Source organism: Anastrepha ludens, chromosome 4 (assembly GCF_028408465.1).
Source record: "Anastrepha ludens isolate Willacy chromosome 4, idAnaLude1.1, whole genome shotgun sequence".
Lineage (NCBI taxonomy): Eukaryota > Metazoa > Arthropoda > Insecta > Diptera > Tephritidae > Anastrepha > Anastrepha ludens.
Window position 1 is genome coordinate 51,383,039 of NC_071500.1, and position 144,179 is coordinate 51,527,217.

General features: G+C 36.4%; 3 protein-coding genes and 1 long non-coding RNA gene across 4 annotated transcripts; 1 reads left to right on the top strand and 3 right to left on the bottom strand.

Annotated features, from left to right (window-relative positions):
• Nucleotides 1-1,259: 1,259 nt before the first annotated feature.
• Nucleotides 1,260-18,793, bottom strand: LOC128862285 (uncharacterized). The gene is made up of 4 exons (XR_008454449.1): nucleotides 18,705-18,793; nucleotides 18,553-18,626; nucleotides 1,742-2,036; nucleotides 1,260-1,681 (listed from the first exon to the last, which is right to left on the bottom strand). It is a non-coding gene; the product is annotated as an uncharacterized LOC128862285 (long non-coding RNA).
• On the top strand, nucleotides 3,222-21,210 carry LOC128862283 (protein lethal(3)malignant blood neoplasm 1). Its single transcript, XM_054100826.1, has 6 exons — nucleotides 3,222-3,693; nucleotides 3,771-3,879; nucleotides 19,278-19,415; nucleotides 19,470-19,736; nucleotides 20,279-20,389; nucleotides 20,484-21,210. The coding sequence occupies exons 1-6, from the start codon at nucleotides 3,604-3,606 to the stop codon at nucleotides 21,008-21,010; spliced, it is 1,242 nt and encodes a 413-aa protein (XP_053956801.1). The 5' UTR covers nucleotides 3,222-3,603; the 3' UTR covers nucleotides 21,011-21,210.
• A 5,780-nt stretch (nucleotides 21,211-26,990) lies between these two features.
• Nucleotides 26,991-27,614, bottom strand: LOC128861828 (uncharacterized). The gene has a single exon (XM_054100203.1). It carries the CDS (start codon nucleotides 27,612-27,614, stop codon nucleotides 26,991-26,993), a length of 624 nt encoding a protein of 207 aa, XP_053956178.1.
• Nucleotides 27,615-27,714: 100 nt separating this feature from the next.
• On the bottom strand, nucleotides 27,715-107,635 carry LOC128862284 (DNA-binding protein D-ETS-3). The gene is made up of 7 exons (XM_054100828.1): nucleotides 107,384-107,635; nucleotides 103,206-103,256; nucleotides 93,997-94,080; nucleotides 82,688-82,735; nucleotides 52,905-53,094; nucleotides 28,980-29,188; nucleotides 27,715-27,865 (listed from the first exon to the last, which is right to left on the bottom strand). Exons 1-7 carry the CDS (start codon nucleotides 107,463-107,465, stop codon nucleotides 27,729-27,731), a joined length of 801 nt encoding a protein of 266 aa, XP_053956803.1. The 5' UTR covers nucleotides 107,466-107,635; the 3' UTR covers nucleotides 27,715-27,728.
• Nucleotides 107,636-144,179: the final 36,544 nt, after the last annotated feature.

The window sequence follows — 144,179 nt, forward strand, 5'->3', positions numbered from 1 at the left end:
CTGCTGCTTAGATATGTACTGTTGAGTGTTCTTGCATATTCCTCATTAGCATAAGCAAACTTTGTGACATTGACATTATCTTACAATCGACACCACATAAATCTGTTGATCTTGCGCATACAATATTGGCTTCGAAGGCACTTGCTGATGCTGTTGGCGCCATTTGTTTGCAGTTCAATTGCATTCAAAGATGCCACATACTCGTACGGTACCAGCTTCCTAGCTCTAATACTTCTTTACAACGAATGCGAATATCTATGTCGGATTAGTTTCATAGTTAGTTTAACGTACATACATACACATATTCATATAAACATATATGGAGATATGTATAAATACATCTGTTAACCAGCATATCCGCATGTTTATCATATTTGCAATCATCTTCACATGGATGGTAAACGATTAGACCTTGTAAATTGTGAGATTGTTTAAATATTTCATTTCATAATATATAAGAGAAAGGAATTAATTCCATTACTCAATAAATAAATAATTGGCGCGCACACTTCTGTTAGGTGTTTGGCCAAACTACTCCTCCTATTTCTGGCTTATGACTTGATGTTATATCACAAATAGAGGGACCTACAAGGCGACTCTGAACGGCATGAGCAGCTTTTTCATAGCAGAAATACACGCGGAGGTTTGCCATTGCCTGACGAGAGGGGGCGACCGCTATTAAAAAAAACGTTTTCTATAATTTTGCACTTCCGAATGGTAATCACACACCACTGGGCTACGGCGACCGCAATTCATTACATTACATTAAAAATATTTTCTGGTTAGGGAGATTGCGTACCCATTATGGATGAATTTTGTGTTATTATACGGGGCATTTCTTAAATTTCTTAAATACCTGGACATACAGGACTAGTCGGGAATGCGAAATCGTAGTTCCTCTTCTTGTAACTTCTGCGTATAGACGCTTTTGAAACTTCAAATTTTGCTTGGAGAAACACGAGGAACTTTTTCTAGACAACTCCAAAGAGGGTAAGCGTAATATTAATGAAGTGAACCGTTACCTAAACTGTGAAATATCTAATTTGAGTTTAAATTCTTTTGAGAAGTTTGAAAAAATTAAATTTCCGTCCCTTTATATATCAAACAAATATTTGGGGAAATTGCTCTCATTTAACTCAGATTAATATGTTAACGTAAATTTCTTTTTTTGTTTTTTACTTTTTATAATATTAAGAATTCTTTTAAATTTAGCAGCATTGTACAAATACACCTAGTAAATATTTACGTACTTGTATATACTTATATATTATTTAGGTACTTATATATACTTATATACACACATAATTCGCTATTCGCTCTCCATAATGTATGTAGCCGTTGTTCGTTTTAATCGTCTACGAGAAGAATCCAGCCGAAATAAGCTATATGTTGCATAGTTGACATAATTTTTAGTTGTTGTTTATGAGCTGTGGCAAATTGCTTTGTTACTTCAGTCACAGTTGGTTAGCCAATTTCACGACGAGGGTTGCTAATTCTTGCATAGTTTGACGCGGTTACTATGTTCCTCAATATTTATGTTATGCCATATGTAAAAAACGTATTATGCACATTTTAACTGGTTCAAGTCCCAGGCTATTGCCTAAAACTATCATTATCCCACCAATTTTAACCTATGGATGAGAGGTTTGGGCTCTTAAAGTTGCTAACTGCCCGCTGATTGCTAGCATGGAAAAAACAATTTTAAGAAAGATTTTGGCCGAATAAGAATGGATGATAGTACCTATAGAGTCCGGTAAAATTCCGAAATAAAGGCGTTTTGTGCGTTTTGTTAAAGTTCAGCACATACAATGGCTAGGCCATGTTACCCGTAGGCCTACTGACTGTGCCGAGAAGAAACCCATGAAAGGAAAGCTAATGGGCGTAAATACCAAGGGCAGACCGAGGAACCGATGGATAGACGCAGTGAAAAACGATCTCAAGAATTCGGGAGTACGTAACTATGAAACAAAACCTTAAGATCAACCGCTCAGAAAGAGTATTGTGAAGGAAGCTTTAACGCACCCCGCGTTGTAATGCTGTGGAAAAAGAGAAATTTAAAAGTCAAAATTTTGATGTATTTCCTTTTGTAAAATTCGAAACAAAAAATTAATGACAGATGAAAAATAAATAAATTTCAGTTCAATAATCTAAGAAATGGTAATTTTTAACGCTTAAATATTTTACTCTATACTTGAATATATGCGAAACTTTTTACTGATATTTAGTCAGTACGCTACACTGTGTACAGATGAAAGAAACAAGTAAAAGTAAGCGGTACCAGGGATGTATAGAATAAATAATCACTACCTAGTAGTTGAAGTAATATACCAATTTACGCAAATAAATTAGAACTGGACAATCTGAAGCTGAATATAATACTGAAGTGATCAGGAGCACCTATACAGGAGCACGCTGAATCTTAGCAGCATTAGCGGCTAGTTCTGGTCTAAATGGGATTGGTGCCGATTAGACAAATTAACATAACATTCATTTTAACTTACAAATCAGTGTTAGAGTTCAATTGTGGAACTACATAGAAGAGGAATTAACTTGTTCCGGCACTATTTGGTTGATACTCAGATCAGTGATATAGCTTTAAGTCAAACATGTCAAATTTTGACTAACCTTTATTTCTCTTTTGCTTTGTTTTTGTGCACTAAGGCACCTATTAGTTTGTAAATCAACAAGCAAGCACGTTTTTCCTTCAAACTGCTAGAGCCCAAACAAATAAAAAAGAAAAAAGCACAAACTGATAAAAGATAACTCAGACGCATGCATAAACAACTTTGCACCTCTACGCTTACAGAGAGTCTGGAGCGCTTCAGTACTTAACTTGACATCTCGTTTGACACGTGCCGCCTATTCACAATAGATGACAGGTTTTTATGTGTATTGTGGTTGTGGTTCCGTGAGAACAGCAACCGTACACAGTAGTAGTTGTGAGTAAAAGTGTCGTTGTTGTCATTGTTCTTACGCAAGAGTGTAGGTGTAAGGTGGATTTTACCAGCAATGCTCATTCCGTGCTTATCTCTGTGTGTGTATAAGTGTGTGTTTATTCCTATCAGTGGCAACAGAGCATGAAAGGAAATAGCAGACGCATCAGCAGCAGCATCAACATCAACATCAGCACCAACACCAACATAAATATCATACCGTTGAAATGCCACTACGCCAACACATCTCTTAACGCTGTTCTAATGTTTTCTAATGTTTACTTAATATTATTAACTTTGTCAATTTCTCGCAGAACACAACGAGGTGTGTTTCAAAACGGTGGCCCAGCACAACGCTCCAAGTAAGCGTACGAACAGACAAACGGGAAGGTGTTGCTAAAACATACAGTACATACTCGTTAAGCTAAGCGCCCAATAGTACGCGTTAGTAATTACGGTGGCGCAGGCGCGAAGAACGAAGTGTTTCAGTGTGCTTTTGTTAGTAGAGTGCAGTGCAGTGCATGTCATCCATAAAAAAATCAACAAAATAAGTTAAAATCATCAATAAATAATCAAGTGAACATAACCCAAAAGTATTGAGAAAAACGCATTTTCGAATTACAGAAAAAGAGAATTCCTTTACAGTTAATTGCTTTTAATTCGGCATATTATGCAAGCATCCATTTGTCTGCACAACAACATTAGCGTCAAGTCAAAAATGCAGTTGCCTTTAGTGTTGGCATTGCTTTTTGTTGCATGCGTAAGTATTTAGTTTGTGGTGTCATTGAGGTGTTGAACTTTATCACATGCAACATTCTTTTATTTTTATATTTTAAGTTAACAGTCTTGTCCGGCTACTTGCCGTGCTCAGAGGCTGCATCAACCGAACGACCTTACCAATTTGGTTTCACAATCGAGAAGCAGCAGCATCGTCAAGAGAAAAAAGGTGCGTATTATTGCATTCTGGTGCAAAAATTAGCATTGATAGGGTTTTTTTTTTTGACTTGTGTCAGCTCTGCTTCTTTTCTTGCTGCATTTCAAAAAGTCTGCGATTTCCGTTCGAAAATATTTGCTAACGGTAATAGTAGAAGTGTTCTTCTCCATCAGCGGGGCTGCCAAGAGAGAAAGCTTAATCACGGGTATGTTATGTATCCATTGTTTGTAGTTCAGAGCTGCAAGTTTCTAGTTCATGTTCAAAACTATGAAACTAAGAAGTTTAATGAAATGCAATTGCATACAAATATGTCAAATATCTTATTTGAACCATATCACCTACCATCTTATAGTCAGTTTGTGCACGACCATCATATGGCTTATACCGATGTCGGTGTTCACGTTGGACATAAGTAAGCAAATACTACCATTCGGAATTCACAGAGAGAACGTAGGTTCGAAAGTTAATATGTAATAGTTTGGGGAAAAGGAAAACTTTTTTTTTTTGCGTAAAATTCAAAACTTTATTTAAGATTATCCGATTTGGGTCAAATATGCACCGTTTTGTTGTATAATTTGTTGCCATTTTAAAGGTAGTTTTATAAAACTTCTCTTGTAGAAGTTTTGGTCCTTATTGGCAAAAAACTGTAATAATCGTTTTTACAATCCTCTCTTTATACCAATTTCTTATCACTCAGGAAGTTTTGCAATGAGAGAAAAAGATGGCAATCGCTTGGCGATAGGTCCAAACTATATGGTGGGTGCATTATAACTTCACAACCAAGCTTCCGGAGTTTTCGTCGAGCTACTATAGACGCCTGTGGCCTTGCGTTGTCTTGATAGAACACAACACCTATTCTGCTGGCCAATTCTTGGCCCATCGCCAGCTTTAAACGGTCCCGTTGTTGACAGTGGTTACCTGAATTTAATGTTTAGTCATACGGGAGCAACTCATAATACATAAATTACTTCTTTAAAGTCCCACGAAATACACAGTAGAACTTTACTGGCCGTTAGTTCTGATTGAACTGCTTCAATTCGCGACCGCGATCGTTTTTGTACAATATTGTCGTATGTGACACATTTCTTATCCCCAGTCACAATCTGTTTATGAAATGGGTTTCGCAGACGGAAACGCGATACATCATGCTTTTTGACGTTAATTGGTGTAGAACCTAATCATCGAGCCTCTTTTTGAAATGCCTGAACGGAATCAACGAAACCAAAATTGCATGTAGTTAGCTGTTACAGTATTGGCATCATTAACACCATTCACAATTTCAGCGGTCGGGCTTGCATTTTCCCCTTTATCAAAGAGAAACTGTAAAATGTACCGAATTTTCTCTTTGTTGATTTCAATTGTTAACAGCCTGTAACTCACAACTGAATAGAACAATCAAAAAACAGGAAAAGATTTTTTTTAGTGTAAAATGTCAACTTGACACCACCGAGCATAAACTTCAAAATGGTTTAGTAGTATTTAACGAGATATCGATCACTACAGCCATGTACCGAGAAAATAATGGATTTATTTTTCGAATTTTTTTTAAGGTGCGTGTACTTAGTTTTCTCTATTTTTATGCGGAGCCCTGCATCTAGTACTTGGTGTTTTAGTTTTTTGTATGCTTTCTTAAGTTCAACTTCACTTTGTGCTTCAGAAAATTTGTATAGGTTGTGTATTTGCACCCGATTTTTTGATATTCCCATTAACTTCAGCTTAACTAAAGATAGCTTCCTTTTCTTGCCAGCTCGCCGTTAATTAGCCTACAAAAATTCTGAAGGGAAGATGTCAAGTTCAATAGTTGGATATTGTATGAATATGGATTTTGAAGGCTGAAGTGTAAATTAAAATATTAAATAAATAAAAAAAATTAAATTAAAATATTGCCCTACACACTTATATCATTCTAAAGAGCTAATAAACGCTATAAGGCGAAGTTTGTGCATCGCATTCCGCAGCCAAAATCTCGTTTTTTTCCTAATGTTCTCTAATGTGTTTTTGCGTCGTTATGTTACTCGTAGCATGCAAATTCAATGCATACACGTCCACCTTGTTTTCCAAACGCTTAATTGATTTTTATGATAATTTTGGAGTCATGTAGTAATGTGTTTAGTTTCACCTGGAAATCATTTTCACTTCAAAAACGCATTCAAATCATTTTTTTAATATTGCAAACCTAATTGCTCTCTGAAAATGATGCGGTATATTCCACATCCTACACAAATTTAAGTTTTTCATTATATAAAAAATTACATATATTTATACATACATATTCGCAAATTCAGTATGAGATTCGTGAGCATAAAAATTATAAAATGATATTAAATAAATTTACATTTAAAGTGTCAGATGCTCACTTTATGGATTCCACTCCTCAGCTAAAAAAGCGACATTAACAATTATTGAATAATGTAAAGATGTAATGACGAGTGGACCGAGAAAAGCATAACACAAGCACGCCCGTTAAGCATTGATCCAGTGACGTGTAAAGAATTTGTTTGGATAATTTTATATTTTTTTATCAGTTTCAAATTTTAAGAAAACTTTTCTGAAAGCTAAACTTTGAGTAGAGCGGTCATTTGCTAACTTTGGGCGTATTGTCGAAAATACTCCACTAGCTGTATTGATGCATGCCGTAGTCATCTAGTAGATTTCACTGGAAAAGAAAACTATGATTCAGCAGGTGCTCTTCATGGAGACACTTGGGCTCTACTGTCATTAAAAGTAAACATCTCTAAAATGACATCACAGGTAAAAGGTGGACTTTCCTCTTAAAATTCTTCGCAGTTACCCTATGCTTGCTAAATGAGACTCTATCAATTTGGATTCTATTGCAGTAGATTTATTAAACACTTCTGCAGGTACAGGAGCTTTCAATGGGGCACAAGAAAACTTTTTCAAAGCCCAATCGTAATAGTGCTTGTGCTTCAAATGATACAGAGCCTTCACATCCCAAGTTAATTCAATCTTGTAAAGGTGTAGGTCATAATGAGAACAAAATGATTCCCACTTCCTCTGAATGGAATCGTGGAGTCGACTGACGGACTGTTTTTCATTGCTTTATTCGCAATTCTTATTTATCAGAGTTCGAATATTTAATTTCTTCATTTTTCCCTTGCTTCTTTCGTGCTTATTGGTACAACATAGAACAGGGAGTCAATTCTCGTTCTTTGTAAATGTGAAATGAAAAGATTTTTCCTGTTTTCATTACACTTTCGTTTCGTGGTCCGTGGAAAAATGAAAAGAAACGTCAAATTATTTTAAAATAAACTGGCTTTTTTTAATTTTTTATTTCACATTTTATTCGAGTTTTTTGCCCATTGCGCAATTGAATTAAAATTACGTTTCTGTAATTATTTCAAAAATTGTCAGTTTTTCAGGTTTTTATAGGTACAAAATTACTATCAAAGCCTTCTTTTTCCATTTATCAGGTTGTGTTGTAGTTTTAACGTGAGGAATTTTTTTTCGGTAAAAATGTTGTTAATAAAGGGTCTTCCAATAAAAGGTGTTACTTGATATTCAAAGAAAAATGCTATTTTTTAATATAAATGATCGGATGTTTATTTCATTATAACGAGGAAGGTATACCGTTAATAGTGGAAATTAACATCAGGCAAATGACTACCACCACGCTAACAGGACAACATCCTTTTCATGAAATTTTCCATAACCGAATTGCAAACTGACTGCCCTATGTCTTCGATAGCCTCACAAATTCCATATTTGAGGGTCTTGAATTAACCCTGGGCTGTTGGCATAGACCTTCTCTTTCCTGTGGCCCCAAGGAAAAAAGTCACAAGGCATTAAATCACAAGATCTCGGTGGCCAATTGTGATCACCTTTTCGAGAGATAACACGGTCCGGAAACTTTTCCCGTAAAAGATCAATAGTTTCGTCACTTGCATGGCACGTAGCGCCTTCTTGTGGAAAATAAACGTTGTCCAGATCAATACCATTCAATTCCGGCCATAAAAAATCGTTAATCATCTCTCGATAGCGCAATCCATTTACCTGTAACACATGTTATTGCAAAACCCTATGGTTTTTTAAAGGGCTGTCAACTAATACAGGTATTATCAACTTAAACAAATAACGAAAAAATAATTATGCACGAAAAATTTAGTAACTATTGTAGATAGAACACTGGACTACTTCATCTGGAAGCCACTGTACGCATCTATGCATAATTAATATTTATGTTTGATATTTCTTACTAAAGAAAAAGAGCTTATTTGTGGTATTTTTATTTCAAGCTTAAGTATTTTGGTGCACCTGAATTACCTTTAAACAATAGTTTAGCTAATGAGCAAAATAACATGCACTTCAGATTCCTCAAAGTCCTCTAAATAAACCTCATGGTTGGTGAATTTTGTCCATCGCTAAGTGAGTATCTCAGCACTATCAACACATTCTTATAAATATTAAATTATTTTCAAAATAGGATTAAATTTACTAAAAATCGTTATCTTACCTTTTCTCCTCACGAATCCTTTGGTCCAAATCAAGCAAATAATTATTTGCACCATATTTTCTTTAAATTTACTATACACTTAAAACAAATGCCATTTTAAATTTGAATATCGCACTTGCAAAAGTTTTATGGCTACAGTGGAAACGAAACACTCTTATCATGGCACTTCGAGAATCGCCAAATGATCGTTTTTTGAAAAGATAGGGACAAAAGTGTCTTTAAAAACTAAAATGGAAACTTTTTTAACTTCACGTTTATATGGAACGAGAATTGATGCCCAGGTCTCTTTCTACCTATTCCAAGTGAGTCCCTATGCTTCGGGGGCGACTATTCAACCAGCCTTTGGTATTTGCATAAAAAAACGTGTGCAGTTCTGTAATCTCTTTACATGCCAATTATCTCAATAGTGTAATATGTTAATAACATAGCTTCACATGGGGGACTTGTGACCTCTCAAACCCCAGCGGCTCCACGCCTAAACATAAATATTTTTTTATGTTGCTTCAAAAGCGCATTCGCTTACTACTTAATAAAACTAAATAAATATTTAGTCTTATAAATAGACTCATAAAATTTCAAGAAGCTAACAGATACTTACATACTATAGATATATTCGTACAAGTCTAAAATATGGTTGGAAAAAAAAGCTATTAACAAATTTGCTGAGTATACATACACATATGCCCGTACATATTTAATGGTTTTCAGAATATTGCAAAGTCTATGAAGCGAACATGTTTAATTGCATACATACACTTTTTAACAATTACATAGCCGCATATGGTGAAAAATATGTATAAAAACCTTTGTAGTTGCATAACCTTTAAAGACCAAAGTGGCCAGTTATTGAAAAACTCATCATTGTGGCTGTCGATGCAGCAAGCGCTAAACAGCAACTGTTGCATTACGAAACAAACAAAAACATGTCCCTGCACAAATGTGCATTGTAAACTACATACAGATGTGTGTGTGTATATTCACTTGAAAATCATCGATCTTCTATGGGTAAGTGAAGCCAGCCATGCTAAGCATAAACGACATAGTTATAATATATCGTCGATGTGCCAGCTGAAAAAGCTGAATGAAGGCACGAGTTCGCCACGTTTGTCTGTGGGAGTGAAATATGTAAATTTATGAACACAAACGCACACATAAACGCATAAGTAAGCGAGTTAACTCGTCATGCTTAGAATAGAGTTGAAAAGTGGTCAATGTAGAGAATATGGGAATGGATAATTATACAGCATAGAGTTTGTAGTAATACTCGTATATGGCTAGCTATTTTATGGCTTTGCGAAAGTACATGGATGTTCAAAACCCAAAAAACACAACCCATAAAGGTTAAACCACAAGAAAACTGGTACAATATAAACGAAATGCAAATTTGAAACGAATTCTAATCATGAGGCGCCCATGTGATGCTGCCTCTTTGGCTTGAGTCACTAAGCATGCTTAAAAGGACAAATTTATTGATGCGTTTATTTTATGTAGAATTTAGGAACGTGTTATAAGATACATATCTGCATGTAGAAATGTCAACACTATCAACAAATTCAAGTAAGAGCATCCAAACAGGTTCGCAGTTAAACGAATTATTGGAGGCAATAACTTTTAAGTTCGAAAGTAATTCGATAAATCTCCTGTTTTGGACGTTTCAAGAAAACAGGTTGGGCATTTCTTCTTCTAAGGTGTTAGCTGTTGCTTATAAAACATCAAGTGAAACATCATTATTCTCCTCTCGGTCTGTCTAAAACATAGAACATCAGGTAATTCACCTTTTTCATACGCACCGCTATGTGGACGTATTGGTCCCACAGTCACTCATACCTTATTTGATACATATACGATTTTTTTATGTTCTATTTTTGCGGAAATGGAAACAGATTATACAGATATTTTATTTATTTTCTTTTAACTCATTTCTCAACATAAAATACAAAAAATATCCATTGTACTGGTATCAAATAACGTGTGAGTGACTTTATATTTGGTATAAAAGCAATGTGTATTAGCATAACTTTTCTAACAGCGGCCGCTCTTTCATTAGTAGTGGTGAGCCTTCCAGTATATATCTTCCATGAAAAACTTCTTTTAAAACGATATCTGTCATACAGAAGAATGGCAGGGCTTTCTATTTGTGCGAAAACATCAAGTCGATATGTATACAAATTTATATGAAGACAGCGCAAATTATTGAAAATTTTAAATTATAATTTTTACTAGCGCTAGACGCTGCGATCTCAAAGCAAAGATTTCCAATTTTATGATAAAGAGACTAAGTAAGAACTCAATAGAGGAAGTAGGTAATTATACACAAATGTATTCAAAGAACAGAATTGTAAATTTGGGAACCTGTTTACAAGCCCAATGGAGGCAAATTTGAAAAAGTCCTAATTAAGTTTAACAAACTATCAAGTTATAGCAATTAGAGGGGAAACTTAGCTCGAATTTAATGGTATCAAAATGAGCCTCCAGGCCTAAGTTGGGCCCGTCGACACCCTTATGGAGAGTATCAACCACCGTAACCTAACTTAATCAAACCTAATATTAATCCCTGGAAATATTTTCCATTCCAATGTCTATGAGAATTTTATGTAACTCAAAATTCCATGAATCTGCTCCCATAATCCCTTCTCTCTGCTCTTTGTACAGCATCCCGACTACTTAAGCAGTATACATATCGTCAAAGCTTCTATAAAAGATAGCACTGCTGATCAGGAACTAGATATAATACCCTACCTGGAGCACTATTTAACAAAAAATAACTTGGCTAGGTATTTTCCCTATTCCACCAAAGCTTGTGGTATTACACATACTCATTTTCCTTTTTTTTGGGTTTTTTTTATTCCTGCATCATATATGTATACTTTCATGTGATATTTTTAAGAATAACTGAAGAACTAATATAAAAAATATCTCTCTGCACGTATTATCGCTCCTACGAGGAACATAGGGTGGAAGAAACGCTCTCTACCGATTTCTATCAGCCAACCTGTCTAATTTCGTTCCAGGTGGCTGTGGAAGAGCTCTTATTTAGGATTGTGCGGGTTACATGGGAAAGCCATTTTTGTAACATTGTCGTCTTCTACGGAGAATCAATCCAGTTTCCGTTTATGTCTTTTAATTTCACTTATTTCGCATGAATTTGCGGTGGTTTCTCTTTGCAAAGTAACTTCTGAAAGTAGTTGGGGGAGTTGGGTACCTAAATTGTTGAGTAATTATTTCATTACGCGTTTCACAGATGCGAAGATGAGAATTTTAGTTGCTTTAATAATCCGAGCGATTTGAAGTATTTGAACACAACTTAAAATTATATGCGTTCCATTTACAATATCGATCGATTCAGTAATTTTTTTTTGTCATGAAGTGATTGATACTAGGTCTCTTCACTTCAGATATGCATATTAAAGAAATAATACTTTTTTATATTTAAATTTGCTAATTATTTAAAAAGTAATTTAATAAATGCCTGTTTGTATCATTTAACTTTTTTATTCTCACTTAATTTTTTCAATTCCTCAACTCAGATGCCACAAATTCTTACATTTATCAATTATATAACATATACGTATACTCATATATAGGGTTTTTCAGTAAGAGCGCTTCAACTTTTGAACTTTTTTGAATAAAACACAAACGGTTTGACTTTTTTAACTAATTTTTTTTTTTATTATCGAGTTTGAACATATACATTTAAGTATGAAATTCGATTTCTTTTGCATGACCACCGCGTGCACGTTTTACGAAGTCCAATCGTTGAACCCAATTTTCGACCACTCTTTTGCATAAATCGGCCGAAATCCCAGCAATTTCGCGTTCAATATTGGCTCTGAGCTCACAAATCGTCGCCGGCTTGTTACTGTAGACCAATGACTTCACATAACCCCAAAACGGGACGGCTTGTTAAAGGGGCCGTAAAATGGCCGTAATGCTCTTAAAGTAGCAGCAACAGAACGATTATTTTCATAAAAAATGTGCACGATTTGCAATCGTTGCTCAAGTGTGTAGCGTTCCATGATGAAATGTATACTAATAAAGTTTACAAATGACAAGCGAAAAATAAAAAATATTCCGTCGTTCGCCCTCCCTATCGGAAAAAAGTTGAAGCGCACCTATTGAATAACCCTATACATTTGAACATGTATATGTATATACAAAGAAAGCAATACCGAAATAAAATTTTGTTCTAAAAAATGATCCAGAAAAAAATGTGTGCTGGTAATGGTTACTGGTTTTGAAATTTGCATAAGATCACTTGTTCCACACTCAAAAAACGTAAACAAGCCAATAATGGGCGCGCAAATATAAAAGGAACTGACTTCCTAAATGTTAATGAGTTAATGAATCAATTTTTATTACCAGTTGATTAATAACTATGACAAATACCATTCCAACTAAAGAGTTGGCAGATGGAATTAAGTCGCAAATGGTTTCGTGATTCGTAATCTTAAAGTTTCAACTTAGAGCTCATTATGTTGCAAAATTGATAAAATAATAACGATTGGGAAGTTTATATTAGCCAGTAAACGAGTAAAAGATTTTGATCTCCAGTTAAATATCTTCTTTTTTTGAATTTTATGAATCCATTTTTTCAGCAGATACTCAATGACAATTACTTAAGAGCTTAGGCCACAGTAGAAATTGTTGTTCTAATACCTTAAAACGACTTACTGAAAGAATTAGGATGAGAAAAATGTATCAATATTTCTACATATTTTCAATTTGGCCCAACCCACGCCACATTTCTTGTGCATGTTATATATGCACTTTATATAAAAAAAATGTATTATTTTTACGAATAGTATATGTATTATTCTATATTTTGCAAAAATCGGTATATTAAAAATAAAAATCCATACTTTACATCTATAATTATTCACATGCGTGAATGTATAATGAAAAAAAAAACTGTTCTACCAAACGTATGTTCAAAATTCCCGGCCGCACGTTACAAAAAAGGCTGTGATGCTTCCAGCTTATTTTATATTACTTTACACGGTGCATTGTCCTGATGAAAAAGATTTGTTTTCTTTTGACAACTGGGTCTTTTTTCGCGAATTTTTTCCTTGAGTTGGTCTAAATGGTTACAATAATATTCAGAATTCATTGCTTTACCAGTTTGCTGCTCTCTGGACACGAACTCGTTTTGGAGCCGAAGAACCAGGGTCACAGCATTCTTTATCCTCTTTTTTTGATTTAGGATATTGGTGATAGATCCAAGTCTCATCCACAGCGGTAAATGGACTCACGAAATTTTCTTTATGTTTCTATTCTTTCGAAAATCCTCTAAATATTGGTGAGAGAGTCGCATTCGAATGTGTTATGTTCCATATTTATATTCCAATACTTCAGTCAAAATATTGCTTACACTGCCCAATGAGATGCCTAAGGCTTCTACTAAATCTTTTTCAGTCACTTAAGAATTTTCCAATACGATATCCTGTATACTTTCTATGATTTCTGGTGTTGTTCTGTTCTGTTTTTGAACTTCCTTGACGAAGATCAGCAGCGGCTTGTACAAACTTATCATCTCCTATCGAACCGCAAAACGTTTTTAACAACATAGTATGTAAAATGTATAAAAAAAGCAGTGCGTGTAGCGTAGTACACATAACAGAAGTGAAACTTTCAAGGCAGACAAAGAAAGAGGGAGAGGCCCGAGAGAGAATGAGACAGAGAGAAGAAAGAAAGAATATATATCTAAATAAATTCACAACAATTGCAGAGAATACAAATTGACAACATTTACAAAAACAATACGATTTGTCGTATTTTAACTATGCGTTGCTCTCTCTCGCTCCGATGTATTAGCGTGGGGTTAGAAACGTGCGCACATTTAGCGTCTAACACTATAACGTGCATATACAAGGCACTCGCATTCGCAATACTATCTGTCCTATTCTAACAATATGTTGCTCTCTTTCGCTTTACTATTCCTAGCCAAGATTTCTTGATTCCTAAATCTTAGTGCCGCGAGAGCAGGAGATGGTGCTAGATGATTCATTCAAAACACTCTGAGCAATGTCGAGTCTCATAACGGACAATGTCGCAATAAAATTGTATTTATTATTTCAACGTGTTTCGAATATCTGCATTTGATAATACTCCAATCAAAACCAATCTCCTGAAGCGAGTTTCGTTCCTCACAATTTGGTGTACTAGTCAATTTGCTTAATAATCAATTGTTTGCGAAGATAAGAACCTCTTAAGACGCCGATGTTCACGCCTTAAGTCGAACTTAAGACTCACTTAAACAATTGTATATATCTTTGGATACCCAACAATTTTCTTCAGCTCCTCCAAATAAGCGTTTCTAATCAATTAACACTATTCTGGACCTCAATATTTTACCGCCAAGCAATTCCGGCATATGTAATTAATAGGTCTATTTATAAGTTCGTGCGGTTTTACAACAGATGGCGTAACTTGATTATTATTCCATCGATCCACATTTCCAAACATTCATTGGAGAGCTACTGTCGTAAGGCACAAACGTCAGTATAAGTTTTTTATTTGAAGCGTAAACAACAATATTTTTACCACACTTGAAAATGTCGAATTTCGTGCCAAATAATGTGTTTTTGCGGGGAATTCTTCTTCATTATTTTAATATGAAGAAAAAAGCAGCCGAAAGTCATCGTATCTTGGTGGAAGTTTATGGTGAGCATGCTCTATCTGAGCGAACGTGCCAGAAGTGGTTTGCACGCTTTAAAAGTGGTGATTTTGGCTTGGAAGACGAAGAACGCGAGGGTGCGCCGCCAAAGTTCATGGATACCGAATTGGAGGAATTGCTCGATCAAGATCCGGCTCAAACGCAAGAAGAGGTTGCAAAAACTTTGGGAGTTGATCAATCAACCATTTCCAAACGTTTAAAAGCCATGGGAATGATCCGAAAGGTAGGCCATTGGGTGCCGTATGAATTGAAGCCAAGAGACGTTGAACGCCGTTTTATGGCATGCGAACAACTGCTTCAACGGCACAAAAGAAAGGGTTTTTTGCATCGAATTGTGACTGGCGATGAAAAGTGGGTCCATTACGACAATCCAAAACGTCGGGCAACGTATGGATACCCTGGCCATGCTTCAACATCGACGTCGGCGCAGAATATTCATGGCCTGAAGGTTATGCTGTGTATCTGGTGGGACCAGCTGGGTGTTGTGTATTATGAGCTACTGAAACCGAATGAAACGATTACGGGGGATGTCTACCGACGACAATTGATGCGTTTGAGCCGAGCACTGCGAGAAAAACGGCCGCAATACGCCGATAGACACGACAAAGTTATTTTGCAACATGACAATGCTCGGCCACATGTTGCACAAGTGGTCAAAACATACTTAGAAACGCTCAAATGGGATGTCCTACCCCACCCGCCGTATAGTCCAGACCTTGCGCCATCCGATTACTATCTCTTCCGATCGATGCAACATGGCCTGGCTGACCAGCACTTCCGTAATTACGATGAAGTCAAAAAATGGATCGATTCGTGGATTGCGGCAAAACCGACCGAATTTTTCACAAAGGGAATCCGTGAATTGCCAGAAAGATGGGAAAAAGTAGTAGTAAGCGATGGACAATATTTTGAATATTAAATTTGTAACCATTTTACGTCAATAAAGTTTCAAATTTCGAAAAAAAACCGCACGAACTTATTCATAGTCCTATTAAAAAGAAAAAACTGTCGCAACTGAATGTGCTGGATGAGGGAAAATAGTATTACCTAATTCATAAATATTGTCAAATAGATCCAACAGCTGGATAATATACGCCGATTATCAGTTTACTCTTTTCAAGATACATAATCGTTGTGAATAAGAAGATTATAAGCCGACCGACCAAAGTGGCCAAGATTTGAAGAAAGTGCACTTGCACAATGGCGACTTTATATCTAACAAATGTGCTCCATCTAAGATCAGAAAATCTTCGCGTAGTTCTCAAGACACCAATACAACTGTAGAGAGTAACAGCTAAGTGTGGATTTTGGAGCGTTGGCATCAAGGCTCACGTAGTTTTTCGAAAATACACTAACAAGTATAATACTAGACACGCCATTTCGGTTAAAGATAAATTATTTTTTATTTTATAATTGACACATACACCCAGTTTTGGGTGTTTGGCCGAGCTCCTCCTCCTATTTGAGAGTTGCTGTTGTTTCACAAATGGAGGGACCTACAGTTTTAAGTCGACTCCGAATGACTGCCTATATGGTTAAGTATTATCAAAAAAAAAAAACGTAATTTAGGCAGCAACCTTTAATAGCTATTTCAGTACTTATTATTATATTATACAAAAATATGACGTAAACAAAAATATATTTGTACTTAAATATTCAGAAAAAACCAGCGAAAGGACTACCCAAACCGCTTAAACCACTCACTTACAAATAAATTAAAGATTCGATTTTTGTTAATTTTTATAGTGCCATGAAATCGATGATAGCAAAATTGCAAGAACACTTGTTCCGCATAGAATAGCAGGCTATCGCTAATTAGGCAAACATTAGTGGCCGTTAAAAAAAGAAAAATTCTGCTATATACAAAAATTGTGGTACATATGGGTACAGCTTTAGTGGTTATAAACAGGTTCGGTAGAAAAATAAAGCTATAAAACAAGTCAACCAATAACCCTAATCTGTGATAAACAAAAGATCTGGTGTGTATACAGTGTTTTAAAGCAAATATAATTGAATGCAGTATGCCAACTATTTTATAAAGCGATCGATTTTTTGAAAATAATTAATTCAACTTTTATGCACCATAAATTTCCCACAAATATTATTAAAGAAGCTCTGCTGAAGTGTGCATCCATCTCTTTTCTGAGAGAGTGGTCACAACTTCCGAGTATATTTGCATTTTGCTTATTTCTACTATATAACGAAAACATAAAATTAGAAAAAAATTATAAGGTATCTTCTAAGCTTTAACTAAACATATCCGAAGAGATTTTTTTTAATTTTTTTATTTTAATAATATTTTATCATAAGCAAATGGTATGAAACATGCACCATGCAGTAGTTTCATTAAAAATTCATGATTTCTCAACGCATTGGCCGGACACGAAAGACTCACGCTTCTGTAAAAAATATTTTGCGGGGCTTCGCAGAGCTGCCACATCGAGCAACTCCAACATAAATATATACGTTGACCGTCAAGCGGCAATGAAGACAATAAACTCATATGAAATTTCATCCAAAAACGTTCTTAGGACGAAGGAAGCCATAGAGAGATTAGCCGCAGACAGACGGTTGCATATCTATTGGGTACCCGGACATAAGGGTATTGCAGGAAACGAAATTGTAGATGAGATTGCGAAAAGCGCTGCTTACATACAATTCGAACAAGAAAACGGCATGTTGAAACCTTTAAATACGGTATACAATGACATCGCAGCGAACACGAAAACACGGTTAGACAGGAGGTGGAATAATCTAACAACTTGTAAAACCGCGAAAATCATGTGTACCCAGAATGCATATAAATACGCCAGATTCGTACTAGCTCTGTCTAGAAAAGAAAACAGAACTATCGTAGGTATACTGACAGGTCACAATTTGTTAGTGGCACACGCATATAAGATGGGAATTGCAAACAATAATAGCTGCAGATTTTGCAATTAACTAGAAGAGAGGGAAACTCGTGAACACCTTCTATTTTCTTATCCTGCATTAGCTAGAACCCGAATGAAATGTTTAGGAGCTCTACAGTATGAAAGGTTAGAATGTCTTTCGGGGTTAGAGCTTCAGAGCTTACTTAGATTCTCAAAAGACGCAGGCTTATTACAAGGAGCATACTAAAAGGAAACGTAAGGGTCAAGCTCCATCTGGTACCGCTAAGGGCCAATAAGTCTATGTGATGGCTTTCAGCCAGACAGGTCAACCTAACCTAAGAGAGCTGCTGGGCTGTGTGGCAACTCATTAAAACTTAATGGTGCATTTAATCCCACTGTTTGTAATGGGAGTGTTAGCCCCAAAATATTTCCCCCTATTCCATCGACAGCTGCTGGACCAAAAGTATTTAAAGCTAGTTCTTCAAAATCTGTCAGCGATTTGTTACCAGTTGTACTTGTACACTGGCTGCTATTAATCAGCCTTACTCGTGCCCTCAATTGGAATTTCCACACACCCAGACTTTAGACTTTAAATGTAATAGCTTCATTTCAAATGGCAATTTCACTTGCGTTGACGAATTTCCCCAAAATATGCACAATTAGATTACCTTCTTCCATTTTGTACTGGTTCTGGTTGGTCCTTCCGCCAATTATGTCTACAACTGTTGCATTTGCTTGTGGGCTGTAGGACAATTTTTCCCCGAAAGTAAAAAATGAATATAATACTGAAAATGCTCGTGTTTTACGCGATCGTATTTACCTTTTCTTATTATTCAATATTATTAAATTTTTTACATTTAATTAAGTAAAATTTGTAAACTTACACTTTCGACAACCATCTTTTTGAAATTTGACAACTATCAACTGTTCACCTCATGGTGAAATTATAGAGCTTTTTAATTTATCAAGGTTGCCGGAGACAATAAAGCTTTTGTTTGATAAAAAGCTTTAGAAACCTTCTTCATAAAAATGTCAAGAAAACGGATAATCAGGCTGATAGGCTGTGTTCACTCTTCGATACTTCTAGTGTTGGATTCGCTTTTTTTTCGCGACATGGAAAGGAACTGAAGCTGATGACTACATTCAATATTTAAGGTGTTAATTATGTAAAATTATTTCAAAATTGTGGCTTGGGTTTAAAAACACTTCTAGCAGACTTTTTCCGTTGTTTCGGAAAACTTTCCGAATTTGAGGAGCAAGAAATGGTTATTAATGTTTGTCACCCTTAAGCCACTCTGAACTATACTTTGTTTAAATCAGTTATAAGAGTAAGTGTGCATGTACATATGTTTTTAATTTTACCTATTTTTACTTACCGCCGACATATGTGTAGATGAGCGCGGTATCGTTATGGGTGAATTTGGCTTCATAACCGCCGATGGCATTTATCACGTAACAGTCTATGCCACCGATGAGGAAGGCAAATTTCGCATATTAGCTATGCGTAGTTATCCCTACGAGGAGCATCCAAGTAAGATTTTAAGATATGTAATTTTGTACATTTTTAAATATTCTCCTCCTAAAGAGACAATCGACATGATTGTACGACCAAAGGCTAAGCCAACTATATCAAAAGCCATAGCACCGCCAACGACCACCACCACAACAACAGAGCGTGCAAACCCGAAACCAATTGAGAAGCACAACTTCAGCGTTCAAGGTTGTTCGGGCTGTTTTCTGAAAAACAACGTACCGACCACAACAACGACATCAACTCAGAAACCTCAAGATAAGAAATATGAAATAAGAACCTTGTCAAGGCCTCTGGGTCCCGAAAAAGTTCCGCAAATTGGTAAGCAAATCATTAAACAGATTTTACCAAAAGTGTTTGAAGATGTGCAACGAGTTGAAACAAGCATGAAGCAAATACCATTGGTAGTAGAAGCTATAGGATTAGGCATTGATACAAGAAAAGTTGGCGAGAGTGCAGTTAATAGGGAAGCAACAAAAGAAACACAGAAAACAGAATCTGTAGCACAAAAAGCACAATCAACAACACAAAAAGCACAGAAAGCACAACAGGTACAGTTAACAGCACAAGGAACGACACCGAAATCACAGGCAGCACTACAGAAAACACAAGTAAAACAAATTGCACTACACAATACACCCACCCCAACACAAATACAAAGGCCAACTACTCCACTTGAAACAATTAGCACAAACACAAACCATCCAAATCCTGCATTTGTGTTGAACAAAGGAAGTGAGTAATAAAAATTTGTAGATTTTATGATAATATAAAAGTATGCCAGCACACATGCTTATCAGTTCTGCCTCAAATACAATTTTACGAGTAGACTGCAGTTGCTATAATTTATGCTTATTTTATAGGTTCTGTACCGCCCAGCAATACTATTAGCAGCAACACAGCAAAGGCAGCGACAGCAGGCACATTCGGGGGTGCGAACTCACAGAAAGGTCCTGGGAAAACAGGCACGAACGGTAATTATAGCAACCATAAGAGAACTTGTTCAAACATTTCTAAAGCGAAATTTTGCTATAAAAATGCTGAACTTTTCCACCCTTCAAACTTTAGCGTTACCAAAATCACCCAGCGCGCCATCTGCTGGCGCAACTGGCTCAGCAAATGGCTTTACAACACCGAAAAAACAACTAACGGCACCAGCAATTTCTGTTGGCAGCACTGGTGGTGCAAGTCGTTCTAATACCAATGCAGGCATCGGTGGTGGAACACCTAGTAACGGTGGACTCAGCGGCAATGCGGGAATTAGTAAAAGTGGAGGAAATGGCAGCAAAGGTGGCAGTTCGGGCGGTTTTGCGAGCGGTTCGAAAGGTGCCAGTGCTGCTGGCGAAACCGGCGATTTGTATCGCTTCAAGTACAACCTCGATTATAATGGGCATCGGGAGACCGGTGCGCACAATGGCAACAAGGAGGGCAGCTTCTACGCCATCGGTGATGATAATGTGGAACGCACCATTGAATATATCGCCAATGAGTTTGGCTATCAGCCGCATGTTCGCTTCCGCAAATTGGACGCACCAGTGCAGGCCAAAGAAAATAAGTTGAAAGATTACGAATTCGTATGGTTCAAAAAGGAATAATTACTATGATAGAAATTATGTATGTAGGTATGTGCAATGTTGTGTTTTTTTTAATTTCTATTTTTTAATTTATTTATTTGTTGAAGTCAAAAAGAGTTCGGCAATAGTAATAACAAAATAAAAAGACTCAATAAAATGAATGAAAAAACGAGCGCCTTTCGAATTTTGGAATCAATTTATTTGCATTCTCATTTTATATGTGTGTTTTTTTTTTTTGTGTTTTAAATCTCTTTTATTTTGTAATTTATTTTGCTTACTTAATCACACTAAAACTCAATTTTCAATCAATGAGATTTTACACATTTATATTTATATGTATAATAAATGTGAATACTGTTAATTTATTTATACACATCGAGATGAGTTTAAAATTATAATACCCCGCGGGTATACATAAATACATTACATATAATAATGAATGTTGTTAATATGTAAATACAGACATTTAGAAATATTACATTAAATTGGTTCTATATCCTTGGTTTTTGGTATTTTGCTTAGTATGAACTTAGTGCAATTGCTGCCCACAAAACACTGAAATTTCGTAGATGCTGTAATACATGCAAGTATTTCTTTTTTTCTTTATTGTACACATTTATAATTTTTTTTTTTCGAATATGCAGTTGTCATACAATTTGTAACACTGACAAATTTACATTAATTAGATTTGATGCAAGTGTACTTTTAAAATTGTATTCTCTTATTAATTGTCAAATGTATATACACATACACTCATACATACGCAGATATAGCAATTTTTAATTTTTATATTATTATTTACTCGTATTATCATACACCGAGATATGAACAGACATTAAATACACTCAGAAATATGAATTTGTTTTCCTTTTTTATGGCTTACAAGTAGTGCATTAAATATTAATTTTTTTCAGTATTTTCTTAATTATTTGGTTTCGTTCATTTGTTTATTTCGCTTATTAAAATCAATAAAACTTTTTATTTTTATATTTCAACTGTACATACTCATCTATCACAGTCCACCAGTTTAAGACAAACATGAAAAATACTGTATACATTTTTTACTTACATATTAACGCGATTAATTCTAATTAAAACTGCGTATTGTAAAAAAAAAAACTGAAAAAATGGTTACAAACAGTGAGTACTTAAAAATTAGAAATTATAGCCTATGTATTATGACTTAATTTTAATATTCTAGTAGTTTGGGTGTGAGAAAAATTTATTTTGAGAATTTGAAGGATCTTATTTTTTAATGTTTATTCATGCGGCCAAGTATTTAGAACGCATCTCTCTAACAATCAAGTTTTTAATTAAAGGAACTAACATACAAGATCATCGCAGACGACGGAACAATTAGCTGATTGAGCTTTACGACGATGTAGACATAGCCCAGCGAATACAGATCTGATTGCGATACCAGCTGGTGGTAGCAGAAGAAGAGGAAGACCTCCTCTGTCTTCGAAAGATTAGGTGGGGAAGGAATTGGCTTTACATGGGGTGGCCAACTGGCGTCGGTTAGCACGAGAAAAAGGCGACAGACGCGCCTTGTTAAGCTCGGTCGAAATCGCTTAAGCGAGTATCGTGCCAGTCAAAAAGTAGAATATACAAAATTAATCACCCCATCGGAATATTTATAATTTTTGCAAAGTGGTGGCACGACAATCATATTTGACGCTAGGCAGCAGCAGCAGACAAGCAATGGAGCGCGTACAGGTCAAAATAAAGATTTCTAACAATTAAAATATTATTATATTAAAAATAAAACTTTATTGGGAAGTAACAATGAAAATGAGTTGACTACCAGAGATTAAGTAAGTTATTCCGCTGAACCAAATTGTGATGACTGAAAATGCTTGATGGAAGAAGGTCTTTTGTTATTAGTATAAAATTCTAATTTTTCGGGTTCGAAAAAAACAATATTTGCCTCAAGTCTTAATGTTCTTCTAGAAGGAAAAATTCTGCAAGAGATCGAATGTTGTTGGTTGTTTACGATCAGCATACTTCATCGTTAGAAAGGTATTAATCAGGGAAAGCTTGTGCACAATGCAAGAAGGGTTTACACAGTCGTTGAAAGTGACACAATATGAAATTTTTAAGCATCTGAAAATATTTGGACTCATATCAAATAAATAAGAACTGGATTGAATACAAATTGGAGACCCTGGACGTCAAAATGTGCTTCTCGAAGCCCATCAAAAAAAGTTATTTCAGTATCGAGCGGCCAATGGATCCTGATATGTGAAACCCGAATATAAATGCTGTTGTTGGTTGCGAAAATTGATTTCTTTGAAAAAAGCAAAGAGAAACGTCCAAAATATGCCTCCATACGAATATATAATTTTTCATCATGATCCATTACAAATGATTTACAAAACTGAGCATGGAAAGCATCAACAAACGCACCTTTTCGATCAATAAAGATTGCTCCTTCAGAAAGTTCATTTTTACTGAACAGGTGCAACTCTTGATAAAACGTTGATACCTATACCCAAAGCCATTTGTAAATTAGTAATAGATAGGCATCATCAACAACATGATAATTACAATTTGGCAAAACCTCGCTAAACTCGATTTTTTTAGAAACTATCTTAACACAGAAGAAGAGAAAACCTTCAGACACCTCCTATGCGGGTTGGTAGTGCATTCTTAGCAGATGTAGCGGATATAGCGCAACTAAAACTAACGAAGCTTTGCTCATATATAGCAGCCACAGAATGGTTTAGGAAGGAACCTATAGTGTTAGGAAACATTCTAGTGATATCTCAATGGATTTACGACAGGTCTAAGCGCATCATTATGGCAGTCACCATACCTTCCTACCTATCTTCACTGAATGCATGAACAATTTGTTTGATTTTATGTTGGTATCAAAGGTTTTTGAACCGTTTTTGTTTTTGATTTTTTAAATTCGGCCGACTTTATACCAAAACATTTTGAGTATTAAACCTTAACAATGAGCCCTATCGCTGGATTTAGTGATAGTGGTACGATTTTCGCAGATTTTACAGAAAGTCGAATATCTAAGTCGTTAATTCGAAATTCGTTAAGTATTAGAAGACGTTTGTTGCCAAGGTAAAGAGGAGATATTAGTAAAAATGCATCAAGCATGGAAGTGAGCTCTTTCTATTTGCTATTTTTTAAGCAATTTGAGAGCTGCAAACGGGTGCTAGCGAATTAAATGATTAGCCAAAAACTCAGTTTACAATATTCAATTTACAGTATAAATTTATTCAAGAAAGATTGCTGGGTATTATTATTTGTAAAAAATATGTTTTAAGTTGATTGCATCTGTACTGATTTATCCAAGGCCCTTGACATTGTGTCACATAGAATTATTTTCCCTAAATTTGGCTCTCTTGGCTTACACTCGGTTTTCCTTCAATAGTTAAAATCTCATCTAAGTGAAAGGAGTTGTCTTGTTACAATTGACGGTCAATCTGATGCTCGCTTTATTGCCACTTCTAGGGTACCTCAAGGTAGCATTTTGGATGTCCTGCTTTTCGTCTTATTTATAAATGAATTTACCAGATGCTGTTCATTTGCCAGGCATTTGCCAGGCTATTTTCGAATAATCCGATGTTTATTTCATTATAAAGAGGAAGGTATGCCGTTAATAGTGGAAAATAACATCAGGCAAATGACCGCCACAACCAGGTTTACAGGACTTTTCATGTAATTTTCCATAACCGAATTGCAAAGTGGGTGCCCTATGTCCGATAGCCCGAATTCCATTTTTGAGGTATTGAATCGACCGTAGGCTGTCGCAATAAGAAACTCAGAATACCACTTAGACTCCAGGTTGACCTTAATGAATTCGCTTCTTAGTGTACATATCCATGTATCTCTTTAAATTCAAAAAAAAAAAAAAATTGAAAATCACCTACACCGAATCTCCTGATATTCTACAGTTGTCATATAATATCTCTAATAATGTCCTTCAATTTGTGGATGAGATCACAGATCTTGAAGTAATTTTTGACTCTAATCAATCATATCAGTTTTATTATCTCAAAATCATACTCAATCTTGGGTTTTGTTGGAAAATGGGGTTTTGGGTTTAAAATTTGAAATTACTATTTACTGGATTTGCTCGGTATATGTCGGTATATGTATGTACTTCATTTATTTGGAGACCTTATCACCAATTTGCTAACACAAGAATAGTACTGGTACAAAGGATGTTTTTTAAATTTGCCCTAACATCTTTAAATTTTTCTGTCCCATTTCCTTCCACGGGAGTTCGCTTGTTATTAATCAGATTAAAGTCGCAGAAGGTCAATTCTATCGCCAGTTCAAGGTGGCATTGATTGTACTTTTTTATACCGGCGAGAACTTTACGAAGCTCTAACCTTTTATCTCAAGATATTCGAAACTAATTCTGAGTCGAATGCAATTATTACTAGGACTCTTCGCGCATTAAATGAGTTCTCGAATGTCGTTATATTTTACAATTACTAAAAATCAATTCTCTTCTTTGTTGAATGCATCATTTAATTCGCTAAAATGCGTGATTTGCATTGTATTGATCAAGTTTTACTTTAGTTTCAGTTCGTTTTATTAGTTATTTTTTAAATAAGGTTTTTAGCGCTAAGTTAGTAGTCAGTAAGAACTTTTGCGTTTTTGAGTACAATGTTAAATAAATAAACGAAATAAATAAGTGATAATTATCGGCGGTATAGTTATGTATATTTTCTTTTTTAATAAGGAGTAATTTTTTACGCCATTAACAGATTCGTATTTCTATAAAACTATTACCACGGGTTAATTGGAAAGCCTTTTAAAAATATTTATGATTCAGTGATCGATAGTATTTAATGCTTGCTGTAAGGCTGACCACGCTAATCTAAATTTCCCATAACTAATATGGTATTTTGTGCGGTAAAATAAAAAATTCAAAATAAATTTCTCTCACGCATAAACTACATAGAAATTTGATAAATTAAATAAAAAATTATGAATACTAACATTAAACTAATACGTTGCCATTTACACAAATATCTCATCTGACTTACATCTATATACAATTTATAATTTATTAATTAACTTTTGATTAATATTAAACTTAGAATTAACTATTGATATAAGTTTTCTTTAAAAGCGTCTTTCACGCAATAGTTTTCTTAAAACTACATATATTTCGACTATTCATTAATAAAACTCCGCACGAGGAATTGTGCCTGTTATTTTTCTATTAATGAATTAATATTGCTGAAAATACACGAAGCGATGTTTATTGACAATTTATATCATAATTTACATTCCCACTGAATACCTTTGTAAGTCTGTTGAACAATTTACACATATCGGCATTTCGAGATAGAAATACGAATATCGTTTTAAAGTATACGCAAGAGGAGCGGAGCTTTAACAGTTCTCGTATTTAACGCAGTTTTTATGCAGATTTTTGAGTCGTTTATTTATACTACTTGGATAGGAGAGCTGCTGGAGGTGCGCATTCATGTACTTATTTCAATTACAAAAAAAAAAAAAAATACTTGCGATTCTCCGCTCTATGTATACTTTTTCAACAAAACAAATGCTTTTAGATATTATGGCTCACATTTACTCATACATTTGGAAACATTCACGCATACATCAAAGACTATTAACGACTGTTTCTTCTTCATCTCTCTTTCATTATTTGTTTTTTTTTTTTTTACAATTTTCGTTATCCACTACTAATCTAACCATGAACAATTTTTGTTTTGTACTCAAAATGAATGTAATATAAAATGGTGTAATGGTGGTGGTGGTGGTGGTAGCCAACAACGCCGCGTTTAAAGTTTTTGATTTACAAATATGAAGTAAATATGTACATACATACATACATGAGTATGTAAGCAAGAAATGGGGTTGCTGTTTCGCTCCAGAATTCTGTTTTGTATGTTGGTGTTCGTCCAATTTTTGCTTTGTATTGTTGCAGGGTACATTCGTTGGTTGGCAGGTTGCTCGCTTGCTTGCCTCATCGCTATGCAAAACTTTCCACATTCAAATGGCATCATTTCAATATCGTCGGCAAGCCTGTATTCATTAATCGATTGCCAACAACGATGGAGTTGATATTGCCACCAGTCATGCCCATGCCCATGCCAACGCCTACGCCGACACCCATACTAAGGCCGCCCAAACTGCCGAAACCACTGCTTGCGCCGACGCTGTGCGTTGGAGCAGCCGTTAGGGTTGCAGTTGCTATATTCAAATTATTACTACCGCTACCAATGCCGCCAACAACACTATTATGGTGATGATGATGGTGGTGATGGTTTGTTCCACCCCCATTGGAGCTACTACTGCTGCCACTACCACCTAACGCTAGGCTACTGGCACCATTGCCGAATGCACTCAATCCGCTGCCACCACCGCCACAGCCCGCGGCCATTCCCATTGCAGTCAGACCTAAACCTGCATGCATGCCACCACCAAGACTGCTACTGCTACTGCCACTACCACCGCCACTGCCACCGCCGACGCTACTGCCGCTGCTCGCACTGCTATGACTGCTGCCAACTGAGGTGAGACAATGCAATGTGGCAGCGGCATTGATGGCAGCCGCACTACTACTGCTGCTGCCGCTGCCACTACCGCTGCTGAGTCCGACGCCGACACCACCTCCACCACCCATTGTGCCAACACTGCTAGCGGCGACGGCTGCATGCGCGGCATGAGCAGCATGGGCGCTGCTGCCGCTGACGATGGCGTTGCTTTCATATTAGAAGCCACCGCCGGACGATGATGGTCATGCATAGTGCGGATAGGAGCTGAGGTGGGGCGCAACATGCGACGGCGTCACATGACCCATCGAGTGTGGTTGGTAGAGATTCGTGGCCGGGTTGCCCCAATTGCCCCAGGAGGCGGCTGATGGAAATATTGAAGCTGAAATTTGAAAACAGAGAAATATATGAAATAAATATTAGAATTGCAAAGCGTTTAATGGTGTACTAGTATGTGTGTAAAATGTGTTAAAGAGAAAGTGTTAAGAAAATTGTCGAAGTTTTAACAGTCGTAAAATTTTAGATACAAGGGAATGTAGACAAAATTTTAGTTAAAATAGCTTATTAACCTTTACTTACTAACCGTGACGCGATTTAGTTCCTCACTAAGAGGTACTCCCCAGACTGTTATGGAAGGGTTGTCATCTGTTTGGGGGAACTCTTGCCCAAAACAAACTATACTCGTAAATCATAAATGGCATATCCCTAGAGAAAAGTAGGAAGTCAGTTGTAGACGCTCAGCACGCACGGCGGCAGAATGGGGAGGGTACTCAGTCATTGTTGGGGAAATCAAGAAACTTGTTCTAAATTACGTATTGGAGAATAATTTATGAACATTTTATCATACTCCATGATCATCTTGTGTGTCTACGTCTACGCAAGGCGAGTGCTGAGAATGCCAGAAGCACGCGGAGTGTTCATTAATGAACCTCCATCCAAGCAGGAGGCCATGGAGTTCACCACGCGATCGCAAACGACTGGAAATATGATCACCACGGTTTTTGGATATTCAAAAGATGTCTCATTGATTGAACAGGTAGTAGAAGTAAAGCAGCTAATTAGATTTTGTTGTAAATATTTTGTCTCCAGATTTATAAATTTTTTTTAATTACTCTAAACTGTCATCAAAAAACAAGATGGGCCTCGAAATGTGCTTTTTTGCCAAACACGCGCCTGTTCATAAGTCACGTTATGACGGCTGTTCTATGCAAATGTTGCTTCGAAGCACTTAATAGCTCTATCTAAAGTCTATTTAGCTGCGAGAAGAAAAAACTTACTGATCATGATGAAGGGAAGTCTGCTGTGTCTGTCAACTTCGAAGGGTTTAACAACTTTTTTTTATTTTATAAAAAATATATAGAAAATAAAAAATAATTTAAGATTTAATTCCGCACTTTCTCCTTTTCACCCCGCCAACTTTTGGCTTCCTCTCTTACACATGAACTGAACAAAATCCGGAAATCAGAAAAGGAAAGTATAAAGATTGGCTAAAATACCTGATGACGACGTCATACCATGGTGGGGACTCATGAATGAGCTCAGCTTGGCGCTATGATGATATGGTGTCATGAACAAATCACTTTGGTACTTGTAGGTGGGATCGCTGGCGGCGGGTTGTGTGGCGGCGGCCAATCCTTGGAAATCGAACTTATACGCATAACGCTTGCCATGCACTTTTGTCATAATATTCTTGTCATAGTAATATCTGTTGAAATGGGGAATAGATTTAAAAAAATATTAATACACTAACTATGATTAGATATGAAAAAAAAAAACAATAAATAGTAAAATAATTAGATGATTTTAAGTTTCATTTCAATAGCCTTGATCCAATAAATAGCACTCCCACCATTTTTCAATTTCTGCAAAAAAGGTTATTATGTGGCGATAAAACCTAAGTATGCTTCGCTAAGAATGGCTTTAGTTTTGACTCAAATAAAATGTAGCTAATCGCTTTCACGGAAGGAAACTTCTTAATGCTAGAATGCTTTATGTGTAGGTGGTTGTTGAACCTGGCTTCGCATGTAATCAGTGGACCCAAGTAATGAACTTTTTCAACGGATTTGTCTTCTCAGATAGCTCGCAAATACCTCGTGATTGGTCACCGATAATGGGACTTATGGGACGAGATTTGAAGAAAATTAGTATAAAGGGAGTCCAAAGATTTTGCCAGAAGTTCTCATTTTAGAATCCAGACCATTGGAAAACCTTGAAAGTAAGACACAATGTTTGGCACTGTAAAAAAAGGCTGCTAACTGGGTAAAAAACGGTTGATAAAAACTTTCGCTTTTTAGCTTTTTTCAACGATTTGTGTTGTCGAATAAATATTTGATGCGGCACGCATCTTCAAAAGTGGCACACTGTGTTTGAAATCAGGTAATTTCGGTTGAGGAGATGATCTACTCTATATAAATTGCTACTGGCCGAATAGTAAACACAGGGTATTATGTTATTGTACTAAAGCGTGTGAGGAGAATTTGCATCACAAGAGGATGGAATGTTTATACATATTGTATATTTATGTATATATGTTATACATATATCAGATATTGAATTTAGAAATTAAAGAACAAATTAATTGTCAATGAATGCTTCAATCGCTTTTATTCCATTGAAAAATTCCTGGATATTTCTTAAACTGTAGTTAAAATATTTTCGAGTTTATTTTCCAATAGGAGTTTTCCAATAGGAGTTAAAGAAAATATTACTACCACATTTCCATTAAATGAGAATTTCGTATTTCAGTTATTTATTTCGAAGTAAAATAATTATTGTACTCAATAGCTTAAGCTCTGGCAAATGTGGCCTTCAGCTTTACTTAGCCACACCTCTTATCTATACATTTACTTGTATGATTTTGATGGATGTGATAGAATATACATAGTACTGCCATAAGTTCTGTTACAAGTTAAGTCCGTTATAGATATGAAATTATAATACTTTTATTATTATTTTCTATTTTTATAATGAAGTTACTTTTATTTAATAGTGTAAATATTACAAAAAAAAATTGTTTTTTTTTATTTTTCATTCCAAATAATCACCATTTGACTTTACTCAAGCTTTCAAACGATTAGGTCCTTGCTATTGCAGCACGCCCGGTTTCCATAGATATTTCCGTCGTTGCTCGAACCAAAGATTGTTTGAGACTCTCCAAATTTCTATGAGATCTTCGACAGGCCATGTTCTCCAGTTCTGACCACAAACTGTAGTCCAAAGGATTCAGCCAATCTTCTGCGGCTATGAACCCAAAAATATTGTATTTTAAATCATAAATCTCACTTGCATTTTTACTACACTTATGAAATGCAATCACTGCAATGCGATTTTCCTTAGCTCCCCAATCCATTGTTAGCAAGCAAAATTTGCCACGAAACTGGGTATAATTTTTGAGTATACAATGCATACGAACAAAAGAAAAAATAACGGAACTTGTTCAGCGAATTTGTTCTCGCCATATGCATTATAAAATTTGTCACGGAATTTATGGCAAGACTAAGTACATACATACTCGAATATCCATATGTATTTTTAAAGGCAATAAGTGAAAAATTGTAATTATAAATTAAAAAGAACAAGAGAGGAGATAATCATTTTATTGGCTAGAAAAAATTTCCGAGTCCTAAATCTAAGTAACTGTCATCTGCCTTGCAAAGAAAATCCAATGATTTGTGGAGGTGAAATATGATGGATCTAATTTGATTTGACCGATGCCTGAACCCAAAGGGGGTGAAGTTGTTAAGTCGATGGACCCATAAATAGCAGGTGTAAATTACTGGGTAACGTATGCACCAAATGTGGCATCTCCGATTTGGAGCTGTCGAGTGTTTACCATGCCTGACTTGTGTTTTGTTTTTTTACTTATAGTCGAATACAGCAGAGGCGCCGCTCTAAAGGATAGATGTATGTCTCGTTATTCATTTTCGAATATTTTAAAGTAATAATTGAAAAGTAGATGACATTTTCGCAACAATTTATGTTAGTGGAAGACCTAAAGAAATTGTTAAAAATCGACGCACTTTGCCAATAAAGTTGACTGAAAGCCAATAAATTTGCATAACCAGAAGTTTTTTTAAAGAAAGTTAAAATGTTAATGAACATTTTGTTTGAAGTTTGTATAAAGTTTGGATCTTTAATTTCTCATATAATGAAACATATTTTTAACACACTTTTATTAGGTCGGGTTGTATGTATGTATGTAACGGAATCTTTGAGCTTAATTTTCACTGGCTTCTAAAAATCTGATCGACTTGGAATTTTGCACACCTATCAAGGACCGATGTCAATGCAATAATTTGATAAAAGTTTTCCATTATCCTTATTAGGATTGCCAGGATTAATATTTTCTTTTTTTACCTGTGGGCAAAAAGTAAGGTGAATTTGGTTGTGAACGAAAAATCTTTATTTATTCTTGTAAATCAATTTTATCTCCTTCAAAATAACCCCCTCTCTATGAAATACACTTATGCGAACGATTTTTCAATCCCCGAAACATGCCAAATGGTCCATTTCCGGTATAGCCATTAGCACCTTCTTCGATTCAGCTATTATCTCCTCAATCGACTCGAAACGCGTTCCCCGGAGTGGTCTCTTGAGTTTTGAGAATAGCCAGAGGTCACACGGAGCCAAATCAGACGAATACGGTGGTTGCGGAACGATATGCGTGGAATTTTTGGCGAAATGGTCACGAAGAACGAGTGCAGTGTGAGACGCTGCATTATCGTGATGCAAAAACCAAGAGTTGTTGGCCCATAATTCTGGTCTTTTTAGACGAATTGCTTCACGTAAACGAAGCATAACGCTCAAATAATATTTCTTATTAACAGTTTGGCCAGGTGGAAGGAATTCATAGCGCACCACACCACGAAAATCGAAAAAAAACTGGCCAATGGAGTGGGGTAGCCGTTTCTCAGGCTCCCTCCACGAAATAGGTTCTTCATCCCAATTACTTCTTTATCACGGCCGATAACTGCATAGCTTTAGACTCACAGTCGATACGAAAGGAATTAAATATAATATAACACGAATATATCGAATCATTAATTCACTGACTGCAATGATAATAATAATTTTCATTCATAATAAAAAATAGTTTAAAAAAAACTAAAAAACACGCTTTTTTGCTAATCGAACTAAAAAGTAGAAAATAAAAAATAGTTTAAAAAACTAAAAAACACGCTTTTATTGCTAATTGAACTAAAAAGTAGAAAATAAATTTTAATGACAAAGAGACCTATAATGAAGTAATAGCAAATCGAACGATCAGTCATAGTCAACTAACTCAGAACAGAATTATAACAAAGATTAAGATACAAATAGAGTAATTCAAATTAGAGTTAAAAGCGAGGGATGCTTGATATAGTAAATATTACAATCATTCTATTGGCAACTACCTATGTAGGTATGCACAGAGGGATGATGAAAGTGAAGCAAAATGCATCCCACACTTTTAACTCTAATTTGAATTATTCTATTTGTATCTTAATTTTTGTTAAAATTCTGTTCTGAAGTAGTTGACTATGACTGATCGTTTGATTTGCTATTACTTCATCATAGGTCTCTTTGTCATTAAAATTTATTTTCTACTTTTTAGCTCGATTAGCAATAAAAGCGTGTTTTTTTTAGTTTTTTAAACTATTTTTTATTATAAAACAAAATTTAGCAAGAAAACTATTAAGAGAAAAATGGTGCGTTTTGTTTTTTATTGCACAAATGGAGATTTCAGATGGTTTTGTATGACTAGTTACAAACAACTTTTTTTATAATTTGAAGTGTCGTGGTTAAGCCCGAGCCCATCCGCACAAGTCCATTCAGCTACTACAACCGCTATTATCATTTACATGGCACAACGAAACTAGAGGAAATATATGGAAATCGTTTCTTACCATAACCATAATTTATGCAAGTATTTGTTGGAAATAGCAAGATGAGATCAGTTGATCCGGAAAATAAAGTTTGAGTATTTAAAATAAAAACAAATTAATCATGTTTTGTAGCGCAGTAGGTGGTTTTACAACTCTACTCAATCTAGAGTGTGATATTTCATAAAAACAAAAATAAAAAATGATGGGAAGCGGAAATACAATAACATATAATATTTTGATTAGTTATATGAATGTAGGCATTAATAATTTTATTCATTCGCTTGATAGTGAAAATATAAAATAAGAAGCGAATCTTAATAGAAAACATGGAAGTTCTCCTTGCTGTAAAGGCTGATTATTTGTTTAGAAAAATATATTAATGGAAGACGCTTGATTAGGTTAACGAAGCGGTAGTTAACGGTCTCCACGGGGCGTAAAAGACCCCGGCTACACAGAAGTTCACTGTCATACACAATAATATTGGCAAAAATAACAACCACTTTTCTTACAAAATATTTAAATTTATGTACATAAATAATTGATCAATCTAATGCTTACATAAATTTACAAAAAAATATTATTTTCAAAGCAATTTGGCCTTCATCAATTAAACAGGAAGCCTATAACTATAAAAACAAATAAGCTACCGTTTTTTTTTTATTAACTGACCCTAAAGTAGTATAAGTTGTCTCACCTTTAATGCTTTGGCGCTCTTACGGTTCCATGTGACAAAAACCTGCTCCCAAGACAAAATCAATTTATGTAAGTAAGCAGCAGCGAATTTAAATGTAATAGCAACAATAATCAAACGGTAAACTAAGGTCAACTAAAAATTGTATGCCGCAAACTGGAATGGCTGAATATCGCGTTTTTCATTTCTTTGTTGCAAAAATTTACATAAATATAATTTGAAGTAGACGCGTGTCTTTTAGAAAAAAAGATTAATTTTAATTTGTGCTGGTAGCTTAAAATAGGATAGTCTTCGAAGCGTGACTGCTGCATGAAATTATTGGCGGCAATTCTTTAGTACTATTGTGAATTATTCACATTATATATGCATACATATATAGATTCGCCATTCATTTCCTTCGTGGGCTTTGTAGTTTGCCTGCATATAAAAGTAGATGCCTTTGTCTGATGGGAATGATAATAAGCAGTTATCGTCTGGTTTAGTTCCAGAAGTTCATAAATAACAATTCCGGCCATATCCCACCAAATAGACAGAATACTCTTCTTGGGGTGAAGGCCATCTCGGTCGGTTCTGGTGTTTCATCTTTATCTAACCATTGGTGTTTGCGAATAAGATTATTGCAATGCTTATAAGGCACATAGCCGTGAATCCTATCAAATACGTCTTCTTACTGAAGTTAATATTTTTCAATTGCCCTTTTCGTAACCTTAGACTCAGCAATATGTTCCATTTACCTCATTACCAGACCAAAACCGTTTTCTATCAATTGGTGTTTCGTGCCCAGGGTTTCGAACCTGTGCAGTTCCGAATGGTAGTCACGCACCAAACCATTAGCCTACGGTGGCCGGACATATTATAAGCGGAAAAACGTTGAAAGAGTAACGGATTTAGAAATATCGCTTTATTCAACTGTATGCTAGAAGTAGTACAGTATACGCTCGGTAGTGTTAACGAATTATAATTAAGTGGATTGCCTCACTTTTGCGAATGTCAAAACTTTTGGCCTAAAATAACCTCATTTTCATTCAATTATACATTTAACCCTTAAATACAAACTACCAGTAATTTTTATCGGTAAGTTATCGGTAGGTTCGAATCTCGGTGAAACACCAAAATTAAGAAAAAAAAATGTCTAATAACGGTTACCACTCGGCAGGTAATGGCAAACCTCCGAGTGTATTTCTGCCATGATAAAACTCCTCATAAAAATATCTGCCTTCGGAGTCGGCTTGAAACTGTAGGTCCATGCATTTGTGGAACAACATCAAGACGTACACCACAAATAGAAGGAGGATCTCGGCCAAACACCCAGAAAGGGTTTACGCGCCAATTATATATATATAAGTGGTTTTAAGTCTGCAATTTTCAGGAATCCCTACATCAATAAAGCTTTCCCAATGATTCTAACTATAATATTTGTATACCATCTCTGTAATGATTTTCTTGAAGCTCTGCAAAACACTGATTCAAATATATGATATGAAAGCTTCTTCTATGAAATAGCTTTCCAAAAAAAAATTGCTTAAAGTTGCTGAAGAGGCATTAGTCGGTGGGGGCCAAATCATGTGAATACTGTAACTGTTCATCCTTGCGTGAATAAATGCATTTTCTTGATAGGCAATTGTTTTTTTCTTCTGTAAAATAAGTATTTTCTCACTAGCTTTTTCATTAAACTGATCCGAAAAGCTGCAATACCATTCTCAGTTAATTTTTTTGACTTTCTGAAGATAACCATTTAACAAAACTCCTTTTGTAACACAAAAAATATATAAGCAAATATAATTACAATTTAATTTCAAGTCTATTGCAACAACATTAACGCTCGAACTGAACTTAATCATCGAAAGGGCAATTAAATTACCAAATTACAAAATATTGCACGCATTATACGAATTTCGTAAATTTTTCCCACATTTACGTTATTGCAGCAGACATAGAAATGAACAGGGCCAATATTTACGCGTGCATACATACATCAATACATTCATATAATGGGTGTATGCATGTCCTCGGCAATACTAGGCAACATATTCATGTGTATTTATATATGTATACACTTGCACGCATGCATATATATATGTACGAGTATATGTATTTGTTGACAGTGACCCCCATTCACGAATTTTCTATTATATTTGTGCGAGTGCACTAGTCCTTTGCATTGCCCGGATTTAATTGTTTGACTTTTTGTGAAGTAATTAAGGCGCCGAGATTACACTGCTCACACAAACACATTTATGTATATACATATATACATAAAAACACAAACATATTCTCATACTTTTCGTTACTCTGTAAATATTGTTTCTACAAATACAAAATGTAATAAAATCGCCTTTAATTGCTCGAGGGTATTGCAATGCGAGCAAATTGCTTCTTGAATTTAATCTTCATATCGAACTGGATTGACGTCAGGCAATGGTTTCTTTAGGTACATCTTGCAGTAATTTCAATGTGGATCTTCGGTATAAACCAGTGGCGCCCAGCTTTGGTAGAACTACCAATGGATGCGCAACATTTTTTTGTAAACACTTGAATTCTTCGTCTTCACTGCGCTACTTCTCCTCCATTTAATGTCATGAGCCAATATAATTAACTTTTAGCTTAATGGTGATTTGTCTTAAGAAGTCAAGGTTCTAAGAAAAGTTAAACACAATACCTGCATGGCCTGATATAGGACATGTATTCTTGCATACTCTATTCTTGGATGATCAATTCGCAATTTCAATTAAATTGAATTTGAATATGAACATATATTGTGGTTGTATCGCATTCAAAAAATAAACTGTTTTGATAGCAGCGTAACCGAGGGGCTTCTGCGTGTATTATTGATGATCCGAGTTCGCTTAAATGACTTATTTGCATATTGCATATGCATTTTTCAGACTTCGAACATCATTGTATATTTCTCACTTTTAGCTTAATTATGAATTTTTGATTATTTTCAATATAAAAATATACAATTATGACCAATTTTAGAAAAGTGACTTCACTAACAATTCTCAATTATTGCCAATAACACCGCCTGATGTCGAGCGCTAATTTTCAAAATCCTTGGAACATATTCAGAAAATGAAAAGTACAAATTGTATCGCCTTCAAATACTCTCAACTCTCGAAAAACTTCTGGAACTCTATTTTCGGTATAGCCATTAGAGTCGGCTGTTAAAACGCGTTCTCCGAAGTACATAGTTTGTTGATGTTCGCATTGTTCTTGGTGAAATATTCAAACCGTTTTGCTTCATTCGGAGCTTTCCACTCACTCGCCTGATGTTTTGATATGGATTGCATGTCGTACTCATAAACCGTCTTCAGTAATGATGCGTTTGATTAATGCTGGATAGCCTGATGAATGTTCAGCCATGGACATCATGTCTTGGAAATAATGCGATATCAACGCGTCCCCTTTTTTGCATCAATTTCAGGTACTTTGGAACCAACTTTATAGCAACATCGCGCAAGCCCAAACCATTAACTACAATGGATCCATACTAAACTGATCAACGGAGCAATGTGTAAGCCATCTCGCAGCTCTCTCCATTTGCGGTTCTTGATCAAATTTTCTTTCTCTTTGTTGATTTTTATAAGTTTTCGATGTCGATGACTTGACACTAGCCTCATCATATTCTTTATGGTTTCATTTCTGAAAAAGTTTCCCAGCATTTCTAAGGTTTTCGCACCTTTGAATTCATTTTTAACACCGCGGTAGATTTACTAAAGATGGCGTAACTTTTACAAATGTCAAGCAATGGCGACAAGTAGGAATGTTAATCACAGATGAGGCAAGCTAACAAAAAAAAGCGATCACGATGGTATTAAACACTACTGCCGTAAATGCGCAACAAACCATAACAATCTGTTTCGCGACTTTACACGTTTGCGCACTAGACCAGTGATCGCTGAGGTGACCCAAATCCCATATTTTCAGGAGTAGATCTCCAATAGGAGGAGCTCGTCCAAACATCCAAAAAGGATGTTAGTGGCAATTATAATCGTACATACTAAGACATAAGAATAAACAAATTCGAAGAATTTATTCCAACACGAAAAATCGCACATAAATGCGGCAAGATGCGTCAGGATTCCATTATATTTCAATGTCTTTTACTACAACGTACTGGGTTGAAATTGATTATTCTTTGATTATAGTATTCATATCCAAGCCATGAAACTTTTGAAAGAATGAATTTCAAGTAGCCTTTCTAAGTTTTCAGCCCCGATTTGAGAATTCATTATTAGTTAAGCAAGCTCATCCTTCTAATCGATTTGTGTAATATATCCTCTAATAAATTAAATTAATAATAAGTTTTCTTAATAATATTTATTAACATTTTCATTTAGAAAGGCGTTGCAAAAAAAAAAAAATTCTGCAAATCGGGTCGCAGTACAAAAAAGGTGGGAAATCCTTTATGTGATTCGTGGCAAACCTCGTCGGCGAAGAGGTAAATGCCACAACTTATTCGATTTCTGTCTCTTCCGTTTTTTCTTCATGTGTGACAATACATGTGGATATGTATGTTTATATATATATATATATTAGGGCGGGTCGATTTAAAAATCGCTCATTGCTCTGTGAAAATCGTATTCTAGGGATCAAAATAAGAAACTTTGCCGAAGGAACCATACCTCTAAAACGAATTTTGCCTCCCCACAAATCTACTCGGCCTAATATATATATATATAAATGGCGCTTACACCCTTTTTGGTTGTTTGGCCGAGTTCCTCTTATTTGTGGGGTGCGTCTTGATGTTTTTCTACAAATGGGGAGACCTACAGTTTTAAACCGACTCCGAACGGCAGATATTTTTTATGAGGAGCTTTTCCAGGCAAAAATACACTTGAAGGTTTGCCATTGCCTGCTGAGGGGCGACAGCTATTAGAAAACACTTTTGGTGTTTCATGCCCGGAGACTCGAACCTACGCACTATAGAATGGTAGTCACGCACCAATCCATTCGGCTACGGAAACCATATGTCTATATTTAAGTTTATTTGCATGCATGCATTTGTATCAGACCCGTATTTTTATTTATCACGAAATGAAGCTGAAATTGCTGGAAAGCCCTTCTAATGAACCACTGGGCATTATTGAACATTTCACTCAACTGCAACCTATTTTCGCCAGTCAACACCACATTCCAGTGCGAAAAAATACAGTACATGAATCCAGAAAAAGTGAGAACATCCAAATTTTACAAACAATGTAAGAAAAACAAAACATCGAAAATGAAATTGAAAAAGTAATTGCCATTGTGGGTGATGGATATGCAACCAAGAACAAAGGCCAACACCAAATGAAAGGACAAAAACTATGGAAAATGAATGGAACAAAATGAAATTACGAAGTAATGGATTACAAAGAGAGGAATCGTAGCGAAATCAGAAGTCTGACAAACGATGGGGAGTGTAAAATCAGTTCAAACCAAGACAACAGTTATAAAGGAGCAACTAAAGTAAGAGCAATGGCGACGCGAACTTCAATCGAGTGGGACAACCGTTGAACGGGCAAAACAACTCGCAATTGGAGCGCTGGCAGTGGAGTTTTCGGTAAAAACGTTAACGAAATGGAGACAGCAATGGAAAAGCAAAACTACATGCCAATAAGTGCATGCATACACATACCAATGCACATACCATATACATACATGCATAAACATACATATGGAAGGTAGCCATTGACATAGCACGGCGCACAGTTTCGTTGGGTAAAAGTTGATTGCTATGCTAGTTATGTACGTTATGTACAGCTTTTGCTTGAGTTTGATTGTGAGGCCGACTTCCGGTCGAAATGAATGAATGAAATGCAGCCAGTGAGGCAGTCAGCTGAAAGTACAGACTCTGGTGTGTAAATAACGACAACATAAACCAAAAAGTAGCAGCATGCAATGGAATCTCTGTCGAAATCAGAAGACTCCAATTTTTCGTTATCTTTTTTCGTTTTTCAATTTCCATTCGTTTTTCATAGCATTCAATAGCAATTGGCACGAATTTAATTTGACAGTAAAATGAATTTTGTTTCTTCAACAGTCTGCCCGGTTTTCTGTTTATTTTACTTCCATTTATTCCTTTATCTATGTTTTTTTGCATATTTTGGTTCAACCAGCAGCAGTAAATGTCAACAGGCGCATTTATTTTTAATTTTATTGAGTAGAGGCCAACAAAAGAACAAAAGAGTTCCATATATATTATAAAAAATTGTGCATAGCAATTAAAACGAATGCAAATACTGACAGGAGAATGCCAGATGACAGCTGGCAACAAAAATTGCCATTGTATGTGTTATAATTTTTATTGTTCGGCCGGCGTTATACTACAATCCATGCTTTTAAATCTGTTAATGGTGGTTTTCTCGTTTAATATTTCTGTTAAAATGCCGTTAAAATATCACATTAATTATGCATTCATATTTTAATATTCAAAATTAAAGATAGTTTTGTGTAGCGAAAGAATGTATAAAGTTAATATAAAGTTTTATTTAATTCTTTTGCTATACCTATAGCGAGATGAGCATTCAAAAGCTTTTGATTTTCATCGCTTGCGTATACAATTAATTATATGGCTACTTATGTATAATATGTGGCAACTCTTTCACACAATGAGGGCTGAATACTCAAGGATGATAGGTTTACAAGGTTTGCTCTTTAACTATGGTGAGAAAAAAAATTGTGAAGGGAACTTCGGCAGCCACGTCACTTCGGAGATTCGATAGCCGAATTCTGCACGATCATTTCAACAGAATGCACAAACTCGTCCAATTAGTCGTTGTTCAGATAACCATAGATGACTAGATGTGAAACTCTTTTTCTCGTGAGAGCGCTGAAAAATGTGCATTTTTTATAACATTTTCCAATATTGCCACACCGGTAGAAACATGAATTGGGTATTTTGTTAAATAAAAATTGGGAATTTTTAGTTTCCACACCACCATTGAAGTTAGTATTTAGTGTGCGGTTGCCCAATAGTATATTACTCGTAAACACCTATATATGTTAAAAATAAGCACAATCCGTATGAAATATGTACATGAATAAACAAAAAATTTAAAAATTTATATGTAAATGAAGTTATTTAAAACTGAAATACAAAAGTAATTTAATAATAATAAAGTAATGAACGCGAAAAACATAAGTTATAATTAAAAACATGACATATTGCAATTTTTTTATATAACACAGAAAGTGGGTAAGAAAAAAAAAATTCTCAAGCAACGAACAGAATAAGTAAAAGCAGATTACCTTTAATTTTTGTAAAATATCTCAAACACAAATTCAGTTCCCTTACCTACGCTTTTCAACCATAGAATATTTACGTATATACAAATTTACAGAAACCAACACACAGTTTTCAATAAAATTACATTATGTACATAAGACTAATTAAAAGTAGAAGTTGAAAAGGATATAACGAGCTTTGGATTCTACGAACTCACTTAAATTCAAATTATTACATTTCAATTGAATTAATTTTAAGACAAATAATTATAAACATTTCAACACGTCATTTCTCCATTAAGCAAAAACGAACTGTTTTCGTCTGTTATTTTTGGCGCGTTTCTTCTGGCAGTCTGCCATTTCGCCTATCAGCTGTGCAAAATCCCATAATGTGTGAGTGCTGCCAAGTTTTGAAACGTCCTCATGGGCGCGCTCTCTCTCAAAATGAATAAGTTTCACATCTAGTTATCTATGCAGATAACAACGAAGTAGCATGAGCGAAGACAATGTTGATTTTTTTTTCGTATACCACTAACACAATCTTATGGCCAGTCGAAATTTGCCCAATCATTTCGCACACTCGTCCAAACACATATTCACACCGCGGTATAAAAGCAGCAGGTACGCTCCACCTTCAAAACTGTGTCAGAAGAAGGCGCTCTAATTATCGCAGGATTGCGTCCAGGGGACATATTGGCAAACGAAGCTGCAATGTTAGCTGGATATGAAACGCAACGCTTCGAAGCACGGGAAACGAGAACCAAAACTTGACAGCATAGATGGAGCAACACAACGAAGGGCGCTGAACACATCGCTGCATTCCAGATTTGTGAAGATGTGTAGAAAGAAGAGACGTAGAAGTGGATTTTTACCTAACTGATTTCTTAACCGGTCATGCTTGTTTCAAAGCATACCTCCATCTTTTCTAACCCGAATCGGAAATACTTTGGGGAAAACGTTGTAGAAAATATCCACCACCTATTCTTCGAATGTGGGCGATTCAATGGCGCTATATTGAAGCTTCGCAGCATATTTAGTGGAAATTACGACCATGAATCATTTGTACAATCTATGCTACATTGCAGAAATGAAGGACCTCCGAAAGGCTACGATGTAGGAGGGCCGCCTAATTCGCCCTTTCCACCACGATGTAATGCTTGGCGTTATTCCCATGGGGCGAAGAGTTCGATGAAATAACAGGCTTGGCCTGGTTTCTAAGGACCACTTGAGAGTGGCGTGCTATCCCACGCCCAGAAAAAAAAGCATATTCACACCTTCGTCCACTCATTCGTTGCTCAGACGGCAACGAAGTTTCATTGTGGACACTTTTATTAGCAATCACAAACAATGATCTTTTTGCACCTTGTCAAGCATTTCGGTTTTTATAGCGTCGACTTTGGCGCGAATGTGTATCTTAAGCTGGTCAATAGTCTGCGGCTTAGTTTTCAGATAACCCCACAAAAAGAGGTCCGGGGGGTTAAGTCAGGTGATCTGAGGGGCCAGTCGATGTCGCCTCTTTTTGACACTAGACGTCCCGGGAATTTTCGTTGCAGAAATTCAATTGTTACATTCGCAGTCTTGTCGAAACGCACCGTCTCGTTGAAACCAGTAACCGTCTAACCCTTTCTCACGCATTTGCGGGCAGACATGTTGAGCCAACATCCATCGATATCGGTTTCCATCGACCGTTTCGTTTTCTCCGTAAAAATATGGCCCAATGATGGTTTTGGCGCAAGTGCCGACCGAAACAGTTACTTTCCGGTCACGCAATGACGTTTCATGGATCTCGTGTAAATTCTCATATCCCAAATGCGGCAATTTAGTTTATTCACGCTGCCAGAGAGGTTAAAATGTGTCTCGTCAGTCATTCAAATTTGCTCCCACAAATTGGGTTCAGTGTCCACCATTCGAGCGACGGTTTGGCTTTATATGGAAACAAATTTAAATCATCTTTTAAAATGCGCCGCATTGTGATTTCACTGACGCCATAATGCTGAGCGTGACGACGATACGACACTGTTGGCTTCTGGGCAACGCTCTCTCTCACTGCTCAACAAGTTCATTGGTACGTCTTGGTTGTTGATGAACGGCATGTTGACTATCTCCTACTGTCCCGTGCTCAAAAAAATTCGACACCAAACGACGAATAGTATTGTCAGACGGTGCCTGTTTGCCGCGATAGTTTTTGCGATATGCGCGTTGAGTTAGAACAATAGAATGACTATTTTCGATGTATAGCAACACTATTTCAGTGCGTTATTTCGGTGTAAAGCGTGGTTGAAATCGTACTGAATTGACGTATCGAAAACATGTATGTTGAAGTCGATCTGTTAGTAAATGACAAAGTTATTCAGCGTTTACATATCGACATAAAAGATGGCGCACCCTGTAGTTAAGTTCACAATTTCGGGAAAGTTCTAATCTTACTTAATTAGGACTTTCTAAATTCCAAGGCGTTTACGTTTTGTTAGATTGGCTTCGGCTTCCCAACTATTTTATTTATTTTGTAAATTTCGTTTTGGAGAGCTTATTTAGAACAGCATTTTTTTTTTCTATTTTAATCTTTTTGTAAATAACTCTCTAAGTCTTAAAGCTATTCTGCCATAATATTTACAGGACTATTTTATAATATAACCATAGATATTTCCGAAAATCATCTAGATCGGATAACTTTAACATATGATGTAAGGTATTTCTTTATGTGACCTCAGAAGCCCAAAGGAAATTTTCAAATGCCGTTGTCTCGTAAACTGGAACCAAAAAAAAAACCGAGGGAACCATTGAATGAAGAAATGAAGTGAAAATTGTAGTGAAATCAACTATTAAAACCTTTGGCCAAAAAAGCAGTTTAAAATCCGAGCACAGAGTCATACAAACATAATTGAAGAAAATAGTACGAATTCCTAAAGCAGTTAGTTAAATTTCATGAACTGTTACTTAATATAGGGAATATGTTTTGTTATCGTAATTATATTTTTGTGTTTGCATATTCTTTATTTGCGTTTTTGTTAGGTAATCTAATTCGCGCAAAGTTTGACTGGATTTTAAAATAGTTTAATTTAATTTGAAAAAAGTTTTGTTTATTTTAGAAATGGTTTCGTTAAATTTTAAAAATGTTTCGCTTTATTTGAAAAAAAAAAAATGTATTTCATATAAAAAGGGTTTAATTTAAATTGAAAAATCTGCATTTAGTTGTGAACTTTAAAGAACGTATGCGTTTGAGATCAGTATTTTTTTCTATTACACAATTTTTTTTTTAATTCATTGAAAAATTTATCATTTTAATGCAACAAATAAGAATGTCTTGGAATAAAAGCTTTCGAAAGCAAAAAGATGTAAGCTTTTATTTCTTCTGGCTATGTAATAAACTCAAGCATCGGAATATGGGATCTACAACCCAAGTCAAAAACTGCGTAGCCTCTACTTAGGCATTTGGCAGTACTTCTTTGCAGCTGCTCTAAAAGTTTCATTGAATGGTGTGGCATGTGGTAAGTGCAAACTTTTTAGTTAAGTCTATATTTATTTATCGATGCTGTTGGGATGCAGTCTGCTAATGTTTGGGATACTTATTAAAGTCAGTGTTAGATGAGCCCTCAGCTAACTCCACCGCTTGCCACACGGAATTTATCGATCAAACAAGGTCGAATAAGTTCTTTGAACATTTCATTGGAAGCGTTTTACCAAACACCACTGTTTTTTTATTTTTATTTTTGCTCTGTATATTTGCACTAAAGTGCCCAAATCAATACCAGTTGACCAATTCTACAGCCAATTTGCTAAGTACACAGCACAAACTAATCACACATACATATTCATGGAAACTCTAAAAAAAAAGTTACACAATTTACCCCTTTTAGAGTATCCTTAAAAAGAGTAAAACGCTGCCAATTGAGCTGTCATTTGCAATCAGTAAAAAGCAAAACGCACACACTTAAGTACACTTTTACATACACATACATACGTGTAGAGTGAAAGCGCTTCGAAATTGCATACAGCAAACAGATGCATACATACAACTGTAGACTTGCTATTGTGGCTGTTTCGAACGGATTGTGCAAATATGCAAATAAGACGAAGAGAGCTCAACTGAAATGACAATTCAAGTAGAAAAGTGGCAGAAATCCGACAGACAGAAAAGGGATAAGAAAATGGAAAAATTGTCATATCTTTAAGCCAATTTGGTAGCTGTGATTTTTGCGCTTTTATACGCTCGATTTTTTCTTTTGAACAACATACTTAACAAGGCAACAACAAGAACAATTGACGCACTGACAGCCGCAGCTATACGGGGATATGTGCAAAATGAAAATCGGAGCCGTCGATAATGTATGCAAATGTTGTAAAATGAAATTGTTGCTGGCAATGATTTTCAGTCAACAAACACTTTGATGTCGATGCCAGCGGCAGCGACAAAAGCAAAAGTATTAATGGTAATAGGAGTGGTGATGCATTATTATCACATGTACAGTATTGTGATAAACAACGGTGAGTTGAGTTAAAAATGATTCTCAGATAGCTATAAAAATACACAGATCAACTTTAGCCACAACATCGACATTCATTGCCTTGACAAAAGCGATTGGGAATCTTATATCGTTCTAGGCGAGGACGAGAGAATTTTACAGACAGTTTAGAAAACTGTTTTTTAAACCAAGATCTAAGGAATAGACATTTGGAATAGACTCTGTAGACATGCATGCAGGACTCTTAAATTACGACGTAACGGCTAACTCCATATTCGTTCAAGAAAGTCGAAGATCTTTGTAATCTCGCGCGCCAGTAGCGTCACTCTGAGCACAATAACTTACCAACTAATCAATAAAATATCGTGATATTTTGCCAGCTGCCTTTTTAAGGATAATACTAACTGAAAAAGAGGTGAATGCAATAAAACTTGTGCGATCTAAGTTTTAGGTCTGGGACTTTTCAGCTCATGTGTTATTTACTCCCAGCACAAAGTCAAGTCTAACCTATCGCGTGCACGTGAACCTTGAAACTTGCAGAGAAACTGTCTATAAACCGAAAACCTATCATCGAAATACTAACGGATCATTGAACCATATCCCTATGACCGTCAAGTTCAAAGTCTCGCATTGAGATCTCTATAGGAGCTGTAGAATTGAGATAGAAGAACTTCCTATACGAATACCTGAATTACAGCAAACTCCGAATACAAATATTAAAGACCTAAAAATAAACCCAGTTCTTCAATTAGGCGAAAAAATAGAAAAATATTTCTTATTTTATGTGCAATACTGTATGGATATATTCACTTTTGTGTGTTTAGTATTTATATACAATACAATAATAAATGAAGAAATTGAGTGAGACACTAATGCATCTGCACGCACAAACACACAAACACAAAGACAGATATGCCAAGAAGTGTGCAATTTTTGTGCCATTCAACACTCAATTTAACTTTGATGTTTACTAAGAAATTCAACCCATCTCCATATGATGCCCTAAAGTATGCTTTGATTTTTTCTCCATCCTTTTCATGTGTGCGAAATTAACCATTCAAGCAAACACTTGTCATTTACTTTGTGTCTGTTGTACCAAATTACGTGTGTGCATATGTGTATGTGCTAGTCATCTGTGACGTAGGAGTGTTTGTCATTAACACTAGCTTAAGCTACACAAACAACACAAAAAGCTAATCATCAGCTTCATCAACTTCAGCAACTCACATCCTTTCAAGAGTAGGAGGTACATCATCCTAGGCGACAAAGTGTCTGGTCGTTGCCTTAATGCCTCATTTGTGTTGTTTATTCATGTGTTAATGTGTGACATTAACCCTAAAGTGGGGCGGACCCTTTGATAGCCTGGGGTAGAAATCGATGTGCTTGCTAGCGTACGGTGTATTATTTGTCCTTTTGGTGTTGTTTGGCTGTTGGGCACTCGAACCTGTCACTAAATAGCTTACTTTAATCCTTTCTTATACTACTGTTTATTTACCAATCAATCTTGCTTTTGGGGTGTTGTACAATTTATCTGATTGCTTAGTTTTATTCTTTTATTTTTTGGAACAGATTTACGGTAACTTACGCTAATATTCCTGCTTTATTTCGCTTATGCTTTGTTTAATTTACAGCTGTTGGGAAATGTGTTAGAGAATATTTACAGTATTCTTGATGTGGTATCAATTTTCATGTGAGCAAACTGTTTGTTAAAAAAAACAGGCACAAAATTCTTTTGATTTAAAGGAAGTTATAAACTTGATTTTCTTCTTGTTTTTTTTTTTTTTTTTGAATATTGTAATCAACCGAATTGTTAAAGCAGAACGATTCTAACAAATTACCTGATACTGCTTTAGTGTGTAAGTATTATATTAGGTTGGGGAATAAGTCCATAGCGTTTTCGTATTTTCTTCTATTTTACAACGATTTGTTTGTAGTTTGGCAAAGGCTAAGTATTCATTCGATACAACTCTTTTTCTCTACAAAACAATGTTAATTGTATTTTCGAGTTGTTTAATTTTTTATTAGTTTTCAAGCCTAATAATGGAATATCCAATAGGTAAAAATCCACATTTTCGACACCTGCTCTTCTTTGCTTTTCAATGACGTCAAAAAGTTGCCGAAGCAGCGTGGGACATTTGCGACGTGCATGGAGAAGGTGTCATAGGCGAGACTACAGCACGGAAATGATTTTCAAAACTCAAAAATGGCGACTTTGAGGTAGATGACACCTACCGCAACAGAATACCTTGTGAATTGGATGAAAAACGTCTCAAATCACAAAACGTTCGCCCAACCAGTCGTGAATTGGCGGACAAAATGAACTGCGATCATAAAACGATTCTCAATCACCTTCATTCAATGGGACTTACCGGAAAATTAGGAGCCTGAGTGCCTCATGAACCAAAGAAAGTCGCCTTCACATTGCCTCTCTGCATCTCGCCTGCCATCGAGCGGCTCGCGGTCATAAATAACGTTTTTTGTGCCGAATCGTAAAGGGAGATGAGAAATGGTGCCTATACATCAATACGAAGCAAAGAAACGAGTGGGTGGCTCCACGAGATACACCAAAGCCGAGAGTGAATCCAGATATTCATCCAAAAAAGATCATGATTTGTATTTGGTGGGTCTGGGAGGACATGGGGCGCTGGAAAATGCTCGTAAAGAATGCCCCGGTCAACAAGGAGCTCACACTGCCCAGTTACACCGCGTGAATGAGGATATTCGACTGGAAATACCTGATTGACATGGTCAAACCATACTCCTTCACGATAGCGCCAAGCCTCATGTTACACAAGACATCAAAGCCGCCCTCCAGGAGCTCGAATGTAAACTCCTTCAGCATTCGCCGTATTTCCGCACATTATACCGACCGATTACCAGCTTTTTTGCACCCTCTCAAACCATATGAAGGGCGTTACCTTCGATAACAAAGAGGTCTTTAAAAATTGGCTCAATAACTTCCTTGGCACCAGACCAGGTGATTTTTGGCGAAACGGCATCAACAAATTGGTCGAGAGGTGGGAAGAGGTTATAAGCAGCAACGGCGAATATATAATTGTTTAATTTCGTGATATAATTATTGTTTTTTGTTTAAATAAAACTCTTCGGTAAAAACGCTTTGAACTTATTCTTCAATCCAATATATGTTTTGTATTTGAAGTCATTATTTCATTAATAAATATAACTAAAAGTATCATATTAATATTTACGCACTAGCTACCAGGGCTACCTGCTGCTAAAACAATTACGGCATAAATGTTCCTTTATGGGGGTGCTATTTGAATTTAATGTTTATTATTCCTTCTTAGAATTTGATTTCTCCTCCCCTAAACTAATATTTAATTGATTTTTCAAGTCATGTTCATTTATTTTTGTAAAGTAAACTTACCTGAAATTTATCAAAAACAAATTGTATATCTACGCCCTTTACCCTTGCAAAATTACATTATAAATGCAATTACATTGCACAGTGGGCATTTATTGTGCAATAAAATTTTCAAATTACATTGTTGATTTTGTTACTCTTGCTTCTATTTGGTTCTTCACCAATGCAGGGGCACAAAGCAAACATACCACAATTTTGATTTAGTTTACCATTTCAATCGGGCAAGAAAGCTGTGTTGCCTGATTCGATTTGATACAAGCAACAACAATTTAAGGCCGTACATGCGCATGTACAATATATATATGTATATTCTTATCATATTTCTGTAAACAAATGAATATATGTCTGTGCATACATACCGTACATTTGTATGTTTATTAGGGTGAGCCATTTTAAAGGGTTATATACAGTTAGAATTTTCAAAATATCGATTTTTTTCTTAATGTACATATATTTAAGAATGCACACAGAAAATTTAATATCATTCCGGTAAATATTTTCGAAGTTACACGCAAGTTTGATAAGGCGTTTCCGAGTGTTTGAAAGTACAAGGCGTAACTTCAAACGCGTTTTTCTCAAAATGGTGTTTTCAAAGTCGGTGACCAACATTACTCGAAAACGGCTAAACCGATTAGTCATAAATTTTAACAGGAGCTTCTTAAATATATTTTTCAGTAATTAATCGAAGATTTTTTTGACTGATAAATATTTTTTTATAAACAATTTAAGGCAGAAATTTTGGTCAAAAATCGATTTTTACCGCCATACCGCCATTTTGTCAAACAAAATGTATTTTGCTTATTCCTTCGATTAGATTTTAGATTTAACATTACTTTAACGAAATCTGTTTGGCTTTTTAATTTCAGAGGAGAGTTCAGACATATAGTGGTCACCGCAAAACGTCTTTTTTGAGAGGAGCCCCCAGAGATCAGCTGTAACTATTTGTGCAAAAAGTTATGTGAAAACTTTAATTGTGACAAAAAAATGGAAGTAAGCCAGTGAATTCTATTATTTTAAATATTATATATGTAATACTTCGGGGAAAACGAAATACATTAGCTGGGTAGCTGGCTGTAGTGATCAATATCTCGTAAAATATCGATCAAGCAAATTACAGTTTATGCTCCTTGTCAAGGCGACATTTCACAGCAAAAACATTCTTTTGCTGTTTTGTTTTTTTTTTTTTGCTTGTTTTTGAGGTGCATGGTGATAACAACAGGAGTCAACAAAGAGAAAATTCAGTACATTTTACAGTTTTTCCTTGATAAAGGCAAAAATGCAAGCCAGACCGCTGAAATTGTGAATGGTGTTTATGGTGCCGATACTATAACATCTAATTGTGTGCAATTTCGGTTTCGTTGATTCAGGCAATTCAGGCATGTTCGTTTAGGCAATTTTGATGTTGAAGAAAATGTCGAAAAAGTCACAGAAATAATCCAAGTTGACCGGCACGTTAGTAGTCGTAGCATCGCCCAGGAGCTAAAGATCGACAGATCGAAGAACAGTTTTAAACTATTTCCGCAAAAATAATGAATTTATTTTTTCCCAACCTAATATATACACATTATATATATATAAAATTTGCTTTTTGAATCGGCTATAAAAAAAACTAATCAATATTTTTTCAAACTTTTTTTTTGAAGATTGAACATTGTCATTTATGAATAAAAAATAATATCGTTCAAATGACTACCACGACTGGCTTTACAGTAGGCCGATCAACCCAATTTTTAAGCACATTTTCGATTGTTTGGGCTCCAATTTAATGAATGGCAACTTCGATTTCGTATTTTAAAGCATTAATCGTCTCTGGATGGTTCGCATAGCATTTGTCCTTAACGGCTCCCCACAAAAAATAGTCCAACGGGCTTAAGTCACAGCTCCGCGGCGGCCAATTGATATCGGAACTCAAAAACGGTAGTTGCACCGACCTGCTGAAGCCAAATGTCGTCCATGTCATCCTCTTCAATTTTTGGAAACAAAAACTCGTTGAGCATGTCACGGTAACGCTCGCCATTTACTGTAACCGTGGAAGAAGAAAACTCACCACTTTGGAAATAGGTTTTCAATATTTTCCAATTTTGTTCAAGCGTATATCGTCCCATTTCGTAAATGTCAAACCTTTAAGTAAATTATGAACACATTTGACATGTCATTTGTGTTACAGTTCTCCAAAAAATTGGTGGTTCAAAAAGCAAACGCTATATGGCCCACCCTGTATATATAATTGGCGCGTACTCCCTTTTTGGGTGTTTGGCCGAGCTCCTCCTCCTATTTGTGGTGTGCGTCTTGATTTTGTTCCACAAATGGAGAGACCTACAGTTTTAAGCCCACTCCGAACGGTACATATTTTTATGAGCAGCTTTTTCATGGCAGAAATGCACTCGGAGGTTTGCCATTGCCTGCCGAGGGGCGATCGCTATTAGAAAAAGTTTTTATTAATTTTGCTTTCACCGAGATTCGAACCAACGTTCTCTCTGTGAATTCCGAATGGTTACACGCACCAACCCATTTGGCAACGACGGCCGCCAGTTACTTATATAATATTAACATATACATGTATATCATTAACTTTGTAGTACCATCGTAAAAACAATAGATATCAAAAATAAATTATTCTTTGTATTAAAAGAAATATCGCATTCATAATTCTCTTATCAACTTCGTAATAATTAAAGACGGCTTCTTTTAAAATATGGAGAATTCGTAGAATCCAAATCCGCTAACAACTTGTCGAAAAAAATTTGTTCCACCCTAATATATGCCATATACATGTATGTATGTGTATGAAAAAATCAGAAAATAACTACTCACTTTGCAGTAAAACTATGACATATGGCATATGCGAACCTACCCACCGAGGAAGCTACTAAATAAATATTTATTAAGTTTGAACAAAAAAGCGGCGCAACGCTTTAATGTACCACTGATGTACTCGTAGAAATCATAGAAAAGGAATATCGCAATCTTTTTTGTAAGAAAACATACATTTTCGTAGTAATTTTTTCTCTGATAGCTAAATTACGCTGCATTCGACTTATCCAAAATCAATCGGTACTAATCAATGCCCAATTACCCTGATAAATGCCAGCAAATTGGGCACATGCTCGCATTTTGAGAAACCGAATAACACACATACATTTATAAATGGAATGCAGTACAATACAACACAATATTGTCACGCGTATGTGCATGTGTGTGACCCAGCACGTAAGCGGCCGCAAGGTGACTTAAGAGCGAGATAGGTGATTGCTTGCATTTTGCGATTCAAGGCGACATAATCTGGTTAAATATTCCAATCACAAACATCAAGCATAATAATATTGCTCATCCTGTGTCTTAATGACCGACCTTAATAAAGTGGTTGAAGCTGAGCAATCGTCGCACTGCATCGCTTGGCCTGCACTCTATGTGGCCACTTGCGCGCCGCAGTGATTGCTAATTAAGCACTAAGCACCAAGGAGGCATACGAACAGAGAGGGGTGAGTATAAAAACTACCCTTCCGTTAGAATGCAGACAATCACAAGAGCATTAGCATTTAATTCGGCGTACTTAAACCACAATAACAACTGTCTTTTTAATGTGCACATCCTTTATTATGGTCTGTTACAAATAGGATTTGACACAATCGATTGTCAGGGCTTTGTGTAGTCAAAATATGAAGTCTTAGCAATTGTTTTGGAAACAAATATATATTTGGCGATCTATTCAATTCCTTTTGCATAGAAAATGCCATTCATCATACGTAGAAATATGCTTGTCATAATAAGCGTAATAAAAGCTTATTGTTGTTGTGCATTCGACTTACCTTAACGCACGACTCAGCTTATCATAATTCATATTCGGCTTTGATTTGCGTTCACCCCAACGTCTGGCCACCTCATCAGGATCGCTTAGTTTGAATTCGCCATTAGTGCCTTCCCAGGTGATGCAGGCGGCATTGCTAGAGTCGGAGAGTAGTTCGAGCAGAAATTGCCATAACTGTATTTGTCCTGAACCTGTTTGTTGAAAAGAAATAAAAGTAAAGAAAGTAAACTGCTTAGTATTTGAGTTATGGAAGTACATATTGGCTTACAAGTAAGTATATATAAATTTATATCAAGTTCTTGATAAAATCTTCAATAGAATTATTGTATTATTGGTGAAAAGAGTTCAGAAGGTGTGGGCAACATCAGACTATTAACCGGCTTTTAGCCATTATGAAGGATTCAGCTAATTTTCTGATGTAGCCGGAGTTATGCGACTATATGGTTTGTTTACGACAGAGTTCGTTGCCGTCTAAACAACGACTGATTGGGCGAGTGCACGGTGTACAGAATACAGAAGGTGTGGCCTTCCGAAAAGCTGTAATTTATTTTTTGCGATTTTGATAACCGATGACGTAATCTCCGTAGATAAGCAAACGAAAAGAAGAGAAATTATTTGTTTGTAAAAACTCAGTGAATGCCTTGTGATTTTAATATGTGCGATTTTTAAATTAAACAAACTACAATTGTGAAATCACGAATTATAAAAATATTTGGAGGTGTTTATGTGTGTGTGCGTATTTGCTTTTTTTAGGATGGCGTCATAGAAGAAAATGTGCGTGTGTGAATAGTCTCTTGTGTTTGGAACTTTCTATTATTTTCGCTTACTTTTTCTCTTCAGAAACAACTAATTTCTCTTCCTTTTCTTTGTTTATCTGCAGAAATGACATCACGGCGGATTCGGAATGCTTAATCTTCTGTTCTATCATTATTGGGTCAGGCGTAAGAATGCGTACAAAATGAGCGAGCAGAATTCTGCTTCCGAGTCCCCAATAACGTGGAAGCCGACTACTCTCAAAGTTTTTCTTCTTATGGTCAAAGCCATGGTGAAAAGATGTTTAGAGCCTCTGAGCGCATTCGGCAGAATCAGCTGAATATCTGACGTCACTTTGGTCACGAAGCGGTTTGTTTACGAAAAAACTGAGATTGTGCTATTTCAAAAAGAGCTGATTGGACAATTGTGTAAATATATGTGAAATAATCGTGTAGAAATCGTCTGCAGAATCTCCCAAGTGACGTGGCTGCCCCTTACAATTTTTGTTTTCACCATAGCTAAATAGCAACCCAATCTACCATCCTTGGGCCAAACCTTGTAATGAAAATATTCAACACAGTCCTCACTCATATTACTTCGTTGCCGTCTGATAAACGACTGAATTTTGAATACGTATGAAATAGGCGGGCAGAATTCCGCTGCCGAGTACTCGGTGGCAGCCGCAATTACTCGGTCAATTTCGTTTTTTACTATAGCTGAAGGCCAAATCTGGTAATTTAATTTGATTTTGTATAATTTCTAGACGATATTTTTCTTATGCCATCTTTGGCATTTGTAAAATAAGCAGATGAAAAATTTTACACTGTAGAGTAACGCTTTAAAATTTTTAAAACTTATCATCAAAATGGTCGATCGTTAAGAACAACATGTCGCAAAATTCGCGATTTGGTTTATGGAAATAATTGTCCGAATGAGCCGACAATTCAAAGTTTGGTGACAATTTTCATGAAACTGGTTCTGCCGAGGATAGAAAAAGGACTGGCAGACCGAAAACTATACATTCTGTTCAGAATATTGCTGCTGTAGAGCAAAGTTGACGTTCTCAGCAACTAAGCATTCATGGTTCGGCTGTTTGGCGTATTTTACATTTACATTTGAATGATGCCATTTTTCACATATACCTTAGGAGCCGTATTTTAAATAAAAATAGTGAAACTTGTGAAACAGTGAAACCGAATTTTTACCTTTTATTTTAAAACCAAGTCTAATCGTGTTTTTTGGAGCCCCCTTTATATATTGTTCGAATGGAATGGAATCGTGGATGGTAGCAAATTTAGGATTTTAAGTCAGAATGAAATCAACAAAAAGTTGATCCTCATTTAACATGCATTTTTAATAATTTTACTTGATTTAAAAAACGTTGCAGAAAAGAAAAATTCTCAAACTTTTGCCTATTTTTACATGTACCCTGAAATCACTTCCGTGTATCACTGATTGTCCCAACTCCGCGATTTTAAGTACATCTAATTTTTTTTTTCAACCAAATTACTCTACTCTATGAATGCTACACAACGGCATACGTTTTTATAAGCCACTTATGTTTCCAAACGATTTATTTGGTCGTCAAGTGATACGAATAAGTCGTCCGACATCAAGGAAATACCCAAATGCCAAGCAAAATAAAAATATGTTTATTAAAATATATATTTCTTACTTCAACTCGACCATAACCGAAATACTCCTGCTTAATAGCAGCACTGAGCATTGTTATTAGCCTGTTCCAAGCATATCCTTTATCTTATGTCAACTCAACATTACCGCACTTCAGAAGTGTGGTATTGTTAGTTGGCTCGCAGTCGACAACCGTAACCGTAGAATTAGCATTTTTCGCCTACTTTTTTCAGAATTTGCTTTTGACATGCTAACTCACCATAAACCGCTTCCGTTTCCACCAGCAAATGTGTTTGGTGTAATTTACTTTTTTGTTTTTATGTTTACAAAAACTTCGGATGTCCGTTAATAATTTTATATATTATATTTATTCCGAGTTTTGATTTTAAAATGTAGATGATTAAAATAAAAAAATAAAAAGTGTAGATGATTACAAGTATATTAGAAAAAGCGCTAAACTTGTGTTATACTTAAATAAAATCCATTTAAAAGTACAGTTTGTTATTTATTTTTACTCAAATATAATTTAATTAATTAAAAATTTTCAATTAACTTTTTCAATTATAAAGCAAATGGCATTTTTTTAAGTTAATTACTGCTAACATCAACCACTTCTGATTGGAAGCCATTGCGTCAACGCGAATATGGATTACACTAAAGAACCATAGACTCAACACATGAACTTATGCTTATATACATAAATATACCAGCTTACATATTTTTATATACATTTTTCTACATTGTTCCTAGCTCTTTTATGTGTCATCAACTTAAATCAAAATCACAAATGTATGTATGTATGTACGTATGTTCTCGTATATATAGGGTGAATCAACGGTGATGCAGATATTTGGCAGTAATTATGGTTGGGGAATAAGTTCGTACCGTTTTTACATTTTCTTATATATTACAATGATTTCTTTGCTGTTGGGCAAAGAGTAAGTATTCATTCGATAGAACTCTTTCTGTTCTGCACAACTACATATATTAATTGTATTTTTGAATTCTTTAATTTTTTATTAGTTTTGAGGCTTAGAAATGGAATACCCACGAAGCAAAAATCAATATTTTTTACACCTGCTTTTCTTTGCTTTTTATCGAGGTCAAAAAGCTGCCAAAGCAGCGCGGCCTTCAGTATTCGATGATGAACATCTCAAATTTCTTTTGAGAACGCTTGTCAAACCAGTGGGGAATTAGCGGAAAAGTGAACTGCTGTCATAAAACGATTCTCAACCATTTTCATTCGATGGGATTTACTGAAAACTTGGGAGCCTGGGCGTCTCTCAAACTCAACGAAAAAACAAAGAAAGTCGCCTTCAAATTGCTTCTCAGTATCTTGCCGGTCACCGCGCAACTCGCGGTCATAAACAGCGCTTTTTGTACAGAATCGTCACGGGGAAATGGTGACTATATACCAATAAGAAGAAGAGAAAGGAGTGTGTGGCTCCAGGAGTTACACCAAAGCCGAAAGTGAAGCCGGATCTTCATCAAAAGAATATCATGATTTGTATTTGATGGGATTGGGAGGGCATGGTGCTCTGGAAATGCTCGAAAATAATACCTCGGTCAACAAGGAGCTCTACAATGCCCATCTACACCGCGCAAATGAAGTTATTCGACTGGAAAGACCTAATCGACATGGTCAAACCATACTCCTTCACGACGACGCCACAACTTTGCAAGAGTTGTGAAAGCCGTACTCTAAGAGCTCGAATGGGAGGTCCTTCAGGTCCGACGTATTCTCCAAACCTTGCACCGACCGATTACCATCTTTCACCTGTCAAATCATATGAAGGGAGTTACCTTCGGTAACAAAGAGGTCCTTAAAAACTGGCTCAACAACTTCTTTAACACCAGACCAGGCGATTTTTGGCGGAACGGCATCAATAAATTGGTCGAGAGATGGGAAGACGTTGTAAACAACAACGGGGAATATATAATTGATTAACTTATTGATACAGTTATTGCTTTTTTGTTTAAATAAATGTCTTCGGTAAAAACGCTACGAACTTATTCCCCAACCTCATATATGTGATGTGTGAAGTTTTTTCAGATAATTGGTCCATCGGACTTGCCATCCAAAAAAAATTATGCACCCACAACGAATCACTCTTTGGTGTGGTTTTTGAGCTGGAAGAGAGATCCGACCGTATTTCTTCGAAAAGGATGCTGACAACGCTGCTACAGCGAACTTTTTATAACCTGAATTAAATGGCATGGACTTGGACATAATGTACAATAGTTTCGACAAGACGGTGCCGCTTGCCACACAGCACATGAAACGCAAACGAAGTTCCCAGAACACATTATCGCACGAAACAACGAGGTCAAATGGCCACCGAGATCTTGCGATGTGACATCATTGGAATTCTTTCTCCGGAACTACGAGACGACTTCAGAGCTGAGGAACGAAACCATACGCATTATAAATAATATACAGCCCAAACTATGACAAAAAGTCATAGAAAACTTAGTATGCGCATCCAGTGTTGCCAAAGGAGTCGTGTTGGTTATTTAATGGCTATAATGTTTTATATATAAATGCCGTAGACTAAAGACATGATGAATTTAAAAAAATCCACAGATTTTGTTATATTTTATTTATAAAAGAAAATCTGCGGTCTTACTATATCACCCTGTATATGTAATTCAGTGAATTCCCTTTACAATGATTGCACTTTATTTGCCTTACATGTGCTAATGCAACATTTCCTGTAATTTTTAAAAGTTTTTTACTTCACTTCTTTCTTTTTCTCTCCAAACATCAAAGCGAACATTAAAACGTCAACCTTTTCTCAAACTTTCAACACTTTGCAGCGGAAAATAATTTTGCAATAAAAATGCATGCGCTAATATTTTAATTACCTACGTCAGGCTATTACGTGCCAACAAACAGCGAAGTAAGCCACTCACTCAGCACCTAAACATTTGTACGCTTGCTTATATATGGTATGTATGTAAATATGTTTTTGTATGTAATATGAAATATGTAATATGAACAGAAAAAAAACTATCTAAGAAAGCATATAAAAAACCACAAAGGACACTTCTTTCGGTAGAATCATAAATTCAAAATTTTGCGCCGGCTCAAAAGGCAACCAAAAAACATTTGCAGTTGCCCTTTTCGGTTCAACGGCGCTTTGTGCGGTGCTTTAATGCTTTGGTGCTTTGCTTTGAGATTAGTTGTGTTAATTTGGCTTACTTGTACCCACTTTACCGCACTAACGTTATTTCAAAGCTGCAAAGGCCAAAAACTATTCTGGTCGGCATAACTAAAAGTATAAGGCATGCAAGTTAGTAGTCGCATTTAATTTCAAAGGCCGCAAGATGTATGAAAGTAGGTTTATGCATATTTAGACGTAGAAAAAGTTAATTTAATAAAAAACGGAAATAATTAGTTGCTTTAGTTTTGTTTTGATAAATAAATAAACGCTTTTATTTTGTATATTCTTTGCAGCAATGACTTGTGCGCTTTAACGAATTTCTTTAACTGGAAGTAAAATACCGCTGAAACGTGTTTTGGGACCGGTATGTATCTTAAATGCGCGCTGAGGCGCAGTGAAGAAAAAATGCTACGCACACTTTTCACGCAGATAATGTACCACAAATACCAATTCCCTTATATATATGTATATAATATATATAACTAGTTTTAACCCGCGGCCCCGCTCGCGTAGGAGTAGTTTTGAGGGATTTAGGATATGTATTGTATATAAAAAAATTACAAACAATAATTTCATAGAAAATAATTTTTTATTAATAACCATAATATTACAATACCCAGCATCCGTTGCTATGCCTCGTTGAATAAAATCAAAACAACCAATCAGAAAAATATCAAGCAAAATTATTTTTATTAATTTTCTATCTCAAACTGTTTTTGAACTTTGCATTTGGGTAATAGTTGAACAGCTTATGCGGATTATGAAGTCTAGAGTGTGGTATAGATAGTGGGAAATAGGAAAAACTAAGATTTTTTAGATTAAATTTAAGCAAATATTCGATTATTAGTGACAAAAGAGCGTAGTGGCGCGGCCTGGGGGCTGTGGGAAGGGAGTTCCATCATAAAAACATTTCTATAACCTTCATTGGGCGAAAATATGAATGTATAAACATTTTTACGACATTTGGTGTTGTCGTTTCGAAGTGATACGCGGACAACGTACAGACATTCACCTTTATAGTATAGATTGGCAGAGCTCCTCCTCCTATTTGTGACGTGCGTCTTGATGTTTGTTCCACAAATGGCTTTCCATGGCGGAAATACACTCGGAGGTTTGTTTTGGTCTTTCATCAAGATTCGAACCCACGTTCTACGGCGGCTGCCGATTCCCTTATCTAGGTACAAATTACTAATAGATAAATATATACATAAATACCGCTAATGCCCGTTGGAAACAATCACCTTTTTGCCAAATAAGCAGTAAAACTTGGCCAGAATGGAATCACGGTCGAACAAAATCGCTACTGAATGTTAAAAGATAGGATATCAGGTAATTGTCAAATTGGCGGTATCACATAATGATTTGTATCGAAGCTGTCAAGATAATGAAGAATAGGAAACCGTAGAGCACCTCCTATAGCATTGCTCTATACAGATAAGGGTTTCCACGCTTGGATTCGCCTTTCTTGACAGCATTGAAGTGGTCTCTCAAATAAGGTTGCCGAAATTTACAAAATTCTTTAAATCCACAGGTTAGTTCAGGGAACATTCAGGGGTGTAAAAAACGAGATCCAGTGGCATCACAATGGGGTTATTCAGCCCTAAATGTGTCGGATGACAGCCACTCAACATAACCTAACTGCACATTCATAAGATCGGACTTATACATGTATGCATGGTAAAGCATTATTTTAGCTAAACCATGACTTTTTGATATAATATATCTTTTTCATATGCAACTCTTTAGTTTCAGTTCTACTTTTTGCCACTTCAAATACTCCAAGCATAGCCGAACAATAGATTTCCTTAAAGTTTTTCTTATGACTATTTTAACCAAGCTTAGACGGCTGAGGACTAATAGATTTATCACACAATCTTCAACTTAAGCCTAGTAGTCATCCAAACAGAAAAGCCAAAACCTTATGTATACAGGTACGTAATAATGACAACTTTCAGAAAATACATTAAAACACTTGGAAATAATAATATAGTAAGCCATATTTTATACGTATCTAAAGGATTTGTCGGAATGGATGCAAACTCCGGCTCTGAAAGTATTCGACGTGGTACCAACTTTAGGGAGCAGTGGAAAAGTAAGATCTCCTTTGCATTGGAAAGATCAAAGATCAAATGGGAAGGACTTCGCTTCACTTGGTTTATCCAACAGGTGCCAGTTAGGACAAACAAGAAATTATTGGTGCGCTTTGTTAAACTCGGTCAAAATCGCTTAATAGGTTATTGTACCAGTCAAGAAGAAGAAGAAGGGATTAAAATATGTAGCACAATTTTAAATATAACACGGTGGATGTATGTATATATGCTGGAATATGCCGTCTTCAGAATTCGAGGCACTGCTACTTTATGCAGACGTTAATGATACAGAAAACTGGAGTAAATACCAGATTTTTGAGTAAGATTTATATATTGTAAAAAAAGTTACAATTAATATTTATTCCATTCATCACACTGTTTTTCTATTATTATATAAATGGAACTTATAGTTTTAGCTCAAGTAGCTGTAAGTTATACAATAGTAGTACACGCTTTCCGGAAATATATTTATAATTCATCTTTTTCTTAAAGTGCCTTCACAATCACATAAATCTATCGCCCACAAAAAATAATCTATCGCTCATATGTGGCTGCATACGGCAGATTAGCTGCAAAATTGACAATCAGCTGTCAGTACTAATTTGAACGGGTTTTCTTCATAGAAATTGGTTTAGTGGAATATTTTAGAATTTTGGGTTTGTTCAATTATTGTTAACAATATGAAGAAAAGGCAAAGAGAAGCATTAGTTAATGTACAATAATTGCGAAATTTGCTGCTAGTAATATACAGTTGGAGAAAATCCGTAAACGACGTCTACTGGAGTTGCAAAAAAGTATGGCTTTTTTCATTATGCCGCGTTTTTCTATAATATAATCGCATAATTAATAACATCTAATAAACATTTTATTGTAATCATATCTACTACTAGTTTTTACTTTAATGTTTCTCCGTACATTCGTAATAATAACTATCGATAACTCGGAAAACAGAGCAAAATTTATACTTATAATCTGAGATTATTGTATAATCTCCGATTACGGGAGCATAAATTTGTATGGGGAATCTCGCCTTTCAATTACAGGTTCGAGATAAGCTCGAATAAGTAGATAACCTAGTTATATGTGAAGCTATTATAAGAGTATTTAGCCGCGCTTTTCCTCCAATTTGTTCTAAATGATGGAAGCTTCAAATTCATGTTTTTTATGAGAACAGTAACAAATTACAGATTAGTAACAGAAAAAACATTTTATTTTTATAATTTTATATTTCATGTTCTCAGTGGACTTCGAACCTACCTACTCCCACCAAATGTCTGTACTACACAAACCCACTCGACGATATTTATTCGTGATGACATTCATCTCTGAGCACTTTATTTCTAAAGCAGCATTACTCTTCGATAAAAAAGCGGATGATGCAGCGTATACAAATGTTTAAACATAAAAGAGAGTTTTTTCAGAAAATGTTTCTGCTGCTTAAGTAAAATTCTTTCGTCAGTAACTTAATCGTCTTTCCAACCATTAGTGATATGGTATGAAAAGCCTGAGGAGGAACTCAAATTCATCAGTAGCATGCAATTATAGGCTTGCGGTCAAGCACAATAGACCACATCAGAGGTCGAGGTGCATTATGACCCAATGGAAGAAGAGCCATTTCCCTCTTCACAATGTTTGTTAATTAGTTTTAAACCACTTGAAAGGAGAAGAATAATCCAGTCTCATATGTGTGTTCACGCCTTAATCAGTGGTTCCATTAACTGTTCTAAACTTCTCGGGCCGACTAGTTTTAATATACCCAGCAAAGTTCTTCCTGTTCCTGAGGTTTTGGGGCCATAGATTTATTAAAATGTAAACGGAAATAATAAAAATAACATAATCAGAATGCGAAATCGAAGCAGATTATAAATCAATCAGAGTGCAAGAGTAGATTTTAAATTTATTTTCAAAAGATGGAGTATGTCTATGCATGCGATTTTATACTTTAAACGTTAAACTTTCTAAATGTTCCCTATAAAATATTAAATTTAAGTAATTTCGCTTCGTCTATGACAGATATTTCACATTTTTTTCTTTTTTGAAAATTAATTATCTATGGACATGAGCGTGGTTGTTGGTCGACTTCGCTCATTTTCAATACTAACCTATTACTACTTGGTAAAATGTTTCAATGAAATAAAGGGTGATTTTTTTAAAAGCTATAGGAAAGTTTTTCAAAAAAGCACACGTAAAATTCAGAAAAGTGCATGGCATTTTTATTTAAATCGATAGTACAGTCCATATAATTTAATGTTTGAAGATTATTTCATGCAAATGTTGACCGCGACTGCACTTCAAATGGTCCATCCGCTTAGTTCAATTTTGGCATACTCTTTGTTGTCTTCCAATACGTTAATTGAAGCAGGCTTGTCTGAATAGACATGAGCTTTAACATAGCCCTACAAAAAATAATCTAAAGGCGTTATATCGCACGAACGTTAAATAAAATGTTCACCGAACTCGCCTCTCAATCCATTGTTACGCGTGATATGTGGCATGAGGCACCGTCTTGCTGAAACCACATGTTATGCAAGTCAAGCTCTTGCATTTTGGGCAAAAAAAAAGTTGGATATCATTTCACGGTAGCGCTCACCATTCACAGTTACGTTACGATTCGCAGCATATTTGAAGAAGTACGGTCCAAAGATACCTCCAATGACCTTTTTTGGTAGCTGTTGCAATTCTTTTGGCTGATCTTCACTCCAAAATCGACAATTCTGCTTATTTACGTACCCATTGATCCAAAAATAAACTTCGTCGCTGGACACAATTTTTCGACTTTAAACTTTCTTAACACGGATTTTTATAATAAAATACAATGATTTGCAAGCGTTGTTCGTTTGTAAGACGATTCATGGTTAAATTATAGACCAAACTGATGATGTTTGACAGTGAAAAAAAAACGAAACTTGCGTCAGCTGTTTAAACCAACTGTTCAAAAAGATAATAGCTAAAACATCACCCTATATATATTATTAATTTTTGCCCGCGTTATCGTGCGCACTTTCGAACAGACTGGCGGACAGACTTAGCGAAGTCGGATCCTGTCATCATTCAGAGCGTTCTGGTATAAATATTAATATCTCCGTCTACGTACCTCGAATCTGTTATATTGTTATACCACTTAGTACAAGTGCGCGGGTTAAAAAATCAGGATTTATTGACTTAAAAGCAAAAGGTGTTAAAGTAAAATTCATTTTCAAAATCCCACAGATATAAATTTGTCGCTAATGTAATGAAAATGCCTATTTTTAAAATAAACTTTGGCATTTAAAGTAATACATCAAATTACATAATTAAAAGCCCATTAATAGCCACGTGACACCAAAATTGTTCATTTCATCTAGAACAATAAACTGCTGGAAGTCAATAGCATGGCTGTGTTCACGTCTTGCGTTTTCATAACCAATCCTTAAAATTTGATATGAACAAACATTTGTAAATAACACGACTATAAACTACAGTTTTTCATTTAACTAACCTTTTACGTCTATTCTTGCTATACTCTCATCTGATTCTTCTTCTTGTTATGACTGTGAGCCGATTCCTTTTCTTCTTTTTTTGCCCGCCAGCGCTTACGATGATTTGCAATTAACGCAATATTCATGACGTTGTTGGCATTATCACACATGAGTGGTGTTAAAAAGGCATAAAAGACTCAACAATAAAGGAGACGATATATATTTTTCTATATAGAATCACACACACCCATAACATCGTATAGACAGTAGAAGCGTAACCACTGCACTTTTTTTGTGGCTGTTCTTTCCTTTCAGTGACTTTTCGTATTGTATAGAATACAATTCATCCCTTATTAATGCGCATACTCAATGCCCACAGTAAATGCCATGTAGGGAAAATAGAAACTGGTGCCGTACTGGTGTTTCTCTTCCCAGTAAATTGTGAAGAGAAAATCAGGAATGCTTAGATAGCTCTGGGGGAGTTTTTTAAGAGATGTTATTTTGATATTCAAAGAAAAATTATATTTTGTAATAACATCAGACAAATGACCACCACGAACCCGCTTACAGGGCAATATCCTTTTCATGAAATTTTCCATAACCGAATTGCAAGAGGCTGCTCTATGCCCTCGATAGCCTCACGAATTCAACTGGGCTGTTGGCGTAGACCTTCTCTTTCATGTACCCCCAAAGAAAAAAGTCACAAGATTTCGGTAGCCAATTGTGATCACTTCTTCGAGAGATAACACGATCCGGAAACTTTTCCCGTAAAATATGAATGGTTTCTTTGCTTGTGTGGCACGTAGCGCCGTCTTGTTGAAAAAAGAGGTTGTCTGTAAAGTCGGTTTACTGACGATAGTTTAACGTGATAACGTCATAAGAAAATACTGATTGAATGGTTGCATTTTCAAAAGAAAATTTTAATTTTATTTGTTTGATAGATATTTTGTATGGATATAGAGAATGAGTTAACATTAACATAACATAATATACTTTAACATAACATAACATAACATAACATAACATAACATAACATAACATAACATAACATAACATAACATAACATGACATAACATAACATAACAAAACATAACATAACATAACATAACATAACATAACATAACATAACATAACAAAACATAACATAACATAACATAACATAACATAACATAACATAACATAACATAACATAACATAACATAACATAACATAACATAACATAACATAACATAACATAACATAACATAACATAACATAACATAACATAACATAACATAACATAACATAACATAACATAACATAACATAACATAACATAACATAACATAACATAACATAACATAACATAACATAACATAACATAACATAACATAACATAACATAACATAACATAACATAACATAACATAACATAACATAACATAACATAACATAACATAACATAACATAACATAACATAACATAACATAACATAACATAACATAACATAACATAACATAACATAACATAACATAACATGATTACTTCTGATCGTGGTTGAAGTAAGACGTGTATTTTTAAGCTCCCGTAAAGTGCGTGTATTTCACAGTATAAAACACTCCTTAAAACATACAAAGTGCTAATAGTGGCGTGTGAACATATGTGCTTTAAAGCGTGAGCTTGATAATTTCAATAAGATCTCCAGAAAGAGCTATTCAAATTTTAAAAACTCAAAAGTGCTCGCATAAAAGTGAATACCAATAACGCCTAAACTTTTAATAAGGAATCAGCTGTCTGCTGTTTGCAGATTCAAGTGTTCTCAAAAACCATTTGTTTTCGTTAAATGATATTGGCGCCAAATTCTAAACTTTAAGCTTAAAGCTGTACATCGTTAACGAATAGAGTGATTAAAGACAAGGTTAAGCTTTAAGCTTTAAGCTCTTTATGCTTAAAGAACTTCCAATACGAAAGCTTTCCTTGCACTGAAAAAGCTTGGGACTGGAAGAGCTTTTATTGTCCTCTGAAAGCTGACATCCAAGTAAAAATTATACCCAGCAATACAATTAATGATCCTCTATGCAATATGATGTCAACAATACAAATCATAGACACAATAGATAGTATCTCAAAAGAAATAAAAAAGCAGCTTAAGGAATCAGGAAACATCAAACGCGAAATCAAAAATACTATTGTTCACGAAATCTCTCGTTTAGAAGCACTTATACCATCAATCGAAAAACTACAACCAAGTGATGGTTCGACGCCACCATTATCTGACGCAAACTCGAACATACGCACCATTCTTCGCGAGGAATTATCCGAATTCACCAAGCTACTGCGGCCAAGTAATGTATCAGAAGTTCCAACAATAAGTTATGCAGCTACTGTAAAAACAAAAATTATGGCCAACAAAAACGTCACTGCAAAGCCTGCAATAATCATAGGTGCAAAAGACGGCACCAACTGTAGGCACACTGATATTCTCAATTCTTTCCGAAAAGGCGTCACATTTAAAGACACAACATATGCACCAGCGAAAATTGTACCTGTCTCAAATAACAAAGTGCGTGTAGAATTCGACACAATTGAGCAACGTGACGTTACAATGCGAAAACTTTTAGAAGTTACAGATCTCAAAGCGGAGAATGCAAGAAATAAGCGTCCTTTAGTCATTCTGAAAGGAATATCAAATGAAATTCCAGTAAGTGATCTGGTAAACATCATAACAAATCAAAATGCTAGTATCAGTGCGGAAATTAAACACGATGATGATATCATATATCGATTTGGACGCAAGAACCGCCGAAATCCAGAGACACTTTATAATGCAGTCCTAGAGGTATCAGGAAATGTTCGAAATGCAATGATTACACTCGAGCGCATCAACATCGATTTTCAACGAGTAAATGTATCTGACTTCAGTGCCTTCATACAGTGCTTCAAATGCTTGCAATTTGGCCATACCAAAACTAAATGCACTGATACAATAACTCCTTGTTCCCACTGTGCAAGCAAAAATCACCAGTATGCTGATTGCCCAGAAAAGAATGATGCATCTAAACTCAAATGCTTCAATTGTGCTTTGCGAAACGAAAAAACCAACGTCAAGGTAGATGAAAAGCATTCTGCGGTTAGCGCTAAACATTGCCCCCAAATCAAATCCATGCAGCAGCGAATCAACTCACGTATTGAGTATGGTTGTTAAGCCACTCAGCATCATACAACTTAATGCGAATCATTGCTATGAAGCACACAATGAGCTAATGCAATATATTGCTTCACATGATATAGACATTGTACTCTTATCTGAACCATACACCGGTACTAGAACTGTTAGCACACTAAGTGGATTCTCAACGTTCCAATTCCCGATGGTGAATCGAACAACTAAGGCGTGCATTTTAATAAAAAATACTATTGGTGCTGCACTCGGTATTTTACAATACTCAACTCCAAATCTCAGCGTCATTAAGCTGCCCTTAGCACAACGATCGTTATATATCGCATGCGCTTATGTCGAACCAAGCGATGATAAATTTGATACTCTCGACGCTGTTAATAAATTTCTTAGTAGCACGAGGCCAGCACTACAGCTCATAGGTGGAGACTTCAATGGTTGGCACTCATCATGGGGCTCAAACAGATCAAATGATCGTGGGTTAGCAGTTGCAAATATTATAGCTGCCAACGATATGGAAGTAAGCAATCAGGGTAAGGTTGCCACATTCAACGCGATACGGTATGGCGCACATGCTTGTTCAATCATAGATATAACGATTGCTTCAGGAAATCTCGCACACCATATCACAAATTGGTCAGTGAATGTTGAGGCCATTCAAAATTCAGATCACAGCGCAATAACTTTTAAAATCGAAAACAGCTCCAGCGTTACTGCTGCAAAAAGTACATCAACCTATCTATACAACAATAAGACAGCCAACTGGAAGAAGTTCGAAGAAGTTTTAGATGAGCAGCTCAACATAAAAGATATTTTAAATGTAGACCTTGCCAATTGTACCGCATATGATCTGGACAATACTGTAGAATCTCTTACTGGAATTATCAAGAAGGCGTGCTCAATATCTATGAAAATTCGAGGACGTGGCAAAGCAGCAAATCCATGGTGGAATAATGAACTCGAGGATCTTAAGAAAAAGTGCATCCAACTTCATCATAAGCTAAACAACTCAAAAAATACTCAAATTTCGACAGCAGTTGCTATGCAACATTCCAATGCTAAACGCACATATGCCGCTGCACTAAAGAAGGCATCAACTGAGCACTTCCGAAAATTCTGCGCCCAACAAGGCAAAGAAAATGTCTGGTCACTGACAAATCGATTAATTAAGGATGCACCATTACATCGACCTCCAATGACGCTTCAATATAGCGGACTATACTCTGACACCAGCGCCGGCACAGCTGAAGCTCTCCTGCAACATTTCTTTCCTGACGACACCGTTGACTCTACGCGTGAACACCTCCACCGTCGCAATAGAAACAAACATTACCTTAACACACCCAAGGATGAACCATTCACTGAAGAAGAAGTACTCGAAGCGTTAGTAACCATGAATCCAAATAGAGCCCCAGGTTTAGATAACCTAACCTCAGACATATGCTTGGCTTTTACAAAGAAATATTCCAAATTTCTCACAGCTCTCTATAATGCATGCCTCCGTGTGGGTTACTTTCCAAAAATTTGGAAAAAGGCTTACATTAAAATTTTACCAAAGCCAAACAAAGTTGAAACTAATGAGCTAGGATCTTACCGCCCCATAGGACTCCTTCCTGTGTTCGGAAAGCTGTTAGAGAAACTCTTTACCAAACGCCTTATATATCATGCTGAATCGAATCAACTATGGTCTCCAAAACAATATGGTTTCAAAGAGCAGACCTCAACTTTGGATGCTTTGCGTAACGCAATTGAAACTATTGAGAAGGAGAAGCGTAAAAAGCGGCAGGTAATTTGTGTGTCTCTAGACATTAAAGGTGCGTTTGATCACGCTTGGTGGCCGGCGCTCTTAAATCAGCTAGAACGAATGCAAACTCCGTCTAATATTTACAGGCTTATTATAAGCTATCTTACAGATCGCAGCGCTTCACTAAATTACGCCGACGCCACTGCAACAAAAGCAACAACTAGAGGCTGTATCCAAGGGTCTGTATGTGGTCCAATTTTTTGGAACATTATCATAGATGAGCTTCTTTCTATGCCGCTGCCTGAAGGGTGTGAAATTCAGGCCTTTGCAGATGACATCCTCTTAATAGTCAGCGCCAAAACTGTAAAAGAACTGCAACTTTACGCTAATGATGCTTTGCGCCTAATATATAATTGGGGAAAGAATGTGAAGTTGACTTTTAGCGACACCAAGACATATGCTATGGCATTTAAAAGTAATGCTAAACAAGCTGAACTATTTTTAAATGGCAATCGACTAATCTTCGTCAAAGAAATTAAGTACCTGGGTGTAGTAATAGATGATCGACTGAGATTCACCAACCACGCTAAGTACGTTGTCGATAAAGCTCAGCGAGTATATAAAAACTTATGCCGATATGTTAGACCCACATGGGGTGTACACGCAGACAACGTTATCACAATCTATAAGCATGTTGTGGAGCCAACTATAACTTACGCTGCAAGTATATGGGGCAAAGCTATACAGTTTAATTATATTCGCCGTCTTCTTCGCTCGTTCCAAAGAACTTTCGCTATACGAGCAATCAGAGGCTTTCACACAGTTTCGGCTAATTCGGCTCTGGCGCTTGCAGGATTCACACCGCTGCATCTGAAGATAAAAGAAACTATGCAAATCGAAAGTGTCAAATTATCCGGAGTATATGATGAAACACTAAACGTCATGCTTGAACAACGCACTACACCAAAAAATCAACTACATCCTTCCGAGCGTCAGTCTATACGTTTTGAAAGTATAGCATCACAACAGGAAGCTGACAATACTATGGATGCAAATGCGACCCACATCTATACCGATGGAAGCAAGTTAGAAACAGGCGCTTGTGGATCAGCTTTTGTCGTTCATAAACAAGATGACGACTGGACGTCACGTAAATTTAAATTACATGACACATGCACTGTCTTCCAGGCTGAAGCTCTAGCAATTGACACTGCACTTAAATGGGCTCAGAATGAATTGAAAACTGAAAAGCTAGTCATATATAGCGACAGTCGCTCTTGTTTGGAAGCTATCCAAAATCGGAGCAACCCCAATCCTTTAATTGCATCAATTCATCAGCACCTGTACCTTCTTCGCCAGCGACACAGAATTGACTTTTACTGGGTCAAATCGCACATCGGTATTGAAGGAAACGAGCGTGCAGATGAACAGGCAAAAGAAGCAGCAAATCAAGGAGTCGATCCAGTATATACTGCATTTCCCTTAAGCTATGCTATACGGCAAATACGTTCTCAAATATTCGAGTCATGGCAGCAGGAGTATGCCGACGATACCACTGGCTCCATCACAAAGATTTTCTTTCCAATTCTTGAAGATGCGCAACTATACCGACAACTCTTTGGGATATCATTTGAATTGACACAGCTCTTTACTGGCCATGGTTTCAACAAGGCATACTTAAAGCGATTCAAAATCATTGACGAAGACTGGTGCCCGTGTGACCAACTCACTGTGCAGAGTATGCATCATCTTTTGCACGACTGCCCACGCTTTCACAGTGCACGACAGAGACACGAAACATTCTGTGCACAATATGATATTCCAGCATTCAACATAAAACAAATTTCAAAATATCCTAGTTTGATAACATCATTTAATGAATTTGTCAAAAAAATAATTGATAATTTAAAAAACTTCAATGCTTCAAACATTCCTACCTAATGTCTTAATCATAATAGTAATATAGTAGAATAACCATCTAACTGCTTGTATCCAATCGCAGGCATTTTATTTCAGTTAGTTTTGTTAAACTATAAAATATTTATGTAATTGAAAATACTTGTAATCTATCTGAATGTTATACTGCACATATGTATGAAAATATTTGCTCTAGAAAACAAACTAATTGAAATAATAAATTACTCGAAACGCAGTAAGCGCGTAGAGCCCAAGGAAAAAAAAAAAAACATAACATAACATAACATAACATAACATAACATAACATAACATAACATTACACTACATAACATAACAAATTACCCCGTATTAAAGCACTTATCAACAGCTTTCATTTGATACCCATATTGTACATACACAACCAAAGGTTAGCCGGGTTCACGTTTTGACCTATACCTCGAGACCCCAGTCACGGAGCGGCATGAAAAATACTCTGTACTAAAGCATTCACCAACAGCTTTCATTTGATACCCATATTGTACATACACATCCGAAGGTTACCCGGGTCCACGTTTTGACCTATATCTTGAGACCCTATCTACCAATAGGTATTCAAACTATACGGAAATCATCTTCAATACCTACTTAACAATGTGTGTAAGTTTGGTTTATTTAGGTTCAAAGACACGGCGGGTCCACGTTTTGGCATATATTTCGAGACCCTAGTCATCACTAGGTATGAAAACTACCCCGTATTAAAGCACTTATCAACAGCTTTCATTTGATACCCATATTGTACATACACAACCAAAGGTTACCCGGGTCCACGTTTTGACCTATATCTCGAGACCCCAGTCACGGAGCGGCATGAAAAATACTCTGTACTAAAGCATTCACCAACAGCTTCAATTTGATATCCATATTGTACAAACACATTCTAGGGTCCACGTTTTGGTCTCTATCTCGAGACCCTAGTGACGGAGCAGCATGAAAAATACTCTGGACTAAAGCATTCACCAACAGCTTCCATTTGATACCCATATTGTACATACACATCCGAAGGTTACCCGGGTCCACGTTTTGACCTATATCTCGAGCCCTATTTCCAAAATAAAATATAATCCATGTTACTCGTGGATGATGTAGCTTTCGAATGGTGAAAGAATTTTTAAAATCGGTCCAGTAGTTTTGAGCCTATTCATTACAAACAAACAAAGTTTTCCTCTTTATAATATTAGTATAGACAACATATCTTATAAGGTATATGGTAAATATTAAAATACATTTTTTCCTTCATATATAAAAAAAAAATTAATAATTATAACATTAAAACAACAGGTATTATTAACAAACTTGGTTTTATTTTAAATTCTTCAAGTGAATCAAATTAATAATAATCAATAAGAAGGCATATGCAAATACAAATACGTGAATTTATATATGTACATTTGCGCATATACATACATACATATATACGCTCACTTAAGTAGGAGAGAGCAAGATGTCGAACGTTGCCGTTCGTTTGCTTTGTTTGCTTTGTCGTTCGTTCCGCCCTTTCGCTTGCAGTTCATTCAATGCAATGAGCAAGGTAACGGCAATGAGCAAGGTAACACTAATGAGCAAGGTAACTACATATGAGCAAGGTAACAACACATTTTTTCGTGCGTGCAGCCTGTTAAATCGAATTATAAGACGTTATCACGTCAATAAACGTTGTCCAGATCAATACAATCTAATTCCAGCCATAAAAAATCGTTAATCATCTCTCCTGTTATTGGAAAACCCTATAGTTAATGCATTAGGTTGGGTTCATAGGATGGCCGCCGTTGCATAACTACCATTCGGTTGAAACATCAAACGATAGGAAAAGTGTTTCCTAATAGCGGTCGGTACTCGGCATGTAATGGCAATACATTGCTTTGCAGAAGTGTATAAATTTTGAAAAGTTTAGATTTTATCCCAGTCATAGCATCCACCGTGCACCTATCATGGTTTGAATCTCCGTGCATGAAAGAAATGATAGAACAAGTTTTTTTTAATAGTGGTAGCCACTCAGCAGGCAATGACAAACCTTCGAGTGTATTTCTGCCATGACGTATTTCCTTATAAAAAATATCTGCCGTTCGGAGTCGGCTTAAAACTTTAGGTCCTTCCATTTGTGGAACAACATCAAGACGCACGCCACAAATAAGAGGAGGAGCTCGGTCAATACATAACAGAAGTGTATATACCAATTAACTACTTTTTCTTGGCTTAGGTGCGACATGTGGAAGGTATACCAAATGAATTTAGTCTCAGATAGAGTTTACTAGCCTGAGATGACGGCTATAAATTTATCTGACGCTCAAAATTCTGCCGCCTGGTTCTTTGTAATACCTTTTGTGTCCAAGACCTCTACTGCACTGCATTCAGTTCGCATAAAAATTCTGTACTCAAAACCATGTGCCTTTAGAGTAGTTACACCGACAGTTTCTCGCTTTTCTTCTTTTAGCAGCTTTTTCAAAGCTCTTATGTGGAAATACCAGCCGTTCTGCGTACTTCCCGATATGAATGTGGTGTTTAAGTATTCTCACGGTTATAGATATTTATCTTTTGCCTATGAAAAGAAGCTCTGCCATTTTGTCTGGTTCAATTCCCACCTCATATGTTGTACGTAAATACATGCTAAAGTGTTTCAACCTCGTGCGGGCTTCAGGGAGGAATCGCCTATTCTGAGCGTGTACGAACCCCTTACATTGTAGTGAAAAGGGTAGATGTAGGTTTTTTAGCATTCTTGTCTACAATTCCATATAAAATGCGAACTGCTCAGCTTTCACATTAAAAATTTTCCATGAACCATAAATTTAGATTCCTCGACCCAACTTTTGTGTTCAAAGATATATATAACTCTTAAGACGAAAATAGGTCTGCAGGCAGCGTGGCCTAAGTAATTAGTTAATAGCTTCCGTTTTCTTGTTTTTACTAATGCAAATCACATTTTCCCTACAGGGAATGACAGTATTCTGTACATGCGTATATTCAATACGATGTCCTTTTCATTGCTCTATGTTGTTGCTAGAAAGCACCTAATTGCCAAATGATTAAGCGATTTATGATTGTGTATGCTTTGAAAAGCGTGGCGTAAATAATTGCAATGTTCTACGGTGTTGTCCATATTCTTAACTTTTAGCATTTATTTTATTTTCGAACAGTTTTTTATATGAGAACTTTGCTGTGAATAAAAACTATATTGACAGGCTTTGGGCTGGATGGAGGATCGAGGAAAGAGGTCAACTCTCAACACTAATTCTGTTGCTGTCTTTAATAAATGTGGAAGACTAAATAGTTGAGTAGGTTCTGAGATTCACACTAAAAAGATCTAATGGGAAACGCTCTAAACTTAAAAGTTCACCAATTAAAATAATCAGAAGTACAAAGTTAGAAACATGTTTCCTTAAAATTAAGAAGAATTAAAGCATGGTAACGGCAGTGTATCACAAATATGATTCTGGAGCTTTTACCCGTTATTCAGTATTAGGTAATTTAAAAAGAGGGCGAAAAATCCACGTCCAGGTTAGTAAATAAACGTAATTTTAAAACTAAATGTTCCAGATAAATGAATAGAATGAAGCAAACCAGTTGATATAATTGAGATTAACTTTCGTTTCGGGCAAATTCAATGTTATGTTTCATCTAGTAGTGCCTAAAAATGGGGGTTCCATTTACATATTACCATCACAGCACATACTTATCGAAGGAAAAAGGACCGAGAGGGACTGTGGACAGATTATTATTGCTGCTCTGTTTATACTGGCAAAAGAATAAGACTCTCCATCCAAATGCCCAGTGCTCTGAGTCTCACAGCAGATAGTGCATTATATGAAGATCGATAGGAAAGAGAGTAAAGAGTAAATCGTTTAATTTTATTAAATTCAATATATAAAACATCGTTCATTTAAAATCTGTACGCATAAAGAGTACCGCAATTTTTGTAATAAATATCGGATACTACACTTTCTTTATGTAGAATCGAGAATAGAAAGGCGGCACCTTGTTAAGTGGACGAAAAATAAGAAATTGTCTATCAGAAGAGGATAATGTAAGAAGAAAGTGAAAGCCGTCAAGCTGACAAAAGCATGTAACGCGGATGAAATAAATTATATTGATTTTCCAAAAAAGAAATGGTCATGAGCATGTTTAATAAATATTAAAAAACTTGGGCATCTTTACTATGTGAGAAACTACGAGAAATCATTAACTTTTGCAATTTTTTCTCGTTCTCTAGTCTGCATATTTTGACCATTGCCCAAAATTTTTTCATTAGGCGAATCTGAGCCCAGTTTGACCGATTAACGTGTTTTGGTACTACTGCCACATTATTGTTCTTGTTTGCCCTGAATTTGACAGAAGAGCTATTATGTCTAATAAAAGAAAGCAAGAAAACAATTTCCTTCTATAATATAAATATGAGGGGTCATTATGGGTTAAGCTTCAAATGGGTGACTTTAAAGGCCACAGGAACACATCGACTGCCTTTTTTGGCATACCTATTTGTAATTTTATATTCAAGAGTTATTTTAGAGTTAACATGGCCACATTTATTTGGCACGTCAAATTTTTGTTCTGGAAGTTGATGGCCGTTGAGTTTAATACAAGTTTTCTCGTCGATTATATGAAAGTCTCAAATTTTCTAAAATTTTATTGTGGAGCAGCCTTACAAGTATTTCCAAAATGTTCTGTTTATGAGTTATATTTGGTAACTTTATTGCACGAAATGCCTGCAGACAGGCCTTTAAACGTATTTGTCCGGCTGTACTTGCACTCGCCAAAATTGTATGGCAATCTTTAGCTGACAAACCGGTTGGTTGATTTTAGTATATTCTTCGTTAGTTCTAAGTAACGTGTTCCTCTTTTTACACACTTTTTTCTGCCTCAAAGTCTTTTTAGTATATCGATTTAAATTTTTATCAGCGACTTAAATTTTTTCGCAATTTTCGATAAATATGTTCACATTTTATTCTAGGTTTACGTAATCCATTCAAGGATGATAGATTGCCAGATTTGCACATCAGCTATGGTAAAAATTATGTGAGCATCTTCGGATGCCACATCACCGGGTACTCAGCAGTAGAAATCTGCCTGCTCATTTCAAGCATACGTCCAATCAGTCGTTGTGGAAACGGCAACGAATTAAAATGAGTAAAGATTATGTCGATTTTTTTCGCATATCACCATCTGTATTTTTTCGTAAACAAATGGCATTCATCACCCTTGTTACGTTAGCCAATCAGCTGATTCTTTCAAATACACTAAGAGCTGGTTAACGGTCTAAATTTGGTCATACCTCTTAACATTTTGTCACCATATGCTTATTATAACACGAACAGCTGAACAATTAAATGACGAGTGGACTAAATTCGTTCAGCGCCTTTGATGAATAACTGTATATTGGTCCTCACAGCGCTCGCAGATTTTAAGTGGATGTGTAATTTGTGGATGTGTTAAATTTTTATTGTTGTTTTCTCATATGACATATGCAGCATTTCCGTATGGTTGCCGTATAATAGGATACGATTGTTTTCGATAAAAGAAAAACTATAAGATTCCTTCGACGGAATCGTACCTGACTTCCATATATAATTTTATATATTTCATACTTAATTTAAGTTCGAAAAATAACTTTAATTTGTCCGAGGAAAACTTTCTTCTTTCTACTAGAGGATTACGCAACTGTAGTGGTGGAAAAACCAAGCTAATTTTTTCATGTTTTTCAACGCGACTATGAAATAAATAAAAATTATTACAAAAAATATATAAATTATTTTATTCATCGACACTTTTAAATTTACGGCAAACAAAAACGTTTTTCAATTGTGCATACATGCGAATAGCTTTGGAGGTGTATTTTACTAATTAGAATAACGTTTAGCTGATTTTTTTAAATTAAAAACCCGTTCTTACTTTTTTGCAGAATAAAATTAAGAGTACACATTTAAAATCGTAAGTCAATCGGTCAAAATTTGTTCACATCATGAGCCCGGCCGATTTAAAAAATTTAGTTTCGGACTGCGCCTAAACTTTAAATAGAAATACTGAGACTTTTTCAACAACTTTGTTTGAGTGAATGTTAGCACAATTGAAAAACAAGGTTGTTATTTTGAATTTTATACAGTAGTTAACCCCTCAGAGTGAGGAGAGGGGACAGCCCCGGTGGTATCACAATGGATCTACAGCAGGCCTAGGTGTGTCAACCGACAACCACTATAGCTACCTACCTACCTATCCCCTCATTGTCGTTGTTTCCCGTTACTTGAAAGCATTTCACTCAGTTTATGTTACAATAAAAAACTATGAAAACTAAATTTGTAGATTTCATTTATTCTCTTCTCTACAAGACAATTGAGTTAAATTCAAATTCAACCAAGTAATTTTATTTCAGTTTTATGTACAAAACTATCAACCACTTTTTATTAATCCTAAATTTAACGAGTAATGCAGCGCAATCAAAAAAGCCAACTAAAAATGTGCATATGTATGTCTCCACCAGTGACGCCCCTAATTTCTTTATCTTACTTATTCACTTAGTGCACTGCACTGTACACTGCTCTGCTATATACAAATTATTTGCGAAAAATAAAATGTATGGAAAAAAGTTGCTTTCACATATCACACAAGTAAATCTGAACAGAAGTAAGTTGCAATAATTTTCATGTTGCATGCTTAAGTGCATTTAAGTTGAATTCCAAGTTGTTGCAGTAGGACAACTTTACCCAAAAGGCTCCCTATGCTCTAAGCTAGCGCCGAAAGCATGGAGCCAAACCGGACCGGACCTTCGGTAACAAAGCGGTTCCGTGTAAAAAGGAAGCTATAATTAATCAAAAACAGCATTTTTGCCACCATCAGAACGAAAGCGCACGGCAGTCAAACCGGAGCTGAAAATGAGTTTTCACAATATTTTTTCATGACTATTTTTCTTTTCTATGCTTTAACAGCAGTACAACTTAAATCAAGTTAAAAACGAAAGAAAGAAAGTAGCCACCACACACACATAAACACAAGCACATTGTACATAGAAATTTATACAGGCGCATGTAGAACCTGTGAGCAGGCCAACATCAAGCAAAATGGCAGCAAAAAATAAGCGCACACAAATACATGCACTCGTAATATAATTCTTTGTTGGAAGTAACTTTTCAAGAAATCACGACAACTTGAAGAAACAACACGAATTGCCCTGGCAGTAAAGAAAATTGAATGCGAACAACATAAAAGACGAAAGCGCGACATGACCACCCGCCACTCAGACAGCCATTTTTGCGTTCTGGCAAGTCTATCTTCAGGTCCAGCGAAATGCTAAGCTAGAACGGCATACGTATATGCATGCATACATACATAGTATATACGAGTACGTATATTCCCCCACAGTGACCCACCCATACATATATAACCATGTGTGTATATGTACATGGGCACAATTTGGCTGTCGCGCCGGAAAATGGTGGGCGCGATAGGACATTTTTATGCTAATTCCGTTAGCTTTTAGAAGAGACGAAGGCAACGATTGTACAGACATACCAAAATGGCGTTTTCTACGATGACTCCGTTTGGAGAAAGTATGGATTTTTTAGCTACATTTTAGGCAGGCAGTCAGGCAGCCTGGATGTTTGACGGCATGGCTGTTGCGCTGTTGGCTGGTGGCGGGTCAACCATTTACAGTTGTGGTTCACGGTTGTAAAGGTTATGCAAAATAAGGTCAACATATGCCAAGCAGTCAGCCAGGTTATTTCTTACCTATAAATATATTCGAGTTCATACATACATGCACATGTATTATTTCATTTCGTCTATAAGGCGAAAACGGCATAGAAGTGGAGCATTTGAAATATTTTTTTATACTTGAGTTTAAAGTTTTTGTTAACTCTCTCGGAACATCGTGACTTTTGTCTGGTTGAACACTTCAGGCCAGGTACATACATATGCACTTTGTAAAAGGCTATAACAAAAACTCATATGTATGGGTAGCGGTCACATGGAGGCGCTTGTCGCCGACGTAAGTATGTGCGTTTGAATAATTCGTGTAAGTGAGTCACTGTAGCCTCAGCTTTCGTGCTAAATCTTCATAAATTTAATGTTTTCAAGAATTTATTTTTAAAACTTAACTTAAAATAAGTTTTATTTATTTATTTATTGTATTTAGTGATTTCATGCTAAAACAGCAAAGCTAAGCCTTATAATTATTGGTGCTAGTCAAAATAGTTTACAATTTTCATTATACAATTTTCATAGGTGTTTTAAGTTACGATGAAAAACAAATCAAGTTAACATTTAAAGAAACCAGAAAAAATACTTATTAGTTAATATTCTCTGTCTTCGCACTAAGAGCTCTGAAATTCGCGTCTAAATGTACTCATGTTACTTATAGATACTAAATTTTGTGGAAGAGAATTCCAAAGACGAGTCCCATGCAACAAGAACCGTCATTCTTACGTTAGTGTTTTATATCTAACAGCAAGAAGTTTAGAATTTTTCACAAATTTCGTGGCAGTTACTAAGGTCAGGGCGAGGTATGCAGGTACTTTCGAGTAACAGATTTTATGCAAAATTAAGAGGAATCTGAACTGAATAAGCTTATCCAGGGCCACGGAGGAGACAGTATCAGCAATATGAAAACCGCGCTATCTTTATTATCTTTATTAAGCTTACGTTTGCATGCATAACCACACTTTACAAACATTTCAGAACCATACAATAACGATGGCATAGCATATGCTTAACCATTAAAATGCGAATACATAGAGGAATAAAGTGTTTCATAGTCCCGAGCGCGCGAAGCATTCCGTACAACTTAACTGCGACTAAATTTATGTGACTATGCCGAAATTAATCTTTGAAAATAATTGCAAGATTTTGAACCGTACACACATTTGATAGCAATGCCGCCAAGTAAGTTTTTTGGAAAAGCTAAAGTGTCGACGGGCTTTCTGTAGATAACAAGCACTTGAGACTTCTTAGTGTTAAGAGTTAGTGCATTATCGGATGCGCATTTGTTACTCGAACCGACACAAGGGATGTGGTTCGTCGAGTCATGGAAATCTAATACCTTTCAGCTCTTAAATGAAATACAGAAACGGTTAATTTAGCTCATACTTTGCTTTACAAGGTTTCAAAAATGGCTAGAGAGTTAATATTCCCAATCAAGGCTGAATTCAGCCATAAGAAATGATCTGGAAATCGGCATTATAAGCAATCGGTGCGTACATCCCTTAGCGGTTGTATGTACGAACTTCTCCGCCAGTGGTGTGCGACCGAGCCGAGCTCCTCCTCCTATTTGTCATGTGCGTCTTTATGGTGATCCACAAATGGAGGGACCTACAGTTTTAAGCCGACTCCGAACGGCAGATATTTTTATGAGGAGCTTTTTCATGGCAGAAATACACTCGGAGGTTTGCCACTGCCTGCCGAGGGGCGACCGCTATCAGAAAAATGTTTTTCTTAATTTTGGTGTTTCACCGAGATCCGAACCAACGTTCTCTCTGTGAATTCCGAATGGTAGTCACGCACCAAGCCATTCGGCTACGGCTGCCGCCGACCTAATAGTGACCTACAAATGGAGAAACCTACAGTTCTAAGCGTCTTTCTCTCTTAAGGGGTTATATGTATATAGTTAGAATTTTCAAAAAATCGAACTTTTTAACTTTATTCTCTTAATGTACATATATTTAGGAATACATACAGAAAATTTAATAACGTTCAGGTGAATATGTTCGAAGTTACACGCAAATTTCAAAAAGCATTTTTATCCTATGTAAAGTGCTTTTAAAATTTTAAACGCATTTTTCTCAAAATGGGGTTTTCAAGGTCGGTGACCAACATTACTCGAAGACGGCTAAACCGATTAGTCTCAAACTCTAACACGAGCTTATTAAATATATTTTTTAGTGAGTAATCATGTGAATTTGATCTCAAGGAGCTTCCATGGATCAACATATACGAGTACATATAAAAGGACGAGTTGAGCAGTTTTCGTGTACACAAAATATAACTTGTGCTTAGAAAATTGAGTCAGAGATAAAGCTCACTTTATGTGTGCATGATGCCCATTAATTTATTCCGCGGTATTGGTTTTTTGCCCACTATGTAGAAAGCCTCAAATGCCCGAAAGTGTAGCTAATTAGAGGGGCATGTGTGCTAGTTGCTGTAACTCAGATATGTCTGAAGTGAAAATATGCCTGAAATGGTTTTCCATTATTAATATCATTAAACTATCAAACAATTAAAAATATTGTTATATCACAGTCCCTTCTTTCATTGCCATTTACAGTTCTACACATCTTTAAATAACTCCCTTTACATTAAATTTATTGAAATATAATTAAAAAAATACAAATTGCAATTATAAGGTTTGGTAGAAATTTAAGAGTTTAAGGGCTTAAGAGTTTAGATATATCTGGAAATAGATATTAATGTTGTTTTCGTTCAAGTTTCGACATCCAATTGCATATAGAAGAAGGGCTCAAATGTCAGTTAAATATAACAAATTATGTCTTTGCATAACATTTAAGCAAAATTAATGTTACACATACCTATAAAAAGAGTCACGCCCAAGATTCATCATTATTGTTGTAATATTCTCAATTCAAAGGCATACGTTATGAATTTTTAATGAACTACAGAGAGGCGAGCAACATTAACTCTTTATTTCAGTCGAAATGCAAAAAAAACAAAAACCATAATAATTAATGACAGCAACAATGTAGTATTAAGGAGCCATCTATGTCCATATAAGAACTCATTAAATATCACCTAACATACATTAGTACACGTTTAACCCTTTCATGTGATACTGCAAACCCGTTGACGTGGGCAAGTAAAGAGCTCAAAAGTTTCTCACCAAAGTCAACTGATAAATTTCTAGATCACGTGCGGCAGATTTACCAAAAAAGAAAATGAAAACAAGAGTGTAATAAAAATATGATAATTTCACTTTCGAAAGAATGACGAGAAATCATTTTGACACATACACAAGCGAGGCAATTCGGGGCACACCCCTTAGAGAACGTACGCCAACCGCGGATAGCCAGTTAGACCGTAGTTAATGCTAGTACGAGGGTAATTTTACGAAGCACCTTGTCTGAGCAGCGCGCGCCACAACAAATACGCGCCGCACACATACGAAACTGGATCGTGATCTGCAAGGGTAGCTAAAGTAATTTGTAGCTACACCAAGCTATAATTAATTCATAGGTGCTCTAAAGGAACCCCTTTTCTGCAGACAGACAAGGGCGCTGACCAAAGACAATGACTTTTGAGTGATAAAAATCACACACTCACTTTAGCTGCAACTTAACGGGATTTGCACTAGTTATTATTTCCAAACAGTTTTTATTCAGCTGGGGAGTTACATGACTCCAGTTTGAATTGTTTGCCCTGATTAATATGTATGTGCATTTGTATTTGCATATATACATACATACATGCATATGTAAATGAGCAATATTGCACGATTTTCCTAATAACACAGTGCAAGTGAATTTTAAGTAGCTTTTCTACTAACTTACAATCACACGCGCCCATATACGTAGATCTCGCACCTACACGTACTAGTCTGTGGAAAGTTTTGTAATGCCTTGCACCAACCAAAGTTAATGCCCATATTTTTTAAAAGTTGTGCACGTGCACACTTGACAGCCGCTTGACATTTAAGTTGTCACTTTGGAGTGTGTTCAAGCTGTTGGCGTGCGTGCGCCAATTTAATCTCAACACCTGCATCTTTATGCTTTTGTGAACTTAGAACCAATACTCTATTAAAATATTCAGCTAAATGCAGAAACATATTTGCTACTTAAGTACGTACATATGTATGTACGTATGTATGCATATCTTACGCCTGGAACATGTGTTTGAGTGACTTACCAGAGCTGGCGAGTCGGCTGCTGGTTGGCCCAAACATTTGATATGGATCTGTAAAAATTAAAATAAATAAATATAGTAAACATTTAATTTGCATGTTTTGCTCATATACCAGGATATTTATAACTAAGTGAAGTTAAGGGGTTATACGCAGTTATGACTTTCAAAAAAATCGATTTTTTTATTGCATTTTTGTAATGTACATATATTCAAAAGTATACGCACGAAATTTGAAGTAGATCTAAGCAATACTTTCGGAGTTATACCTAAATATGTAGAGATGCCTCGGCACGTTTTAAGGTAGGTATTGAAACTTTAAACGTGTTTTTTTTCAAAACGGCATTTTTCAAGTCGGTGTACACGATATCTCGAAAACGGCTTGTTTGATCGGTCAACCGTTTTAACTCAATCTTTAAAGATACATTTTTTAGTAATTAATCATTCCTTTTGTAAATCTGATACTTATTTTCCATTTTATAATGAATTTACGGCCAAATTTTAACGTAAAAATCGAAATCATTTCTTTTAAAAGCTGCCATTTTGTGAAAATTCACTATTTTGATTAGCCGAACGATTAATTACTAGATAATCTAATATATTAACAAAATTTGTTTGGTTTTTTGATTTCAGATAATCCAATCCTGAGTTACGATGTACACCGTAAATCGTCTTTTTTTAAAGGAGGTTCCAGAAATCGCCTGCAGCGCGCTCTATAATCAACATTTTCATAAATAAAAAATTTTGTTACGTTCTTGAAGGATGCTTTTATAACCGCCAAAAATTTTCAAATTAAAATATTCTGAAGTTTCTTCAGGATAAATCCTTGACAACCCGTCTTTTATTTGCTTCATAACTGCGTATAACCCCTTAAGCCAAATACGTATGTTTGTTAGTAAAAATTACTGACTATATTAAAAAATATGTTAATAAAGCCATGGACTCGGCTTAGTCAACACAGAAATAAGCAAAGGAATAAATCTTTTAATAAAATATATAAAAGTACATAAAGCTCAGTAAGTGAAGCCGCAGCAGAGTTGATTTATGAGTGACTACTATTCAGTGAGTCCCAGCTTCGATGAGATAAAGCGTTTTTCAGTAAGAGCGCTTCAACTTTTTTTTTTTAATAAAACACAAACGGTTTGACGTGCTGCTAATAAGCCAGTACAATTTTTTGAATAAGTATTTTAAATTAACTCCTGCAACTTGGGTTTTGGCAGCATGCGGAGTTATTACCGAAAATATATGAACTGGCTTGCAAATCATTTTTTTGTTTGTAAAATTTACCTCTACCAATTTAATATCAGTAAGTTTTATCTTCCATATTCTTTTTCAATAAGGGCAGGTAGATGTTGAAATGGAATAAAATGGCGTTTGCTGTGTGGCACGTAGCGCCGTCCTGCTGGAACCACATGTCGTCTAGGTCCATATGGTTCAATATGGACCATAAGAAATTGGAAGGGCCACCACGTCTACCGAAAAATGGGCGCAATGCGCGCAACGTTTGCCATGATGATTTGGCATAAATAACTGAAAATGGCTGCCACAGGGTGCCAAAATCGACCCGGGCCAATTGAAAAACGTTTGCGTTAATGAACACTCATTTGGATAATAAAGTTTTATCATTTGAACGTGCTGTTCAATCGTGTAACTTGCCATGATGATTTGGCATAAACAACTGAATAATAAACAAAAGATTTGACAGATGTCACCAAAAACAAAATGGCTGCCACAGGGCGCCAAAATCGACCCGCGCCAATTGAAAACCCCTTCAATTTGTTCAATTTGTTACTTCGTTAATCGAAGCCTACAGATTTCTGGTTGATAGATTCCCATTTTCGCTAACAGCGAGGACACATGTAAAGAGTGATCAATTTAGCGGTATCGGATTTTAAATTGAAATAGAATAATAAAAATTCAAATTGATTGAGCAATCTTCATTATTTTTATGTTGAACCATTCATAACATTAATTTTTTTATATATAATTCCTCTCAATTGTTGGCCGCAACTGCGTCATAATTCGGTCATCCGTAAACACCAATTTCTAATAACTCACTGGAGGACTCGTCCAGTTTCTCGTCAATCTCCTCAATCGAAGCTGGTTTATCCACAAAGCATTTGGACTTTACATACCATCACACATAACAGTCCAAAGGTGTGGTATAACACGATCTTGGTGATAAATCCACTAGCCCGAGACGAGAGATAAATTACTCACTGAAACGACGACGCAGTAAACCCATTGTTTCATGTTCTTCAATTTCTGGCAAAACCGTTTATCATGGCGTGATAGCGTTCGCCATTCACAGATACATTGGTGCCAGCCTCGTCTTTGAAGAAATATAGGCCGATGATTCCTCCAGCCCATAGGTCGCACCAAACGGTTGTTCTCAATGGATGTAATGGCTGTGCTTGAATGACTTCGGGTTGCTCTTTAGCCCACATACGGCAATTTTGCTTAATTACGATTGGCGATTAAGCCTAAAATGGACCTCCACGCTGAACACCTAAGTTGGCCTGAGCGCGCAATGAACACTTTTCACAGAGCGTCGATATTCGTAATAAAATTGTAGGATTTGTAAACGATTTTGAGCCGTAAGTCTTTCCATGATGAAATGTCAATGAATACCGAAAAAAATTATGTATTTAGTTTGACAGTAGTCACGCGCGATCTGTCAAAAAGACCCTATTGGAAAAAGTACCTCCAATCTGATCAGCCTTTATCATCTGCAAATGTCGCTATTTAGAAGGATTCTGGGACTGGCAAATCAGAAGTGTACAACAAGTGCAGAATAGGCCCAAGTATGCTGCCCTGAGGAACGCCGGAACTGAAATATCATGTTTTTTTTTTTATTTTTTTTTTTTTTGGCGGTGAGGTTGGGTTAAAACTGCCTTCGCACCATATAGTAACCGTCGCTACTACGTGTGTGGTGATTCCACTAAAAATATCCCCCCTCTTCTCTTGGAGTTTTCCCTCCACCCCGGGACTGCGTCCGCATTGCTTCGAGGTAGAGGGCCAAGACGGCGTCCTAAGAAGGACACTTACTTACTCACCCTGCGTCCAGGGTCGCCTGTTTTGAGAAACCTATCCTCAATGCTCTTCAGCATGACTTTCCATTTCGCGCTTCTTTTTTCGGATAATATCCTCTACAAAATTTGTGACGGCATTCCATTTTTCTTCGTCTATCATCATTTTGTCGATAATTTCTTCAGGTGTAAATACACCAATAGCTCGTTGCAGACCTGTTCTCTCTACGTTCCACCTCTCGCATTTAAAGAAGGTGTGCTCCGCGTCATCATACTCAGTATCTCCATATATGCAGTTCGGTTGGCTCACTTTACCCATTCGCCACAAATACTTGCGAACCCATATACTTGCGAACCCGAATACCCATGTCCGGACAAAAACTGTGTGAGGTAATAGTTAACCTCACCGTGCTTTCTTTCTACCCACTTTTTTAGATCGGGTATTAGTCTCGCTGTCCATCTACCATACCGTTCAGAGTTCCATCTTGCTTGCCAAAGTGTGAGCGTTTGGACTCTAATATCGGAGAAACGTAATACTGGGGTTCCTGTGTTTTTTGCCTCCCATCTCCGTTTGCGCTCTTGTGCTAGAATATCTATAGGGATGGTTCCGCTGATAACTAACACCGCTGCTTTAGATACTGTTCTATATGACGAAGCCACTCTGAGAGCGCAGGTGCATTGCACAGATTGCAAAGTTTTTCGCCGGCATTGCACCCTTAGCGAATCTGCCCATATTTCGCATCCGTATAAGAGAATCGAGTTCGTCGTGTCCATTAAAAGTTTTCGCTTGTTCTGCGTTGTACCTCCAAGGTTTGCCATGAGCTTACTTAACATGCCACTTACTTTGGCAGCTCTTGTGGCAGCATGGTTTATATGCGCCCAGTAGGTTAGCCTTGTGTCTAATTGCACTCCTTGGTACTTGACCACTCTTTTTGTCGATAAAGTGGCATCGAGTACTTGTATGTCTACTTCTAATGGGATACGTCTGTTCGTTAGAAGAATTAGCTCTGTTTTCTATGTGGCCAGCTTTAATCCATGGTCTTCTAGCCATGTCTGAACTCGGATCATCACCTGATTTAACTTCCTTTTGGCTTCGTCAGTGTTCCGGGCGATTATTACAGCTGCAATGTCATCTGCGTATCCCACCAAATGCACATCCTCGGGCATCTCTATTCGAAGAATTTCATCGTAGCTTATATTCCAAAGTTCAGGTCCGAGTATTGATCCTTCGGGCCGCACTTGCTGTTATTTGTTTGGTCTTACACCCTTCTCGCGTTTCGTATAAGAGCACGCGATTGCTTAGATAGCTGCGAATAATCTTCAATAGATTACTCGGGGTCTTGAATTTTACCTTTAAGGCTTCAATTACGTCGTCCCAACTTAAACTGTTGAAAGTATTTCTGATATCCAGTGTGGCTAGTAATACTACTGGGCATGTATCACGAAAATATCATTAAAAACAATATAACGGTTGTTTCATTCTTATTTGTTTAGTAGTTGCGCTAAAATAACAAATTTTTGAGTGGTTACTCTTTTCCTTTTCTTTTTGAGTTGTTACGCTTTAACGTAACAAGTGCGATATCGTCGACATAAGCGGTCAGTAATATAGTAAACTTCATCGGAAGTAGCTTAAGTTTGTAGATCAGTGCGTCATGCCAAACTTTATTGAAAGCCTGTGCTACATACATCTAGGAAAATCGCGGAGAAGTTGTTATTTTTCACCAGAGCTACTTCGAACTACTATACTATTCTAACTTGAACTATAGCAGACTGTTTCTCTCCGAACCTAAACAGATGTGTTAGTTTCTCAAAATATTGTCTCATCAGTGCGAGTAGTGAGATTGCGCGAAATGAGGCTGTCCCACTGGTATTTTCCCCTCTCTTAAGAATCATTATAATTTCAGAAATTTTCTATTGTAGTGGAATGCATTTTAAGCTAATGCATGCATTCAAAACCGTTGAGGATGGCTTTTTATAAGGAGATTTTTCATGGCAGAAATACCATCGGAAGTTTGCCATTGTCAGCCGAGAGGCGAACGCCATTAGAAAAAGCTGTTGCTATAATTTGATGTTTCTTGTCCACAAATGTGCTTCGAATCCTGTATTTTGTGATAACATTTAGAAAAAAGAAAGGATAGCGACAAGGTTAAAAAGCAACACAAATTTTCTTCACCTAAATATTCCACCTAGATAGCTACACTGGCACAAATATATTTGCACATTTTGTGAAGATAATTCACTCCAGGGCTTGAAATGAGAGAAAACGATTTTTCTTATAGTGGACGCACCTCGGCAGGCAATGGCAGAGCTCCAAATGTATTTTTACTATTTACTAATTGGTATTTTTACCATTTTTACTCAAACGGATTTCTTAAACAGATTTATTTTTAAAATATGTAAGACTTGCGAGAATGGAAATTTGTATGAGGGAAAAGTCGAATTTGGATGGAAACGTACTCTAAGCACGAAGCTGCAAAACTCATGATGATTTAAAAATGGAATTGGGGATTGATCAACAAAATCATATCATAAATTAGCCAATGCCTATGAACAGATATATGATATATTAGGTGAGCAAAGAAAATGGTAGCAGCTGAAAAGCATTCGGTACTAGTTGAGTATGAGCTCTTTCCCTTTCTCAGGATTCATTTACTTCAAGTTCTGCCTTCATTTATGAAATGGACTACAAGAGTTATCCTAATATTAAAGGCAATGAATAAACTCCAAAATAGTGCTTGAATATTCCAAATATTGATTCAGCTGCTAAAGTAATCCGTATTTCCAATACCAAGGTCCAAGAAAGGTTTAGCTGCATATGCTGATGTGTACATTGAAAATGCTCCTGTTCTAAGAATTTCATGTATAATGGTGATAGAAATGGCAAAATACCATTTTTGCAAGAACAAGTATCTGCTCATTTGGACTAGGCTATCAGTCTAATTGTATTTTATTTCGCACGCGTTAAGGACAAAAAATACGTTGATGCTTCTCACGATGCGTAAAATCTTACAGATTACTCAAAACAGAATCTCCTTTAATTCCTGTCCTTCCTCATGGGGCATAGGGTCTCCTCAAAACTGAATACCAAAGCACAAAATAGTTTAGAAAGTCTGACTAAAATGATTTAAACTTTGATGAATTTTCGTCTATCTATATGTTTTTGTTAGAATATAAACTATATTCTTGCAACAAATTATTGAAATGATTGATAATTAAGTGATTTTCTATGGCACTCAGTGTAAATAAAAATGTATTTTTTTATTTTTCTTTCAACTTTTGCTACAATCGCAATTAATACGCAGACTATTTCTAATGTTTTAAATATTCATTTCGCTTCTGGACATTTTTTTTTCATAAGTATCTAGTTTATAAATAATTGTGATTTCAGAGCAAGATTTACACTAATGCTGGCACTAATACACTTGCATATGCTTTCATTTGTTGCATTTCCCTTTAAAAAAATGTATTCTTACTTCTTAATGGAATACAAAATATGTATTACTTAGTGCTGTTCCGGAGCGGGTGGAAAGCGCTTCCGATTTATTTAAATAAACAAACAAAAATACTCTCAAACATTCGGCGCGTGCATAAGTGTACTCAGGTAACTGGGCACAAAGTACCTTCACATGCATACGTAGGTATGTTTAGCATATCACGCAACACTCGGCAGTTGCTTAAATGCATTTTGGAAATACATTTATGCGTTCCAAAACTGAAGTGGCGAGCTATTGCTGGTGCTGGTGCTTGAAAGTTTTTAGCATGTTGACGAACATTATGACTATTGTTGCATACTGTACGCATACACGTTTACATTTACACACATATAGTTGACATATACATACATACTTATATGCATGGACGAATATGCGACTGTAACCTAAAGTATTATGAAATGTAGTATTTATATTTTTCATATCCTGCCACAACCACTCTAAGTACTCAGTAGGCACTTATTCAACGAGAGCTGTCCGAAGGCTTCATTAAGCTACATTAATGTAGCGGCCGTAGGCTTTCTGGTATAATGCTGATGTTCACGTGCATACATGCGTGCATACATATTTAGTATACTGGGGCTTCTTCGCAAATATGCAGGAAATCTATTACATTTGCAAAATAAACGCAATGGCAGCCCGCTATCCGCTTTTAGTTTATGAATACGTGCATATACATTCTTATTTACACTTACATTGTGTGTGTGTATGTGTTGAAGTGCAACAGCTTCAGGAAGGTTACATTTCCTTGATAAGCGTGGAGTTTTTTCACATTTATTATTTAACAATTGTTGTTGCTGGCATCTTAGAAAAAATCGCTTGCAGCCTACGCTCACAGCACCACTTTTGGCTGGTACGTCGTACTGATTATGGACTGTCTGTCAATCTAACTTCCTGCCAAAATACAATGCATTTACTTATTTGTTCTTGTTGGCATATCTGTCTACTCGTGCGTACTAAATCCCATACACACATACAAAACCATCTAGGCTTTGTTTTTAAGCATTCTTGTGTCGACAAACCACTTTTCTCCATTCAATTCTTGGCGAAAGGCCCATTGTTCTGACGTCCACCTTTTGATGCTTAAAAAATAATGCTCTGCTCTACGACATGCGCCTTTATACCACCACTGTCCACTTTCCAATCGGCTTGCTACCTTTTGACGCATGTATCATATTGGCAGCTTTGGCACGCGTTCGTCTTCTGAACATATCAACGCGTTCGAATATAATTTTTTCTCATTCATATTTGCAACAAATAATCCAAATGCACTGGATGTCAATTTTGACGGGCACGTCACCACAAAAGACCGCATTCGCACTCATCAGCATGCCTTATGCGACGAGCTCTGACGACGTATGAGTATTCACCTTCACTTCATTGCACTTTCATAGACAGGGGCGGATTAAGACAGTTAGACAGAACTGCCACCGCATTTATTAATTTATTTGAATACTTAAATAGTTACTTACGTATATGCACACACTGGGCATCAAATGAATGTATAAATTTCACAGTAGTTATTCCAGTGCCGATTTATTAAAATAAATGAATATTAATTCACGCCATATTATCACATTTCAATAAGTGTCTGAATAACAAAAATATAAAAGTATATCCTTTTCCATAGGTCAAACCAAAAATATTACTTTTGTAATTTAAAAATAAGGATTCTAAAACAAAAGACGTCAAATGAAAGTATAAACTGGCAAAACTTAATTTTGAGTTGGTATTTCCACCTTTGCTCTGAAATACTGCATGTAAACGTTTTGGACTACCTCGAATCAAGTTTTCTAAAATTTCCGTTGAAATATTAACCCATTGGCGCCTCATCTCTGAGAAGAATTACTTCAATGTTCTGCATCTACTTTTTGGTATCTTGAAGCCCAAAATTGATCACAAATGCTCCATCAGATTTAAATCTGACGATTGAGAGAGCCAGTTCAGCTTTTCGAAGCCATTTTCTTCGAAATAATAAGTAACAAGACGGCACGTGTGTTTGGGGTCGTTATCTTGTTGGAAGATAAACGGCCCTAAATACATTTTCCCGCGCAAAATTTTCGTAGTGAACATAAGCAGCTGCCCTCATTCTTCCGTCGAATTGTAATAAATTACCCACACCAAATTTTGAGAAACAGTCTCAAACCATAAGATACCCCTCTCCATGCTTTACCATTGATTGCACGCACTTTGATTTCATGCGTTCCGAACGTTTACATCACACCCATTTACGTTTTTTGAGTTCCTCAGCTCGAATTTAGACTCATTCGACCAAATCACCTTGCCCCAAAAAGCGGTAGTCATATTTATATTCTGTTTCGCAAACTGAAGTCTCATTTTCCTATTTACAAAGGAAATCAGGAGTCGTTTTTTGCGACATAGTCTTTTAAACCAAATGTTCGGAGTTTTCGCTGCACTGTACTGGCGGACACATCCAAATCCGAACTTTCGATCAACTCCCTTCATGAAATTTCAGGGTTTTCTGCAACTTTTGGTTTTGGACCTCCTCCGTCCTGAGCCTTAATTTTCTTGAAGTTTTCAAAAATCTTCGTTGCCCCTTCAATCGAAATGGATATTTCTCAGATATCTTTCCCTTCTTCCTATCAGCTCCAATCAAAATCTGGATTTCTTCAGTTTTCCGCATTTTTCATTTAGAACAGACAAAGATGAAACAATTCACTTAATCAATGCAAATTTAGTAAAGCCTGAAGAAAACTTTTGTTTTACCTTGTGAGAAATCAACACAAGCTAAAATTATACTTTCATATGACGCGCGTTCAGCTAATCTGCGCAGACTAATATTTTTAAGCGTAAGTAATAAATTAAAATTTTATGCGAACTCTTTATTTACATAATTACAATGCATAAATAAACTGTCGCCTTTAAAGAAAATCCGACCGCTGTCGAAAAGGAATTTAGATAATGCAGATAAAACATGAACGTCGTAAAGTATGATATTGTTTTCCACAGGTGTGAACTCACCTTTATTTAATAAAGATACTATCCTCATCGGCTGCGACGTCAATGAGAAACATACCATTTGGGGAAGTAGCGAGATAAATGATCGAGGTGAGTCCCTTTTTGATTTCATTATTAACCGTAATCTCCTTATTTGGAACAAGGGCAAAACTTCCACGCTTCCAGCACAGGAAACATCAAGCGGTCAGAAGGAGGTTCTTGATACCACTCTTTCGACCGATTCGTCAGCCATTAGGGTTGATAATTGGAAGGTTTCCCAGAGAAAATCCTAGGTTGAACCCTAAAAGAACCAACTGGTCTCTGTTCAATAAAAAGTTGAGCAGGCAGCCTTTTTCCTACTCCTCCACTGATCAACGGGACAAGCAGGTGGTCCTCTCAGCCGGCCTTCAAAATGGTTTGTCCAGTACCTTTTAGCAAGATGGACTTTTCGCCCTGGTGGAGTAAGACGACTGACCGACTTGAAAGGGAAGGTTAGGAGGGTTTTAAGGAATGCTACCAAACTAAAAACTTCCAAACTTACCGGGTATTTTGAAAGTGCTACTTGGTGGGTGCCAGAGTGGTACTTCAACCATTTCACCTACCTACAGTTAAACATCGTTTCGAAAGTGCAAATTCAAAATTGAAATTGTGGTTATATCAACACGCGTGAACTCACTTTCAGAGCATAGTTAACTCAACTCCAGCTTTGAAAGTATCCAAGACGGTATCTACATACTGGTGGAAGCAGAAGAAGAGGAGAACCTCCTTTGCGTTGGAAAGATCAGAAAGAGAAGAACTTGGACTCATTTGGTCCATTTGTATCGAACTCTTTGTTAAACTCGAACAAAATCGCTCAAGCGGAAGATCGTTAAAAATTTTGCTGCCACTGAAAATATGCCGCCCTGGACAATTTCCTATATATGTCAAGTATTTGACAGTTTCGCCCCTGTTTTCATTGATTATAGCGCTGATTTCAAGCAACCCCAGAATTACCAGCGTGTTGTGCAAACTTATGTTTGCTCAGCATCTCGCCTCATTTCTCACAAGCTTAACCACAGCTTCAACACTAATTGAGAATGCTTTATGGTATTTGAATTGTTTCATTTAGGAATCTCTGCGACGCTTTTATTTTATTCTATTTCCCTCCCCACTTTTTATTATTATTATTTTTTTTTTTTTTCAAATACATTCCATTTCCATTTGTACTTGAAGTGAATGTGAAGTGGCGAATTTAGGTTTGATTCGCCACTACGCGTATGGCAGTCAGCCAGCCAGCTTTCAGAGCACGCACAATGGAGTTGCTTTGTTTCTGTTTTGGTTTTTACTCTTCGAGTATTTGGGCACACTTTAAAGTGAAGTGTTTTACCTTGCGCACAATTGCACACATTCATACAATAGTTACTTTTGATGCGAATATGGTAGAGTGCCGTTGTCGTCCTGTTGTTTCTTTTTATTTTTTTTATTTTTATTACTTCTCTATGTCAATGTCGCTTTGATTTGGCGCACACTGAGATGAAAACACACGCTTCACAAATGGATTTAACTCGTTTTGTATCGCTTTTAAAGAATTTTTAAAGCTCTTTTTTTCGTTCTCCCCGCTTGAGTGCCACTCGTATGTGACTCAAAGCGAAATTAGGAGTTTGCTTGTAACGGATTACATTTCTTTACTATTATCTAAGGGTAGTTTAATATCTCAAATTGTGGATTCATTCGTCATACTTTTCCAGCAAATCAATGGAAAAAAATATTGGTCATATTTATATTAATATATATATAAATATATAGTGTGTATATATGTATGTATATTTACAACTCTAAGTTATAGTTTTCGACTTACCAGGCTGCCTGAGATGTGAGTGCGGATCAAGCGAGGACTTTCCAACGCTCACGCCTACGCTGCTTAAAGCATTTGAGCTGTAGCCTGAAAAAAAGCAAATACTATATTTTACAAAAAAGTTCAATATACATGAATTAATTACGAAAATATGTATATTAATAAAATGTGAATAGAAATTAAAAGTTCCAAAACAAAAAACAAAGGTTGCATAAATACAAAATTCGTCTATTATTTAGTGTTAAGTACACTTAAAGTGTTTCAGTAGAACAAATTAAATAAACTCTTCTTTAAAATGTATTTCATTGACGATACCTGAATAAAGGTAAATAAATTTTAATTTCAGTTTTGAAATATATTCTATAATTACTATTATTTATTTATTAAATTATAAATTAATGTTTTTACAGCATTAGCTACCAGGGCTGAATATATTATAAAATACTATATTAATATAATAATAATACTAGTCCATCTTTTACAAACGTGTTTTTTTTTTTAATTTTTATAGAAAAAATGAAACACACTGAGCGGCGTTACTGAAACAACAGAATTGTAGTTATAGTCAAATAGCTAAAATTCAAAGGCTATGGGAAATCACGAAACAACAAGAATATAACAACATTAAGCGAAAGAAATGCGGGTTGATCGGACACACGCTTAGAAAAGACCCAAACAACATTGCACATTCGGCCTTGGAATATAACCCGATCGGCACGGAGAGTGGAAAACATCCAAAAACTATTGTATGTTCAATGAAACATCCAAATCATCTAGAGAATTACAATACATGGCTAATAATAGAGAGGGCTGGAAATGTTTTGTAGAGTTCTAAGTTCCTAATTTTGTAAAGTAATTTTTTTTAACCCCAGCACGCCAATAATAATAAAAATAAGTAGCTAAAGCTACCGAAATCAAACGAAAATGAATTAAGCGAAATGCATAAATTCAGAGATAGAATATTTTATTACACGAAAAAGCTCCCTTAAAGATCTTCTTCATTAGGGATACTGTAGGGCCCTTGTTAAACCATCGAATTATCTTGAAATGACGTCAAAGTGGGTATCTATTTTTGAACGACTGTAACACTGCATTGGTGGCAACAGACAACTTCATCTATGCGAGCTATGTACCACCGCCTTTTCTCAGAAATAATAATAAAAATGTCATGGATATATTTGAACAAAACACCGTGCTGAGCGGGAACAGGCGTAAGCAAGTTCAGAAGGTTCTTCTGGAAGCATCGGATGCTGTCGGATAGAGATCCATGCCTTTCATTAATAAGACTAATATTCTGAAAACTTGGCTCTGACTTTTTAAGTAAATAACCAGAAAAGTATTATTGCTTAGATATTAGCTAGCTGCAGAATTTTTTGTTAGCATCCGGCATTTTTTCACCTATAACTTCAAATAGTCCTTCGAATATCTTTATTCTCTCAAACTCCTTGTTTAAGCGACTTCCGCCTAAATGCACTCCCACTTGTAAGTATGCAGCAAGTTGTGTTTTTGCTTCTCATATGAATTACAGCCGTTCCGGAAAATGTACATTCAAAACTCCGAGCATAAAACATCAATATGATAGAAAAATTTTGGTTTTAATAGCGGTCGCCCCTCGGCAGATCGTGATAAAAAACCACTTGTCATTCGGAGTCAGATTAAAACTGTTGGTTCCTCCATTTGTGGAACTACATCAAGACGCACGCCACAACTAGGAGAAGAAGATCGGCCAAACACCGAACTGAAGTATACGCGACAATTATTTTTTATGATTTGCCGAACAGATCGTGCCATCGCATCGCATCAAACTCTTCAATAAGAGCGGTTCCAGGTCACCGAGTCTCAAGGCTCAGTAAATTTATTCAAAGGCGTTTAGTCGTACCAAATTTCTGTGCGCTAATAAACCTTCTGGGCTACTAAAATGAAATAAATAGATAGATAAAGGGTCCCACCCGAACGCTTATCATTTCTTCTTCATTATCTTCCCTAAGTCGTCCTCGTGCGCCCTTTTCTCACCATAGGGAGGGTGGGAGGTTGGTGTTCTTTTTGGAGAAAAATAAATCCATTACTTTCTTACTACAGCCATCTAGTGATCGATATCTCGTAAAACAATATAAGTTTATGCTCATTGTCGATAATGTCGAAAATTTCGATAAAAGCACAGAAATAATCGAGGTTAACCGGCACGAGCTAAAAACCATAAACATTTTTAAACCAGTTGCGCAAAAATTTTACGCAAAAATAATAGATTTCTTTTTCCACAAAGTAATATTAACTACTTATTTGGTGGACTTAAAACTTGTCCGAATAAGTTCTGTAATTCACTTTCAAGTGAATTTTATTGATATTTTCCGGATTTGGAATTCTCTCTAAAGCTAACTACGAAACTTGCTCAAGTATATAATTGGCAGTGAATCAAACCTTCAACTACTTCAGTCTAATAAAAAAATTCACTAAATACTTAAAAAATTAGTGGTACCTAGAGTGTAGTGCACTACCAAAACTTTGCATCTAGCGTAGCTTATTCTAACTCATAAACTTTACTCAATTTTTTAAGGCGAGTCTAATAGAAGAACTGAAATATAATTTTAAGCTCATTGCCTTGCTTCAAAGGATCAGCTGCGTTTGATTGTCATAATCACGTGAATATTTCGTTTGTAAATATATATATATATATATCGTATGATAAGTTAAGACAACTAAATCGGTCCGCAAAAATTTAAACTCCTTTTAAGCCTGAAGCCAAAATCACATTCACAAATTACCCCACTTCTAAGTTTAATACCCTATGAAGTAAGTCCTTCGAAGGATCATAACATCACCAAATCATGACTGGCAGCTTAAAGGGTCACCTTAGGGCTAATATACATACATACTTACATTATCAACCACAAACCAATCATTGAAAATGAATACACAAACCTATCTGTGCATCAAATACCCTTTTGCAAAGCATTACAAGAACAACTAAAACACTCAAAATTCATATCGAAGGTTGTTGGCTTGAGGAACTTTTTTAATAGATTGTGATTACAAAACGATGAAACAATGCCTGAAGCGATTCAATTTAAAATTGTCCCAGAACGCAACAGTGCGAAAGAAAAACGTGCAACAACACAAACAATGTGCACAGCAAGCAGCAGAACAATGGATGTGGTATGTTGCCGAAAAAACAGAGAACGCAGAACACCGCAACCAAAGTGACAAAAGTAGGCGCTATAGAAATTACACCCGCAGGCGATGGAACACAACTGTGACACCAACACCAACAACAACACGAAGGTAATGCTTTTGTTTTTCTATTTTCGTTGTCACTTTTCGAGAACACGCGTACGACTGACTGGCTCTACACAGCCGTTAACCAAAAGCGCAATCACTGCCGACTTCATGCAACAACAGCAATAGCAACAACATGTTGCTCGTGCGAAAGCTAGCGTTACGAATGGGTGTGACGTGGTGTGACAGTGATGTCGTTGATGACGTCCTTTGTGATGCCACTCAAGCGTGCAGCGACAATACAAAACAAGACAGGGCGGTATGGGTTGTAGTATAGTGTGGTGTGGTACTGAAGTAAAAATTTTGGGTTTTATTTTCCATTGTGATGTTTAAAAATTATGTGGGCAGCATGCAGCGAAGCTAAAACTCCATAGGAGATGCTGTTTTGAAACATATACGCACTTGTCAACGCATAAGAAAAGCCCAATACATATGAAAAATGTTTTGAGTAAAATTTTGACTTATGCTGTGACTGAATTATAGAAAAAATGGGTTGAGTTACCGCAAAGAATCCTCAGCTCTGAGCATTCCTCAGCTAAGGCGCTGCAAAACATCAAGTACGGAACAAATCAATTTATTTGGATCATTTTAAGAAGCAAATAGTAAAAAATTTTAAGAGTTAGCATAATTGCCCGCTGAAACTTTGGAAGCGGCTTTTGATGCCAGAGCGAACTGGAATTTGAAAGAAGACGGCTCACTCTTTGTTAGAAAGACCATGGGAACAAGGACTTAGATTCACTTGATGCTAGTAATTGGAGCCGATTGGCTCGAGTATTTTTCAAATAGTGTAATAATTCGTTTCTAGGGCATTCCGAGATCACAGCACGTTGACGCTGATGGTTTTTTTTGTGGAAATAAATACATCGATAAACTTCACAAGTAAGATGCTCCGTTAGAAAGGTTCTTCAACTCGTTAATCCCGTTTGCACACCTAAACTAAAAACCCACAACTGCAATGCAAGGCGTTACTTCTTATAGTACCGTTTGTCCTTGAAGAGACGTAAATGCTAAACGTTCGTGTTCATAGTCCAAATCGTAAAGGGGAATATTTTCAATACTGATTTTTAATGCTTCTTCTTCTTGATTGCCGCGATAATCGTTTAGGTCATTTTGGCCTAGTTTAAAAAAGCACGCCAGTAGTTTCTTTCTTATGCTAACCGACGCCAGTTGGAAACTCCAAGAGAAGCCAATCCTTTCTCCACCTGATCTTTCCAACGCAGAGGAGATCATCCTCTTCCTCTGTTCTCATCAGCTGGTACCGCATCGAATACTTTCAGAGCCGGAGCGTTTGCATCTATTCGGTCGACATAGCCCAGCCAACGAAGCCACTGGATTTTTATTCGCTGCACTATGTTTATGTCGTCGTTAAGTTCATACAGCTCATCATTCCATTTCTTGCGATATTTTGCGTTATCAACGGGCAAAGGTCCAAAAATCTTCCGAAGAATTTTTCTCTCAAACATTTCAAGTGACACCTCGGGACGGTCATGAAAGGTTAGTTTTGTTCGTCGAGAGAGGACTTCACTACTCAATTGCCTACTTAGTCCAAAGTAGCACTTGTTGGCAAGAGATATTCTCTGTTGGATTTCAAGGCTGACATTGTTATCGGTGTTAATGCTGGTTTCTAAATAAACGAAGTCTTTTACAACATCGAAATCATAACTGTCAACAGTAACGTGGGTGCCGAAACATGGATGTTCCGAATGTTTGGGCGAGTGTGATAGCAGGTACTTCATTTTGTCCTCGTTCACCACCAGGCCCATTCGCTTTGCTTCTTTATCCAGTTTGGAAAAAACAGAACTAACAACGCGGTTGTTAAGGCCGATGATATCGCCTGGGCGCTAAGTTCTGCAGCTCACACGATCTTTTCCAGCATTAGGTTAAAGAAGACGAAGCGAAGTATGATCGACGGGATGGTCCCATTATTGTGGTTATAAGCCACCGTATGTATTTCTATTTATTATGGAGTTTCGATTTGAAGTATCGAATCTCGATAGCTAAACGCGATCAAAAGTATTCTTTTTTTTTTAGGTATTCCCTTTAAACGTTCCCTTCAAATGTTCAAATTTTCAAAAAACTATCCCAATGTAGTACAAACCAATCTGATTAGCCAAAACTCTTAGATATGTCTCATGTCAATAGGCTCACTTTCCCTTTACCGCTAAATGCCAATCAACATATCAAGAAGAAACCCTCTTTCCAAAAACGTTCTGCATGCATGTATATATATATGGGAGTGTTACTATACCCATTTTTAAACCTTTCACTTCAAATGTTCAGCCCATATGCATGTTGCGTGTTGTTTACATAAAAACCTATGTTTCTGGTTATGATTACGATTTCTTTCAACCCGTCATTCATTCAACTAAATATTTATCGTTTGTTGTTATTGATTGTCGATTTGTTCAAATTCTACGCTTGAATAAGCTCATTGAAGGGTATGGGCAAATAACTTCAAATATATCGCACAAGTTTTCATGCATATTTATGTTCGTAGGTATGTATGTGCATGTGCATAATAGTGCAAATGTATGGGGTGGATGGGTATAAACATTTAGTTACATTAACATCGGCTAACTACCCTGTAGGAAAATTGGAAATTCATGAAAATATTATAATAATTGAAACTTTATACTGAGGTGCAAGCTGAACTTCCTGTCGAGTACGCGTCTACATATGTATGTACATGCATTTATGCATATATGCCCAACAATATTTGTACGCACGACTGGGCAACGCCTTTTGTGAGCGTGCTCATAAGGACTAATCGAATACACGAAATAATTTTCACACCTTCACGCTGTCACTTGAATAAAGATACACTTAAATTATCTGAAATGTGCTTATGTGTATGCGGTGTAGGCGTCGATGAATTACGCTGCAAAACACATGTATGTGAATATCTGCTAAACCAGGTGTGAATCTGTAAATGGGTGTAAATGTAAGAAAAACTTTGAATATAGGCACTTAAAAGTTTTACATTGAAATTTGGATGCTCGTAATTGTAAGTACTTTAGAAATATTGTGCTTGTGATTGGCTTGAAATTGTATTGGGTTCATCGCCAGCTGAGACTGAAAAGTTAGCAACTAAAAAACCGTGTAAAAAAATTAAAACGAATCTAAAACAATCTATTTTAATGCAAGAAATAAGAAAAATAAAAAAGTTTGACGTTTTTTACAATTGCAAACTACCTGTTTTGTTTCTAACAGTTTCTATTCAATGATAAGCAAATTCGTTCAGCCCAAAATAATAATTGAAAATGTGATAAGTCCCGAAAAATGCTAAAACTGTCCATCAAAATTGTCGAAATGGATTCGGTTGGAGTTGTTTAGCTTAGAAAATTAAAAATTTTGTATTATATTAGAGATATTGATAAATGCACTGAGTATTCCTTGTAGAAGCGACTCAATTTTTCAATAGACCAATTCAACAAGCGTTCCTGTTAAAATTGATGAGAGAAACTGGGATAGACAAGCGAGCAAAAAGCGAATATATTTGCTGAACATATGGAAAAACAACTTTAGCCCTAATAAAGGCACTGTCGAAGTAGAACCTATTAGAAACTATACTGACTACGATGACTATATTATTTCAGTTATTCTAGAAGAAGTTGGTAAAGATATAAACAAAATTAAGCTTAAAAATTTCTCTGGATTTGAATTAATCACGGCTGAAGTCCTTTGTAATCTGCCAAAAACTAGCATTGCCGATTTGACCAAATGTAAATACCTTAGATTTAGGTACATACCTATGTATTGGAAATTCGCCGAAGTCACCAAGATACCTAAACCGTTTAAAACGTCTACAGACACTTTTTGAAAAAAAAACGCCTTATTCTCATTCACCAAATTTGTCTCAGAAAACATCATTCAACGCTTGATCAAATACACGGAGTCATAAGCACCATAGAAGGCGTGTTCAACGTTTTTCTGTATGTATCGCAACTTTTGACAAAGGTTGGCTCGAAGGGCTCCTCCAAAACCTCACGTCCATCTTAATGAAAGGTTTTTGCGTAAAACAGGGGAGCATCTTAGATCCTCTGCTATATTTCAGGTATACCCACGACCTACTATAATATCTCACGGTACTCAGGCTTATCCATCCGAAACAAATTACTTATTTACCATCAAACACAACGACCGAGTTAAACTTACGGTATACAATTCTGGGGATGCGCTAGCAAAAATTGCATCACTTCTATCCAACGTCTGCAAAACAAGATCGTGCTCAGCATAGTAAACACGCCATACTATATACGGAATAGCGACCCTCATCGTGATCTTATCATACCAACTGTGACTGAAGTAACAAAGTAATTGGCATAGGTCACAAACAAGAACTAACAATTCATGTCAACGATGCAGCCCCCAACTTACTTCGGCTGAATTCGCACAATGGTAGCAGACTTTATGGAGCGCGTGTAGCAATTATATTGTAAAATGTTTGAGAACAAGTTAAATTATCAAATGAAAATTGCTTCACTCTAAGCTAGCGACATGTACATAGCCTAAAAAATTGTTTTTGTTCTATGACCAAAACAACTAGTCACTCAATGCAAACGCTTTAAAGACTACTAATGATTTGCATAAGAACTAATGCTCTTTTCAAAAATTCGGTATAAAATGTTCACAAATCGATTTTATTTCATCTACTATTTTAACTTCCCCTCAGAAACGTCCAGAAAATAATATCCCTTGGCCTTATTAAAAAAAGGAAAAATTTTGGGTATCATTTTTTGCTATAGAACAAAGTTTTTTTGGGCCATGCTAACGAATATACAAAGATAATGCATGCCCGAACACAGAAAATTGTAGCGAACTAAGTGCTCTGATTAACGAACTAAACCATCTCAATGCTGATTTCATTAGGTATGCGATAATACCGGTTGCTGGCATTCATGGCCTAAATATAAAAGTACAATGCGGTTGATTACTATTGAAGTGAACTACATATACTTATATCTACAACAATGAGCTGCCTCCAACTGTAGGAGGGCTCCGACAGAGTCTTTAAACGTCGCCGTTCATGTGCCACTGATACTGCTGTTGCTTTTCAGAGAAGCTCCTATTCAGAGTGCCCTGAGACTAAAGAAACAGGGAAATTGTAAATTGTAAAATATCGAATTTACCTAATACTTCGCAGCATCTATCGAAAATTAACTGTGGATTAGAAGTTTATAAGCTAGTTCCAGCCTCAAAGCTTTCCTGGAACAGAATTGATAACTTTCTTAACTACCTCGGTAATAGTGGCACTTAGCTCATCGGAATAGAGTTTGGACGATTTAGATGACGGAGCACTTAACGGTCATATAACAGGGTATTAAAATATCATAGATTATGAGCCGATCAAGTATGGGTCAAACCTAGTTAGCTCAGAACGGAAATAGAATTTTCTGCCTTTTAATTTGATCTGGGGTTTAAATCTCTCAACACTGGCTAAGCATGACTAATTTCATACGTAAAGATTTACTCTCCAGTAGAGTTTGCTAAAATGTCTGTACTTCCTACTATATTCAACCACAATTACAGGTGACGGCCTGTGTATATCCCAACTAAATGATGTATTCACAAGGCACTTAGTACTGGGTGCTCACGCAGTCAGACCGGGACTGGAGATTAACACCTTCGACGTAGGCGCAAGAATGCAAATAGGAGGTTTTTCAACTATCGCCTTTGGGTTGTATTTGAAGACTGTTTTAAGTTAGTTACAGCTGGAATCGCTCGATATATCAATCAACCATCAATTATTAAGATTAGATTATCGCTCGATATATCAATCGACCATCAATTAATAAGATTAGATTATTTCTTCAGCTTGAAAAGACATATGGCCCAATAAGATGTGCATTTGTACATTTCTGAAAAAATATTTTCTCAAACTTTCTTGCTTTCCTTTGGTTTTACTATTTTGGTATGACGCTAAAATGAAATTAACTTACCCTGCGGTTGCGTAGAGCTGTGAGATCCCCAAGAGGATTTATACGAAGAATCTGTAATAAAAGGAAAATATTTTATTTTAGTTTTATTTGCTAACACGGGAGTGTATATTAAATTTAATTTATGGAAAAAAGCGTAAAAATTGTTTCAAAAACTTTACTTGGGTTGCCAATGGATTTCTTCTGCATTACAAACCTTCTCACAATAACGATCTACATTTCGTAAGTAGCTTAGAGATCAAACACTCTTTATAAATGAGACGCATAACAGATTCATTCAAGGTATATTTGACAAATATTGAAAAGACTTCTTCTAAACACATTACTATAGCTGGAACGCTGGCACTACTAAATTTATTCAGCTTAAGCTAAACTAACTATTTATTTTGCGATGATTGGTTCGGTGCGAGGTTGGAGCTCGTCTTGATGTTTTTCCATCTATGGAAGGACCTACACTTTTATGCCGCTTTCGGACAGTAGATGGTTTTTTTATGTAGAGCCTTTTCATATCAAAAATACGGTCAGAATGGCAACCGCCAGGAAAAAAAAATTGTATATCGTATAAAATTGTATACAATGCGGAACACCAACTGATAGAAATGATAGGGTTTTCAAATTCAGCCTCAGCACTGTTTTATTCATATTCTGTAGCAATTTAATCATCAAATTCGCCTAAGACCCTTAAAGATGAAGTCCCACTTATGTCTAAATATCATATGATAAAAAACGGTATTTCCCCACTAGAATAGGCATCTATAAGTGTGCACGCGGGGGGCATTATGCAATTACCAGTTACCATTAAAATATTGTAGACACGCATAAGTCAACAAATATATAATGAATTCCCATTCAAAATATTTCTATACATACATACGTACATATTATTGCTAAGCAGGTACAACAAGTAAAATATTTTTGCGAATGAGCATACCCTCTCGATATTAATGCTTTTTACATCGATAAAAATCCTAGGGTCGTGTGATTTGAGATAACATTTTTGGCAGGGTGGTAGCACCTGCTTCTATTTAAAAAAGTAGGTAGGTAGGTGAAACGGTTGTAGTACCAGACTCTCACTCCATAAGTATCGCTAAAGCGCCGTTTTGGTTTAATTTTTTGGTATAAAATATGCATTCATATTACAGATAGAGTATCCAAACAATATTATTTTAAAAAACTTGTTTATAGCTATGCCACTTGATTTTTGTAGCAAACATAAAAACTTATAACAAATTTCGCTTAAATATGCAGGTATCAAATGAAAGATATTTAAACAAGCTTTGCTAAAAACAATAGTTAAATTAGTGTTGCCACCTATTTTGTGTTTTTATTTTTAAATAAAATTTTAATTAATAACAAAATTTAATTCGAGGTTAGGATACGTGTTTCAAACACGGTGTACTCAAAAGAATGAACAAAACCTTTACTAAAATTATTTGTGTATGGCGCGGCGGCCTTATGCTTAAAGTAAGTAAATGTACTAAATAATTAAGTCAATATGAGGACTCGCAAGCAAAATCCGTCAATACACAATTCGCAGATTTTTTTTCTCATTTCATCACTATATGTCGATGTTGATGAAATAAATCTAAAATAAGGAGCATGGCCACACAGTATACTTTCATAGATTCGCCTATTGAACTAGATATGTAAATCAACTTTTCCAATTGAATTTCTAAATATCCAGAAATCTTTAGGACTACAATCACTAGCACATCAATCACATTCGATATACTTTCAAGAAATTTGTAAACTCCAAAGTATGACAATGCATACATTTGAGAACAAAAAAAACTAATCTTATTGAAGCAATTATTAATCTTCTCTCGACGAACAAAACTAACATTCTACAAGACTCTCATCATGCCCGTCCGAACGTATGGCGCAGAAGCTTGGACGATGAAAACATCCGATGAAGTGTATTTGAGAGAAAGATTCTGTGTAAGATTTTTGGACCTTTGCACGTTGGCAACGGCGAATATCGCAGCCGATGGAACGATGAGTTGTATGAGCTTTACGACGACATAGACATAGCGCATTGAATAAAGATCCCGCGGCTACGTTAGCTGGGTCATATCGTCCGAATCGATACAAACGCTCCGGCTCTGAAAGTATTCGATGCGGTACCAGCTGGTGGTAACAGAGGGAGAGGAAGGCCTCCTCTGCGTTGAAAAGGTCAGGTGGAGAAGGACTTGCCTTCACTTGGTGTGTCCAATTGGCGCCGGTTAGCACGAGAAAGAAACGACTGGCGCACTTTGTTAAACTCGCCAAAATCGCGTAAGCGGTTATCGCGCCAATTAAGAAGAAGAAGAAGAAGCTTGGAACTACTTGCTCCATTACTCATCTGTTTAAGTTCAGAGCAGTAGCGAATGCAGAGCAATGTTTTCGTAGTTGCAAATTTTAAGGAAAAGGGAATTTTTGCAATATGTAAACAAAGTGAAAGAAGAATTAACCCTTCAATATACATAAATAGTTACATTTACTTTAATTTCCTGCTTAGATTTTATTTAGATTTTTATTAAAATGAAAGCAAAAAGTTAAACTAAAATGTTATTTGGAGGTTCTAATTTTTAGTTCGTTGACTTTTAAATATAAAAATATAACAGCTTGAAATTAGATTGATATATTCATATCTAATTCTAATAAAATTAAAATCATCGTCTTTATTTATCTACTTATTTATGCGTACGTTTTTTTTTTTTTAATAATTAATTTAATTTATTAATATTTCGTTTGTAATAACACCAAATTTAATATTCTAATTATTGATTATTGTTAATTATTAAATTATTATTAAAAATAAATTTTCTATTGATATTTTAATTATTAGTTTACTCTTTAAGCTCTAGTGATTCCTAAGTGATCTTGTAAGTGGCATCCCTACTTATAAGAGTATGAGTGAAAGCTACGCAGTTTTTATCGCGTATGTGTGAAGAGAAAACTTTGGCTCACGTCCCTATGAAATGGTCAGCTCAGTTCAAAAGCAATAGATTCAAGTAATATTTTAGCCAACTATCACTTCAAATCTGCAAACAGTCATGAACAAGAGGCCGCATATGCGTCACTCAAGGTGCGGGCCATTTAAAATTAAAAACATATTGAATGCGGGTTGGTGCATGTCTACCATTCGGTAGTATCAGGGTTCGAAACCACGGACATGAAGCATTATATGATACAGAAATTTGTCTAATAGCGGTAGCTCCTCGACAGGCAAACTTCTGAATGTATTTCTATCATGAAAACGTTCCTCATAAAACTGTAGGTCGTCTATTTGAGGGAAAAACATCAAGAAGCACCCCACAATTAAGCGAAGAAGATTGGCCAAACACCCAGTAAAGAGTGTAAGCGCCAATTATATACTTTTTATGATGTCAGTCCTATCAACGAACACAGAAAATGTTTTTACGCAACGCGGAGTGTACTTGTAAGTTCAATTTGATCACAGTAGTATGCCTTTATTTCGACAGTCGACAAGGCATGCAAATTAAAAACGTTCCACAAATATTTATTTTTTTGAAATAGAAACAAATGAGAGCTCATTTTTAGAATCATTCGAGCGCACAAAAACTTATTTTTCATTTCTTATTTCTGTAAATTATAGTGAGGACCCCAGCCGGTGGGGTTTGGACCCAACAGTCCAAATTCGAAGTTCATTGTGATCTTAAAACATAAAATTATAGAACAAATTTTTTTACCTTCGACAGACAAAGATAAACGCCCCACTTCATATTTATCCCGAAAAAGTTTCTCATAAAAACCTTCTAGCATTCGTAGTCGGTATAATATTGTAGATCTCCCCTTGTAAAGGACACCGCAAATTGGAGGTGCCTTCAAGTCCCTTATAACGGATGTACAGCATACGACCTCCTTAATCCACAAACATTAATGTGTAAATATGAAAATGTTCGAAAAGCAAGTTTGAGAGTTTAGTGTTCTCATAAAGTTAGAGTTTTTAGTTTTTGACATAAAAAATTATTCGTATTTTCCTTGTATTGTAGTTTTCTTCTGAGTTTTTGTATAACATAAAACAGAGAAAGGTTAATCAAATCAGCCCGTTAACTCAAAATGGGAGAAGTTGCACATTCATTCCTATGGCATACGAAGGCCGATGTATGCTATTATAAATGTAATTTTCTAAAGTGTTATTTCCTAATTTTTTGTCTAAAATTCTCGAGTTCACTTACCTGCGAATAACATTGAAAAATTGCTAAAACTTCCCGTCGAACGTGACAAATAATCGGCAGAAGTTTTAATGTCAAGCATCATGGCACCGGAGCGCGAATTGGCGGCGGCAATTTTTGCCTTATCGAACACGCCGCCGACGGCTATTCTGCTCAAACGCTCTAACTAACGCGCAATGTGCTCACAATAAATACCAATCAGTTCACTGTTTACAACAACTTGCCGAGCTTTGATCTCTTACAGTTTCTTTAACATATTAATATGCACATTTGCATATAATTCACACGCATGAATTTGGTTAATAATTGAATGTTTATTATTATAGAAAGTCATAAATTTAAATAAATCGCGAAAATTGCATGCATTTAAAGATACAAATCGCTTTTTAGATTTGTATGCTGCCAGAGTCAAAACAGTTTAATGGCATTCAAAGGCAAACACCTGTGTGTAATACAAAAGCATTTGCTGGCTTATGAAATCATGCGCTCACATCAAAACGCAACAAAATCCTTCGAATATTCATATGTAATTGTGTCGGTCACACCGGAAGGTAATAACACCGGAGACCAATAATTTTGTCGTCGACCGCGTTGTCGTCGTCGGCGTAGTCGCCTTTTTTACACACACACTGGCATTCAAATGTTCTGTTGGTAAAGCCTTGCGTTGGAACAATGCAGGTTGGAAAATGTTAGTTAGTTAGGAAGAGAAGAGAATTGTCGTAACCGACACTCCTTCAATTGAATTTATTTTAAATGTTACGAGAAGCATTCGCCGAGCGTGAATATTTATTTATATATATACACAAGTATTAAGTCCAAGCATATAAGCATGAGGCGCTTCAAAGCAGCCACACACACACGCAGTGGTTGGCTGATGCCTCGCTTAGGCACGCTGACTGCGGAACAGGAAAAGGAACGGGAAAAGTGACGATCGGAACCGGTTACCGTTACCGGACACCTCGGCTTCCGGGCAACTTTGGTTGCTGCCTCCTCCACTGGAACGCAAGCCGCTCGAATGCCGACCAAGAGCTTCAATATGTTTACTTATCTATATATTTACGTGTGTATGTGTGCATTCATATTGAAAATACGCAAAATTTATTTGTATCAAATGTTTTTATAGATGTGAGTGAGTAACTGCGGTTGCATCTATTGCACTTTCTTAGTCTTTATTATGGCTTTCTTACAAAGAACAAATCACTTGAACGTTTTTAAAAGTACAAATTTTTTACAACTGTCTTACAGTTTGTATCTTCTAATATTTTTCTATTTTATCAAATAATTGATTTGCACCTGTGGCTTTGTACGCCTAAAAGTCCACTACGAATTACGTAAATCACAATTTTCGCTATACGTATATACTATACACCTCGTACCCGCAACTGCTGGTTTTGTATATTTGCACGTTCGTCTGTATTACACCGGATTGCGACCGATCTGTGGCACGGCAACGTAACAATTGATTTCATTCCGTCGCCAAATCGCGCATATCCTGCCCAGTTACCGGGCTCTGTCGCAGCCTGGTTTGCCGTGCAATACCGAGCCCTGCCGAACAACCCCCTGGTATGTTGTTTGCCACCAAGCACTCCCACTGCCAGCCGTGAGAGTATAGCGCGCTTAAGAAAGCGCTACAAGGGTGAGTTTACGGATGTGGTGAATGTGGGTTGGTTGGTTGGATAGCTAGCTAGCTGGCTGGCTGGCTAGTTGTTTCGTTCGTTGACTACCACCCACCTACACATTGCGCAGTTGCCACTGCTTGCTAGACATTTCGATATCATTGCTTCAACCAGGCTGTAGGGGTGTTTCTTTGCTGTTGTTGTAGATATGTGTGAGGTTTAATCCCTGCATGAGCGCAGACGGTAAGAGAAACACCAATATCAACAGTAATAACAACGGTACAATTGCTGTGTTAAGCACCCATATTGATAGCAGCACTAACACTAACACAACCACTACTAATGCTTACAGCCCTACTAACACTAACAAATCGTTTTCCGTTGGCACACCAATCAGCGACGAGACAAGGTGTGGCTTACCCACACATGCGAAGCTTATGCCCATACGTAGAAAACGTACCAAACACGCACACACATACAAACAAGCACTTGCTTTTCCCAACCAGAAGAGCTTTACAAATGTTTCCACGCATCAATGAATTGATGAGAATCTCCTCGATTCGTTCGAATGCTTGCGGAGAGAGTGAGAGAGCAGTGTTCGAGCACGTATAGGCAGGATATGTGGGCAGGAAGAAAGGAAACGCACAAGGAAAATAGTCGGAAATTTTTGCCAAATTATTGAAAAATATACAAATTAATACTACTAAAAAAAACAAAAACATTTGAATCTGATATGCAAAACTGTGCACCGCTGAAGGACTGCTTGTTTGGCCTGACTAAATAAACAGGCGTGACAATAAGTTATTGAAACTTTAGTTGGCCACTCTGACGGCAAATAGATCTCTTAAATTTAGCAAAAAAGGTAAGTTATTTCTGATGACTACGCATCATTTCATTATCACATCTAGAGTGTTGAAAAGGGAGTGGGCAATAAAACCATAATATAACTTATTTGAAACAAGACTAAAATAACACATAAACTTATCTACTTTCATTAACCAAAAATGTAGAATTCTTATAAACAAATCTAGGTTCAACTAGAACTAAACCTCTTGTATGTGCATTTCTTCTTTAGTTAGCGTATTTTGGTGATAAAGAAGTGCATTGAAAAGGTATGAGACAAGAGCCAAGTCCCGCTGAACGATGTACTTTTACGATTTGTACTACCATTTAACACCCATTGCAGAAACCTGCACGGACCTTTCAGAGAAGGGGCTGTTGAGTACTTTCTTTATAAATGTTCTTCTTTGTCATCTACACGGTTAAAGTCACTAGACGCTCCTTACCTTCTACAATCTGTAAGAGTGCGCTAACCTAAATCCCATAAACCTTCTCCATTATATCAGCAGCTCTGGCTAGCTGTAGGTATCTGCCTGATGGAGATCTTTTAATACTATCAAAATTTCGACTTAGAGCTTCTTGGGAAATGCCAGCATGGTACTTCGACCATTTCACCTATCTACCTACCTACGAGTGGACTAGAAGGCTTGATAGCTACTAACAACAACTGGCCAACACTCTAGGAACGAAGTACAACAACTTACTGAGGCTCCCAAGAAACAGGAAACTCGCTTATCACAGGAATACAACATAAGCACTTATCGCCAGGTTCAGATAAAGCGGTTTCTGTAGGAGATGTGTAGGCGAGGAGTAGGCGAATTGTCTTAAGTACTTCTAATTCGAATGCCTCAGCCTTGGAAGAATACTCTTAAAAATTAAAACGACCAATTCTTCGAGAATCTATACAGGCACAGTGAACCCTTTTTAAGAACAACCCGTATAACCTAACTAAACATGAGAAAATGCTTTCTGGTTTTATTCAATATTCTGTTTCTGAAATTTTGCTGTATGTATAGCCGAAATTGTGTAATTTTTTTCCAACATTTTCCATATTTTCTATTTGACAATTTCTTAACAAAATCCTCAATACTATAAATATATATGAGAATTGCCATTTGTATTTCTGGCCTATCAATAGAAATATCTACATTGGTGGTTGACAGTTTAATAATCAATACATTTGCATTCATTTGAATCAATTTTCGAAGCACTTTGTACAGTCGCTATTCCTGGGCTTTTTTTAAATTATGTGGCGAACACTCTTCTTTAGCATAAGGTTATCATGCCAAATCTTTTTGATGCTCGTCATGCTAATGCTAGTTATCTCACGCTGACATGATGATCTTGCTCAATCACTTCACGCTTATCATCGGTATTTTCTGGTACAAAATGATTTTTCATGACACTCGCGGAATTCGTCCATGAGTGAACAGCAACCATGAGAAAATTCATTGTACCAGTTTTCTTGGTAGAAAAGAATGGTATCTGCTCATCTAATGATTTTAGCTCATCGATGCTTTCTTAATACGAGTAATCTTCTTTAATTCCATTTTTTCGCCGAAATGAATTTTTAAAGCCATTATGAACAACGCTAATATGGGTGATAAATCAAATTTTTGTTAATGCGTCTTTCATAAAATATGTAAAACTTTCCAATGGAAATGCCAGATAGCGCCTGACGACACCAAAATTATCCAAGGCCAAAAAAATAAATAGCAATCTACATAGAGGCATGCTAACGGGGAAACGGTTTTTAGAACAAACATTTGTCAGTTTAACACGTAAGTACAATTATTTAACCAAACTCTGAAGCTTTCACCCGTAAAAGCTCACCCTTCGCTGGACGAATAAAAGCAAAAACTAAAAACAAGTAGGGAATTCTAATTTTGGGACGGGTCGAGCATCATATACCCGCGCACATTTTAGTAAAATTGAATTTTGGCTGGTTAATTTGTAATACAGCGAATATAAATTTCATAATAAAAAAAAGAGCTTGTAACGTAAGAGAGACGGACGGAAATGTAGTCATACCATATAAATAGGGGACATAATTTTTAACCGATCTTGACAAAAATTATATCGGGTCTAAATGAGTAGGAAAGCGTGCACTGCGCATTTTTCAAAGAAAACTTCCTTTCAGTTAGAGGCAACATTTTTTGTCTTTGTTAAAAACGGAATATGGGCGCGCTTATAGACCGATTTCGTTTGTTTTCAATACCATCATACCTTGGACAAGGAGTACCAAGTTTCATTGAAATATGAATATTAATTCTTGGCAGATATGAATGAATCGAATGTTCTCATCATTGTAAATATATTTCTAGCTTGATTCTTTTTTGCTATTATAGGGTATCCAACAGTTATGTGAACAAAGTTATGATACTCTTGCACAAAAAGTGTCCGGGTATAAAAATGGTTATAAAAATAAACTAAAGCACATCATTTCACGCACCATTTTGTGCACGGTTATGTAGTTACCTTAAATCCTCTCACTGTTTTTCTCTCCGCACAACGGTACAATATGTATCTACCAACACAATCGCGAAGCCAGTTCAAGTAAGCGTTCTCGGTGGCCTTTTCAGTGGGTGACATACGAAGCAACAAGGACGGATGTATTATCCACTTCCTTTTTCCTTCCACCAAACACAAGGATATTACCGTTTCGTCGTCATTGTCGCTGTACTCCACACTCTCTCACGCACACAATGCATAATTGGAACTGGTGCTGTGAAACCGCCACTTGGTTGGGGTTATTGGGTGGTACTCGTTGACCACGCCAACCTCCTTACGTCGCGCACTCTCTATCGCACGCTCAGGCGCTGGCTTGCTCTTTCCTGCATTTCTACATGAGATTTTTTTGTGTTGAGTAAAAACTTGCTGGGCACGGCTAAGCGCGGATGTTGTACATATAGTATAATGGGGAATAGGAGCAGCGCTGTATATCTACAGGAAAATTTATGTATCTAACTGTATTTAAAGTCATCAATATGTAACGCGTTGGCAGCAACTATTAAGGTGCTCATAATGTTAGCAAACAACAACTAACTCTAAATACTCTCAAAGCCCTACCACTTAGATGTAAAGTGTGGGTGGATTGCTCAAAATGTTGGGATGGCCGAACGGCGGTCGGTTCAAGGCGGGCCGGCGACACTGTGCTACATATTTTTCTGCTTCTTCTTAAAGTTTGGGCGTGTGTTAGCTTGCTTGTTTGTGGGCTAAGGAGGACTTCAGTGAATGGCAATGAATGGCAACGAATGCAAATAAGTTCTACGCACACCGATGGGTATATGGTAGAGGAAGGAAGAGTTAAGTGGTACCCACTCATGCCGTCACTTCCTACTGATTTTAGCTCAACTTGTCAAAAAAAGCATACAAATGTATGTACGTATACCTAAAAGTCATTAGTAACGCCTGCAAATTAAATATTTTAATATTTCAAACATACATAAGTATGAACATTTACACTCGTGTAAATGAAAATGTAAGTATATACGAGATAAACGTTAGTATACTTAGCAAGTCATTTAGATTTGTATATGGAAATGCTCATAGCGTAGTATACCAGTGTTGGTTTGTGCAAATTGCATACATACATTCATATTATACATCCATATGTACCCCGTAGGAAAGTCTAATGTTTTCAAATTGATATTCGTTTCTGTTTTTCGTTAGTTAGATTAAAAAATTAAAACATCTTTTTAAAAAGGTTCAAAAGGTGGCTGTCAGCAATATAGAGGCGGCAATTATCATTAATAGACTGCCAGGTGGTAAACTAAGCCGCAACTACTTGTAATAAATACATTTAAGCAGAAGTGTCCCAAAAAGAAACACGACCAAGTAAATTTTAGGTATTTTTATCCTCTTTCTGAAGCGTTCATAATCAATAAAGTAATAAAACTGGGTCAAGATAACAAAAATTAAAAGAATATTCAATCCAATGTGTTTTTGGTGGCCGGAATAGAGATCTTATACTCTATATATTGCCTGTATGCGACGCACAAACTAAACTACGGCGGCCTTGCTTTGGTTAGAATGGTTGCACAGAGAATGGGGAAGAAATCAAAGAAATGAGAACCAAAATGTCTAAATATTAGCCCGCGAGAGCTGGGCAGCTAAGGAGAAAGTACTGAGATGACTACACCTCATCCTCCATACAACTGACGCAAAAATAACTCTAAGTAATTCCATGTCCCAAACCATGCAAGTGAGGACACCCACGAAACTCGAGAGCTAAGATATTGTCATCCTCAGAAGATTCTTCGAACACCTCTGATTTATACGTGGCCTTAAGGATTTCGCTACCTTCCATGTTTATTCCAGGAATATACCGCAGGTGCCATTCTCGAAATGTCACTATGACCAGTTACCCTTATTAGCCTTGAGTTAAAGAATCCGGATGCGATCCCAAGTGAAACCAGGCATCCCTAGCCAGTTTCGAATGCACCGTAATTGAGCCCAGGGGCCTAATTGCCGCTTGATTATCGGAGTAAATATTTAATTTCTTGACAGTTATAACGTAAGTGAGTAGCCAATCAGCTGCTTCTTTGATTGCTGCTTCCTCTGTTTGGAACATAGGAATTGCCTTAAGAAAGTAAATGAGTAAAGTATAAACTCTTACTTTTAAAATCTTTGAACGCACGTACGATAGTAACTAATTGCATTATTTTACTCCAGAGTAAAAAGATCTTTCAAATATTGAGGTTGTGTGAGAAAGTAAAACTTTCTTCAAATTAATCCGTTGATAATTTTTCTTTGCGCTTTACTCTCCCACTTTTGAATATGGTTCTGCTAAGAACCCTTAAAGACTTACAAGATTCCCAATGGTGGCAATTTCAATAGCAAGATGGTATTTATTATTATCTGGGAAGAGTTGCTAAATGTAAAGCTCGCCAATCTTGTGACGATTCTTCCAAACGATTCAACAACGACTCGTCATAAAGAGGCAGCCTGACTATAACAGAAGATCAATTCTTTCGAGTCAAAAAGAAAATCCTTCTGCAACCTATTTAGGAGGTTAACATACAAATTGTCTCAAAAGATCTTCCAAGTCGCTTACTTCAGAAGATTCACAGATTAGTTTTCATGGAGAATAAGTATCTTACACTACCATAAATAACTATAGCACAGGAATGTACGGCAAGTTGTAACTATTTATTTATTATAAGGTGATAAATCACAAGATCTCGGTGGCCAATTGTGATCGCCTCTTCGAGAGATAACACGTTCCTCAAACTTTTCCCGTAAAAGATCAATGGTTTCGTTGCTTGTGTGGCATGTGTGTTGAAAATAAATGTTGTCCAGATCAATTCCATCCAATTCCGGCCATAAAAAAGCCGTTAATCATCTCTCGATAGCGATAGATAACACCTGTTATTGGAAAACCCTTTACAACACAACATTTTTTAGTTTCTTTTAATATTATAATTCAGAAAGTAACTCGTTTTTTTACTTCCAAAAAATTTTAAATAAGATATCCAATATTGTATATTAATATGTACATACTTATATATGTATATTTTATATTTTATTTTCTCCATTTTTTATCAACCTATCAAATAGTTTTGCAGAGTCAAAAAAAATTTTTCCGAGGACCGGAATTATCCGAGAGTTCATTTTTACTTTTTTTAGGTTATCTAAGAATTATATTCTGATAAAAAGAATGCACATTGTCTTACACGTTTATTGAATCTATACAACAGTATAATGCAAAAAAGATTGTCTTTGAGGGAAGTTTTTTCGTAACGAAATCTACTACAGATGCCACGAGAGTACAACTACTTAAGGGTATGTCGTATTTTACTTATTCTTTAAAACACCGACCAGGTATGTAAGGAGATCGTTAAGGATTGCTATAAAGTATTTTAATAATTCCTTTGAGGTGGTGCCCACAAGCTTTTGCAGCTGTTGTCGGTTTTCTATATACTAAATATTTCCGGTAAAATTACACATCGGAATACAATAGAAATCACTCTGACTTGCTGTTTGTACCGTACTTGAGCACTTTTGGTAATTTGAAAATTTCTTGGATTTGGTGAGCTATTTCTGTTATATGTATGGGGTACAGCAGCCTAGGCTATATAAATAATAAACGTGAAACTAAAATTGGAATTTTTCAAATACCTGGTTGAATATGCGCCAATAAAAGGCGAAAATCTAAACTCATTCATATTCATAGCAGATAAATCACTTTATTGTTGTTGTGGAAGTAGTTGAGTATTTCCACTGAAGTAATCCTAATTAGTGACCAGCACCTTTTTACTACCACTGTCCTCGGTTGATGATGTCTTTTTTTTTTGTTTCGAAGTCAGATCCATTTAGTGACGTCCAAGTATAGCAGAAAATTCTTTATCTCGATGTCTGAGATCTCATTCATTTGCTGTAAGAAAGGCTTAACGAAGGAGCGGAGTTGTGCCCTAGCTAGCCCTGGACAATCACATAAGTAGTGGAAAAGACAGCTTGTGCAGATGGGATTGAAGAAGAGGTTGAGTCTGGCTGCATGATCCCCGTTGCAGTGATGCCGGAAATGTTTGGTCAAGAACATCCTTACAGGTGATTCGTTCTTTGGATTTTATACGACAGCCATGTGTTTTTGTTGCTCCATTCGGCTCTCGGTGGAAAACGTACCGTGAAGTCTTTCTTGAAGTTAAGTCGGGGACTGTGTATCTGATCTGTTATTAAGCAGCGAGGGTCCCTGTATAAGGATCTTACTGTGACCGTACGACCTGGTTTTCCAGCTTCATATGCCTCTCACCGCGCTGCAAGTAGCGATTGTTTTCACAAGTAAGTCTAACGGTAATAGATGAGTTAGTACATTGAGCGCTTCAGTGGGACTGGTGCTAAGCGCTCCTGTAGTTAAGATACACGCTGTTCTTTGTATCTGGTGGTATTTCTTTTGTGTTGCGGGCAACCAGACTAGTGCCGCATATGTTAAATGCCAAAAATGGCTGTGTAGGACCAATTGGATAGTTTTGGTTGAAGACCCCATTTTTTACCCAACATTCTCTTACGCGTGTAAAGTGCTATATTCGCTTTCTGTACCCTGTACTCTACGTTGAACTTCCAACTGAATTTGGGGTCTAAGATAACACCTAGGAATTTTGCCTGTTGGATTAACGTAAGATTTACGCCGTTTAGTTTTGGGGCACTTTATTATAGTACCTATTTTTTGTAATAATTTTCATTGAAGCAAGTTAGACAAAAGGTATTTACTTATTTGGAATAGGATTACTATGCTGCCAGACGGATAATTAGGAAAATACAATCTCGTTTCATTCCTCTAAACAAACTCAGATTTTTTTTCATTATTTTCATTGCAACTAATTAATATAAGTAACTAACGAAAAATTTATTTGAGACTTTGCGTTATACAAATGAGTTCTGATGCTCCTTGGAGAGGAGTTAGCTACTACGTGAGGGATGCGCCTTTTTACGTTTCAGTCTTTCTTTGCACTCATTCCGATGGGTGAGAGTCCTTCTTCATGGGCAATATGGCAAATTTTTGGATTACCGCTGCAACTGGTTCAATACCAAGATCGCTACTGCGTGCGTACTGAGGCGCGTTAATAGGTGGCACATCTGAATGCTTTGTTTTAAAACGTATTTGAAAGTATTGCTAGTGCTTGAGCAACCCCATAGTTGGATTCCATGCGTCCATATTGGTTTGAACATCTTGCACATAAGTCAGATCAGGTTTCGGTATTTCATATCCAACTCTTCGTTTTTCTCTTCAACACATTCGTTCCATTTGAGTTTATTATCTAAGTTCATACCCTGATATTTGGCGGTGTTGTGATGTGGGATTTGTACTCCGTTTATGTACAAAGGGAAGCATATGATTTTGTTGTAAGTAAAATCGATATGTATGATTCGAAAAAAGCGATCAGACAAATAGGATTTTGGTAGGTTGTGAGATTGTGTTGGTAGTAATGCGCTAATCTTATTGGGAAGACCACCGTGGCATACTTTGTGGAAGGAAAACAGATACGCTCCCTGTTTTTCTTCAAAGGAATTTCCAATAACTCGAGTTAATCTGTGGGCTTGATCGATGGTTGAATGCTTATTTTTTTATTATTTTTTTATGGCAAGTAATTTTTCCAATAATTTTGAAATCATAGGCACGAGAGATATGGACCGATATGATGTTACGCCGTGTGCTGGTTTTCCTGGCTTGTTAAACATGACCACCTCAGCTGTTTTCCAATAGATGGGAATGTATTTTAATTTGAAAGTGGTACATATTCATAATTTTTATTATCCTTGATATAATTTGAGGGAGTTGCCTTAAGATTTCGTTGATGATTAGATCGAAGCCAGGTGGATTTTTTTATTTAATTTAATTTAGCATTTCCTGTTAGAAGGATTTCAGCGTTATTATCAAAAAAATGTTGTCAACATACTCCCAGAACGTATCAGTTTTTTCTTGGTTGTTTTTAGCCCATTCATTATCCCATTTCTTTATTGGTGCGTACTGCGCTGTCGATTGTAGAATTTTTTTTTAACGCAAAACTTTTGATTCATAAAACGTACATTGTGGAAATTGCTCGATTACGTTCGTGAATCAAATATGAACAATTTTTTGTTGTTGTGGTTTTTTCTTTAATATGGAATACCTGTTTAAAGAAATGAATTTACAGTGAAAAATTTCCTATGAGCTCTGCTTACAGGTAAACATACACACACATATATATATTATATTCCTTGTATATCCAAAAGTATTTCAAACAAACATTCAAACATGCTGTGCAAGTTACTCGGTTTTCTGCGCTTAAGCTGTGTACTGGAAAATTCATTTCGACGTCATAGTGCAACCAGCCATGAGAGAGGAAATGAAAAGTGTGAGCTATTTAATTAATTTTTGAACTCATTGAAAAAGCGAGCAAAAAGCAGAAAAAATTAAAACGCCTCAAAGCAGCAACAATAGCCAAAACGAGGAGTAGAAAAGTAAAAGAGCAAAAATAGTGTGGCAAACTTTTCCAAATACCCAAAGGCAATCTTGTAACGAATCATATTTTCAACTGCACACACACACTCATAGAAAGCAAAATCGTGTTGGCAACAGCCGACTATGCGATGTGTAAGTGTGTACCTCAATATAAGAGTATCGTATGTATGCTATGCTTACAGCAGCACGTAAATTGAACTTGTGCACACTTGAAATTTCCACTTTTCAGAAAACGAAACGAAGAAACTGAAACCGAAAAGATATCTACATACACAAATACATATACAGAAAAAGACAAAGTAGAATGAAGACAAATTTACTGCCAAAGTTTAATATCACTAGTTTGTCGTTGCGTAAAGCTTCTTTAAAACACATACATAAAGACATATTTATGCGTAGTTACATATATGCGTAGTTACATGTATGTATGTATGTATGGATATGCATTCATAAGTAACTCATACGCCAGGGCTTGCTATTCGATTATTTGTATGGGCGTGTAGCACTAAAACGCTTAGCGCGAAATAATGAGAGACAATCATGCCACATACATACATATATACATTCTTATATAATTTCTGAAACACACCGCTGTTCTGATACACAAAACACCTACAGTTTGAGTATTAATGTATCCATTTGCGTTATGCTTCAGCACAGCGTGACTGAATTGAATGGGTGGCCCAAAAAGCCATTTGCTGTTGAGCGCATAAAGCGTAACCGAGCGTGCAAAACGTCCGAACAGTAAATAGTAGGTATTCATTAGGAGCGCAATAGAAGCGTGGAGAGCATGAAAGTAATGATTGGGGCGTTTTATGCTAATTACCAATTGTATAAGTGACGTAAATGCAAACACATGCGCATACCCTTTTGCAGTTTATCTAGAGGTAGCTACCAATTTAAAATTTCTTTCTAACCTCTATACATTACTGCCAAACTAAAATTAAATTTAGTTTATTTGATGTGGGTGGCGTAAAAAGCCCGCCTTCTTATCATCTTTCTTTGGCCCAACTAAGCCATCGCCTACACTTACTGCGTGTTGATTATCTGGCACCAAAAGTCAACGAGACATCAAGGCAAACATCGTACATTGCTCACTCATGGCTCAATCAACTGACTGACTAGTTACTTTTCGTTCAAACAACAAAGGTCACTAGCTGCCCTCAAGCCCATAAATGGAAGTACAGGATAGGTCATCGAATAGTTTATTTTAAAAACAACCTATAAAATACACAAATCCGAATTTCGCATTGGTGTATGCTTTTATAGAAGTGTAAGCATTTCAATTAAATGGGAATTACAATTACTATATATCCAACTACGCTGACAAATCGGCGCTCTATCGAGATCAAGTCCCATTATCACTTATTATGAAACTGTTCCCGCCATGATAAAAAAATCGTGTTTGACAAATTCAGTGCCAAGGTGGGGAAAATAAGGTATTTTTGCTCCCAAAGTCGCAAAGTTCAGCCTACATGACGAAGCATCCACTGTAGACTCCAGCATAAACAGTTCGTCAAGCTATAGAAGGAAGAAATGTGATATACGTACGATGCGAGCACCCAACATCGGCATAGACAAAGAATGTTCGAAATCAAAAAGCTACCGGCTCAACAAACAGCCAGAAAATTCACCACTCAACTCTCACTAGGCATGTAGAATCGGTAACGGAAATTGAGAAATGAAGCGGAATGTACTATCCAAAAGAAAAAACGAAAGGCCGAAATACGTGAGTGCGAAGAGCTTGAAATGCTGACCGATAGGAAAAATGTTCAAGTATCAGAAAGTTTGACGGCTTACAGAAATTTCAAAACCGGTAGCTGACATCCATAATATACATACGTAAATGATGAGAAACTACTTCTCGCACTTGCTGAATATTGATATCACTGGATGTTACAAATAAGGTGAAGTCCATTGAGAACGGTTTTGTCGTTCCTTTACTCGACTATAAAGACTTGGGATAGTCATTATACGGTTTTGTCGTTCCGTTACTCTACTATGAGGACTAGGGATAGTCATTATGCGGCTAAAGAACGCTCAAAGTTGCAGGAGCCGATGGACTACCGACTGGCCTATTCAAACATGGTGGCGAAGAACTAGTAAGATGCATGTATCAACTTCTATCCAAAATATAATCGGACGGATTCGTGCCTGTTGATTGGAAATTTAGTATGTTCCGCCCAATTCATAAGAAGGGTGATTATGCAAGCTGTGTCAACTACCGCGGAATTAGTCTTCCAAATATTGAGCGTACTGTACTATGCGATTGAAGCACACCTTCAGCCAACTAATTGGACCTTATCGGAGTGGCTTAGACTTGTAAAATCCACAATTGGTCAGATGTTCTCAATACTCCAAGTCATGGAAAATACTCAAGAAAGGAGAACCGATACCCACCTTTTCTTCGATTTGAAAGCTGCTATCGACAGCATGAAAAGGAGCTGCGTATATGCCACGAAGTCTGAATTTCGTATTCTGGGGTGGTAGGGTGTTCGAGAAAAAGTATTTGCTGAAGACTGCACATAGCAGACGATGAATATCGCAGATCACCAGCTGCTCTGCGGAGCCAATACATTGGAATGGATACCAATGTTCCAGCACTAAAAGTATTCGAAAAGGAAGGCCTTGTTCCTGTGATGAGTTCGGTTAACCATTATCGGCAAGTGTAGAAATACTCTTGTTTGACACTAGCACAGTGCTTCCAACTTTACTAATCTTCGAAGAAGTGGTTCCTCACCTATCTGAAATGCATTTTATGGTATGCGGGCTTTCGCACATTGCACGCACCTCGCTTCATCCTCAACTCTACAGCTTTGACATAAATTATATGAGATTTGACACATTACCCTTATGCCACGTTATTATTCCCGTGAGAATTCATATATTCGCTTTAAGAGCCTAGCAATTCTCCCCAGGTCAAAAGATCCCTAAGTCTTGCATATGGCCCTTTCATGCTTCATCCACATGTTGCTAATTTCCTGAAACACTACTATGGTATATCCCGAACACTAGCAGAGGTTGACGCTGTAATGTTGAATAGGTTATAGAAATCTTAGAAAATCGAAAACACTTTTTGAGTTTGTCGTTGCCGACTAAAAGACTTTAATCGTAACTTAAAGCCTACAATTAAGGTGAATTTTAAAGAGACGAGTTCCATCATGCCGTACTATTAAACAGGTTAATTACATTACCAATGAATTGAACAAATAATTCGAAAAAAATAGTTTTTCTGAACAATTTTTGTTGACTTTTCCCAAGCAATTGACAAGGTTTGGCATGAAGGTTTTTTATATGAAATTATGCTGTGTACTACCTACAAACTTCCATAGCATCTTAAAGTCGTACCTCTCTGACTGATGGTTCACGATTTTGTTGCAGCAGATTTCCGATACCGGCTTCGTTTACATCTGATATTTCACAAGTAAAAAGGATATAGCTTCAACATCCGCGAATGATACCGCAATTATGTAGCCAGAGAGGCTTAAAAAGTCTTACACAACCACGTAAAGTTTAGCATTTACCAAAAATAATATGTGAAATATACCCTTCCCTTGGTTAGGTTACAAGAAAATAATATTTTGGAGCTTGGTATGCACTTGAAAGCCTTACCTGGAAAAAACACATCCTTGTCAAAAAGGTACAAATAGTTTTGAAAACTTCAAGCTCATTCGGTTCACTGCTGATCGGAAATTATCATTATAACTAAGCTGCAAGAAGCTATTACTAAGATGGATTTCTGAGGTATAGCTTTGAAGGACTATCTGTTCTACTATAAGATAAGATATATATATTTAAGATAAACACTAAGATCTATATAAGCAGCGTCAGGGCACGCCAAAAACTCGAACGAACATGGAGATCTCCAAATACCCATGGTCAATAGCGAAGGCAGAAAAATATCCCGACAATTCGCAAAACCATTCTTTGCTACTGCTATCGCACACACAATCGGCATGCTGAGTCTGCAACGAAGAAATGCTCCCGGCTTTCATTGGAGGTAGATAATAATAATAATATTTGCAGATACATACATAAACAAAGGGAGCTTCACCCAAGTCAGCTACTTAAATTGGATTAAGATTTAAACACTTACTACTAGGCTTAAGTTTACTTCTAAGGGATTCAGTAAATAACACCATACATATAAAAAAATTTGGAGGTTATCTCTAGGTAAATCGTACTTTATTGTCTTTTTAATTCGCACTTTTTTGGCAACAAAGCATCCATATTGCAGTAAATGTTCAACATATAAAGTGTAAGGCATACGGTGCTCCGCTGATATATTATAATAAGTGGCTGGTAATTTTTTGAGCGAGAAATACGAGGTGGCGCAAAATTAATCATCAATTTTATTCTGAAGTATCTTATTTATATAGGAGAAATGGTTGAAGTACCACTCTGGCACCCCCCAAGTAGCGCTCCCTTAAAGCGCCATTTTATGAGACCTCCATTAAGAAGATAGCTACAGCCAGCCAAAAAACTCCTGGAGAAGAGGAGCACCCATCGTCTAGCTGCCAAACCCGGACATTTACAGAGAAAGTGCTCAACAGTCCCCTTCTCTGAAAGGTCCCCACAGCTTCTGCAATGATGGTTAAATGGTAAACCTAGCTTTTCCGCTTGTGTGCCGATCGTCCAAGGACCGATAAACACAGCTACGAGTTTGGAAATTGAATGGCATGGAGTGCCCAAGACTTTCTGAGTTCTCCATATATTGTACTGGGGTCAAAGAGTTTCTTATTTACTAAATAGAAAAATAACTGTTGGTGACGGAAATCATTTTTTTCACCCTTACGCGCTCCATTACTTGTATGTACTACAAGCTGTCTAGTTCACAATTGTCAAATATGATTGGCGTACGACACCATTTTTATAAAATTATAAATCTTTGACAGAGTCAAACTAAAAAGTGATTTGAAGATAAACTAACCGATGGTCTACCCTTTAAATTGTATGTGGACTCGCATAAAAATTTTGCCATCCTCTACTTCACCTTCTTCTCCGATTCGTCGTCATTTGGTCGATCGCAATCTTGATTGTGCGACTGTTTTAATAATAAGAAACGCAATCAGTGCGCGATTTGTTTTCTTAAACAACACATTGACTTTTGCTGCACCAATATTGCTTGTAACACGATATTTGTCCTGCTGCCATCGCCGCAGTAAATCAACAACAAATATCAACTACTACGCAGCAACAACATAACACAGCGAAACACGTCCACGGCTGCTTATGTAGGAATTTGTAGGTATGAACATGCGTTGTTTTTACAACAACACGCGACCATTAATGACGTATGAATGATGTAACACGCGATGGGCACGTGCCGCTCTATGTATGTAGCACCAGCTCCCACTGCCACTGCTCATTTCTTTAATATTTCTGCGGTGCTCTGGTACTCGATTTTCGGCATTATTCCTGCAGCATTATTACTGCTGTTGTTATTATTGCTTCGATTTTAGCAAATATTGCTACTTTCGCTGGCATCAAACTATTACTGTTTTTTTTTTTGCTTTTTTTAAACGAATGTATGTATATGTCGATCCTGTTTTTTTCTCATATTTATATGTAGGCTTACGTGGATGTAGATGTTAGCACGCACTACTGTTGTGTGCACACCAACGTCTCGTCGCGAATCAAAAGGCATGGGAATTGGTTGAGTGGCGGCTACTTATTTCCGCCTCTAATGCGTTGCGCTTGTTTTTCTGACTGTTTTGAAGGCGTCACAGTTATATATAATACTTTGGTCATTTATGCGTCAATGCAGCACCCATTGATTAAAAACTAAAAGAAGCAAAACAAAAAATACTAATACCGTTAACACTATGCATCAAGGTAGATATAGCGAATTTTAAAGAAGTGGTAAAATTCTCCGTAATAAGTAATGTAAAAATTTCGCTCTCGCTCGTCCAACAACACCACTTTATTGGGTTCCCAGCCACTCGGAGGGGAGGGAAATGAAAGATCGGATGAATGTGAAATGTGAAGCTTCACCTTTAGCGAGTGGTAGAGGACATAAACATTCCTATAAACGAACTGTGTACTGCGATTGACCTTGCGATCCGGCCAAAACTGAATCGTAAAAGAACAAAATGTCTGCATGGATTCAACAGATCAACTACTAACGTCCTCACGGGTGTTATATTGGGTCACTACGCTATTCTACGCATTCTAGCCAGTGGCATGGGTGTACCTCGCAATGACTTCTGCAGGAACTGTGCAGATGAAGAGGAAATTGAATCGGTACAACATCTCCTCTGTGAATGTCCTGCACTTCTAAGAAGCCGGCGGCCAAATATCTTAGCGATTATTTCTTTAAAGACTTGGGAAATTTGCAAAATAACTCACTGAAGGGCCGTTCTTAAAAACATATAAGTGGTTTAAGCAACTTAGTTGGCGGATGGAAATAAAATGCAGGTATCACAATAAGCCTTAAGGCCACCGAGATAAGCAACCTGGCTAACCTAACCTAAAGTCAAAGTATTTATTAAAGCCAAAGCTTTGCACTAAACTTGGGTATGTTGAGAATGGGCCATATCGTCAGTTCCAAATAATTCATATTCATGAGATATAAATAATAAATAATGTAAACAAACCTCGCTGAGATATTATTCAAGTAATTTCTTCTAGGATAACCTCTTTTTGATGATAACGCATAATGACGTAACACATAATGACGGATTTATTAATCGGATGACTGCAGAGTGTTTGCATGAGAGTCAATTTGAAGTGCTGTTTGCGTCAATTGCTGAATTTGTTGCATTGCTATAGCCGAAAAAATGATTCCTCCAAAGGCATCGTTACCGCTGACGAGATAAGGATAAACGAATGTGACAACGAAATGAAGCAACATACATCAGCAAGGTTCTCTCTTCCAAAAGAAACACCACTCAAATTTACAACAAATTCAATTAAGCTTAGACTATTTGTCTCAAAATCTTCCGTAAGCTCAGTGTTCATCTGGCGCTGCCACAAATGAGTTTTGCTGTTCGCAAGATAAAGAGAATTTTCCGAAAAAGAAGAATTCGCAGAAGAAGCTGCGAATATGAACAATTATATACAGATTCACTAAGTGGCGAATTTTTCTGGCCAAAGACAAAATAAAATTATCAAGAAAATGGAATATCTTTTTGGCAGTAGCAAAAGCAGTACAAAGTTACGCCGCTCAACTGCGGGGTTTTGTAAGTTTCATGAAGTAGATAAAACTCAGCTTTATTTTTTAAAACGAACTTTGTGCTTGCCTACAAATACGCAGTCTTATTGCATCCTTTCAAAACTGGCTTTCCAAATTATCATTTGCATATTAGGCTTTATTTGACAATAGAGAAGAATTTTTTTTTTGTGTATCGGTTACTTTGAAAAGTGAAAGAGTGAAATAAAATCAATAATAACACTGAGGTACCCAAATATTTATTTGGTCAAGATATTTATGTAATACTTGATTTTCATAACTGAAATTTTTTAAGCTGCTCTTATTTGTGAAATAAGTTTAACAAAAAGTTCAAGTTCACAAAACGAACGCAAAAACAGTAATTGCAGTGATTTTCTTCTGGGTTCTTTTATATTTTATTTTTGGTGGGTGAGGTAGGACTCAAAATGCCTTCGCACTTACAGTCTACTGCGTTGAACTGCATACATTGAATGTACCAGATGCGTTCACCCACGTCTGGGTCCACCATATTTGTAGCCTGCTTCATGATTTAGGCTCGATTTCTTATATATCTGTCTGTGAGGCTTCGCTTTATTGTACTGTGTCGAGGTCTATCTTTTTTTCCGTAATACGTCTTCTATGTATCTTTTTACCGCATTCCAATATATTACAAGCAGCAAGTGGCCGCCGTAGCCGAATGGGTTGGTGCGTGACTACCATTCCGAAGACGTAAATTCGGAGAATATAGGTTCCAATTTCCGTGAAACACCAAAATGGAGAAAAAAGTGTTTTCTAATAGCTGTCGCCCCTCGGCTGCCAAAGGCGAACCTCCGCGTGTATTTCTGCATTAGCCAAGCTCCTCATAAAAAAAATATTTACTGTTCGGAGTCGGCATAAAACTAAAGGCGCCTCTATATGTGAAACAACATCAAGACGCACGCCACAAATAGAAGGAGGAGCTCGGCCAAGCAATCAAAAAGGGTGTAAGCGCAAATTATTGTATATTTTTGTATTATTTATAAGGGCCATTTGAGGGATAGTGCGCTATCTCGAAATTCCTTTCCTTTAATAAAAGAAAACAAATCAAGCACTGTGAAGAGGCGCCCAATAAAACACTGTATATTAGTGTGGGGAAAAAGAAATACATTGTTTTCTCGGTAGATGACTGTAGTGATCGATATCTTGTAAAGTATCTATGAAATAATTTAAAGTTAATGCTCGCTGTCAAGGTGACATTTTATAATAAAAAACATTTTTTTCTTTGTTCTATTCAGTTGTAAGCTACAGGGTGTTAACAATGAAAGTCAACAGAGAGAATATTCGGCACATTTTACAGTTTTTCCTTGATATGGTGCCATGGATTGAATTTCCATCTGCGAAGCCTGGTCCAAACGAAATTAAATCGATATATTTCTTAAACGGATGGTAACTGGGGATGAGCAAAGGGTCACATACGACAGTATTATGCGAAAACGATCGTGCCCAAAGCGTAATGAAGCACATCAAAAGCTGGCCAAACTAGGACTAACGGCCAGGAAGATTCTACTGTGTATTTGGTAGTATGAAATTAATCGTTATTTATTTCCTTGTCTCCGTATTGCCAAACTCTAAATTCAGATCTCTACTGTCCACAACTGGACCGTTTGAATATAGCGATTGACCAGAAATGATCAGAATTAGCTACAAGAAGAGGTGTTGTGTTCCATCAGGACAACGCAAGGCAGCAGTGACAAGGCTGTAGTGACTCGCCAGAAACTTAGGAGTAAATTTTGAATGCATGTGCCATGTAATCCGGAGCTGGCAAGAGACTACCATCGTTTTGTCTCTTTGCAAAATTTTCTGAGTGTTGAAAATAGGTATCAAGAGAGCATTGTGAAAGTAGATTGCTAGATTTTTTCGCCAATAAGGACCTAGCTTGCAGCTTTTATAAGAACTTAAAAGCATATAACAAAAGCAAAACAAATCGTAAAATATGGAGCAATAAGAAATAAAATTTCCACCCATCTTACAACCTGGTACAACTTTTATCTTAAATGAATATCAAAATTTGAAATTTTCCCACACTAAATAAATGTCTCACTATCACCTCATTGTACGCTTGCAACACCATAGTGCACCGTTCAAAGAAATTACAAAGCATAAACGACCTTCAGCATATTGTTGCCGTCCGATTGTCTGCGCCACGAAACAATACAACTGATAATTGCACAATTGATTGACACAAGAGGCACCGATGCACCCTTTTGGCCTACAATTATGGCTGCTTAACTTGGGAACAACAAATATACACACATATACGTATAGCCTCGCAGTAAAACATGTCAATGTTGTGTTGCTGTTGACTTTTTGTTAAATTAATTTGTGGCCCAATAAGTTTCACACACTTTCAGAATACACTATACAAAAAAAAAGCTAAATGCGTGCAAGTTGAACGTACAAAGGTTACAGAAAAACTTACTAACACACACACATTCAGTAATGTGTGAGTCAAACCCACCCCAACAAACAAATAGCAATGACAACATTGCATAGACAAACAAACAGCAAACAAGCAATTAACATTGAAATGTGACGTATGTAAAAGATAGCAATGCAACGAGTTCAGGTTGACTGCAGCGTTTGGTGTCTCCTATCTGATGGTGGCTGGCTGGTGACTGGTGGTCGCCGTGTGCCAATGCACTATGCGAATGCAGGGGTGACAATCATTGCGCTGCCTACGCTACCAGTTGCGTTCACGTGTCAAATGATATAAATTACTGCGGTTACTGCTCGCCATAGACGGCAATACACCATACACTCAAAGACACTGACACAGAGGCAAATAGTCGGCACACTGTGGCCACTGTCAATTGCGCAGATTGACTTTGTCGTATTAACTACATACTTACAAGCACAAACACATATACATTCATGCAAACACATACAAACGCCGTGAGCTTTGTATATATGTGGTGGTAGTTGTGCTATTTTTGGTGATTTCAATAATGCCATACATGATTTTTATATTAACTGGCACTTGCCCTCCTTCCCTATTCGCATAACGCAATAAGCTTCCCACGCGCTAAATATTATATGAACTCGTGTATAGCCGAATTTTTGTTTGTCATCATTATATGGTTAACGCATATGCGCTATTGACCAGCGTTTCCCCGATGTCTTCATTAACACATAACCTCATTCCCCCAACGCAAAGGCGCATGTGTCGAACACACGCCTAGAAGACAACAGCAATATGTTTCGATGACGTCATTAAAATTGCACTGAGCAAGTTTGACGGCAATAGAGTATGAATAAAATTACCCATTAGTAGCTCGTAATCATCTCAATAAATATATGAGGAAACCACTGTACTGTCTGATATATTTATCTAAATTTCTACCCCACTACATTGAATTTACCATAGCTAAACATTTGATTTTTTTCCTCAAAAAGATAACTTACGTATTACTCAAAACTACATTTTCAATGATATAAATAAAATATGGCACATTGAAAATAATAATAAATATGGCACATTGAAATTGGGTACTAAATACAACAAAAAAATAAGAAACCACGATTTTGGCTATTTTTAGGATGTGTCCAGAATAAACTTCTTATGTCGCTAAATTCGAAGTAGGCTTTCAATCAAGGATGTTATTGAACAATTTTTTGCACGGTCCTACATAATATAGATAAATACGTACATATATTAGTCTTCTTCACTTTCTTCGTTTTCTCCCTATTAGATGAATGTATGTGGTCCTACATATCGCTCGTCCCTCACGTTGTGGAGACCAGACTACCTAATTATAAATATGTACTCGTAATAAAGGGTTTTCAGATGAATGGATTGCGCTATCGAGAGATGATAACCGATTTTTTATGGTCGGAATTGGATTGTATTGATCTGGACAACGTTTATTTTCAACAAGACGGCGCTACGTGCCACACAAGCAACGAAACCATTGATCTTTTACGGGAAAAGTTTCCGGACCGTGTTATCTCTCGAAGAGGTGATCACAATTGGTTATCGAGATCTTGTGATTTAACATCTTCTGACTCTTTTCTTTGGGACAACGTGAAAGAGTCGACTCAAGACCTGAAAGATGGATTTTGTGAGGCTATCGAGGACATAGGACAGCCACTTTGCCATGCGGTTATGGAAAATTTCATGAAAAGGATATTGTCCTGTAAGCGTGGTAGTGGTGGTCATTTCTCTGATGTTATTTTCCACTATTAATGGCATATCTTCCTCTTTATAATGAAATAAAATCCGCTCATTTATATTAAAAATTAGCATTTTTCTTTGAATATCAAAATAACACCTCTTATTGGAAAACCCTAATAGCGGTCGCCCCTCGGCAGGCAATGGCAAACCTCCGAGTGTATTTCTGCCATAAAAAAGCTCCTCATAAAAATATCTACCGTTCGGAGTTGGCTTGAAACTGTAGGTCCCTCCATTTGTGGAACAACATCAAGACGTACACGCCCAAACACCCAAAAAGGTCTACGCGCCAATTATATACTACATGTATATTGTATATATATATATATACATATATATTAGAAAATCCTTTATAAAAATAATGAAAGTGATGCTGTGAGACATTTTATATTGATTTCACACATACTCAGTCAGTTACAAAAATTCTCGAGAAAAATCTATAATTCCAAACTTCCGGCGAGAATATTTTCCCCCAAAATATTGCGAGTAGGAAATTCAAATTTCTAAGTAGCTGAATTCTTCATTTTTTTAGAGTTATCAGTGGTGTAAATTTTATGAAAATTTAAGTTATTCTAATAAAGTTCGAAAAAGTAAATAAAATTATTAAATAATGCAAAATATAACTTTCCGAATAGTAGCAAACGAAGAAACTGCAGAGCTGGAGCGTCGATTGGTTCAAGTGGTGATTCTCCAAGTATCCAATTGGACATATCATCTTTGCATTCTGCTAAGTAATTCGACGTTGTAATCTCTCGTTAACCATAAGAGAGCTGGCAGAGAACTTGAACATTGCTGATGGATCCATTGAAGTTAATGATTTGGGTTTACGCCGTGGTGATATAAAGCTGGTAAAAACGGACCTCATTGATATCGCCAGAACATGATTTCGAAGGCCGAATCCACTCCAAAATTCATCACACGCATCAGTACTGGATGCAAGACGTGGGTCTTTGAACACGACACGCAGTCTGCACATCAGGCTAGTGAGTGGCGGGCTCCGAATGAACCAAGACAAAAAATAAAAAACAAAAAACGGTTTGTATTAAGGGGTAACACCACTGTACACGCGTAAAATAAACACGATTTTTAAAGAATTTTTTTGTATAGAAGGAAAAGGAAAACAATCACTCTGATTTGGGAAGTTATTACTTATATACTAAAATACAAAACTACAAAGTTTGATCGAAAAATTTTACAAAATGGCGGCATTGGAGACATTTTTGTAATGTGGTTTCTCTTGAAGGAGCTCCGCGGCACGCAGCACAGAGGGTGCAAATTTTAATCTGGAACAAAGAAACATTTTTTTTCTTAATCTAGATAAGAATAGCTAGAGAAACACGTAGGGGATTTAAAAAATATTTATTTTTATGGAATTAGCAAGCATTTGAAGGAAAAAACTCTATTTTGGACTAAAAAAACGGCACTTAAATAATTATAACAATCGTTTAAATTAATCTATCGAAAATCCCCTACGCTCTTCTCTTAAGAAGGTTATTATACAGACGTAGTGAAAAACCTGATTAAAAATATTTAAAATTGTTTGAGTTATGCTGCGTGCCAATTTCAGAAAACATGTTTTGAGAAAAACGCGTTTAAAGTTTGGAAATTTGGGGAAGTCGTTAGGTAGCAGTCACTAACGCTTGGTTAAAAGCTTAAAATATTTATGAAATAAACTTCGGTTACGTATAAAACTTTTTGTTCTGTATTTTAAAAGGTTCAAAGAATTTTTTAAGCTTATAAAAAAAAAATCAATTTTTTTAAATTTCTACAGTGGTGTTACCCCTTAAAACTACAACAAACCAAAGAATTTGTGGGAAAACAACTCGTGAATTTCGCGCCACGAAAACGACTCGTTAGACATTCTCATCCCTATCCGTGACCAAAAACGAAGCGAATACCGTTCATCTGTTTTTTTTTTTCTATTTGATCGAATCAAAAAACCACTACGGGAAGCGCGGCTATACCGAAAATAGAGTTCTATAAACGGTATTTGGGGTCAACTTAAGAGGAAAACTAATTATTTAATTTATTTATTTATTTAAAACTAAAAATTGTATTCTGAACAATATTTAATAATCTAATTTAATTTTCCTTATTCATATTGACTATTTGATTAATTGCTGCCTCTAGAGAAGAAATAGTGTTATGAGGATGTTTATTGGTCTAACGCTCAACTACGCCCCATACATAGTAATCCAGGGAATCAATCGGGGTTTTCACTATTGTCTATAGAACCTCAATATAAGCAGCAGAATTCACTCGAAATACTTGAGTAAAGAATTGTGGTGGCATGGCATATTCTTTGTTGCTCACCACACCTAAAATCATAACAGTGACTGCAAACTTCGTGTGCATGACGACAAGAAGCTCTGTAGGATTGGAACATCTCTATCTGTCATTTCTGCGGCTAGTCTTTTAGTCTTGGTCAAAATTATTTTCGTCAACGAAAACAGATAACATCTGAAGCGCTTCAGGGTAGTAAATTTGGTTTAGAACGCGTTTTATGGGATAACTCCCTGTTCTTTTGATTGCTCCAATAAAAACTGTCCTCTGCGCATAACGTAGGATTTATATCGGAGATCTTCATGAGCAAGTCGACGGATAGAACCCTCAGAAACATTAAGCTCCCTCGCAAAGGCTCTTATTGACTTTGAGGGGTCCCCGTCAATGATCGCTTTCACTTGTTGAATAAATTCTGCAGATCGGACAGTGTCAGAACGTTCCTTGTGTTTTTTGCATTTTGCAAGAGATTCTACCTCCCTGCCTGTTTCTTTCAATTTACGGCGAATCTTATGAACGAATGAATAGGCGCTCTTAAAAATATTAGAGATTTCTTAAATCGGTATCATTTGCACACATACCGACAATAACTTCATATCTCTTAATTTCTTGAGTTAAGTTGTAGTCCTCCATGACTTATATGAAAAAGAGCAAAAAGAAACAGAATGGCTTCGGGAAGTTATAACCACATATATGCACGTATGTACCCTGTGTACTGACTATGACTATTTTTTAGTATTAGCAGTGACTTGTAGAGTGGGAAGTTTTACACTCAGTTGGTGCTCAGTTGTATTAAATCTGCATGTTCAGGTCAGTTATCGATCAAATTAATATAATTGTATGGAAACATAATAACATGTATCAAATGAAAGAAATTTAAAAATGCTTTTGATTTATAGTTATCACTTTTAGAATATGTGAAACCCCGCCCCTTAAATTTCTGGCAATGGGTTGCGGATAAAAATCTATACTATAAAGGTGAATGTCTGTACGTTGTCCGCGCATCACTACGAAACGACAACACCAAATGACGTAAAAATTTGTATGCATTCATATTTTCACCCAATGAAGGTTATAGGCATGTTTGTATGATGGAAGTCCCTTCCCACAGCCCCCAGGCCGCGCCACCACTCTCTTTTGTCACTAATAATCGAATATTTGCTTAAATTTAATCTAAAAAATCTTAGTTTTTCTTATTTCCCACTATTTATAGCACACTCTAGACTTCATAATCCGCAAAAGCTGTTCAACTATGACCCAAATGCAAAGTTCAAAAACGGTTTGAGATAGAAAATTAATAAAAATAATTTTTCTTGATATTTTTCTGATTGGTTGTTTTGATTTTATTCAACGAGGCATAGCAACGGATGCTAGGTATTGTAATATTATGGTTATTAATAAAAAATTATTTTCTATGAAATTATTGTTTGTAACAACATTTGATTGTACTCTTCCTTTGGCCCATTTCACTAATCGAACTCGTATGTCGTTATAGCTGTACTTCAAAGTGACTGACCCTAATAAAAATTGCCACCATTTCACTTTGTCAGCGCAATAGCCATAAATTTTGCTATCGACACCACAACCATTGCAATCTTACATATATATACACTTCGATTTAGACTTACGGATTTTCCTCTTCAGTCACCTTTTGTGCAGACAAAATCGCATAGACACATAAATCGTAGTGACAAGTAAATTGCGCGCAAATGGTCAACACAAATTTATTGGTCAATTCAGGCTCTACAAAGCAACCAAAGTCTAATATAGCTATGCCAGGGGAGAGAGGGAGTCTTTGGCCACAAATCTAATGCCAAACCATTTCAAATGGCAATGGCAGTGGCAATAACGATTTGCGATTTGTGCGCGTTGACTGTTGCGCGCGCGTCGGCAATGTGGTTTCTCAGCCGGAGACGTTTCGACAGCGTTAGCTCCGGTTGGAAGTTCCGTTTCCGCTTTGAGGTAAGCGGCGTACGGTAAAAGTATGCGAACGTATAGATTTCTGTATACGAATATGTGTCTTTTTTCCATGTACTCAATACAGGAGTGTGACTGAAAACAGTTAGTTAAAGTAGCAATCGAATGGATCACATTTTAACATTTATAATTTACGATTTCAAAGACTCTTTAGTTAGAATGGTTTTGTTAGTTTCTTTAGCAAATATAAAGCAAATGTCATGGCACAGTTATAAGGTGATAAATGTTGAAACTTTACAATTTTTATATATTAACGCGTACGCCTACATTTGAAGCATTTTGTGTACTGCAAATCCCCTTCTGGCAAACAGTTCGTTCCCAATTTCATTTACTGCAATACCGCACCCATCTACGTAATTTAATTTCCGGCCGTTTAACAAAATTTTCCAGCACAAATTACTTTCCCCTCCTCTTGAGTAAGCCCACACCTGCATTGCCCGTTTCCGCACAGCAGTCAGCATTGCAAATCGCAATTTAATTTTCCAACATAAGAATTTTAATTTTGATTTGATGAACTTCATATCATAAATGGAGTAGCACATAGCATTTGGTTGATAAATATCAGTTAGAGATCTTCTCATCATCAACGACAGTAACAGTAAGACCAGCACACGGTTTAAGCTTATCGTTGCCACCAGCTGCTCTTACAATAACAAAAACCAGCCTACATTTGCGTCTGATTCTAATGTGCATATACGTATACACATGTTTGTATCTTTGTATCTGCATTTACATATAATAAAGCACAGCATGCAATTACTTAACAGCAGGAGAGGAGTGGCACGCAATTTTAGCAACTAAATGTATAAGATTTGATTTTGAAATGTTTCGCCGCTCTTGTAAATAATTCAGCGCGCATTGTATCACACCACGTTTTATATACTTATAAATTTATGTTTTTATGTACACAGAGTACAACAACAAATATAATACGTATTTTACGCAGCTTAGGGTGTCCCAAAAAAATTAAAGTGTTTTTTTTTTAACGCATACCCTCTTATTTTGTTTGAATGGTCTCAAAACATCTAAAAATAAAGTTTCGTCTATTTAAAATCACGGCAACCCGTGCCGAGTTGCGCGGAAACCTAACGGTACTTGTATAGTACGGCGCGCGCGAACTGTCGGATTGATTGCGTGTAATTACTTGTTTGTTTTATTAGTAATCGCGGGTTTTTCATGTAGTCAACATGTCAGTGGAGTTACGAAGTTCCAAGAAGGAGATATTTGTTCTATAATATTTGTGAAGTGAACTTAAGTGTCAATGAAAGTGCAAATCTCATAATTCGTGAGTGTATTATTTATTGGGAAAAGGCACGTATACCGACCAGATCAATATCTAACTGTGTTAAGAAACTAGTTAACTTATACCAAGTTTGGAGAGAATTGCAAAAAAATGCGAAAAAAACTCAAGAAGTGTTTGAACAGCGTCGACAGGAGTTTGTTTCAAACTTAAACAATTTGTTTGACATCGCACATGCCAATGCTCTTCAATCGATTAAAATAAATGGAGATAAGATCTTCTTGCAGCGCCAAAGAGAACCAGGTCGGTCCGGTCACTTAGCCGGAGTGGACAAAAAAGTAACAAAAAAAGAGGAAAGGACGCGCCTTAGAATCATCGAGGAGGAAAAGCGACGTGCTAAAAATTTTTCATCCTTAGCACCATCAACATCAACTTGCGAGCCACTACTAGAAAAGTCATCTTCTGAATCTGAAATAATAGAATTACAAGAGAATAGGCCCAGCACAAGAGAAGCCTCCTCTCGGCCCGATAAAACTTCTATGCGGAAAAATATCATAACTCCCAAGTTAGTTGCCGCATTAGACAGGTGTCAGTTAAGTGTGAGGGATTCTGTCTTTATAATTGAAGCCACTATTGAGGCTCTGGGGCACAATACGGATGAATTCCCTATAAGCAAGTCCTCTATCCATAGAGTTCGTACGGAAATGCGAAAAGAACGGGCTGAAGCTATAAAAATTGATTTTCAAAACAAGGTCCCGGACACGGTAACTGTCCACTGGGACGGAAAACTGTTGCTAGCTGTAGATTCACGTGAAAGTAAAGAAGAACGCCTACCGGTAGTTATTACGTACGATAATAAAGAAGAAATTATTGCTGTTCCTAAATTGGATAGCTCGACAGGAAGGGAACAGGCAGACGCAGTTTGGGATGCTATTACGAACTGAAATCTTGAAGACAGAGCGCAGATTCTCTGTTGTGATACTACTGCTTCTAACACAGGCCGCTTAAATGGAGCATGTGTGCTTCTCGAACAAAAACTGGGTAGAGAAGTGCTTATTTTTGCTTGCCGTCATCACGTTTACGAATTAGTACTTAATGGCGTGTTTGAAGCGAAAATCAGTCAAGTAACTACAAGCCCAGACATCCCATTATTCAAGAAATTTCGAGAAAACTGGAAAAATATCGATCCCGAGAAAAAACAAAGCTGTACAGAAAAGATATCTTGTTTTAATGTTTCGGAAATTGACAAGCTTCTAGAATTCTACAAAACTGAATTAACCAAAGAAATCGTTAGAGATGACTATCGCGAATTAATTGAGCTTTCAATTATATTTCTTGGCGGAGATTCAGAGAAGAAATATAAGATTCGGCCTCCAGGTGCTATGCACCAGGCTCGATGGATGGCGAGAGCCATTTATTCATTAAAAATATCGTTACTTAGCTCTCAATTCAGAACTTCAAACAAGGATAAGGCAGCTCTGTTGGACGTATGTCTGTTCATCGTGACATCCTACGTAAAACCCTGGCTCCAATGTATTTTAGCAGTAAAGGCGCCGTATCAGGATTTGTGTTTTTTGAAGGAAATGAAAAATTACGAAACAATAGACAAAAGCATTTCAAAAGCAGCTTTGCAGAAGTTTTGCCAGCATTTGTGGTATTTGACAGATGAAGTATCTATTCTGGCTTTATTTGATGATGATGTCCATCTAGAAACTAAAGTAAAAATGATTGCTAACTTAACTAGAGAAAACCCAACAGCCCACAATAAACGTTACATTGCATCCAAAGAAGAACTCTGTGGCCCACTTTTTGGTACGTTAATTAAGCTTTGATTTTGTTCTATGACTAAGTTTGCTAATAGGTATAATTGATAACTGATCTATCTGTTTTAATTTCAGAGAGAAGCATTGATGACTTCGTCTCTGTCAAAAGCAAGTTCTTGTTTAATCGACTCCAGATTGCCGACAGTTTTCTGAACAAGTGCCCCTCTTCGTGGTCAAATGATGATTCTTTTCTACAGGCTAAAAAGAAGCTGCTAGGACTGAAAGCAGTTAATGATACGGCAGAAAGAGCGGTTAAGTTAATGCAAGACTTCCATGGTTTGATCACTGTTTAAGAGGAGCAAAAACAATTTTTATTACGTTGCGCACAAGAACCCAGACAGGTATATCCCGACTGTAAAATGCAAGCTTTGAAAAGAAAATTCGATGATTGATGTCCCTTTTATAATAAAAAGAAAATAAATACGAAATATGTGTTTTATTTTTATTTATTTAATTAATCTAAAAATTCAATTAAACTTTTCTCTATTGTGAGCCTATAGCTTTCATACTAACTTGTAAACTTAAAGTTTGACATTAAGTCGGCACGGGTTAATGACATCCAATCTCAATAATATTTTATATTTAAGTTTTTAGAGTCAAATGGAAAAAAAATAAAGGGTATGCGTATTGAAATTCCGAAAAAAAAAATGTTCCCTTGTAGCCTGGGACACCCTAACGCAGCTATGGTCATAAAAGTAGATGACATTCGTGTTATTCTTATATGAAATGTATTTACAGAAGATTTAACGGTTTCTGTTGGGCATAGAAATAAAACTAAATCAGTGAAACCGTATTATAAAGGCTGGGCCAGAAGCCGGTTTCTTTTTAAAAATGCTGCAAAACACCGTTTAATACTTCTTTGTGGCTTAGGCGGCCACGGACACCTAATGATGGAAAAAGTTTTTTCTATTTACGGTCTCTCCTCGGCAGGCAATGGCAAACCATCCAGTGTATTTCTGTCATGAAAAAGATCTTCATAAAAACCCAGTTGCCGTTCAAAGTCAGCTTAACACTGTAGACCAAGGAGGAGGAACTCGGCCAAACACCCAAAAAGGGTGTAAACGTCAGTTATATATATAGAAATTGATTAGCTTAGGGAGAGCAAAAAAATGAGTGCAACCCACTTAAAAAGGGACCAGGGAGATTAATCATTCCGATTAATTGTGGATAATAAGTTCATTGATATTACTGCCTAGATTTTCTCTGTAGAAGACTATTCCATTAAATATATTTCGCAGCATATTTCCTCTAGTTTTCAATTTTCCAGTGCGTCTTGATGATGCTCTTGAAATGGAGGGGCCTATAGTACTTCATACAGAGATATTTTCCTATGCTTGGCGAGGAGCGATCTCTACTAGAGCACAGTTTTTCTATCATTTGATATTTCATATCCACATTCTATCATTTCGAATCCTAGCCAACTGTATGGTAATCACCGTTATTCAGTGAGCAGGCTTTGACCATGCTGTTATGAAGGGGCAATGCTGTTATTACACAGAATTAAGTAATTTCTGGGATGTTAATATAACATCGTTTTTATACGGCATCCCGCAAAAAGGTTTAATGGCCTTAAATTGCTGTTCCGCTTCCGCCAACTGGCATTATAAAAACGGCTGATTACACAATTACGAGTATCATACTTCAATAGTAGGGCGACGTGTCTAAAACCAAAGATGTAGACATGATCCCATCATTCAATGACCCGCCAAAAAATAAAAAATATGAAGGTCTCTCAAAAGCCTGCGGTGGTGCTTAATTCGCCTTTCACTGCTTGGCGGCAATACCGTGGAGTGGGTAGTTCGACGAAACAACAGGCTTATTCTGGTTTCAAAGTGCCATCCGAGGGTAGCGCGCTATCACAACGCCCATGAAATAAAAAAAAATATAATAAAACTATACTTAGATTCGTCACTCGTGGATTGATGATAGCAGAAAGAAAGCCCGTGGAAGGAGAAGCGACAATAGTGGCTGAACTGATCAACGCCTCCTGTACATATAAAAATACCAAACTTGCTGCGGATAAAACAAAACGAGGAACCGATAAAGGTTTTTCTTATCCATTTGTTCCAATGTGAGTCGTCTTCTACTAATCGAAACATATCATACACAATTTTTCTGGAGTAGTTCAATAATTCTCGACGGATGTCTAGTTTTTTATATATTATATTTAATTTGCATAAAGACATACACATGCATAACAGTAAATGATTTTCGTTCGCAATTTACCAATAATTTAATTATTTTAATTTTTAATTTAAGCTCAGAGAGTTACAATTTCGAAGCTACATCGAAAAAATATCGAACGAAAGCTATCGTCAACAATTAATTAATATTCATAGCGATATTTGATTTAGTTATATGTTGCGCTGATCTAAGAAATTAATAAAATTCATAACAACATTCCAACGACTCTTTAAAATTACACAAAACAGTTGGCTTAACTATTTTTTAAACGAATTGTGCCATTTTCCTGTCCGTAGCCGTCAAAATGTTAATTTCAATCCATGTTTTGTGTCTATTTGGGTATGCGATGGTTAGAGCTTGCACACACAGGATGTTCCTGTTGGTGGCACCGCATACTTCGCCAGGATTGCAATTTAATTCGTCGTTTGTAACTATGCGTAACATTTTTTGGCAGAAACAAAGTTTCGTGCCTGTTTTTAGATGTACAGACTTATGCACACAGATGAGAAGTATCAAAAGTTGTTATATATTTTTTAATAATGTTCTATGCAATGTGCTCGTACAATAGGTACTAAAATTGTATGCAAATTTTGGTGCCAAGTTTGCCATGTCATTTTTCGCGCACTGACGCGCTTAGCTTGTTGGCGCGTCTCTTGACTGCCAGATTCCGATATGAATGTTAACGAGTTCAAACTAAAAAATGCATTTAGTATTTTTCTACGTTCTGGCTATTTTGTAAGAGGTCACTGGTGTCATAGACCAGAAATATATGAGAAACAACGGTACGCCCTCGTGGTATTCATACACAAAGAAACAAGCAGGCATAGAATAGTTTGCCCAGCTGAGTCTGATGCTCGACCTGAAATTGATAATTTTAACAATGACGAGTAGTATAATAACGATATAGGCGATAGTCGACAATTAAATATAAGTTCAGTTCAAAACCAAATAGTTATTTACATAATTTTTGTTGGCATTGACAGTGATCGTAACAATATGGAGAGCGTTCCAGAGCTTAATGAACGTGCAATTGTCTTTTAGGTGGGTAAAGGACTATCTCAGTGAGTCAAAAGGCTGAGAAATTACTATTTACTTAATTATTTTTTAAGCAAATAGAAAAATTTACCGAGTAATGAATAAAGAATAGAGCTTTAGGGTGCTCTGTGTGAAAACACTGACCAAATCTGAAAATTCAATTTTTGAATTCGTCCATACAATTTGAAAAAAATATATAGCTTACTTTGACTTGTATGTATCTGCTGCTTGGAAAAAAATAAATCCTGTTTTTAATACGAGGATTACCACTCAAGGGTTTTCCAATAACAGGTGTTATCTATCGCTAACGAGAGATGATTAACGATTTTTATAGCCGGAATTGGATGGTATTGATCTAAACAACGTGTATTTTCAACAAGACGGCGCTACGTGCCTCACAAGCAACGAAACCATTGATCTTTACGGGTACAGTTTCCGGAACGTGTTATCTCTCGAAGAGGTGATCACAATTGGCCACTTGTGACTTTTTTCTTTGGGGCCACGTGAAAGAGAAGGTCTACGTCAACAGCCCAGGGTCGATCCAAGACCTCAAAGATGGAATTTGTCTATTTGTCATTCGTTACTCCAATAAATTTTGCCCAGATCTACTGTTGCCCTCTTGAAATTCAACTTCGACTAAAAACACAGCAGCCTAAAAAATCGAAAATTTGTAGTTTATTTCATTTAAAATGTATTACAATGGGTGAATCGACTTAACCTAATTTATAAAATCGATAACTTACAAAATCGCACTTTGTTGTTTTTGTGGCAAGCCTTGCTAGGTTGGTCCTTACTAACTGTTGTCATAGAGGTCAAGAAAGTGCCTAAGGGAAGAGTGGTATTAATGAATTAGCGTACATTCTGCTGTATCTGGTTGACCACCAAGCAACTGAGAAAACAGCTCGATTGGATAAGAAATGATTGACTTTGTCACTTCCTGTAGACAAATCCTTCATCTGGTGACACTATTTGCTTCCTAGAGAATACAACCTAGTTCGTAGACCCTAGCTGAATTGGAAAAGGAATGTTGAAGAAAATGTAAACAGAAAGACATCTCCTTTTACTCCTGCAAGTAACTTTTTAAGAATACGCCGGGTCTTCATTCGAAAATTGTTCTGTAGATGTACACATCGCAATAGTTCACCCAGTCTTAACTTATTGTTGCTTGGTACAATAGCCAATATGAAACCAATAAAAATATGCAGAAAAATAAAATAATAGTTGGCGAAATAAGTTTTGGTGATTGGTGCATTATTAGCGAGTGCTGGAGAGCTCTCAAAGTTAAAGAGATGTGCTCTTTCACATTGATTGATATTCTCACATAGAATGTACGCCGCTCAGTGGCTCCTGTAAGCATACAAGAACAGGGCGCATGAAAAGGTTCTCTCACATTTTCACCTCTCAATATCAGATAAGTTATCGGGTATTTACTGTCCGAAACATAACTGCACAGACCCTTTAGGACTATTATTACATAGTAATAAGATTGCGAGGCGGAGTTCAATAAGTCTGCCTGGAATGACCTCTTATGTATGTATATAAGTATATTGATGGCTCCAAGATCGACCAAGGGGTTACGTATGTGGTTTTCTCTGCCAAACAGGTGTAAGAAGATCCCTCCATATACCCGACCTTATGGATTTTTGCCACATAGACATATTTGCTTTAACCGAAGGCCGGTGCCATTTGGAGCATAGTAGATCTATGGGCCATCCGCAAAAACGATATCGCTAAAGCAAAGCCTGCAACCCCAACAGGGTTGATAAGAAGAATTTTATCGGCTCTACACCTCTTCTAAAAAAAAAAATTGATGTCACATTAAATATGCACATCTTTAAGAAAGTAACTCCCTGCTAAATTCAATAATAAATAAATCTTCTAAATTGTAAAAAAACGAGATTTACAATTTTAGTTTCATAGTTCACAGAACGTATTGAACCCCAACTGACCGAAATGTTTCATGGCATTAACTTCTTTCCAAATGATTCCTATTTCCATAACAAAAAGGCGAAGAAAAGCTTCCTAAATATCATATTTTCATAGTTCGCACCGCGAAATTTTCTCACATTTCGCATTGAAAATTAATGACCATCTAGCCTAATGTCTGTCGCTTTTCTCTCACCGTCAAGGAAAACTTGCTACGCAGCAGGCCTAAGTGCGTATACTACATTAGTAGATATGTGTGTGTCCATGCATGTGTTATCATATGAATTTTTATTACATTTGTAAATATTTTTATGCATGGCCCTTTTCGCAGTTCACTACACATTCAACCATCAGCTACTTTTCACTCCCCCTTTCCCAAGCCCGATTAACATTTCCCAAGTCATTATCATCCCTTGGGACCTTTTTGAGTTAGCTTTATTGCTCGTTTGATTTCGTGAGTTGGTGATTTGGTGCTTAGCGGTGCGTGTTAGCGTTTCAAGGCGAACAGTGGCAGACGGCAGCGATGCGTATGTATGTAGGTAGGTATGTTACGAGTGTTTTGGCAGTGAGTGTCCGAGATTGCACGCGAGTTGCCATCATAAATCATGTCATATTGATGTTGTCGATGATATAGTTGTTGTTGTTGCTGTGGTGGTGATTCACATAAGTTTTGGTGGTATTACCAGTGATCGAAACAATATGGAAAACGTTCTAGTACTTAATGAACCTGAAATTAGCTTTTAGGTGGGAGAAGGGCTTTCGCAGTGAATCAAAACTCTGGGAAAATAACTTTTAGTTAATTCCTTTTTAAACCTAGAAAGCATTTGGCACAATTTTAATGAATAAGATTTTCAATAAATTTTAAAATTAATTTAACAAGCATTTATCTAACTGGAGTACGACAATTTTAGTTTAATTTTACTTTTAAGAAACTCGTATATCATGACCTCCGTGACAAAGAAATTAATGCTTTCCTAGCGGTTCGAACACTGATTAAAAGTGATTATTGCTAATATATACTTAAATGCATATTTCGAAAATGTTGCATATTAAGAGACATTCATTAATTTCATTCGATCGATTAACTAATTTCGCAAGGTTAAAGGCTACTTTTATTATTCTGACTACTTCAATGAGCTGAACAAGCTGAGAGATTTCTTTAACAAAATTAATTAATAGCTAAGATTATTCGATTATTCTTGAGTTTTAAACCCAAACCACTTACTTGCAGATCTTGATAAATAAAAGTAATAAAATAAATAACACAGTCCTGCGAGGGTGAGTTTCTAGAATGGCTGTACTTGTTTCTTGTAGTTTTTTTATGCGCTGAAAACGAATCTGACCTTCAAAATGCTCCATCACGTCAGGATTTTTGGTAAATGAAGCCTAAAAGGTCAAAAAATGGCCATTTTAGCCATTTTTGATAATTTTTTTTGGGATAGAAAATTTTTTTTTTTCAATTTTCGACGAAAAGGTCGCATAGTACAACTCTTTAGCTTTAAAACCCATTTTTTTAAATTATTGTACGATTTTTAAAAAAAAAGTTATGGCATTTTGAAATTAACAGTTTCATTTACGTA

Coding starts and splice junctions, on each gene's coding strand:
- LOC128862284 (XM_054100828.1), bottom strand. CDS start 107,465: ATGATGCTTGACATTAAAACTTCTGCCGATTATTTGTCACGTTCGACG. Junction 94,081..103,205: donor CAGCTCTACGCAACCGCAGG/GTAAGTTAATTT, acceptor GCTTTTTTTCAG/GCTACAGCTCAAATGCTTTA. Junction 82,736..93,996: donor CTCACATCTCAGGCAGCCTG/GTAAGTCGAAAA, acceptor TAATTTTTACAG/ATCCATATCAAATGTTTGGG.
- LOC128861828 (XM_054100203.1), bottom strand. CDS start 27,614: ATGGGTGGTGGAGGTGGTGTCGGCGTCGGACTCAGCAGCGGTAGTGGC.
- LOC128862283 (XM_054100826.1), top strand. CDS start 3,604: ATGCAAGCATCCATTTGTCTGCACAACAACATTAGCGTCAAGTCAAAA. Junction 3,694..3,770: donor CATTGCTTTTTGTTGCATGC/GTAAGTATTTAG, acceptor TTATATTTTAAG/TTAACAGTCTTGTCCGGCTA. Junction 3,880..19,277: donor GCATCGTCAAGAGAAAAAAG/GTGCGTATTATT, acceptor ACATATGTGTAG/ATGAGCGCGGTATCGTTATG.